The sequence below is a fragment of the Rousettus aegyptiacus genome, unplaced genomic scaffold (genome assembly GCF_014176215.1).
Source record: "Rousettus aegyptiacus isolate mRouAeg1 unplaced genomic scaffold, mRouAeg1.p scaffold_m13_p_4, whole genome shotgun sequence".
Classification (NCBI taxonomy): Eukaryota; Metazoa; Chordata; class Mammalia; order Chiroptera; family Pteropodidae; genus Rousettus; species Rousettus aegyptiacus.
The window spans coordinates 55,829,663-55,944,994 of NW_023416307.1; the positions used below are offsets into that span (position 1 = coordinate 55,829,663).

Below are 115,332 nucleotides of genomic sequence, written 5' to 3' on the forward strand. Positions count from 1 at the left end.
ACTTCCAAGGCCTTGTCTTGAGGGCCTAAATATAGTTTTATTTTTCCTCTGCTCAGTTTGGCTTTTTTATACTGAAGCTTTTAGTGAAACACAATACGACTTACGAACTAAAAAGACCAATCATGTACTTCATAAATTGGCTCTCAAAATAATTCTTGCAGAAGAGTTTCCGACAGGTTTTTAGCAAAGGAGCATTGTGAGGAGTAGGTGTGTATAACAGCTTACCCAGGGTGACTACTGTGTTGGAATTACCATTTTTTCTTAAATAGTTTGATATGTATACTTTTTAAGTGTTTTTTTAATTGGCATTTGGTCTGAGTTCATTCAGCCTTTTAACAAATAGGTATTGACCACCAGGCACTATAGTAGGCATTGGGGATATGGCAGTGAATAAGAAGTACAAAGGCCCTACCTTCATAATAATATCCAATGTAAATTGTGCCACAAATAAATTTATATATAATATAACATCTCCTGATAGTAGTAATAAATGTGGTAAATAGAAAATAAATCAGGACAAGGAAATAGAAAGTGCTAGGAATGGCATTGCTAGAAGTTATCTTTGAGATGATTTTTGAACAAAGACCAGATGAAGCAAGACTGAGTGAGACACATAAATAGCATTTGGAGACAATTTCATGTTATAGTAACAGCAAGGGCAGTGTCCTGCGGTCGGAACAGTTTGGGTATTTTGGGAAAATGGTAATATAACTAGTTAATTGGTTTTTTCGTGAAGTGGTTCAGCCTAAATATAGTGGTTCTTGGGGTAGGGGAGGGCAGGAAAGCTGCCCATCTCTTTGATCTTTCCTTAGGATCTTGAAGATTTGCTTCTTTTGACTAGTACACATTTTGATGAGATTACCTGGCAGCTAAAAGCAAGAATGGGTGGCCTGGGCACAAAGATGTCTTATCGGAGTGGCCCCAAGTTGGTTCTATCATTGAAGAGTAGCCCAGATTAGATAATAGATTAGAGATAATAGACTAGTCATGATTCCCCCTTCTGATTTGACGTCTCTAGGCCATATCCTAAAGGAGAAGCATAGGAGGACCAGATGCCAGTCTGGCTAAATAAATGAATAAATATAAGAAATAAAAATTAGTTTTGACTTATGGAATTGTAAAGTACCCCTCTCTCCTTCCAGGTGTGACAGCATCAGGGAGATAAAACCCTTCAGTTCAATATGTCCCTACTCATTTCAGTTGTCATTTGTAGGTGCCACATTCAGATGGGGAAGAAAGAAATTACTAGTTACCTGTGTGTCCTAATTACAGATCATGTGAAAGAAAAGACACCATTTTTGTTTAGTGGCTGCTGGAGATAAATACCCATTAAAGAATGGCCTTTTTGTAATTGTTTTTATGTTAGGGAAATTAAGTGGTGTGTGGGGGGAAAAAATGGTATAGCAAAAGATCAATTGGGTGAACTTGAGATAATGGAAAAGGAAAAGATGCTTGACCAGTTGTCTGGGTGACTTTAGGCAAATAAATGTGTCAGAGTAGAGGGTAGTCACAGGGATAAGCATGATAGAAATGTTCCTCAATATCCTACTTACTTTGATTCCACATTATATTCCTTAAACTACATTTCCTCCCTGCCCTGTCAGTCACCTGCACCACCACTCTTCCCCCATTTCTATTTACCGAGCAATTATGTGCTAGACACTGCTTGGTGCTAGAGATAGTGATGTTCAGCATTCACTAACTAATTAAAGGCAGACACATTAATAAATGCAACACAAAGGTGTTCGGTAAATTATATACAAGATACAGAAGTAATGCAGAAAAGAAAGTGATCAACTTTGGAAGCTGCAGTGTCAGGGAAGGCTTCACTGCAGCAGTAACACAAAATGCCTTTTGGAGGCAGACTAGGAGTTTGCCACATGGATGAGGATCAGGGTTCATCATGTAGTGGGAACGGGATATACAAAAAGTCAAGGCATGGATTTGTACCAGGTTTTTAAATAGCTGTTTCAACAATGCTAGAGAGCTAGGCAAGGAATAGATTACAGAAGGACTTTAATTCCTCATTACGGAGTGTGGATTTTTATTTTATTATAGGTCACAGGTTCTCAAAGAGGTGGTACTTGGACACTGCATCACACTTAATAAGTCAAAATCTTAAGAGTGAAGCCCAGTAATATGCACTTTTCATAAGTAATTCTTAACCAGACAAAAGTCTGGGAACTTTTGCAGACAGAATGACAGCTAATGAAAGATTTTAAGTTGAGGACTTATGACCCAAAAGTGTTCTCAGGTCAAGGGTTCTCAAAGTGTAATCTCTGGGCCAACAGCATCAGCATCACCTAACTGGGAACTTGTTAGAAATGGAAAATTTCAAGCACTACCCCAAACCTACTAAGTCCGAAATGCTGGATAGAGCCCAAAAGTCTGTTTTAACATGCTCTCCAGGTGATTTTGATGAGAACCACTATCCTGTCTGAGACAACTTTGACAGCAGTCTGTAGGACAGGTTTAGAGAATGGGGTGGGGTTGGGGGATGTCAATGAGACTTAACGCAGGGAGACTAGTTGGCTAACCATTTAAAAAGTCCCTGCAAGAAAAAAGTGTGTATGGGGTGGTGTCAGCACTGTGTGGGTAATAGAAAAAGCCATGTGCATAATAAATAAGATGATGTAGGGAAGGTATGTGGAGTGAAAAGAAGAGCAGAATTCTGGTTAATAATATTGAAAAGCAGAGGACGAGGAAGCTTTCGAATGGACAAAATTAAAGAAATAAAAGTACTAAGAAACCAAAAACACTAATCGGAAAAGATATATGCACCCCTATGTCCACTGCAGGGCTATTTACAATAGCCAAGATGTGGAAGCAACCTAAGTGCCCATCAATAGATAACTGAATAAAGATGTGGTATATATATTCCATATATACAATGGCCATTTAAAAAAAAAAATGAAATCTTACCATTTGTGACCACATGGATGGACCTAGAGGGTATTATGCTAAATGAACAAAGCAGAAAGAGACCCATAGATACAGAGAACAAAATAATGGTTGCCAGATTGTGGGGTAGGGGTTAGGGAGCTGGGTGAAAATGGTGAAGATTAAGAAGTACAAATTGGTAGTTACAAAATAGTCACGGTGATATAAACTACAGCATAGGGAATATAGTCAATGATATTGTAATAACTGTATAGTGCCAGGTGGTTACTAATCAGGGGATCACTTCATAAATTATATAAATGCCTAACCACTATACTGTTCACCTGAAACTAATGTAAAATATTGAACCTCAACTGTAATTGGAAGGAAAAAGAAACAACAAAATGGAAATCCAAGAGTTGGACAAGAAAAGGAATGATCAACAGTATCAAATATAAGAGGAAGGTTAAGAGACTGGGAACTGACTTTGGATTCGGCTTTTAGATTATTGGTGACTTTAGCAAGAGAAATTTTAATAGTGCAATAAGGAGGAAGGTCAGGCTGCACTTGGTCCAGAATAGTGGAATGGAATTAAAAAGTAATAAATTGGAAAGAAGAGTTCTTGGGAAGAGGAATAGCACTTCCTCTGAGTGCTACGGGAGGTTAGGTACACACATGGACAAGGGGAAGTGGCAGTGGAAGGTGGGAGCAGCACGTCGGATAGTGTCAACTTATGGTGATGTAAGAAGCACCTATCAATTTGGCGAGGTGGGGGAGTCTGCTGTAGGAGGGGGCCGGAATAGTGGAATAGCCTCTGTGAGTTCGGGGACTGAGGCCACTGCTGAGGTGGTAAACCATCAATTTCCAAAGTCTCTCCTACCATGGTTTTATGATTTTCTCTCATCTAACTCAAAAGACAGTAAAGGATCAAAGAAGATGGGTAGTAAGAGTCCTGGTCCTAGTTTGGAGGTTTGGCAAGCAGGTATGGCTAGAGGACTAGTGGTCAGGGGAGTTACTGGTGCTGGGGAGAATAGTTATGATGATACACCTCAGGGTCTCGAAAGCCTAGGGAAGGAAGAATGGAGTCTGGTGGGAGTTCGTCTGTCAAAAAGAGTAGGAGTGGTCCAGGCAGTAATCTTGAACAAGTAGAAGGAACAAAGGAGCAAGGAGAGAAGTTCTCGGACTGGAATATGAGAGTTTAGGATCACAGAGTTCTGGGATGTGAAAGAGCCTGATGTGGAAGAAATGACCAAAATTGAGTAGAAGTAAAAGCTATAAGCAACTGTGGCAAGGGTGTTCAGTGGCTTTTCCTCAGGAATACTGAAGTCATTCAGAATGATGGTGGGACATGAAGTAGAGAGGAAACAGGGAGCCTGGAAATCTGGAACATTGCATCACGGCCTCAAAGAATGGTAAAAGTTAAAACTGCTGGACGCCATACATTTTGGTAGTAAGAGATTCTTTTTTATGTGAGATGGGAAGATGCAATGGTGCAGAAGTAGGAAGCTGGAGGACGTCTCATTAAGTTATTTGCTGTGTAAACTGGGAGAAATGTGCAGCTTCTTTGTGCAGAGAAAAAAGTGTCTTTAGGGGAGTGTCAAATTTTACTGAAGTCCAGAAGGTAGAGGCAACATTCAGTGAAAAGACTGTAAGGAGAGGACTCTAGAACAACTATGGGAAAGAATGGGAGTGAGGGCAACTTTGTGTTGCCAGTTTGGGGGAGTGGGCATTCAGGAGAGAGGAGCAGAGGAGTGGGGATCTGGGAGTATATAGAAGAAAAAGGCATTCAGGGCAGTAGCAAAGCATGACAGGAACAGGTCTGGGTAGTGTAAAGTTCTAAATAGAACATCGTTGCAAAAATACTAGTATTTTAATCCCTTTGGCAATATTTTTCACTGCAAATATCACCAGGTGGTGAGCCTTGGCTGCAGATTATTTTTTTAAGGGTCTGTTATTTTGACCCATCAAGCATCTCTCCCCCAGTTTTGTGATAATATATGCCAAGAAAACAAACTTTGGGTTTTCTCCCCTCTCCCAAGAGAATCATTTAACACTCAAATGAAAGAAGTCCCCTTTGACTGACTCAAGTAATAGAAAAATTGAGTTCAGTTCTATGTAGGTGGACCTACAGAACTCCTTAGGCTGCAGAATTTTGAGAAGCAGTAGCTTTCTCATTTTCCATTACAATATCCATTGATATATACTGCAGATCTTGGGTGATGTGTAATTGCAACTCCAAGAGAGTGAAGTTGCAAATATTTGACAATTAAGAGTTTAAAATAATAAAAACAAGAAAAATTTACTGAAGCAAATCATCAGGACTTTTGCTGTGCAACCAAACCTTGAATAAAAAAATGACATCAAACAGAAAAAACTAGAACAATGAGCCTGATAGGTATAATACACTTTTCCTATTATCGATTTTGATAACCCCATGTCCTCCTCTAGTTCATAGTGCCATCATAAGCATTACATTTTATATCATTTATTAGAGTACATTTTTAAAGCATAACAATCTTTTAATTACACTTAAATGTCTCTATAGATAGGCTTAATATTTATACTTTTTAAAATCAATAGATAAACATTTTGATTATATCTTTGGAAACATTTGTCTCAACAAACAGCTGAAATCATGAGACTTTGAAAAGTGCTTTACCTTGCAGAATTATAAGCCAGGAAGTACTATGGCATTAAGTTATTGCAAAGCATTGTGATTCATCCAGTAAAATGCATGGCTATGTACTTCATGGGTTTTTTATATTTAGTTATATCCTCCTTCATCCTCATAGAGATGTGATCCCTGCATGATCTTTGTGCCAATCAATCTGTGGTGTTCCTCAATTTTATCCTATCAGTACTGATACGGATTTCAGGCAATCACCCTTGTTCTCTCTTCTGGCCTGATTTTCCTAGAGGAGGTGTTGACAAGGACATGTCCTTTGTCGTTCCACATTCTGAGCTGACTTTCCTGCTGGAAGTGCCTAAAATCATGCTCCTGACAACACCTAACCTCAGATTCGTGTTGTCATTGGATAAGACAGGCCATGGGTGAATGAGCTCCTAATCAATCCTGGTGGGAATTAGACCTCTCCCTGAACCTGAACCTCTTCTATTGCAATCCCAGACAAATGAATCTTATATTCCCCAGTACCTCTTCAGGCAGGAATCCAAGGCCTGTGTGGACAAATGACTGTCCCACCCAATTTTAGTTCAATGTGATTATCATGCGCTAAACAATAGACGTGAAAGTAACAGTTTATCTTGGACATATGACATCATCAACAGGAGTTAACCCATTTTGTGATGACGGAAGTCTCTGAAACCCCCTCTCAAGGAGTACAGAACGCTGACCTTACCTCACTCATTCGCAGATATCCAATAAGACCTCACAGCCAAACCAGTTAAGAGTATGCAAAACCTCAGGACTATTTATTGTTAGTTATTACTCTCTTTTTTAATGATCAAAGCAAAAACATCAATGTCTGAATGTCTCCCTAGTACCTTCTACTGGATTTGCAATTTTGTTTAATTTGATTAAAGTTAGTAGGTAACTTGAGTACTATTAACAGTCCTATTAAAAGATGCTAATTGCTACATGTTTCCCGCCCCCTTCTGCCTTCATTTAACTTAGTGGTTCTAATCTTGCTCCTGGCTGTTTATATGCCGTTCCATTTGCATCACCCCTTTTCTGCTTTTAGACTCTTCAAGGATTTAAGAGTTCTACAGTACCCAGCACAATATTGATAAGCTCTTGATAAATATTATCTGTTGTTGATGTTTACATTCTTAATTTCTCCAGAATCCAGAATTCTGACTTGGATGATGTTTTGAATTTTGGGGCTTAGATTAGGTTCTCTTAATGGGGTTCTTGGTCAGGTCTCTTCATATTCCATGTGAATCAGAGAATAAAAAGTAATTCCCTCTATCTGGTTTATTTTGGCAAAAAAGGAAAAAAAAAAGTTGACCTGGGAAGGCCATTTGGCCAATAAATGTAGGTTATCTTCTTAAGCAAGAATTAACACATAAGAAAACACTTCAAATTCAACATTTAAAATCAGCTACCCCCATTTCGAGGCCCGACAGTTGAAGTAGCCCTTTGAGAATTTGATTCTGTAGCCCTTTTCTAGGGCGCCATGTAGATCCTCCTAAAAAGAGCAGCACCCGCTCTGTCCCTCCCCTGGATAGGAGCAGGCAACCTGATCCCCATCCAGCCATTCTCAAGGGGTTCATTTTTCAGTCCCAAGTGGATGACCAGATCATCTCGGGTCATTTGGGGGAACAATTGCAGGGGAAAATATAACGTGTTTTCTTTGTCATGGAATGGAATTTTCTCAGTGCCAGGCCAGCCCCAGCCCACAGGAGGTTTATAAATATGTTTATGACAGTTGAAAGGCTGGGTGATGATAGTCAAAGAAGTCCATACGTTAGCAGTGGGACACTGACTGAGAAGGTAAGTCAGCTTCCAAGACCTCTGGGCTGACTGCCTTGGAAAGCTCCGAGTAGAGAATATCTTCAGACAGTTGTCATTGTGTCTCATGGTGACATCTATGTACTCACCACGCTCCTGAAGATGATGCTACAAATGAAAGATGTCGATCTAAGGAACATCCTCTAAGCATTACAAAAAATTAAAATAATCACGAAGCAGTTTAAATATTTCATTACTCGGCTCAGAGTTCCAATGGTGGAGCAAAGTGCAGTTCCTTCCCTGTCACATTCTAACTGAAACACGGTCTTTATCAAAACTTAGGTACCACAATGCACTGAGACTGATATAAAGCCTATCTGCCCACATTTTCTGATAAGGCAGGAATGTACTTTTCAAATCTGAACATGGTCTTTCTCATCTGTCACTGCTGTATTTCTTCACGTTGCTTCCCTAGGGGGAAAAATGCTATACCCCTAGGACTACTTATGGGTTGATATCTCATTGGCTGTTGGTCCAAAGCCTTGCTCACCTAATGAGAATGCAAAGACACTGACCAAAAAGGTCTATTAACTGCTCCCCTTCCTCACTCATCTCAGTGCCTTCAAAAGCAGAATTTATCAGCTGGCCTGCTAGTTAACCCTGCCACAGACACTGGCTTAAAAGGTATAGGACGAGATTTCAAAACTTTTTAAGGCTCATCAGGGACGAAGGGAGAAAGGAATATGTATTTTGCAGGGCATTATCTTCCAATTTCTCACTGGAGGAGGTAACTTCAGTTCATCCCCTACCCAGCCCAGCACCAGTCTTGGTTGTGAGGTCTGCCTAGAGGTACTGCTGGCCCTTAGAGAAATTTCTGCAGTGACTGAGCTTCTGGACAGAGTTTTCAGCCAGACTTGAACCTGAGAAAAGGTGCATAGGGCGAAAAATAGGTCTATTTTATTTTGTTTCTCAAACAAGAGAGTTAACTTAGAAGGTTTAAAAATCTTGATCCTCTGATGGGTTTTGCCTTAAAAAGGGATCCTGTGAAGCCCTTTTGGGGGCAGCACCAAATATCTGCCAGCGGGTTATATTAGTTCTTCCTCTCTCCAGCTGAAAAGGAAAGAACCACTTGAAGTTCTAAATAACTGACATGAAATCGGACTGGTTTATTGCTTCTGCTTTTACATAAACAGGAGAAGGGCAAGTTTGAGGGCCTGGGGCGGGTGGTGGATGAGGGGGATTATGGAAGGGAGCCTCAAATCTGTTCTTAAGCAATGGAGCAAGAGAGAGAAAGGAAGCCATCCACTGGCTAAAATGAAATACATTTTCTGAAGGGCAGCTGTCTCCAAGCAGTAGCGACGGCCACACTGCTAGGGCTCTCCCCGCTACCCCCAGGGCTTATCCTTCTTATCTTCACTCCTGTCCCAGTCTAGTGTGTAAGGAGAGTGAAGCTGAGCTAGAGGTGTTTTCTGCTAATGCTCCACCAATTTAAACACATTCAGTTTGGAGTGTAGTTCTGCCTATGTGTGAGGCTTTTCTCCGTGATGACATACATACTGTCATAGTGGAATGAAAGTATATCACTTCACTTCACTATTGCATACCTAAATGAAGGTTCAAAACATTTCATTGAGGTAATCCTCAGCTCAGCCCTGACCCTGCCCAGCTACTGGATTTATATATCACAGGTCAGGATACTGGCAGCTGAAGTCCCAAGTTAATAAAAGCCAGAGCCAGAAAGTCTTCTTAGATTGTGTTCCTGAGGATGGATTCTGATTTTCTACACTGGTATATGGAGCCATTTTGGGCAGGTCTGTGGTAATTCCAAGGAAAGAGCATGGGTAAATTCACCCATTTGGCTATCTAAGCGTAAGTTAGTTTGCTTTTCCAAATCTGCTTCTATTCTGGATAGCACACTTTAACGAAGCTCATCAGAAAACTGGTCTAAGAGAACACATGCTTTAAAGAGCATTAAAAAGTTTGAAGAGGAGGCCTTCAAACCTCAGTAGCAACACTTTCCAACACAGACAAAGGATTTTTCTTTCTTTCAAAAGTCATTATCACAACCAGCTCTCAACAGGAATAGATAATGGCAACGAGAGACTAATGCAACTTACAGACAAGCCCCAAATCTTATTTAAAGCAAGCATTTCATTCTATCCCTTACTTGACCTTTTCCCTCCTGCTCATGTAGACTTATCTAAATTTCATTTCTTGGTCCATCCCTTGACCTCTCTTCTGATAAACGGACTAATTAACAAATGGCCAAAAGGCTAAAGGAAGAGAGACCAAAATCAGCCCTAACTTAGAAAACCTGTGTTAGGAATAATGGCAGGTTGGCCCTGTAATAACTTCCAGATGAATCGTGACATTGTTTTCATATGTCAGCAGGTGAATTGATGTCATTCTATTTGCCTCCCACTTCTTCCATCCAGAATCACTGATCTCCGCTGGGGCTGGTAAAAACAACTGGTTGAGGTCTCTAATCTCTGGCCATTCTTAGGGATGGTCATTTTATTCCTAAGTGTAACCCCTTCTGGTGTGACCCACGTGTTTTCTGCTAACTCCCCACAAAGAAGGCCAGGGGAAACTGTCTGGGTGGGACTTCTGATAGGGGACAGCAGAATCTTGGAATCTGTCACTGTGGATGAAGGAGGTGGATGGTCCATAATGGGGAAAGGAGGACTGAATAAGATTAGGCTCTGAGGTCTTCCTGGTCTTGACCTGTGGAAAGGCTTAGAGCCCTCTGATGGTCGCTCTATTTTTGAAGAAAGAAGGTTGTCCCCAGATGGCTCTGTCTCTGATGTGCGCTTTCTGCATTGCCCTACTGCATCCTGGGTAGCCAAATCCGATTCTGGAGAAAGGGCAGGTCCTTCGCACATGCAGGATGCACTGGCATCCATGGCTCCTCTATCTTGCTTTGGTTTCTCTTCCTTTGTGCTTTCCAAGGAAGAGAGAGAATCATCTTTGGCAGGTTTCTGAGAGGTCCCACCAGTGGATTTGGGTTCCTCTTGGCTCCTCTCCAGAGGCTGAGCCTCACTCTCCCCTGGGCTCTGAGAGGGCAGGGGCTGGGGGATCTGTGTGTACTGAATCTTGGGTGGGATAACTGGGACTGCTCTGGCCTGGCACATTTTGACCATGAAGGACGTTCTCACAGCTGACACGCTCACAGGAGCTGAGTTACGGCGGCCTGTCAGGGCATGAGCAACAATGTCCAGGTCCTGAGGATCCTGGGAGTAAACCCTCCAGGGGTCTACTTTACAGTGAGATGAGGTCATCCACGTGACCTTTGGGTCTTCCGGCTCAGAGAGCTGTGTTCCAGGTGAACCAAAGGAGGCCACATTCTCAAAATGGAAGAGGTCAGTGATGGGACTGGTAGAGTCCAGGTTGAGGGAAGAAGGCCTATTTTTCCCTTTTGAGGGCCCACACTCAGTGCTCCTCAGCTGTAACTTTGGGGTATGCTCTTCAGACAAGGTGCTGTGCTGCACACTAGGTGCATTCTCCTTGCTGCTCTCCGGCCCAGGAATACTACTTTGCTCAATCCGAGGGTTGCAGCAGTGTCCCAGGTGTGTCCCCAGTTCCTTTCCCTCTGCTAGGCTGTCAGGGCTGGTTTCTGCTGATTTAGGCTGCACACCGCCTGGTCCCTTCTGGCTGGGAAGAGCTTCTGTCCCTTTTGGGCCAGCGAACTCTCTGAAGGATCTCGGGGCTTTCTCATCCTGTCCAGTAATCTCTCTCCTGGGTGCCAGGGGCTGCAGAGGGTCAGAATTCCTCTCTGCTTCAAGATTAGCACAGCTGCTGGAGGAGGGACCCTCGAGAGTCCACTGGCTCTTAGCCGTGGTTGTGCTGTCTAGAGAATGGCTCTGGCGAAGGCTAGGCCTGTGGGAAAGCCTCTTCTCCAGTCGGTGGCCCTGGGGGGCCTGCACCTGGGACTCTTGCACATTTTTCAGGGTAGGGGAATGAAGGGGACTCGTCACCCACTGGGGCTCCTCCCAAGGCTCCACCATTTCTAGGCCATGCTGGGCAATGTCTGTCACAGTGTCATCTTCATCACAGTCTGAGGGCTCCTGTACTGAATGGGCTACATCCCTCTCTCCTTGTGGGGAGATCTCAACCTCCCTTGTTGGACTTGAAAAACGAGAGCCTTTTCCAGCAGGAGCAGCATTCTTTGATTTTGGCTTCTCATTTTTTCCTGGACAGGGCTTGTCTCCCTGACAAAGGCTGGGGATGCCAGGACTGCCTTTAGATTTCAGATGGTCTATGTATGGATTTGTCCTCAAACTCCTTGATGAATTTTCTCTCTCAGGGCTGCCCTTCAATAGCTGGGCTTGAGGCACCTCCTCTAGAGGAGTTGGAGGAGGTGGAGCTGGTGGGAGCGGAGGAGACAAATTCCCTGGGCCTCCCACCCTTGCTTGTGGAGAAGCTGTCTCAAATGGAACAATTTCCAGAGGAGCCAAGCTGATGGGGTCTGGGCGTTGGCCCTTCTCGGGCTCAGAACTGAGGAAGTTGCTGGTTGTCTCCCGCTTTTCTCCACTGGCTGCCGTGGAAGCCCCCTCTATGCTCTCATTGGCTGGATCCCTAGTCCACTCCTCCAGTGGGGCGGAGACTGGGGCTGGGATGGAGCCACACGGCAAGCTCCCAGGAGGCTCCGGGGAAGCAAAAGGTCTTGGGCTTGACTCAAGAATGGGCTGAGCCGGGCTGATCTTTAGAGCAGGCGGCGGCAACGAGGAGAGCTCCTCCTCAGACTCAATGATTTTCAGCTCCTGTTGAATCTCCGGCCAGATCAGGGCGCTGGCCAGATCATCTTCATCCTGAAAACCATGGAGAAATTGATCATTTTAGAGCCAAAGACTCTCCACGCTGACATCCACACTGTCTGCCAGGAGAGTGAAAGGACTAGAGCAGTGCCAGGCTGCGCTACCTCAGCAAATAAAGGATACAGCACTAATAATCACTAAATGTTTATCCAGTGCTTACCGTGTATCATAACATACAGTCGGCCCTCCCTGTAGGGGTTATTTAACGCATTCTCCAGTTCAAAAATATAGGGGAAAAATATGACCTTGTTGCAGACAGGTACTGCTAGTGAGGCCTATGATATCTGTACTGTACACATACAGACTTTTTTCTTGTCATTAGTCCCTAAACAATATACAGTGTTACACCTGTTTACATTGTATTAGGTATTATAAAAGTAAGCTAGAGACGATTTAAAGTATTCAGAAGGATGTGTATAGGTCATATGCAAATACTACACCATTTTATATAAGGGACTTGAGCAACTGGAATTTTGGTATCTATGAGATCCTGAAACCAACTACCTGTGGGATACTGAGGGATAACTCTACTTTAACTGTATTTTCTTGTTTAATTTCCCCAACAATCCTAAGAGAGAACTACACAATAATCGCTTCCATTATAGAGATGAGGAGACTTATGTTCAAATAGATTAAACAGTTTACCTAAATCACATAGCAGCAGACCAGGATTGAAATCCAGCTGTGTCTACATCAGAACATAAGCAGATAATCCCTGTGCACTGTTGCCTTAGAAAACTAACAAAACCCTGGTCTCATTTAACCTCAAGTTTACCAGATGGCACACAAGAATGAGATTCTCCCAATGGAATTAAAATGTTAACTCTTGCTCCCAAATCTGCTGTGCAAATAAATAGATGTAGCTTATTATTATTATTATTATTATTATTATTATTATTAACAAAGAAATACTATTTCACAAGGAAAAAATTAACACATTGAAAGACAGAAGAATACAAAAACAGCAAAATCTTATATTCCTACTACCTACAGACAACCACTGTTAATGTGATGGGGTACCTCCGCCTTCATCTCGTTTCTGTCCTTATCTCCCCCCAAGTCCAGCTTCTCTTTGTCAGACTCCTCTCTTTCTCTACACAAAGCCTGGGCTGCAGACATGAAAGGGGTGAAGGGAGGCCTGGTGTAGGCCAGGGAAACAAATTTTAGTTCCTTTCATTTCTTGTCTCAAGGGCTAATTCTATCCCAAGGAGAAGCCGTCCAGGGAGGCATCTCCATCCTGTGCGGGTGTGGGCTTTTCTGAGAAGTCTGACCTGCTGCCAACCTGACATCACTTCTCACCTGGCTCTGATCATGTGTTGTTTCATATTACAGTTAATTTGATGCTTGCCTCATTTTCCTAATGGACTGTGAGCATCTTGAGGTCAAGGATTGTATTTGTTTGTCTTTGATTCCTCGAGGCCAAATGGTGCCTGGCTGTGAGTAGTTGCGAGGGTCTATTGAATTGAAATGGATTCATTGTTTTCTTTTGAGTTATTTCTTTCAAATAACTCTTCAGGACTGGATTACTTGGTCAAAAGGCAGGAATATTTCTGAGAGCTGATTCTATCATATTGCATTTATTTGTATACATTTCTATTTTATCTACTAGACTGTGCCCTCCTTCAAGACAGGGTCAATCTTTTACTCATCTCTTTCCTCTCCTCAGCACTTACATTAATTGATCTCTTGCTAAGAAATCAATAAATTTAGGTGAATAAATGAATATCTAATCTCCCCTCCACCCAGCTCTTTGCCATCTCAGTAACTGAAGCATAATGCATATTTTTGCTCAGATCAGAAGCCTGCGAGGTGTCCCTGACTCTTACCTCTTTCTCACTCCTCATACCATCCCTCACCTTCTAAACAGCTCTTAAAGCCTTCCATTTCTATCACCAATGGCCCACTCTAAGGCGAGCCATTGTTTTTTCTCACCTTGTCTGCACACACTAGCCTCCTAAGTGGTGTCCCTGCCTCCTCTCTTGCCCTTCTCCAAGCCGTTCTCCTCACAGAATGGAGTAACCTTTAAAGATAACATTTTCTGAATAAATCAGAAAAGTTTCCATTGCCCTTAGGTTAATCCCCAAATTCCTTCCAAGCAGCCCTGACTGCCATGGCTTCTGCTTCGCCGTAGGCCTCACTTTCTCTGGCCCACATTCTCATTCTGGGGCCTTGTTCCCATTCCTTAAATCTTTCATGCTCTTTCCCACCTTAGATTCATGGCATATCTTACTCTTTCTGCCTGGAAGCCTCCCTTTCTACTTTCTATCCTGCTCCCTACCCCTTTTCTAGCTAAATCCTCAATTGAAATATCTGTTCTTCAGAGAAGCCTCCCCTGACCTTTGTGACCCCCCACCATGTGACTAGGTTGGGTCCTCCTGTTATATGCTCCCACAAAACTCCATACTTCCATATAACCCTAGAAATTACTTGTTTAGTGACCTTTCACCTACTACCCAGCTGTCAGCTCCAAGAAGGCAGGAACAGTGACCTTCTTGTGCACTGCAGTGATCCTAGTGCTCAGCAGAGTACCAGACATAGGTGTTTCATACATGTTTTTAAATAAGTGAATGGATGAATGGATGCTTTACTTGTTCCCATGAACCTACCCTGGTTCTCCTTCCAGTGCTAACTTTATCCGTTTCTTAAAGAAGTGCCATTCATGTTTGATCCCTCCCAGAATTTAATCCCTATGATAATCTCTGTATCCTTCTCCTATAAATGCAAATACATCTTATAGCGACCCTTATTCAGCCTCCTGAGGCCACTACGGTGCCCCTGCTCTGCCCTAACTCCCAGCACATGGGCCTTTTGTGCATGCCCTAGGAACCAATTTTCTGGAAACAAGTTAAAAGGAAAAGAGCTTCTTTTCTCCCTTTGGAACATCCTTCAGGTCACGGAGCTGCCTGCATATGCAGGACTCCTACATGGATGTCTCTGAAAAAACTCCTCACACCTTCATCTTATGCAAGAACATCCCCAAAAAACTTGGAAAATTCCACCTGTAAAAGTTGAAGAGGTTTAGTAAACTCTGGCATCATGTTTTAACTTCCCTAGAAGTCACGAGAAAAAGGAGTGGATTCTGGAAATCTTACAGAATATTCTACAAACAAACATAGACAACTGTCCATCTAGGATGTCTGGAAAAAGAGCTGGCTCCATGAATGGTTCTTATTTGGGAGTGGGATGTGGCAAGCAGATTTTGTGCTGCTTCCGGGATTGAATGTCCTTACATTCTAAGGACATGTTACAGGTTTTTAGTGACTTCAGGTCAGAAATATTTAGAGTTGAGTCTGTCCTAGGAAATCTGACCTGAGTGGTTACTTCTCTTCATCATAGGAACCTCTGAAAAAAAAAAAAATCCCAGACCTGATTAGAACGTTGTCTCCTAAAAGCCCTTTGGCAGAAACCAGTTCTTTTAAAAATAAGAAATCTACTTTAAGCTTTATCGAGAGCCTTTGGGAAGAAGAGGACTCTACTGGCTGGCTGGGTCAGTGGGTCGCCCTTACCATCTCAGGGAGAAACACTGCGTCAGCTCTGGCCCTGGGGCTCTCCTGCAGAGCACCGGATTCCACCTGGCCAGCCTCTTGATCCTCCTCCACCACCTTCTCTGGATCCAGTCTCTTCTCCAATTCACTTGAATTTTGGGAACTCACATTGGTTTCTGAGGTTTTTTCCTCCTCCAGTTGGGCTCCTGGCTCCAGGGAAATGCCTTTGCTGCATTCCACTGTCTTCATTGCTTCTGGTCCTGGCTTGGCATCCTCAAGAGCCACCTTCTTAGGTACAGAAGCTGCAATGAGGATGAGAGTAATCAGTTGAAGAGGACTTCATTTGAAGAAAGGCCATTCCCAGCACAGTCACTGTCCTGGACTAGTCCTGCTTCACAAGGATGGAGGGAATTCTCACAGCTCACTGCTGCCTCATATTCTTTACCCTCTCCTCCCAGCAATATCCTGTCCTCAGATCCCAGAGTAAAAGACTATCGGAGATGGGAGGGACCTTGAAGATCATCTAGTCCAGTGGTTCTTAACTGGAAACCATTTCGCTCCTTCCCTCCCCAGGGTACATGTGGCGATGTCTGGAGACATTTTTGGTTGTCACGACTGGGTGGGTGAAGTGGTAACTGGCATCTAGTGAGTAGAAGCTAGGGATGCTGCTCAATGTATCCTGCAATGTATAGGAAAGTCCCCTACAACAAAGAATTACTCAGCCCCAAATGTCAACAGTGCTGAGGTTGAGAAACCCTGCTTAATCCAATCTTTCACTTTACACGTAAGTAAATTCAAGCCCCAAGAAGTCCAGGTTGTTGCCTAAGGTCACAGAAATCTATTATTTACAGCAAGCTACAAAGATGTATTATGATTATGATTGACAGTTTCTTGTCAGGTAGTCTGGCTCAGAGCCCACAATCTTAACCACTTCGCTACATTGTCTTACAAACTCCATTAAAGCAAGTTGAAGTCTGGTTTTTAATCTCTTGCAATGGCAAGAGAGCCTCTCTACCCTGCTTTACCCGTAGAAGTCTCAGCTCCCAGTGGCTTCTCCTCTTCAGGCCAACCTCCACTCTCTGAGCCCTGGAAAGAGAACTCTTCTAGGCTGGAAAGAGACTGCAGCTCCTTTGGGGGTGTTCTGCATGGGGTGCTGTTGGTGCTGATGACAGCTGACACACGGAGCGGCACAGACACGGCAAAGGGCTCAGAGATGTTCAGGGCCTTGCGCTGGTGACGTGGCGAGGGCTCCATCTGGAAGAGGCTGCTGGTGAAGACGGACTTGCTGGGGCTGTCGTTCGAGGTGTAGAACATACCCAGCATCTTCGGGGCTGTCTGCTCACTCTCAGGATCCTCGATGGGCCGGAACACCTTCAGCTGCTCAGGTGGGGGCCGGGCCTGAGCGCCCTGGAGTTGGCTTCGGTCACTGCTCATGTCAAAGCCCCCCTCGGCCCCCGCCGGCATCCCCTCCTGGCCCCATTCTCCCTCCTGCTTGCTGAGGTCACATGAGCTGCCAGTGTTGGTCACATGCATTTTTGCTGCTGGAATGAAAAACCCACCAGTGGTGACTGTTCGACTGAAATTTCCTTTGGCTTCTTTCCCTAGCAAAAAGAGCAAATGAACACATGGTCAGCAGCCCAGTCACACACACGACTACATAGTCTTCCAGTAGGGGAAGGCACACAACACTTGAACACTGAAAAGACATAGCATTCTAATAAGGGCACAGCCGCCCTCATGAAGACAGGTACATAATACTTGGTTGACAAGAAGCGAAGCATCTTCTCATGTGCAGAGAATTTTGTTACGATGGCCTGGTAGGACCTTTGCTGTTGTGTCATGTGTATCCGTTTTAAACTTTCCAGGTAGAGCAGTTTCCAAAAGAAGGCTGCTGTTAAGATTCCCAAACAGAGCAGTCATCCACCAAGCATTAAATGGAGATCATAGAAAAATAAAAAGACAAATGGGAGATGGTGGAATGATGTTTGCTCAAGACGAAGACAGAAAGGGCAAAATAACAGAATTTTGTTTTACTTTAAAACTTTAAAATTTATTGTTTTAAACCTTCTCTGGCAGATGGACTCGAACAGGGTTTTGAATTCCAGGCAAGGAAACAAATGCTGTTGTGGCTACACTCTCTCACTTTTCCCAGGCTTCCTCCTGCTGATTCAGAGGCTGAGAAACTAGAAATGTAAATTAACTCAATGGTAGAAAGCCTAGTTGTGAGGAGCAAGTTCCTGACTGGCTTAGAAGTGAGGGCAAAGAGGAGAAAAATTTGTATGGGAAATAAATTAGCTGGGAGATGACTGGAAAATAATTCCCCGCTAGGAACTAAGTGCTCTGCTGGACATCTAACGTAACGTTAGGTTTAAAACTCTCATGACCACTCCACTCCTTCAACACGTGAGGAAACTGAGACTCCAGAAGTTAGTGCCCAACGTCCATGGAAGCACTGAACTAGATCTGAAATATTAAATTCCGTAAAATGGGGCAAGAACGGCCTCAAGAGGTTTCAAAACTAAAGCAAATGGGTGACTATAAAGGGGAGAAACTGCAAAGTACTGAGTTAGCTTAAGAAGAGTTCACTGAGTGTTTTACAAGTTTGGATTTATTTTTAAAAGTTGTTCTAAAGATTTTTTTTTGTATTATTTCAGGTTGCTTCGTTTACCAAAGAGCAAAATGTTTTATATTAAAGGGGTCAGACAGTCATGGAGTAAATATGGGGGTAGTCTGCTGCTAGGGAAGCCCCGTGCCTTATAACTTGTAGCAATGCTGTGGGCTCCCAAGCAGAAACAGAGTTACCGGCAAGTCAGACCCAAAGGCTACAGCTGTAAGAACCAACATGGTGAGGTGCCACTCCAATGACAGATGTTACCTTGCATGCAACTGTATGCACATCTACTCCAACATGTCTGCATGCCAGGCTGGTGCCCATCCATGTTTAGAATGAACGAATGTATGAATGAATCTACCGACTCAAAATCATGACTTGACAAGTACGATGAAGCTAATGCCTATGGAAACACGCAAATTCCAGACACATTAGCATGTAGGCACAAACCTCTGAGTTATAAACCAGTGCTTGGCTCCTCTACGTGCCCAAGGGAGAATGCCCTTCCGCCTTAGTTTTCAGGTATTACCCCTTTTACCTGGTTCAGGTGTGAATGTAAAGCAGCTGTTGTCTCCCTGTGTGGTTAGAGGAAGACTGGAGAAAGAAGACAGCCCTTTAGGCCTTGCCCTGCAGTGGAGTGGGGAAGGTTAATGCAAGGGCTATGTGGACCCCTTGAGTTCAGGAAGGGTCAGGAAGGGACTGGGGACTCGGGGATAGCGCATAATAGTGCCTGGAGACGAGCAGGCCCGGTGGCTTATGAAGGCAAGTCTGGTGTAGAAACTCCAGTCTTGCAGCTGTAATCCCCAGGTCCAAATACAACTGTAAAATCTCACCTTCCACAGGCACTGAGCACAGCGAGTCCATGCTTTTAGCGGGTCGGATGGTAGCTTTTTCCACTAAAGACAAAAGAAAAAAGAGCCTCGTTGAATATCTAGTAAGAGGAAGCATTCAAAACAATAGGTCAGGCTGTCAGTAGACAAAATAACTTTGTTTAGGAAAGATTTTCAAGTACTTATAATTTTCCGCTTCAGGAAACCGAACATTCCCCAACTGCCGCTAGATGTTCCTACTTTCTTAATGGGCTTGACCTTATAAAAACAGGGCATCTGTAGATCAAAGTTTTATTAACATTTTACAAACAAAGATAAATTACAATTTTGTCAAATACTAGCTGTTAGCAAATGAGGACTCCTGAGCCCAACTTTATTGTCCAAAAAGGATTCAAAGATTCATCTATGGGGTAGAACCCATGAGGCCCCAGGCAACCCCTCCTGTGTGGCAGACTGGAGAGCGAGATGCAGCTCTCTCAGCACCCAGGAATTTGGTACACAGGTGAGAGGGCCCAGGGGAACTGAAGTCACCTCTCTCCCACATGCAGCTCTGCTCCAGGTCTGCAGACTGGTTTTTCCCCCAGTGATCTCGTCTACCAAGCAGATACCAAACGAGCCTTTTTGGGGCACCAACTATGTGTTTGGTGGACTCCATGCATCTCTGTAAGTCACCTAAGCAGGTGTTTGGAAAAGTATGGCATATCTTTTCAGGGAGCTCAATTAACTGGGATATAGTTCCTTCTAGATCAAGTTTGCTATGAGGGCAAGAGGGCATATTTGGCCAGTTGTCCCACAAATGTCCTTTTTACAGTCCGGGAACCTATACTGTATTTAGTTGTCATGCCTCCTTAATCTCCTCCAATCTAGGACACTTTGTCAATCTTTCTGAACTTGACACTGGCAGAGTACTGGCCATTATTTTACAGAATATACCTCAGCCTGGGTTTGTCTGGTGTCTTCTCATGATTAGATTAAGGTTATGAATGTTGTGCCTGTCTCAGGATGTCATATCGGGCGGTAGATGATGTTAATATCTTACGGCTGGTGAGGTTAATTTATTTAATAGTATTATATTGATATTAATTTTCTAGCTTTGAATATTGGATTATGGTTATAGAGTTTGTTAAAATTTAGGGAAGCTGTGTGAAGAGTATATAGGTTCTCTGTGCACTATTTTTATAGCTTTTTATAAATCTAAAATTATTTAAAAAACAAACAAACAAACAAACAGAAAGACCCCCTAGTTAATTTACATTTTTCTTTCAGGACTAGTGAGTTTAATGAGATCAGACCAAGACTTAGGAAGCAGAATAGGGGCGGCAGGGGTGGAGTGGGGGGTGGGGATCTCATAAACATAACTGCTGTTGATTCTTACCTGAAAGCCTCTGTCCTCTCACAAACACACTGCCATTTCTACTAAGTTTTGATTTGGAGTCTGATCCAGAACGTCCCAGATTAAATATTGATTTCCACTTCTTTGATTTACTGGAGAGCTTTCTTCTAAAAGAGCCAAGCCATAAGGGTTAGTTTGATAACTACTCACTTCAGTAAGGCTTTTAAGTTGAGGACTATCCCAATCATGTTTCAGTTATGAATGACTCTGATGTTTCAAGAAATTCCTTTCTAAAATCCAACTTGAGCCTGACTCTCACCCTGTCAGTGGTCCCCAACCTTTTTGTTACTAGGGACCAGTGCCCCTAGGAGAGTTTAATGCTAGCGCTGGGGAGTGGCTGCAAACACAGATGAAGCTTTGCTCACTTGACCGCCACTCACCTCCTGCTGTTCGGCCCATTTCCTAACAGGCCACAGACCAGTACAACCTGGGGGTCAGGGACCCCTTCCCTAGATGATCAAGCTAAGCTTTCATGAGTCAGAACGAAGGACCACGTTCCCCAGGGGAAGGCACAAAGGCGTGCCATTTAAGGCAAAGGTGGGGCAAACAGAAGCAGGGATCAGTGGTCACCAGCAACCATACGGTTCTGGGAATTCTGGTAGGAATTCTGGTAAGCACTTCAGTCCTGAGTTTTCGAATGTACCTATTTTTTACAGGAGTAAACACTAAAGACCATAGACCTCAGTCCTGTTATTTCCCTGCACTGTGGGCCAAACAGCAGTCACAGCCACAGGTGAGGAGAGAGCTAGTGAAGACTTTCATGGATTGCAAAGGAGGCGTATGAGAAAGCAACCTGGAAGAGTCGTTGTCAACGGTCGCTGCAGAGAAATACCCAGGGTAGTTAGTGTGTCTCATTTGCCTGATGCCTGGCACTAGGCTGCTTCAGTAGGAAGCAAGGAAAGGACAGTGTTGGACTAGATCTGGGGAGCCTCGTGCCACCACCAGGGGTCATCACAGAGAGCATGCCCTGCTCTGGCTTGGCCGGGACCTCAGACTTTATCAAGTTCCAGGATGAAACCCTGAAACTCGCAGGTTCCACAAAGAACCTTTTCTCTGCAGGGCTCTCATAGAGCACCCAGATCTCAAGGCCAGCAAGTTTTTACCATCAATCAGAGACAGATCTGCAGTGCTAGGTGGTTTCTTTGGATCTAGCCTGATTTTCTCAAGTTCTTAGCATGAGGGCGGATTTGACAGGATGACATAAACTGAGGCATGGTGCAGCCCAGGTGTGGTTGAAGGCACAGAGAAAATGCACTCGATGGTCCTTCTGAGGTCCTCTTCTTCCTGATCCCTGGGCCAGAGTCTTACTCTTCAGGGACTTGGTGGGAGCAGCAGAGGGGCTCCGTCTCCAGAGAGCACTAGCCATGCACTCCAGGAAATGGAGGGTTTCGCTCCAGGAGAGCTGCGGGTGTGCCATTTCCAGAACAAGCAGTGTGCTAGGCGCCCCCCTCCCCTACAGTTGAGTAATGTGGCAGTGATCCTTCTCCCGCCCCAAAGGGAAATGCCTTGAGGAGGGCACTGGCAAGAGGTCTGAGGTGTCTGTTTTCATATTTCTTTGCACTGACCAAACAGCAAGGATCACACTCTCCAATGAAAAGGTTGCCTTCCAGCCCCTCCACCTACTGCGTATGTAGAATTTAGGACTCCAGCTGCCTCCTTTTTATAGGGGGTATGAGGACGATGGACAGAGGGATGTGTGGAGAGCAGGACTGCAATAGAGGAAGTGAGAAGAAGAAATGAGGAAAGAAAATATCCGATGAATAAAAATGACGTGTGGTGTGGTTTTGGAGAGGAGCGAGGGCTCTGATAGTTATGAGAGGAGAAAGGGAAGCCACGGATGGCATCTCCAAGTGCTGCATGCCCAGAGCTCCCAGTCTGGAGTAGCACCATTTGTCAGCTTGTCCTCCATTCATCTCTAAGCCTTTCGTAATGTTCCGTGGAGATGAAGGATTGGGGAGGTGGGGGCAGACAGAGTCAAGCCTTTGCTTTTAGCAAACTTCCTTTTGAAAATGTCAAGCCTATTTTGTCCAAACCAGGGAGTAAGGGATTTCAGTCGTGACTCTTGACACCTAGCAGCTCCACCCCCATCACAGTACTAGGGACATCTGGTGGGAGACCAGGGTCTTGGTAACTTCGGGGCAGTGAGTGAAGGCATCAACCTCTGGTGAGAGAAGAGCTGTGGGGACAGATCCTTTCTCTTCTGGAATGTTACCTTACACCCTAATCCAGACCACTCTCCCAAGCCATGCTGCCATCATGGTCCTGAGACTATGTTACTTCCTCTTCTGTCCCCCTCCACCCAAGCAACTCCCAGAATTTCAAAGAATGCCATTACTTGTTGTCCGGTAACTCAAGGACGGTGTGGAAGAGGGTGCCCATGGGAGGGACAATCTCAGGCAGGCTGTTCTCCCTCCTCTCTTTTCGAGCAGGATGGTTAGTAGCCAGGCTCCGGGCCTGAGCTTCCTCCAGGCTCACCAACTTCATGGGCAGGGAGAGGACTGGCAAGGTTAGGCTCTTCATGATGGGCCGGTTTTCTGCAGAGAGATGAGAAGAGCTCATAGACTCCTGGGAGGAAACCTGTGCACTGGTCCAGCCAAATTCCCCATCTGCAGCCCCTCCCTTCTTGACCTCCTGACATGGACTCTTCTTGGGGTGGTGGGGTGTGGGGCGAAGTCTGCGCACAGGAAACTGACAACCTTTCTGGCCAGACTAGGGATTTCAGGAGGTAAGCTGCATTTACTGTATTTATCAAAGAGTGACCTGTTCGTTCATTCTTTCGTTCATTCATTCATTCATTCATTCATTCATTCGATAAAGATGTATTGAGCACTTACTGTGGGCCAGAGTAACCACGGTGGGTCTTTAACTCTGGAGACTGCCTAGTGCTTTGGCTGGCTGGGAATGTTATGTCCAGCCACAGAAGTAGCCTCGCTCAGGTAGGGTAGGCAGGACGTTGCCTCATCTCTCCACAGCTGGAGAACAGAGGCTCCAAGGCAATTTAAGGTCAGAGCCTGTGCTTTCCCTAGATCGCCCAGACTTAGATCTCTTCAGTAAAAACACATTTTACAGCCTATAGTATACTCTAAAAGATAAGAGGCTATTTACTCACTATCCAGACATCTTCTAGTATATGCAAGCTAATCCTTTCCTTCCAAAGCTTTTTTTTAGAAACAGAAGTGATGATGACAGATCACTGGTGTCGAGGGTTATCTCTTTCCTACAGGTCAGTGATTCTCAGCTTGAGGAAATTTTGCATCCCCTCCCTCCAGCAAGAGATATTTGGCAATGTCTGGAGACACTTTTGGTTGTCACAAGTGTACATGGGAGTGCTACTGGCACTCGTGGGTAGAGGCCAAGGACGCTGCTAAACATCCTACAATGCACAGGGCAGTGCCCTACAACAAGAACTACCCAGCACTAAATGTCAATAGCGCCAAGGTTGAGAAACCTCGATCTAAGTAAAAACAGGTCTACGTTTGTCACTATTTAGTCTTCTGGTAACCTGGACAGTTTTCTCTAACTTCGGAAGTTGAAAAGAAACTCAAAGATAACTTGGACCAACTGAGACTAAGAAATCGTTTTTGGTACAAGATTCACCTCATTTTCAGAAAGCACCTTGAGAGTGCTATTTCTCTTTGCAGAGTATGATCCTTTCAGAATAGAGGGAAATAAGACCACTGAAAAAGGGCCTTGTAGAAAACGGAGACAGACTGCGACACTGGAGTGTGGCCAGGGAGGGAAGCATGACAGCCATGCAGCAGGACTGCGATGAAGTAAGTCTGTGAACCCAAAAACTTTCTGTAAAGCTTCTGACTTTAGCTCAATTTTTCCTATTTAATACAAAGGTTAAAATATTTAAATTTACTCTCGATATTTGTTCATAGAGTTTAGATTACTGATTATTTTGTTACTTAGTTATTTATTTACTTAAAAAAATTAAATCACCCTGAGAGTAACTGGAACAATGGAAGACCACACGCTGCGGGGGTCAGGAGGCCTCAGTTCAACACCCACCTCTCCCCCTCGTTCTAGGCTCCAGTATCCTAAGGCCAACTCACTGTTTCTGCTTAGATGTTTAATAGACATCTCTAACTCTATAGTTCATAACAGAGCTTGTGATTTCTGCTCCTCACTTCCAAACCAGTACCTCCTCCCATCTTCTCCGAGCTGGTAAATGGCACTATGGATCACCTCGCCGCATAAACCAAAACCTGGAGTAGTTATTTTTCACCCATTGCTTTCTTTGATGCAACCCCACCTCTCACGTCCATCCTATAATCAAGTTCTGTAACTCGGCCTCCAAAACATATGCTGAATCCAGTCGCTTTCCTCCTTTCCACTGCTAACATACTAACCCAGGCCACCACGACTTCTCACTTGATTTCTGCCAGAGCTACCTAACTGGTCTCCCTGCTTCTGGGCTTGTTGCCTTTCAGTCTCTCCTTCAGACCTGAGCCAGGATGCTCAGATCCTGCACTCCCTGTTCAAAATCCTCCAGTGCTTTCACTGAGAACAAACCAAACTCTTATCATGATTTACAAGAACCTTCCAACTGCTTCCCCTCTTCTATTTGCCCACTGACTCAGTGGTCTATAAAGATATACAGTGAAATTTTTGAACGTATATTCCCTTTATATTTAAGTGTATATTTGTAAACTATCTATATTAGTGTTATGTGTAATAGAAAACATGCAAAATCACAAAAATTACGAAGTATACAATAACAATAAGTGAAATGAGAAATTGTAATAGTTTCTTTTAAAGCCCATACTTTGGTACTTTGGTCTCTGGTGCCTCTGGGGTGGGGTGCCCCACTTCGGAGACCACACTGGCTTTAGCCTCACTGGCAACCCTCTGAGCCCCCTTCCACCTCAGAGCTTCTATACTGCCTGTTCTCCACGTTTGGGATGCTCTTCCTCCAGATCCTCACACGACTGGTTCCTTTAGTCATTCAGATCTCAGTTCAAAGGTCACTTCTCCAGTGACCACATCCACTCTGTACCCAAATAACACTCCAAGTCACCGACCATCCCATTGCCCTGCTGTCTTTTCTTCATGACATTTATGGTCTTTGGAATGATGATACATTTATTTGTAAACTCACGTATTGCCTGTCTCCCCAGTCAGACCATAGCTCTATGCAGGACAGCATCTATGCTGTTTGTGTAATGGCACCATCCTCGGTGTCTAGAACAGTGCCTGACACACAGGAGGTGCTCAATACATACTTATGTTTCAATGAATCTTGAGTATAGCACAATCTCTCTGGCCTCATTGCTCTCACTCATCAATTAAAGATATTGGAGCCCATGACTTCTATAATCTTTCTAGTTTGAAAAAGAACCCTTATTCCAAATCTAAAATTCCAGAATGTAAGACTTATTCCGTTTTGTGTAAACATTAAGTGTGGCACTTTACCAAAATCAGTGCGAATTCATAACAGGAATATTTAAATGAAATTCATTGAATAATAAGCATTGGAGGCAATCAAGAGTTAAAGGCTTAAGAGTAAACTGGAGCTCAATATACAGGAGGAGAGGTGATTAAGGCAACTGTCATGAAGAGAGCAGGCATTTCCAGGTTAGAATTAGGGACACCCTTGACACTAATAGTCATGGATGAGACTTGTTGTCTAGAAGAATGTTTCCCAAAAGTCATTAACAACAAATAAACTGTGAATGTTTATCTATTTTCCTATTTTTGTCTCACAGAGGCAGCATATAATTAAGAAAAGAGTATGGGCTGGAAGATCTTAGGTTCAATGTTCAGGCCCACCAGTTACCAGCCATGTGACTTTGGGCAGTTACTAAGCTTTTCTGGTTCTCTGGTTCTTCACATGCACAATAATGTTGATAGCAATTTCATGAGCTTGTTGTGATAAGTCAATACGATGACATATATGCAGTGCTTGCAATAGTGTAAGTTTTTGGCATAGAGTAAGTTCCCAATAAATTATTGGTTAACTCAAAAGGATGAACAAATGAATGCATATTACTTCTCATTTACTTTCAAAAAGAATATAACTTACAATAAATAATACATCTATAATGGGGGAGTTAAAATAAAGATAAAAGAAATGTCAGCCACTCTTAGGTATATAACCAAGAGAATTGAAAACACATGTTTACACAAAAATTTATACATGAATATTCACAGCAACATTACTCATAATAACCAAAAACAGAAAACCCAAATGTCCATCAGCTAATGAATGGATAAACAAAATGTGGCATATTCATATAATAGAATATTATTCAGCCATAAAAAGAAATGAAGCACTGATACATGTGACAATATGGATGAAACCTGAGACCATGTAAGTGAAAGAAGTCAGTCACGAAAGACCATGTACTGTACGATTCCACTTATACGAAATGTCCAGAAGAGGTAAATCCATAGAAACAGAAAGTAGATGAGTGGTTGCCAGGGCCTGGGGGGAAAGGAAAATGGGAAATGACTGCTAAACGGGTGTGGGGTTTCTTTTCAGAGTGATGAAAATGTTCTGAAATCAGAAAGTGGTGATGGTTGTACAATTCTCTGAATATATACCGTAAAACCCACCAAATTGTATACCTTAAAATGATAAAATGGTGAATTTTATAATTAAGTGAATTTTATTTCAATAGAAAAATAATTTTTTAAGAAGATCATAAACCACATAGAGGACAGGAGTGGGGTAGGAACAATTATACTGGGAATCAAAATTTGATGGCAACTGCAACTGATCGTTCTGATGATTACATTTGGTTTTTCCAAGTACACCAGCTAAACTGGAAAAGAATGTTTGATCGGCTAACACAAATGAGTTGCAGATACGGTTCTCATACACTACTGGTTCTCCAAATGTGGACCCTGACCAGCAGCAGCAGCAGCACCTGGAAACTGGTTAGAAATTGCAAATTCTCAGCAGCACTGCAGACATGCTCAATCAGAAACTCTGGGGTTGCAGCCCAGTAATCTGCGTTTTAACAAGCCTACTGGGTGGTACTGATGTACACTAAAGTTGGAAAACCACCCTCACATCAATGGTAGTTACCAGGCTTCTTGACCAACTGGATTTCTGGTTTTTACAAATTAGGCTCACATGAGTTCAAGCAGCATTACCCAATTCACTCCTAGGGTTCATTATGCTGTTATAAGAGCTAGAGAACTGAAATACAGGATCTTGCATCCCATAACACCCAGCCTGAAATAGCTATATCTTTCTCACCAATACAGCTACGGTGGGTTTCAATGCTATCTAGTCTCTGCAGACACATGTCCTTGCACGCACGTGCACACGCGCACACACGCACATACACACGTTTTTGTATGTGTAGTACCTGGTGTAGGGCAGAGCAAAATAAGCATTCAAGAAATACTAGAGAAGAAAATGCATTCTGAATATACATATGAATCCAAATACATGCCTCCTAACTCATTCACTTAAGACTTCAAGGGTCTTAGGAAATATATCATACTGAAAGTAAAGATGAAATCTAATAGTTAAAGAGAGGAATGTTGCCAGTGCCTCCAGATACTAACTCAAAGAGTTCTTAAACTAATACCAATAGCATGTTATACCATGTCACCACACCACATTCACGGGACAGGCCAGGAAAGTAACTGATCGGAAACATGCTACGCCCATCCGTACACACACCACACCCTTGCTGCGCACATACAGACATACATATGCACTGACACACACACACAGTAATCAACTCACACGCAGCCAACATTCAGAGTTAGAACCAAGGCCACCCTAACTTATTCTTGGGTCCCCTGACCAAAGTGAGAAAGGAGGTTGGGCTGGAGGGGGTGTGTGCCAGGAGGAGTCATTACCATCATTCTCCAGAGGCCCAGGGGCGCCATTGCTAAAGATTTGATCCACATGATTCAGTATGAACTCAATCACCACCTGCTGAACCCGAACAGCAAGGAAGGCTGCGTCTCCATTGCAACCAGTGGCTTCAATTTCTTTGGACCTAAATCATGGAGGAAACACATTCAGTTGAATGAGTCAGCCCCACAGCCTGGAGCAGTAAGGGGGAGCCAGTGGGCCTTCTGTTTAAGGCCCATCTCCTCAATGTATAAGGTTTGTTAATCTATAGAATATTTAAACTATTTGAGACCAATTAAAGGGACTCTCCAAAGACTGAGAAGCCCAACACACTGAACAAATTTAACACAATCACCAGGAATTATACATGGCAAGACTATAAACATGATACTAATGAATAGACAGGAATTGATTTTTATCTTCATAAGATCTCTTTTCACCCGCCCCCCCCACCCCCACCCCCCGGTTCCATGGGGCCAGTCTTCATTGATGGAGTCATATGAAGCAGTTGATTCAGGTTATAGCCAGCTGTGAGCCCACTAAAAAAAGCAAAAATGCCAATAAGCCCCAGAAACAAAAAAAGCCTTTTCGAGAAATTATACAGACCCATAACTTTAGCCACATCACAGTTGTAGCCAGAAAATGCCTTTGGAACCTAACGTTTCCAGGTTAGCAGGAAAAAAACTTAGGCTATTAAAATCACCTTTAATTTATATGTGCTACTAAAGGCCACAGGTTTGTCTTGAAGATTCTGAAGATTCCAGTCTTCGTTTTAATCAATGGGCCACTTGGAGCCCACTGTGGTGGTAAGAATGTGAGGGTGGGTGGTTACCTGAGGAGGTTTGGCGCCCACACCAGGGCCAGGTTCCTGGCGTGCATGTTGGTCTTGCTGCTGAAGGAGGCGATGTGAGCCAGGTGTCGAATCAGGTATTCCAAGGTCCTGTAATGGTTCATTTTTTAAAAATATATAGTAAGAAACTTCAGTGCCTGTGTGAATGAAGCATGACATCTGGAGATAATTTCTATGTTTGGATTTAAGAGAGTCTAAATATTTCTATCTCATGAATTCTGGAGGAATATCAGGAAGATATCAAGATAATCGGAAGTAATTTTCTTGGCCCTCGGCACACTGGCCTGGGGTGGGAAAGGGGGACGGTCTTGTCAGAAGACAGCTGAGGCCCTTGGAGCACCAGCCAGAGACAGAACTGGGGAATCTAGAGCCCAGAGCCTGAAGGTTCTCAGGGGCTCCTTGTGTCTCTTTTTGCCCAGAGCAGTGTCACCTCTACACAGTTCTGAAACTAGCTCTTATTTCGGCTCTTTCTGTAATTCTTCGAGCTCCAGGTAACTTGGTCCTTGTTGTGTGGCTCATTTCATAGATAAATAACAATAATTATTGCTAGGAAGTTCTTTCTTATATCACTTAAAAAATCAGCCCCCTCGTAATAGATGGGCAGCCTCAGGGAACTCTGGTAAGAATTAGGGGCTGGTGAGAATGAAATGAAAGGATGGGATAATGTAAGGAATAGTACTGACAAGCAAAGAGATTGGTCAGCCAAATGCTCAAGAGCTACAGTCAAACCTTTTTTAAAAACCATCTTGGTTTTCATAGATTTGGTTATGCTATGATTGTGGATAAGAACCTCACACATCACTGTCAGGATGTCACTGTGTGATCAGAATCAGGATAGGACTCTGAGGGGTACCCTGCAAGTAACTGGGACATGGGCAGCACCTTCCCCCCAATGTCTCCAGTCAGATACCAACTCACCCTGATACAAGTGACCTGTTCACCCACCTCGAAACACCCCAGGAAAGCCACTGTCCAATGAATTTGTTCCTTCTTATAATGCCAACCGGCATCTGTGACAATATTGCACCACAGTGAGAGGCTGCAAATTTCTTTCACCAAGGATTCTTACCTATAATGGGATGGGGGAAGCTCCTGGATAACATTTTGGATTCGAGCCAACTGGCCTTCTTCTGGGCAATGCGACACTGCCTCCTGCAGAGAAGAACGTGAAGCACCCAATGAGTGTCCGAGAAGGTGGACAGCCACCTGAGTCTGCTGGTTTTATGTGGCTTCTGGTACTTCGGCCTCCCAAGCATGCCTAGAGATCATCCTTCCAAGAGGCATGCTTTTCTAGTAAAAACAAATAACTAAAGTCTCTGAGGTTTCATGATGTGACATGCCTAATACTATGCACATGGGGGCTGTGGATCGCTCGGGTCTCTGTGTGTACTCAGATGGGTGTTAGGTATCTGGTAAAAAAGGTATAAAACCTTGGGGGTGTCTCGTGTGGCAGAAAGAGTCACAGAGCCTCTGGGAGAGATAAAAAGACAGAGACAGAAGGAGACAGGGTGAGACAGAGACAACAAGGCGGCCCCATGTTTCCTCAGGCAGCTGTCTTCCTGGGTGCAAACAGCCACTCGCCAGTTAGCCCGAGACTATTCCATGACCTCGATACTCGGCAGCTGCTTGTTATCGATGCTGGGAAGCAGGGAAGACATGTCTTTTCAGCAGGATAATGGCTTTATCCCTGAGACCCAGTGGCCTTGCCAGGATTTGCCCTCTAGTTGTTTTCTGTGTGGATATTTTGCACCCTCCACCCCAACCCTGCAGCCCAGGGCCCTTCGGGAGAGGCAGGGACATCATTAAAGGCAGTATGATCGCAGGCTGGTCCCAGGCTTCTGCACAATGCAGGTGTCCCTGTGCAGATTCCTCTGCACCCCTGCAATCCTGAGAATCTCCAGCCTGTGCCCAGCCCATGGTCCCCTTTCCATACAGTGGCTGAGTGCTTGAGAACTGTTAGCATGGGAGCAGTTCCTAAACTCAAAGTCAACAACAATCACATATTTCTTTTTTTAAACGGAGGTGTAATTTACATATACTAAAATGTACAAATCTTAAGCTACAGCTCCATGAGTTCTTTCATATGCATGTACCCTGTATAACTCCATCCAGATCAAGGTACAATTTAAAAGGAACTCCTGAGCTCACTTCAATCCTTACAATCCTGAATCCATAGGTGTGTGACTTACAGTCTTGTATTTCCTATGAAAAATATAATCATAAGATATATTCTTTAATTTGGTAAATGCTGCCCCTTACAACACCAAAATAAGATCCTAACTGTGGTGTGGTTTTCTTCTATCGTTCACCTCTGTTCGGTCTTCAGCTGTCATCTGCTTGTTTGTGTAGAAAGGGTGAAGTTCAAACCCTCAGTTATGAGAATTTTTAGGTACAGAAAAGTGGGAGGAAATTCTTTACCGGGCACCGTCTGTTTGCCAGGCCCTATGCTGGGCCAACTTGCTGCGTGTGTTCTGTTCTAAGGAGAGCCCTCAGGCGCTGCCCCAGCACAGATCTCCCAGCCTGCCTTGCTCGCCTCCACTTTTTCCCACAGCACTCGCCACCATTACATATACTATATAACGCACTTACTTATGAGGTTCACTGCTTATTGCCTGTCTCCCTTGCTAGATGTAAAGCTCTGGAAGTGCAGGGATGATGAGTCCCAGTGCTGCCACACAGCAGACACTTCTTCCAGATTTGCTGAATGACTATACACCATTTCCCCACATGCCAGGGCTTTGTCTACTAAGTTTTTTTGTTTTTTGCCTTTTTTATTTAATTGAAGTAACACACACACACACACACACACACACACACACACACACACGCAAGCTTACAGTTCGTAAAGGCAATCAAAATTCTCTCCATGGGAAAACTTGAGATTTTGTTTTCTAAGGACTGGGAGGGTCAGTCACAGGTGTCCCTATCTTCTGGCAGGTTTGTAAGCCCGGAAATAGAGCCAGCATGAGCATGATCTCTGCTGCAATTCTCACTTTTTGAGAGATGCAGGATGTAGAGGGTGAAGACAAGAATGGGGTCAGGCATAAACATCCTGACACCTCTGCTCCTCCTAGGGTGGTCATTTAGAAAACAGATTTACGAAGAGGACTCTGACTGCCAAGAAAGGGAGAGCCTCAGAAAGGGAGCGAAGAGAGAGAAGCTCCAGGGAGAGGAGGGACACAGCAATGCAGTGTGGACCCTCCCACAGTCTATCCTTGCAAAGAGGGAGGGGTGGGATTCCTCTCTTCTTTTCCCTGCAAAGCTATGGTGAGCTTGGCAAAGTTTGCACACATGCACCCCTACATCCTTTCTAAAAATGTGTCTGGAGAATAAAGGTGCAGGAGAACTAAACAGACTACATAGAAAGTTCCTTTAATATTTTAGGTAGCTGTTAGTCATCTTTGTTTTCTGAGAGGCAGGACGAGCTCACCCCTGATGCCCGCAGGTCCTGTTTGGGATTGGCACTTCTTTCATTATTCACAGCCTCTTTCCATCACACCCTAGTCCTATTCAGAAGCTCCTGGAACAGTCTGCTCACTGCAAACTTATTTTTAGCCCAGGAAGCCCTGTCAGCAGGGTCGACAAACAACCTGTGGCTCTCCCTTCCAACTGCATCCCAGCTGCAACTCAACCTTTGTCTTTTGTTTTGTATTGCTTATTTAAATATTATTATTTTTAAAGTATCTTAAGCAATTAGATTTAAAAAAATCCATACATATAATTATAAAAATGCAAAGGGTCCAAAGGAATACACAGAATAAAGTTCATCTTCCCTCCAACTGCGGACTCTCTCCAGAGGCAACCACTGTGTGTCCTTCCAGACTGTCTTTGTCACACCCCTTCCTTCATTCTTGTCTCTGTTCAAATATCCCTCACAGAGACCCTTCATTACCCTACCAAAAATAGCCGTCCCCATCATTCTCTCCCCTATACCTGCATTAATTTCCCTCATAGTACTTACCGACAGTTCTCCTTATAGAGCTATGCTTTAAATTCATTTAACATCTATCTGTCTCCACTAAAATGTAAGTTTCACGAGAGCAAGGATTTTATCTGTCTTGCTCATCATGAAATCCCCAGCACCTAGAACTGTGCCTGCCACACACAGTTTACATAGCAGGTGCACAACATAACACTGGCCGAATGGAATGAGTGAGCGAATGAGTCTATGTTTTGCTTTGCATTTGAAAATGCCAAACAACTACGTCTGGTCCCCACTTCCAGGGCAGTGCCATCTGAGCACAATGTCTCCGTCGTGCGGAACAGCAGCATTGCCGAATCTACCTTACACGAAGGAGAGTTGACACAGATACAAGAGTAAAAGGCAATGTGACCACAGAGGCAGAGATAGGAGTGACGAGGCCACAAGCCAAGGAATGCCGGCAGCCACTAGAAGCTGGAAGAGGCAAGAAACGGGTTTTTCCTGAGAGCCTCTGAAAAGAGCACAGCCCTGCTGACACCTTGATTTCAGCCCAGTGAAACTGATTTCAGACTTCTGGAACTGAGAGACTAAATTTCTGCTGTTTAAGCCGCCATACTTGTGTTAAGCAGCCGCCACATGAAACTAATACATGTACTCGAAATTTAAACTGAATAAAAAAAATCACCTGCTATCCCGCCATTCAGACATAACCACTATTAACCTATTCACAGGTGAAACATAAAAGAAGCAATCTACCCAGCTTCCTAGCACCAAATATGAAACTGGCATCACTTCCTATTTAGCTGCATATACTGCTTTTTCCCATTTAACTTCATATTGTGGTCATTGCTCTTTAGAATGTGATTTTTCACAGCTATAGATAATTGAAAATTATAAGATTTATTATCATTGATTTAACCCGTCCTTTATTATTAGACACGTAGGTACTCCCCAAATTTTGGTATTATAAATAATATTGCAATGAAATACTTGTAAATCAATTTTTTTTTTGCACATCTGATTATTGTCTTAGAATGGAGTCCTAGAAATAGTTACTACATTTTAAAATATGAGCATGTTAGGACTTCTTGACAGTAATTTCAAATGACTTTCTGGGATGTCCAGCCAATTTACACTTCCAATAGAAAACTGTGAAAGAGCCAGTCTCACCCCAGTTATCCAGTTTTTCTTACTGAATGTGTTCCTTTATTAACTCGGGATGCTTTCTTTATCTCATATTAAGTTACTTACTACCTGAGTTTATTTAAGAGCTGTTAACTCTATTTTAAAATAGTGTGGCAGGGATGAGGCAGAATGTCAAATCTCTACTTCCATTTACTAGCGGTACGCCCTCAGGCAAGGGTCTCTCTGAGCCCCATTTACTCATCTGAAAAAGAAACAATAAACCTACTTCATAGAGTTGTTTTGAGGATTAAATTAAATAATATTTGTAAAAAGTTTATTACATAGTAAGCGCTCAAAAGTTGGTAGCAATTATAATTATTATGCCATTAATATTTTTCAGATTCTGTCATTATTCCATTGATATTATTCGTTGTAATAATGTGTGACAATGTAACATAGCTTTGGCCATGTCCCTGAAAACTTGCTTATATTATCATAATTCGTTACCGTAAACAAAGAAATCTGTATGATAAATTCTTCAACGTAGTTAACTTCACTAGGTCTTACCTATGTAGAAGTCGTTTGTCACAACGAAACATTCTTATTTTATTTCTTAGTGTCAATAAACTATGTTTAAATACAATGTAAGACTTCTATGAAATTTGATGACAAATTGAAAATAATATTGCTTTGGTATTTTTCTGATGCTGTGGGAGAATGAATTGATTAGCAATGTCAGGGAACAGAAATGAAGAGAGGTAAATACGGGTTTTGTTCTTAGCCGATAAATAAGATTTGAGAAGAAACTTTATTTCTAAAGTTTCTAGATAAGAGTTCTCATCTACCCCCAACTATCACAGAATAAAATTTAGTTAAAATAGGTCATGCAGTTCTTTAACACAAAGATACCCTCGTCTATCATATTCAAGAATGATACTATTACAGTAAGACAATTAAAACTATGTAGAAAACAAACAAAATCTTATGCACAAATCTTATAGTTCATTCATATTGGCAAGTAATTTAACAAACTGAGAATACCCAGGGCTTGCCGGTCTCTCTGGAGAACAATTTGGCAATACGTAACAAAATTTTAAATAAGAACTTTTTACTCAATCTACTTCTATGATTTTTTCCTAAGGATATCAACTGACAAAAGTATAAAGACATATGTACACAAATGTTTATTATAATGTTTATAAGAGCCGTATTGAGAAACGAAAAGTCTAAATGCCCATCAGTAGGAAACTGGTTTCAGAAATCATCCCACATGTGAGAGAATACTCTGTAAAAATATGTCTTTATATTTGTTATATGGAAAGATGGTCACATTATTGAATTAAGAATATTGCAAAATGGCAATACATAGTATGGAGGAGCAAAAAAAGTGGGGAGGGAGAGTTTGAGAGAAGGAGAGAGACAGAGAGATGAGAGAGATCTACACAAATGTCTCTAAAGAGAGTAACACTAGACATGCCTAAGGTGTGGGATTTCAGGTGATCTATAATTTCTCCTTTATACTTTCCCGTATTGCTTTAATTTTTGCAGTAAAATTTTGTTTTGATTTGGAAAAACAAAACACAACAAAACCATTATGCAAAGAGTAAAAGAATTAAGAAAATATTCAGTTGTTAACTGTAGTTGTCTTTGGTCTTTCAAAGGAGAGACCAAGGGTGCCTTTCTACTTTCCTCCATTTTCCAAATTGTCTTTTATTAGGTAGGATTACTTTAAAAATGAGGAAATATTCGGATATGGTGATGGTGATTATAATCTGCTGATTATAACCTCTCATGAGGCCCCCACCATCTTTCCTCCTGGTTCCCAGGAAAGACTCCTCTGTGGTCCGATGGCCAAAGCCTGACATTATTTATGACCTGGCCACTCGGAGTGGAGGTTCATTTGCCTTCCGTCTTAGATCTCAAGGCCCCGTTAGATCTCTTAGGGCCCCCTAACCATTGGGACTTCCAGCTGGAGTGTGTTGGCTTTTCTAGTGGTCAACATTTATGCCCAAGTTTTTTGTGTGTTTGGCCTAATTTTTTTCATTAAAAAAATTAATGCATTTTTAGTGAATAAGATTTTGAAAGTTAAAGTATAAAGAAGCAGGGACGGATGTAATCCCATCATTGAAAAATAAATGGTTACTAACCTTTAGAATATCTTTTTAATCATATCTTAATATACAATCATCTTTTTTTCCCAATTATCATTATGATTAGTTCCTTCTATCACTGAAAACTCTTAAATATATTTTAGTGGCCCAAGCCCAATTTAAAAAAACGAATATACTTATTCCTGTATCATTCCAAATCGAAGAACCTTTTATATGCTCAAAATAAGTTTGTTACAGGAATCATGAGAGAGATTCTTTCCATGGTTAGACCCCAGGTCCTTACCAATAAATGCGACTTCTCCGTAATTGTAATTCCAAACATCCCCTCTGACTACTCCACTCTCACAGTCTACTTGACCACACAGGGATGAATAATCCACTGATTTACTTTTTCACTGTTATGCATCTGCCTTACGCCTTCATTTCCTTTCTTACTCAGACAGAATTCCAAGGTCAAACATTTCAATCACTTTCTTGCATATATCCTCATCTCCCTCACCCCTCTTTTGTTGACTGAACCTCAACCTTGGTTAAATTCGTCTCTGCAGCAAATGTTCAAGCCCTATTTTTAATACTGTCTCCACAGACAGTTTTTAAACATTTAGTCTCCGTTCTACTTTTCCTATGGGTGCCCCATTTGGTGACCACACAGCTGTTATTTAGGTGTTCTGCTCTTGCATCCTCCACCAACTCGACTCATGGGCCTATCCTGCACTCTCTCCCGTTTGTTTCACCAGACTCCTTTCCCTCCCCAGCTCTCTGACCTCTCTCTCCGCTTCTGTTTGTTTTCTCTCCCTTCTCTGCCCACCCACCTCTTTCCAACAGAGGAGGAAGAGCTTGAAACAAGCGAACTAGCAGTGGGTATAGCATCTAGAGTTTCAGGTGCCTGTCCTGCTGTGCATCCTTGGACCAGTCATTTCTCTTCTCTGGTTCTTAGCTTCCTCCCTCTGCAGTGAGGTACACTGGGTTAAATAAACCTGGAGATAATTTAATCCAGCTCTTAAAACAAACAAACATGATTTTGAAAAATTAAGAAAGGAAAAATTTAACAAACGGTCCCACTACCCTACTTTCCTCACTATATCATTCTTTTTCCATCACCATGCTAAGATAATGTCAACCATCTGGCGAGTATTACTGTTATTTTAGTGCTGAAACTCCTTGGCCCATCCATGCATCCCACTCAGTAACCATAATGGAAATCCAAACACTTACCGTGAATTTCTCATAGAGCTCATAAGTCAGGAGGGGGTTGGGCAGCTCCCTAAAGTAGAGCTTGCAGAGTGAGCCCACACAGTGGATGTCCTGGAGATACACTTCCCTTGTCAGATCTGGACATTGATCTGAGCCAAACTCTTGCCTGAAACAACACAGACAGAGACATAACAATCCCAGCAACATGTGTTCCATGTCAGCACTGCTCGGCTGCTTAGGGGTAAAAAGACCCTAAACTGCTGATTTGACTATATTTTTGACCTTGATTCGGAAAGACCTTCTTCTATTCCAGGCACAAGGAAGCTGTGAGAAGACTTCCACTTCAGGCCTGGATCTTCCCTGTCAAAGCAGCTGTAATTTAGAAAGACATAATGCTCATTTACAAAAGGATTTCTCACGGCATTTTGTCTACAGTCTCAGAAATAGTGGGGAAACATGAAAACAATTTGCCAAAAAAAGCTGTTGAGATTTTAGTTTTTCCAAAAGATTGTTCTAAATGAAATTCTCCTTCTTGGTAGAAAAACCTAAACCAGGGTGAGTCAGATTATTATCATTCATCTCCATATATTCATGTCAACAAACTTCTTTCATCTGGAGACTCAAATCTAAGGTTTGAGAACTTTAACCAGTAGTAATTTCTTTGATGCTGAATGGAACCTTCTAGGCTGCTTACAGACTTCCACAGGACTCACCTGAGCTTATAAATACCTTCTTAAGCAATCTATAGCAGGGTGTTTGAGAACATCATTAGATTTCAGGTCTCGTTTCTAAAACATTTCCTAACTAGATTACGTGAATATACTGCCTCAACATTAAAAACTAAAAGTCCTTTTTAAAAAATGATGAATTTGAGCTTGAATACAGAAGAGAAGTTGGCTTCTAGATAGTATTCATTTGGTTAACCAAGTAATGACAAAGTCGATGGGACTCCCAGTGCTGGCATTTCAAAACACCTCACTCATTTTTCTGTAGTCTGTTTCTGTCCCTTTAATAAGCGATAAGGAAACCCCTGATGCTGTCAGAACCCGAAAGGAACTGACAGCAGTTTTCTTAAAAAGGAAACCACACAATGGCCTCATAAATTTATAGGTATGTGTTCTTCTAATAGGGCAAAACGTGAACAATCTAGAGCTTACTCATTTAGTTAGCCAAAAATTTCTCTTGTCCAGGCTAAGATCAGTCCTCAAATAAAAAATAATTGGCTATCACCCAAGTCACCCACATGTCCTTCCATGATATAAAGTATTGTGTAGTATTTTTCAGAGCTAAGAGTAAATCATTAAAAGGTATTATTTGCTGTTGAAACTCTAAAAAATGTCACACTAGTAAATTAGTGAAATTATATAGGCACACAGATCCATTAAAATCTATGGCTGCAATAAACCAGTTATTTTTTTTTAACAGCCATCTCTTCTCCAGGAGTAAAAAAAGATGCTTTATTTCTTTGATATAATTTTATTAAAATTGAGATTTGATGGAGAAGAAAACCAAATAGGAGGAAGAAGACCAAAAATGAATTACCTGATCAATCTATTAAATTTTTCATACTAATCTGTAACAAAAATGTTATTATTTTAAAGGTCCACATTTATAACTAAAAATATAATAAATATTTTAAAATAACACCTGATAAAGTATGTTCTTATTCGTGTTAAAGAACAGTATTCAAAATACAAGACTTATTACTTTAGTCATAGAACAGCATAATATATATTATATATATATAGTGTATATGCTCTGTACACTATATATATTCTCTATGTATACTTTCTATGTTCCCTTTTTATATATATAATACATAAAAAATATATACACACATATCTATGTTTTGTGTGAAGGCTATTGTCCTCTAAATTCAATGTGATAGAAATTTCTTCCAAAAAATTCTGGGATAAATTTTAGAATTGCTTAGGATAAATACATCAAATAGAAAATCATTCATCTATTGATAATTTAAAAAATACCAGCATCAAGTGGACAATCATGCACACTTGTGAGTTCTTGGCCAGATAAAATATCAAATGTTAAATGCGTGCCAACAGAAAAACACTTCCATCTCCAAATTCTGAACACTGTGTAACGAGACCTAACTGAGCTGTGGGTGAGCAAATGAATAAATAATAAATTATGTTTCTCTAACTTGTAATTAAAATTATTTCAGTTCAGTCAAATCCACCGAAGGAGGATAAATCTGGTGCAAAACAAAGAAACAGATTAAGAGCCCTCAGGAGCTTTTGTTGGAAAGAATTACATCAGACTAGAGAACTTCCTGATTAGATTAAGAACAGGCATCTGAAAACATCAGAACTTGATCTTCTGCCCTACCACTCTTCTTTCAATCCTCTCGGATTTTTAATATCCCTAACACCTGTGGACAGAGATATGGACAGAGAAATAATCATAGGATAATTATTTGGGGGCTATTCTTTTAGCTTACCTTAGCCGTTGTATGTTTGAGGTGACTCCCGAAAGCCGATAAATTCCATCCACAATGCCATGAGTCTCTATAAATTCTGCACAGCTCTTCAATACATATGGAACTATGAAAAAGAAAAGAAAAAACGGTAAAATATTAGATATAAGTCTGACTTACAGATACCCTTTTAAAACTCCAGATAACTTCAATGAGAATCAGGTATGGAACACATATGTTACAAGTGGAAACAATTACTTGTAAACAATAGATGATATTTTTTGTATTTTTTTTAAAAACATGGGGTTTTGTTAGAGTTCAGAAAACTTATGTTTTAAGCGTTGGATTTTTTTTTAAAGAATTTGAAAAATATGCAAACACTTAGATTTTGAAACCAGCAGTGACCTTGGAAATCCCACAATTCAATCCCCTCATTTCGCTGGTTCTCCAAGTGTGGTCTCCTGACCAGCAACATCAGCATCTCCTGGGACGTTGTTGGGAATGCAGGTTCTTAGGCACTACTCTAGAAATTAGAAATTCTGGAAGTGGGGCCCAGCAACCAGTGTTTTAAAAAAGCTTCTAGGTGACTGGAAATGAAATTGGAGAACTACTCCCTATTCTACACATGAAGAAACCAAGGTGCAGGTAAATTTACTAACCTCACTCAAGGTTACTTCCTGCTTATGAAAAGAATTAACACATGGAAAAAAGCTTATGATCTAGGTGGGTAAAGAAAAAAACAAGACACAAAATTAAATACACATTGTGAATTCAGATATGTAAAAAAAGAATTACAAAGAGAAAAAGACTGAAAGAATATTTGCCAGAATGTTAAAAGTGATTTACGGTTCAAGTGTTAAAGTGTTGTTGTTGTTGTTTTTTAAAGAAAGAACCACCCCACCCTGCCACCGCCACCACCAATGGGTCAATCTGGTCAATGATTGAATTGACCACATAAAAGAGACCAACACAGACCCTTGAATTCCTGCCAGCCCAGACATTCAGTGTTTGGGTAGAAGAGTCTGGCTATGCTGACTTTTTCTTGAGGCCGACACTGATCAGCCCAGCTAGTTCAGTGACCCAGAATGACAGCCATAAGCCTCCTAGATGTCATAGAGTGACAAGTCACTTGCCACTTTGGTCCTTGGGTCTAGCCACCTAAGGTCCTTCCGTGAGAGTGCTGTCAGTGGTGGCTTGGTATGAACTACCCAAGCCTCAGGCGCTAAGGTCTTCAGGCATAGAGGTGGTGTGGGAACTCCATGAACCAGTGCTTGAGCTAGCACTGTGCTCACTCCCCCAAAATATACCCAATCCACTAATGCTTTAGGTTAGACTAATGCTATTCCATTAATGCTAATCCATCGACCCATTAATGGTCAGTTAATCCTTATGATTATGCTTGCACACAAATTCCAAACTGGGCTGCACACAAATTCCAAACTGGGCTGTACCTTTACACGGGTAGACACCAGGTGTTCAGATTCAACATTCTTCCTGGATTTGTTATTACAATACTCTCTAAACGACTCCCCTACCATTTCCTTCAACTGCTAACTATAATTTTAAGTGCTCAGTAACATTCGTCATACTTAAAGTATTCTGCCCATCTTTCAAAGGCTGTGTTCCCCTAGAACCATTCCCCTTTAGGACACAAGCAAATTTTGCCCCTGTCCTTCATGACTGGAACTGGCTTCTTAGTTGTTCCAGGTGGGAAGGTGCAGGGAATGGACTTGGGATTGGAAATATTGAGACCAGAGACCACGAGGATGGATCTACTCCCTGTAAGTGAATGTAAGCGGGGAGCGGGGTGCGGTGGAGGAGGGGATGTGAGAGTTGGCAGGAATCCAGAGCCTCTGCCTGGCTTCAACCGGAAAAGCTACACTTTGATGTTTTATAACATAGGGTTCTTAGTTAGATTTTTGTCTCCTACCATCATGCCTGTAAATAAGACAAATAAATAAATGAGCAAGCAAGCAAACAGTTCCAACGTCTAAAAAAGAGTTTGTTTGTTTGTTTTTTTAATCCCTGTCATGCATAATAACAGTCAACTCTTTCCATACCACACCGAGCTGTTGTTCTGTAACCTGCCATTTGTGGTCTACAGTTGAGAGCACAGATTTGAATGCCAAATTGCCTTTGTAATCTTGGGCAAAATATGTAATAACTCTGTTCCTCAGTTTTCGCTTCTGTAAAATGCAGATAAGTGATATTAACCACATAGCTAAGATTGAAGTAATACCTATAAACACTCAGCACAGACCTTGGCATATAACAAGTATTCTACGATGACAGTTATTGCTTCTATTTGAAGCTTATCTATGATGTAAATTTATAATTTGTGAGATGCAATCTTGGTGAAAACAGTTTGTCTCCTCCCATCTAATGGGTGACTGGGGTAGAGGTGACCAACCTCTTACCAGTCAAAACTCTACCTTACTCTTCAGAATGGCTTTAGTAGCCTTGTTTGGTTAAACGTTTCTATTCAAAGGTAATTTTGCTCACCAGAGGTCTCCTTTTATGCATTTAGGTGTATCTTTATAACACAACAACAGCAGGACCCAAGAGTGTATGGATTTTGAGTTGGCAGTCCTGGAGCTGCACTTGGCCTAGGTGTGTTCCACAGTGTGCTTCTGTACCAGGTATATGGCTGTTGTGCAGTGCAGGGCACAAGTGGACTTAAGAGGGTTGAGCATTCCCAAGGAGTTCTCAAAGACAAAAGTCTTGGACTGTAAAGGCCTTTATAAAGAACACTCCACGAAAGAGGCAGTGCAGGGTCACCAACCTGTCCCATCCTGTTCTCAGACAGGGACAGCCCATTACCATAGCTCTCAGCTGCAGCCCCTCAGTCTCTGTTTGTTTTAAAGGTGGGCAAAACAAATTCCCGGATGAAGCCTCAGCCTTAAATTTATTCTGGCTTTGGTACAGAGGCACCAGAACCTCTCGTCCAAGACTCTGTTTAAACAGCAGGCAGTATTAAAACAACCCAAGGGAAGAGGCCATGGTCACAGTCCCCAAGGAGCATTAGCTTTCCTGGATTCTTGTCTCAGGCTGAGTGGAAGGGGTAGGAATTCTCCATCACACTCAGTAAATGGGAAAGGATCCCATTAACTTAATCTCTGTTAATCATCCAGCTCTAGAGCCCAGAGCAGTGGTTCTCAGACTGTGGTCCCCAAGCCAGGTTCAGCAGCAGCTGCAGCCCCCAGGTGATTCTGACACACACCAAAGCTGAAGGACCACTAGTCTAGACCAGAGCTTCTCATACTTCGATGTTCACACAAATTACTGGGATCTTGTTAACATGCAGATACTGATGGTAGGGAGAGGGGAGGGATGTCAAGAATTTGAACTTAAATTTCCAGGTGATTAGGGATACTGCCAATATGCAGCCCATACTTTGGGTAGCAGGGGGTCTAAAGGTAATACTGGTGTTGCAGGAATTACTACTAAGAGTTTAGTAAAGTCTCAGAATTCTTTAGACTATTATCCCTGGGGTGTGACCAAAATGGGGACACCCTAGGATTCTGAACAGGGTAGAAGCTTGATACAAAATAGCTGAGTAGTTGCAGATGGAAAGAAATCCTCCATTGTCGACTAGGCATGGGGAATGATGTCAGGGTCAGAGTCACAGAGCTGGTTCTGTTGGAGTTATCATGGACCCAAAGAACTTGAAGTCTCCTCCTACAGAGATACACACAGTTGCTGATCATGATATAATATTATAACTTAGTTGAATTGTTTCACTGATGGTTCTCTGAGTCCCTCTTTTGTTTTGTTTTTTTTCCTGGATCGGTGATTTTAAACATTAAATTATAATCTGAGCACAAAATAAATCTTGAGGTCATTTCTGGTGGAAAAGAAAACCTTGCCTTAGATTTATGCTTTACAGTTTACAAAATATTTTAAAATCCTTTGTCTCATTTGATCCAAAGTGGCACAACTAAAAGCTATTTTATACTTATAGATAGTGTGGGGATGTTTCTCTCCTCAATTTCTAACCTCTTCAAGGGTTTAGTGCAGAAAAGGCCAGCAGTCCAATCATTTCTCTGAGTTCCCCCACAAGCAATGTCTGCTAAACTGCCCCAGTTCTTCTCTGTGGCCAGGACCTGATCAGATCTAGACACAGAAATTGGAACAAGCGCAATTTTATTTGGTCAGTTATGTGGTCTTGGGAGCCAAATTCCCCTCCCTGGGTCCTGATCTTCAAAGTAACGTATAGTCCAGTATACACACAATGGAATACTATTCAGCGATAAAAAAGGCATGATATAGCATATGGGTGATAGAAATTAGGCTATAAAAGAGTACATAAGGTATGATTCCATTTATACAAAACTCTAGAAAATACAAACTAATTTATAGTGGAAGAAAGCAGGTAGGAACTGCAAAGAGCATAAGGAAAATTTTGGGTGTGATAGATACATTCATCATCTTAACTGAGGTGACAGAAAGGACCAAGAGCCATGGGTGGGTTAAGAAGAATTGACACTTGCCGGGAAATGAGCTGCTGCCCAGGGAAGACACCTTTTGAGAATCTGTAACTGCACAGGGGAGAGATGAGGATTTAAGAAGCTTTGCTGTGTTGTGAATGAGCCCGCTCTATGACAATTTTATTTTTTCAAGAAATGAAGTAAATATTTCAATTAGGTTTCCATTTTTGGTTTTCAACAGAGAACTTACCAGCATTTCCCCAGGGAATCTAAGTGGTGTCACAGCGACTTCCATATTTTCTCTCCCTCTCTGCTACTCCTGCTCTTTATTTCTGTCCCATCCTTTCTGTCCTGCAACTCCATCCCTTTTGTGCCATGCTCCACTCCAGCCTCTGAGTCTCAGCTTGCCTAGGGGTCGCTCTTTGATTGTTCTTCCTCCTCCCTGTCTTAACTTGTTTCTTACCCTCTTCCTCTGGGCATAATGTGGAATTAAAGAAAAGTGTGAAAGGTCGTAGTATTCATTTTCAAAAGTATAGCATTCTCTTTTCTTTTCCCAAAGGAAACATTTTTTAAATATGTTCAGGCTTTGACCTGTCCTTCTTGGAGAAAAGATTCTCTTTTTCTTTCTTTCTTTCTTTTTCTCTTTTGTTGTTAAATTTTAACCTTTCAAAAAACAGATATAGTTCGAATGCTGTAAAATTCACTGTTTTAAAGTACACAATTAAGTAGTTTTTAGTATGTTTACAGAGTTAAGCAACTATTACATTTCGGAACATTTTTATTACCCCAATTCCAGCACATTTTTATATGTACAAAGTTATTCATTGCAGTAATATTTGAAATAGCACAAGATTGTTCATTAATAGAAAGCTGCTCATATAAGTAATGGAATATCCACATAGTGGGATACTATATAATCATTAAAAAGAATGAGAACACTTTCATGTGTTAATACAGGATGGTCTCCAAGATATACAGTTAAGCAAAAAGAATAAGGTATAGAAAACCATAATGTTAGGCTACCATCTGTTTTTTAAAAAGGGAGAATAAAGGAATTGATACGCAATTCATTTGTATGCAATTCATTTGTACGTGCGTTAAATATCTGTGGAAGGATACATAAGAAAGGGATAACTTTTGTTGACTACAGGAAAAACATTTTGCAAACCACAAATCTGATAAGGTGTTGATATCCAAAACATAAAGAACTCATACAACTCAACAGCCAAAAAACAAATAATCCAATTTAAAAATGGGCAGAGAATCTGAATAGACATTTCTTCAAAGAAGACATACAAAAGCCAACAAGTAGTCATTATGGAGACTACCTCAACATCATAGTCATTATGGAGATCAAAATCACAGTGAGTTGTCACCTCATGCTTGTTAGAATGCCATGATCAAAAAGACAGGAGATAATAAATGCTGGCGTGGATGTGGAGAAAAGGGAACCCTTGTGCACTATTGGTGGGATTGTAAATTGGTACAGCCACTATGGAAGATGGTATGGAGAATCATCGAAAATTAAAAATAGAACTACCATATGACCCAGCTATTCCACTTCTGGGAAAATATCCAAAGAAAATTAAAAAACTAACTAGAAAAGATCTCTGCACCCTCCACCACCACCCTGTTCATTGCAGCATTATTTAGAATAGTCAAGCATGAAAACAACCTAAGCACCCATTGACAGGTTGGTGGATACAGAGGTTGTACATATTCATACCACTAAAAAATGAGAAAATTCTGTCATTTGGGGCAACATGGATGGACCTTAATGGCATTATGCTAAGTGAAGTAAGTCAGAGAAAGACAAATACTGTATGAAACCACTTATATGTGCGATCTTTAAAAAAACCTCATAGAAAAAGACTCATGGTTTTGTGGTTACCAGAAGAAGGAGGCAAAGGAGGGGGAGCTGAAGAAAGGTGAGCAAAAGGTACAAACTTCTAGTTACAGGATAAATGAATGCTAGGTGTATGATGCACCACGTAACTGTAGGTCAAACTGCTGTATGAGATATATGAAAATTGTTGAAAGAGTAAATCCTCCTAAGAATTCTCATCACAAGGAAAATAGATTATTTTCTTATTTTGCTTTCTCTTTTTATTGTATCTATATGAGATGATGAATGCTTCCTAAACTTACTATGTTAATCATTTCATAATGTATGTAAGTCAAACCATTCTTCTGTACATGCTAAACTCACATAGTGATGTACGTCAATTATATCTCAATAAAACTAGAAAAAAATTTTAAAGATTAAAAAATAAAAGAGATACACAAATATAAAGAGAACGGAGTGACAGTTTTCATTTTATGCCACCCTTCCCAATATCTTAAATGATAAAAAATGAAAATAGTAGTTACCTCTAGGTGGTAGAAAATTAATGATTTTTGCTTTTCTACATTTTTAATTTTGTTTTTCTAAATTTTTTGTAATGAGGATGTGGTACAAATAATTTTTCAAAGAAACAGGTTTTAGAAAAACAAATTTCATTAAAAAAAAAAAAAAAGCCAGAGGGCTTTCTGAAGTCAGTGAGGCAATTTCTAAATGTTTGTTGAAGTCCTTTTCAATGACCCTGTTGACTCCTTCTTGAATAGAGGTACTTGCGTAATCTGCTGGCCTGGTGCGGGCAAGGACTAATTCTGCTTTGCTCTGCTAGGCGAGGCTGCTGATGGCAGACTGCATCATGCAGTCCCCTCCCCTCCTCACTTACAGGGTCTCAGATACCAAATTAAGTCTGCCTTTTTTCTGGAGAAGTGGCCAGGTCCTCCCTCTTCTGGTTCTTACCCTAAATTCATCCCAGTTGGGCCCTTAGGTCTCTGCCATCTATACACCCACTCCTTCCCAATAGTGTATATTCTCTTTCTACCAAAGCAGATGTATGGAGGGCCTATGTAGCCCAAGTGTTTACAAAAAGGCGAATAAGAGCTTTGTTCTCAAGAAACCAAGAAGGGAATAGACAATTACTGTGCACCTGCTACGTGCCCACCCGGATGCTACACTTTAATCCGTTATTTGCACCCAATGCAATCCTCATAACCACTTTATGAGGGAGGTATTTACCCCTGCTTTATTTAAAGGAGGAAACTGAAGTGCATAGGTATTAAGTAACTTGGCCTGTATGAAAATGTCAAGCAAAATATGTGAAGGGCCCTGGAGAAGCATGAAAAATGTGATAGGAGTTCTTCTAAAGAGATTACCCACGGTGAGGGATGTCAGGCAGGGTTTACAGGTGTTGAACAAGAACAGGAAATTGAGGGTATTTATAGAGAGCCAAAATTATGAGGGGGACCATGGTAGAGAGTGCTGAGACAGGACCCTCACCCTGAAGGGCTCACAACATTGTGAGATAAGTGGATAAAAAAGGACAAATCGAAGTGATGCAATAAGAACTCTGATACTCTGATGTGATATGATATGATACATACTACAATAGCCTGGCATATAATAAAACACTTAGTAAGTGTCACCCACTGTCCACTGGGGCCAGGGCAAGGAATGGTATGAACAAGGTGGGAAAGCAAGAAATAATGTAGTAAATTCCAGGAATGCTGACTAGACCAGTCTGGGGAAAGAGAAGCATTCAGGTAAAGGGGGAAATCTTAATGACGGTCTAGGAAGATTTCATTCTTTCTTGATCTCTACTGCCAGAAAAATCTTTCTAAAACTCTACCTGGATGATACAGCTCCCCTTCTATGAAACAGTCAATGGCTCCCCACTGCCTGTAGAATGATGTCCAATCCAGGCAGCTCAAAGGCTGCCTCATCAGGGCTCACCCTGGAGTTCTTCCCTTCAGGGTAATAGTCCTTTCAGAAAGGTGGGCAGGGAGAGGGGATACCATGAGGGAAAGACTTACCACAAATATATCACCCCCAAAAGAAAAATAAGGTGCCCCTTGAGGGTCAGTGGAGAGGACCTCATGTCTTGTTGAAGGTGAAAAGGAGGTGAGAAGGCTTCCACTTCTCTAGCTATTGCCTAAAATTTCTTTAAGAAAGTTAAGTGCTTTTCAGACTCGGAGATAAGAGGCTAGTTGAGGGTGGTGAAATATCTGGGACCACATATCATCAGCGTTAATGAGCACGTGGAAGCAGCCTAGGAGGGCCTGACACAGGAGCTTCTGGGGGGATGTGTTTGGGGGAGGGAGGTGATTGTGGCCTCAAGGAAGGGCGGTACTGAATACAGAAAAAGGGTGGAGTGTGATAAGGTTTCAAACTCAGAAAACAAACCTCCCAAGAGCCCCCGCTTCATCTTGTACACAGGAACTGTGCCGGAGGATTTTGTCCCATTGCTGAAAACGGAGGCTGCCAAGCTTTGTATTATTTATAAAGACGTTTTTTTGGCTCATCTCTTCTACTGTCTTACTTTGTTCTCAGGGGATTTGTGGGGTAGACATCAGTCACTCCATGGGGCTGCTCACAGATGACAGAAAGATCTTTCACTTATCTCTCAGCATACTCCCAGGCCCAGTTTCTCAGCATCGGTTTCCTTTCCATTTCCAGCAAATCATATAAACCCTCAATTTAACTGCATAAAGACCACAGCTTGAATCACCTGATCAAGACTTTATTTCCTGGACAAGCAGCCCCTCTCTTTCTTGCCATCCTCTCTTTGGGATGGCACAGGTGGAGGCTCCTCCTCGGTAATAGATAAAGAGGATGACCACATATTATGCCTCTAGAAAGAGTGCCCCAGGAGAAGGGATGGGATTTAAGCAGGTTAATGAGAGAGAAACAGGGAGAATAAACCTGCTTCGTGAACTGTATGCTTCACTAACACCAATCATGTTAAGAATGAGGACAATGTAAGTTTTTTTTTTTCTCATTTGAGTGTGTCCAGGCCACTTATTTATTTATCTATTTGTTTGTTTGTTTGTTTGTTTTGCATGCCTAGTGCATGGTCATGGGTGCACTAATCAAATATTACGTGACATCTCGTGCTTAACAATCATTATTTCATCTAATTTTCACAATTCTGAAGTATAGGCATTACTATTCCTATTTTATAGATGGGAAACTAAGATTTAGTGTGGTTGGATAACTTAACCACAGCCAAACAGCTAATGGCAAAGCTGGGGTGTAATTACAAGTCTGTCTGAATCTCAAGTTCATGTACTTTCCAGTACATTTTATAAGCATAACCTCCACCCCAGGTAAACCGAGGCACATACCAGGTCTAGGGAATACCAGAAAGCAGTAGAAAGCAGATAATATTTCATGTCTAAGAGCAACCTGATAAGGGAGGACTTAAGACAAAAAGTTAAGAAACCTGAGTTTTAGGCCTGACCTTCAAAGACCTTTGAGAATACTGTTCTCTTTAAATCACCCCAGGCATCTTATAGGTAGTAGGTGCTGTATACATATCAAAGCAACAGGAACCAGCTGTGTGTCCTCCAGCTAAAACTAGCCACTCCCAACCTCATACTTTTCATATGTCCAAGGAGCAAGTTCCAGATCCAGATAATCATTAATGTTTCCTCAGGTCTAACATTCCATGACCTGTGAACCTCCTGGATGAAGCTGGGGAGGAGAAGCTGGGCTAGAAACTAAGAGGCTTCTGCAGTGTTCAGGTCCTCACTCCTACTGGTTCTGGTTTACATCTAGGTTTTCTAGAGCAAAAGAGTAACATTATTTTTTGTTAGTTCTGTTTTTGTTTCTCATTTGTATTGTTAATGATTCCCCAGATCATCCCGCCCATCTGAATAGAAATGTGTGTTAAATAAACTTCAATCTCAGAAGGTTTATACATATCTCCTTTGGTATGGCTAGACTCCTGTTAACCTCAGTGCTATTTTTATTATGGAGGTTGGAGTCCTCCAGGGACTTAGCTTTAAATGGTGCTAAGTTCATCTGAAGGTCCCCTGACTGATGTGACTATGCCCTGAGAGTAAGAAATATCTTCTCTTTCTTATTATACCTTCTTGTTTCTCAGGAAGCTCAGCTTCCTAATGGTTTCCAGACCTATGGCACCATGGATTCGTTTTCATTTCTGTGTGTGTGTGTGTGTGTGTGTGTGTGTGTGTGTGTGTGTGTGTGTGTGTGTTTTAAATCAATTTTGCTGATGAAAGATGAAGAGCATTTAGAAAAAGCAACTTCATTGGCGGCCCGCTAAACGGCCAGGTAGCCCTTATCAGCTCCTCCCTGCACACCCCTCCTCCCAGCATCCTTTCATTTCCTGCCCAATATTCCCGAGCCACAGGCAGCCATTGTTCCCAGAACAGCTTTGCTTGGAAGCCTGGGTACCGTGGCCTCCCAGTGCTTCCTGTTGTTACAAGGCCTCTTTTTCCTGATGAAAACAACAGCACTTCCCTGCTATATGTAACCCTTTTGGGGCAACTCATTTCTTCCATGAGCTTGTTAAGTGCTTGCAAATAGTGGGTACTCATTAACTTTATTTTATTTAACTTTCTTTCTTATTATGCAAGTACTACAAATAGAAAAAAATGTTAAATACAGCTGAGTAAAAGAAAAAGAAATCACCAAATCTCATCCCCCTCTATTAGCACTTAAAACCTCTTTGGTGTTCCTGTTTTATGACTATGCATCTATACCATATAATTTGCCTTGCGACCTGGGGCTTGAAGGGATGACTATGTCCCATGGTTGAAAAAAAGGCAGGGAGGGCTGCCTGGAAACCAGCCTCCTGGAGGTTCTCCTACATTGATGTGCAAAAGAGGATTTAAGTAGCATAATTTAAGGACATTTCCTTGTAGATTCTCAATGCTACCCCTGGAGAAACTCTGAAAAAGATCCTCTTTAAAAAGTTTTTTGAAAGGACTGGGGAGGAGCTCATGGAAGAAATGAACATAAAAGCGTTGGGGAGGTAGCAGAGTAGTTACATTCGAGACTTTTAGGGGTAGGAATCTCCTCAGTATGTGTCCCTGCTAGCTGCCAAAGTGAGCTTTCAAAAACACAGATCCGATTGTTTTTTGTCCCTTGCGAAGACCCGCAGTCCTCAGCAGGGCAGGCTGGGATCTTCGTAACACTACCCTCTCTAGTCCCATCCAATTTCCCACATTTCCCTTAAGACCATCCCCATGCCTTTGCACTCGCCTTCTCCTGATTAAAATGCACTCCCCCTCTCCTACCCAGATGCTCCTGCATCCTTCAGAACCCAACCCAGAAAGTCCTCTCTAGAGTTTTCCCTGCAACATCAAATAGAATAAATGATCCAAAACAGTATACTGAGCTCTGCTGTGTTGTCATGAATTCTGGACATTATTTTGCAAATTAAGATACCTTAATTTCTATGAGTTTTTTGTTTTGCGGTCCCAGGGAACATAGTTGCAGGATGTGACTGCAGAACATTTTAGAGACTAACACTCTCCCCTTCCCCAACTGTCTCTCAGAATCTCTGACCAAAAGATATGCTCCTGCAGAGACTTTGCCTTTACCTTTGCAGGTAAGGTATTATCTTTTCTGTAAAATTAAGGCAAAAATTAGTAGCAATCTCCGGTTTGTTAAAACAGTAAGGGATACTAATATTCGAGCTGTTATCTTGAGGCTTTCCAGCTCAAAAATTTCCTATTATTCTCTGAAATGTGTCCCATTAAGGACCAGCATTCATCCAGAGACAGCTCTTCCAATTACTGAACCAACTCACTCGTCTTACTCATAATCGTTATACCCCTGCTCTCAGTGCTGCCCTTAGAAATAATTTTCAACAGACGTACTTAGGATTAAGACTCAGTGATGAAGATGGCACAAAAGACTACTGTCAAATTTCTGGACATCTCCTTAGAGGAGAAGGAAGTCATAAATAGTATATAAAGAATGGAGACAACTAGAAAAGAAAATGCCTGTTTACCACTCAGACGCATTTGTTTCTAGAGTTATCAAACAGATCTCTTTAATGTCTAACTTTTGTTCTCCTCACCTTTTCTTTAACAGCTTCAGAATTAGAATTTTCTGCTGTTTGCTGTTAGCAATAGAAAATGTCAGCAGTCAGATCCCATCCAAGGGTGGCGCAGGGATGGGCAACTTTTAAATGGTAAGGCTCAGGTTCTGATCTCTTTTCTTAGGTACATGAAAGGGGTCAGGATGCTCTGGATACCAGAGGCCAGGAGTCCATTCTGGGAGCAACAGCCTAGATGAGGCTCTGACTGGAGACTGAGTCTTATTCAAGCTTGCACACAATGAGACCACTGCACAGTTTCCATAAAGAAAATGATGGCAAGAAATCGGTGTTTTCAAAGGTCTATCAGGATCAGTTATAGTAAGGAGAAACTAGACTGGAGTTGGAAACTAGAGGCAGGCATACCTTCTGGGAAAAATCCAGGCACTGTGTGACTCACTTCCAGTCACTTCCTCTGGGAAGCCATCCCTAATACCCAAAAGGAGGGAATACTTGTTACACAGTCTTAGAGCAACTAGCACACAATTCATACTTGAGTGGTTTTTGTTCTTGAATTTTTAAACATCTGCTTTTTGTTTCTATTCTGTAAATTCCATGTAGAGCTATGTCTGTCTTACTCAATGTATAAGACATGGCCCATGACCTCAGCTTACAGTCTACTAATTGTCCCGTGCTTCCAGCAATACCTAGAACGAGGCAGAGTGTATCCACAGAAAATAATTTACAGGAAAGGCTGTGCCAGATGTGTGGGCATCAACGGGAACCCCTGTTGGACGTGGCAAGTTAACATCATTTTAGCAAGGACCAGATTAGATGCAAAGTGTACCTTCGTCTACAGTGCTTTACCTCTTCCCAACTCCATATTTATCTTCTTCCCACCTACCCCATTCCTACCTCTAAGCATCTACTCTATATTTTTCCTGTTCCCTACTGGTTGATCAATCAGAATCCTAGAATTTCAGAATGTCAGAGTTGGAAGGGACCTTAAGATCACTTGTTGAACCTGCTTGACTCAGTGCCAGGAAACTAAGGCTATAGGAAGTTTGGTGACTAACCAGGGTTACCAGTTCCACAGTGGTAAAGCCCTGGAGTTGGAGGGAGACTAGGGAAATGGGGCAGGAGTGTTGAAATTGGTTAGCGTTTCCTTTCTTCCTAATTTTGAAGATTACAGTTTAATTGTCTGGTAGGCCTCTCTCTGCCCCAGACTAACTAACCCTTTGGTGTCAGAAGTAATTTAGGGTATTCAAACTTCAGCACATCCTTAGCAGTCAAACTGAATTAAGTATGTTTATTGGATTCCCCACATGTAAAACACCGTGCCAGACTTTTGGGCTTCAAAGAAGTTATCTTATAAGACACTGCCTATGACCTCAGCTTACAGTCTACTTAGTTCAATTACATGCAGTTAAATTGTGGTAGAACCAAAATGTCAGGAAGAACGCTTTCTTGTTCATTTACAGCTGTCAGGCAGGAGTTAGTTGGGTTTAATGATATCTTTCTGAAGAGAAAGGAAAGGGAGTCAGCTGCCAAAAGCTCTCTCTCCCCTTCTACAAATTTGCTTTCTCTTCTTGAAAAGCGAGTAGTTGATCCTCAGCAAGGAGGAGGGCTTTGTTTATTGTTTTAAAGACCTCATGATTCCTGTTTAAAGAGGGTGTAGGCTTGCAATGGATTGTTCCAGGCTTAAGTTCCCTGAAGAGACAGGCAAGTAGCCGGCTCTGAGGAAACACTCAGAGAGGCTTGGGGAGGAGAGGGGAGGGGTAACCCTGGGCTAGGGGCTCTGGTGGGAACAGAGGAAAGCAGGCCGGAGTTGGCTGAGGAGATGCAGGGACTTACTGGGCATATTAGTTCTACATGGAGGACAGAGTAGCCCCGGTGCCACAGGACCCAGTGGCGGGAAGCTGACTGGTCAGGACCCAGGTGATGTGACTGAGTCTCAGTCCTGGGGAATCTGAGACAACCTAGGGAGCACAACCTGGGCACCTGGATGTTCACATAAAAGGGGTGGGCAAGGGCTGACAAAGCCTTTCATGACTTTGTCTCGAGAGCAGACTTCACTCTGTTCATGTCCTATCAGCTCGGCTTGGAATCACTTGCTTAGTTCACTTAGTGAGGTTATTTTTCTAAGCCTCTCTCACCTGTCTCCCAAGCATCTAGGAAGAGGGACACATCAAGAAGAGAAAGAGGCCCCTGCCCTAGTCCTCTCCATTATTCACACTGGGCTCACGTCCCATCATCTTCACGAAGGTTTCCCAGATTCATTTGTCCATTAAGGATTTTCTGGCACTCACTCTACGCATGGGTACTGGGTGCTAGATGCCAAGGACACAATGGGAAGCAAAACAAGAGGCTCCATCTTGAGGAATCCGAGTCTACTGGGAGGGAATCCATCTAAATGAATCTCCTTCTCTACTGTTCCTGGCTCAGCGAACAAGTTCTGAAGCCATTCTGCCTAGATTCAAATCCTTCTACTGCTACTTTCTACCACTGAGACCTGGGCATGTCCCCTATAAGTCAATGCCATAATCCTGGTGTCCTGGGACAGTTCCAGTTTATGCCCATTCTATATAATTACAGATAGTAATCCCTTTCACTTAAAAATGTTTTCCCGTCTGGGTAAAAAATTATATGGTTACCTTACTCATAATGTTCAGTTTCCTTATTTATAAACTGGAGTTAATAATAAAATCTACCTCATAGGGTTGTTGTGAGATTTAAGCACAGGGAAATAGAGGATGTTCTTCTAATTCCCTTTCTGAGTGAGGCTGCTAGAGAAAACACACAGCACCTAGTTGTTTGAATTTCAGATACAAACGAATGATTTCTAGTATAAGTACGTCCCCAACATTGTATAGGAGGACATATATTAAAACATGACTTGCTGTTTACCTGAAATTCAAATTTAGTTGAGCGTCTTACATTTTACTTGCTAAACAGGGCAACCTTATTTCTGAGTTCATATCCCAGTCTTTGCTGCCCCCTGCTCCGCAGCAGTGCTCCCTTTAAACCTCATGCTCACAACAGCACAGCCACAAATATTCCGTCTATTTGCCCTGTGGGCCAACCTCAGGCCTAACCGTGGGGCACCCCTCACGATTTAGTTCCCTCCAACATGAGGAGGAGCTGAGAAACGCGTGGGGGCAGCAGCAGCAGGTCTGGATGTGTCAGGGAGCCAGGATTCTCACTGGGTCCGAGGCATCTGGATGTCCAGATAGTCCATGGACTCCCCTCCCCGTAGAGATAAGGGAAGCTATTTCCCCACGCAGTCTCTGGAAGAAGAGGGAAAGAGAGCACAAATGATGCCAGCCTTGACATCTAATCAGGGTTTCTTTGTCTTCGAAACCTGACTCTGCATATTCTCACCTCCTGGTGGTCCCTCTACTTGCTTACCAGGTATATTTTTAACTGTATGAGTGCATGGTTGGGCAAGTATATCTTTGCAGCACTCTTTTAAAAAAGGAGAGAGCAAGCTGGCTAAGGGTCTCTTTGAGTTTAGGGAGCTAAATTTTTGGAGTACCACCTCCCTCTGCTCCTCCATTTTCCTTTGAACACTTACTGCATGCCAGGCATTGGGCTAAGGTTCTCAAATATATTACTTTATTCAGTCCATTCAATCCTGCAAGCTAAGTATAGCTATCCTCATTTTAGAGGTTCAGTTTGCACATGGTGAAGCCAGTATTTAAGCTGAGTCTCTGTAATGCCAAATCCCACTCTTAACCAACCTACTTCTCTGCTCCTTTTTCAGAATTCACCCTGGCACCTACTAGGTGCTCAATAAAAACTTCCTGAATGAATGCATGATTGAATGTATAACTGAATGTATCTAGACCTAGGGAGCCACATTTAACCTCTGAAGACTCACCTGACAATGGTCATCAGGAGAATTATTTGTCATGATGTATCTATATATTTTTGAGTTTGAAAATGCATCAAAGTATATAATTTGTAATCAAATATTTCATGGCTACTAATTTCATTACAATATTTTGTTTATTTGTTTTTTTTTTTAATGAAGGTCCCAAGTTCTATAGATCTTGATGCTCTTACTTATATTTTGCATTTATTACAGTATTTGAGGGGAACATATTCTCTGTGTAATGCAGAATTTAGCTGGCTTTTTGGGAAATTATCTTTGTGGGATTCTCAAATCACTCTGACTGGTCCATGCCTTTGTAAGAACTGAAACATGCTCTGACCTTCAATTTTATGTGAACCAACAGTAAGCAATGGTCTCTGCATAGCTCTGAGTATTCCATTGAGAAATTTATTTTTCTTTTGATCTTGATGTACATTTGGTATTAATTTTTTTCTTGGTGTGTTTCCATTTACACATGAATGACCTCAGTCTGTTTTTAGCAGAGCACTGCTAGAGCTGGATAAAGATGAGGGCTTATGAACAGAAAAATCCTTGAAGCTGCTGGCCTAGGAGAGAACTCCTTGTTCAAAGCACATATAGTACATATTTCTGTTACACACACACACACACACACACACACACACACACACAGAGTCACAGAACATCAGGCTGTGAAACATAGAGGGTCTTTACTTTGAGGAATGTGACAATGAATATGAAAAAGTAAAACAATCACCAACATAAGAAAAGAGCAGTGGGGACCAGGTCAAGTACAAGCTGTGCTATGCGGGCTCTGGTATGGTTTAGATCAACATTCCAGGAGTGCCCGGAACTCCTAAGTCTCATGTCAGAAAGTGAGAGAACATCTGCGAGACCCCTAAGAGGTAGCAGGAATGTCTTGTGTACAGATTTCTGGTTGTTACAGTGATGGGTTTTTCAATGGAGATACGTGCTTGGACAAGCGTTAGCATATTTAAGAGAAGAGCAAGGAAGAATAATAAATAAGGGATTGTCTCAGATATTCTTGACCATATGGTCAACAAAATTAAACTGCTCCACAGAGAGAGTCGCTTAAATTCCTCCTGCAGACTGCAGCCTTGGTGCGTGTACAGAAACAGTATCTACACCCATGTTGAGAACTAGGCTGGGTACTTCACTTTGTGGGTTTTGATTTGATCTTCACAATACCATGTGTGGTAAGAATTATTATTCTAATTTCCAGAGAAGGAAACTGAGTCTTAAAGAAAGAGGCCCCTTGTCACATTACACAGCTGGTAAATGGCCCAGGCTCTATCCACCCCATGTAGCTGCTACTATTTGACTGCTATTTGGGTCAAATAGTGCAAATTTTTATAGACACTAGAGCTATTCTTTTATCTAATTAATGTCTAAAGTCATTAAGTCTTACTGAAATTACATGCAGCATTTGGGGACAATGCCTTTGGAGACCTTTGTGGTGCTCCAAATTTAGAGATATCGCTAGAGCATTTAATTTATACGATAAAATGAGAACAAGTCACCTTAAGAGATGGCCACTGGGGTGAACTAAGCTCTTTTGCTGGCTAAATTATTAATTTCTACACATCAGACTCTCGATGTATGCCATAAGTATGTGGCTCAGGAAAACTAGAGATGACCACATGACATGTATCTCACTGTGGTTTTAACTGGTATTTCCCTAGTGGCCAATGAGCGTGAACATCTTTTCATGTGCTCATCCATCTATCTATGTGTCCTCTTAAATGAAATGTCTGCTCACATCTTTGGCCCATTTTATAATTAGTCTCTTTGTTTTTTTTTGTTTTTTTTTACTGCTAAGGTTTAAAAGTTCTTTATATATTCTACATATTAATCCCTTGTCAGATATGTGGTTGGCAAATATTTTCTCCCCCTTTGTAGCTTGTCTTTTTACCTCTTAACTAGGGTCTTTTACAAAGAAGTTTTTAATTTTGATGAAGTCCACTTTATTAATTTTTCCTTTTATGAATCATGCTGTTAGTGTCAAGTCTTAGACTTCTTTGCCTAGTCCTAGATCACAAATCTAAAGGATCTTTAGATTTTTTTCTAAAAGTTTTATAGCTTTGCATTTTACTTTTAAGTCTACGATCCATTTTGAGTTAACTTTTTATAAGGTTTATTAGATTGAGGTTCATTTTTTGGCCTGTGGATACCCCATTGCTCCAACAGCATTTTTTTTTAAAGGCCATCCTTCCTACACTGCATTGCTTTTGTACCTTTGTGAAAAATCAGTTGGGTATATTAGTGTGGGGCTATTACTGGGTTCTCTATTCTGTCCCATTGGTCTATGTGTCTGTCTCTCTGCCGATACACTGTAGTTAGTACTAGGCCTTAATATTGGGTAGAAGGGTTCTTCCAATTTTCTTCTTCTTTGTTGAGATTGCTCTAGCTACATAAGGACCTGTGGCTTTCCACATAAATTTTAGAAGAAGTTTGTCTATGTATACAAAAATAAAAATAAACTGGCTGAGATTTTGATAGGGGTGACATTAAATCTACAAGTCCAATATATAGGGGGAAACTGACATCTTTCCTATGTCGAGTTTATAAGATCTTTTTGATTTGTTCTTTCTCCATTCCTGTAACTACCATCCAAAGGAGAACATCATTAGCTCATGTCTGAATTACCTGACCAACCTTGTAACTCGCCCTGTATTGTGGTCTTCTGTTGACCCCATTTATGCTGTATATTGCTGCCAAAATAATGCACCTCAAGCCCTTCTCCACAAAGTTCTCTTTTGAGAGTCCCAATGGCTTTCTACTCCAGCCCCGGGCCTAGGTTTACCCTCTTCTTCAAATTCCCCAAACTTCCACTTCTCATTCATTCTTGGTGTACCTAGGTAATTCATGACTGTGGACCCTTTCCTACTTTTTTGTGTGTTCTCCTCCTTCCTCACCCTTTTCCTCCTATATCCTTCTTCCCCTCACTTGCAATACTGCCAGCTCCACCTGAAGAGGACACAGGTTCCCAGGCCTACCCTGGCCTGGTCACTCATCCTTCCACTACTCCACCTAGCCCAGAGGAGTTTTTGTCTCCGCTTTGAGGGTCAAGGTTAGAAACCTGACTTGCCTTCTGGCAATGTCGTAAGTCAGAGATCCCCAACTGCCAGGCTGCAGACCGGTACTGGTTCATGGCCTGTCAGGAACCGGGCTGCATAGTAGGAGGCGAGCAGCAAGCCAGCCCATGAAGCTTCCTCTGTCTTTGCAGCCGCTTCCCAGCGCTAGCATCACCTCCTCAGCTCCATCTCAGATCGTCAGACATTAGATTCTCATAGGAGCACCGGTTCTTGGTGCCAAAAAGGTTGGAGATTGCTGTATACGGCACCCATAGTATTCCAAGTACTATTTTAAATGACTTTAATGTACATTATCTCCTATAATCCTTGCAATTTAAAAAAGCTAGACATTTTCTCAATTTTTATAGTGAAACTGAGCACAGGGAGGTTAAGTAACATTCTCCAAGTCACACAGCCAATAAGCGAAAGAGCTATGATACGAACCAAAGGTTTGTTTCCTATTCCAGTTCGGTATTACATTGGAAAGTAGACCACAATGAAATTATAGTTTCCACAGACTTTCGTTGGTTGGTCTGGGAGCCTAACCACCATTTTAGACTTTTTTTTTTTTCATGGGAAAAGGCATTTCAAATCCCAAGCCACCAATGTACAAGTATACTTCTGGAGCATAACTCATTTTTAATTTGGGGGCTGTTTCTATGGTCTCTCCACCAAAAGTTTCATCTTTATTGATTCCATTATAAACAGGTCAGCACCTAAAGGGAAGATTAAAAACAAAGGCTCTAGAGACAGGCATGGGCCTGTCATTTATTAAACGTAACCTTAAGCAAACTATTTAGCCTTTTTAACTTTCAGTTTTCTCCTCTGCAAAATGAGGGCAACATTATACATATAGGATTACTGTAAGAAATAAATAAAGCAGGCATATAAAGTGCCTAGTGCTGTGCTTGGTACAGAGTCCTTCTGCCAAATGTGCAATTTTGTTGTTTTAAGGGGGGAGTCAGGCTGACTACAATATAGAATATATCCCCAATGGCTAGGGATGACCCCTGTTTATTTTATTGTACTGGTGAAATTATTATTATTATTATTTTTTACTTTTAGAAACTTCATTTTCTGTTTAAGAGTATATGGAAGTTATTTGTAGAGACCCCTTCCACTTTTAAGGTGCCCTGATATGAATGATAAATTATATGGTCACCCTACCTGTACATGGCTGGCTGGCAGGGCCCACGAACTGTGACTTCAAGGGATGAGCTGAAGTTCTCTAATTATAGGAAAGTCTGGCCTTTGTCAAGAACCTCTCACCAGGGAGCTGAGAGCTACTGTTTGGATGTTTCCAGAAGCAGTCTGGGTTCCGCTGAGGGTCTGAAGCCAGGAAGACAGCTTGCAGGGATTAGGGAGCCCAGCCAAAGGAACCAACAGTCACGCAAGTGTCTGGTCAGCCAGAAGCCCTGCCAAAGAGCCGGGCCACAGGGCAGGAGCCAGGCCACGGGCTCGAGAGGGGGCCAGGATGGCAAGCCAAACAGGAGGCGAGGGTGAGCCAGGAGACGGGGTGTCAGGGACACTAGTAAGGGAGGTCAGCAAGATACCGGAAGGGCGATGGGTCTCGCAGTGCACAGGAGGGGTGCTGGGCAGCAGCCCATCCACTGGATCTGGCTCCATCCTTCCTCATCTTTAAAAGGGTTAAGGAATTGTCTAGGGCACATCCGGGTTGCATCCTCCATGATGCCACACGTGTGCCAGGGTTGACAAGTGACCCTGAGAAGACTGCTGGTGATAACAAGGACCAAACATCATGTGGACAGTGCTGTTTAAATCTCCCAAGGCCATGTTTCCTTCATCTGCCTGTGTCCATTTGTCACATTCAATATCAAGATTGGTATGGCAGCTTATTTCAATTTTACCTGAGTACGTGCTTAACTTCTCACTTAACTATCATAAAATACTTCTCATAAATGAGGTGTTATGATCAAAAGCCCTATTAGTCAAGAGGCACGCTGGCAAAAAGAAAGTCATAACAGGGTGGGAGCCAGAGCTAGGTTCTCTCCTGGTTCTGCTTCTTTGTGACTCTGAATTTTGAGATAAGTCACTTCACCTCCCCGGGCTCTTTTTCCTCAACTATCAATGACAATAATAATTGTCGTGAGGGTAAACAGATAGTACACCTATGCAAGCATGACAGACTTTGGAGTGCTATAGGAATATAATCTAGATAATGGTTCCAAGAAAATAATAAAATAGTAGTATTTTCTAAAACAAACATCATTTCTATTAAGAAAGAAGCTCAGAAAAGTAACATTATATTTTTAAAATAAGATTAGCTGGGGTAAATGTAACAAACAAATTCTAATATATTAGAATCAGGACAATCTCGGACTCTATAAGAAAGGCTCCTGACATGCTCCTTGAACACGTTAGTGGGAGTTGCTAACCTCACCTCTTTTGAAGAAGGAAGAACCACCTTTTTCCGCCCAACCACCACTCCTGATTCGAGCCAGAATGCTGAGGTGGACAGTGTTTCCAGCAGACGGAACAACCAGCACCTTCCATCAAGGCAGCGCAGTGTTATAGAAGAAGTGTGGGCTCTGGAATCCGACGAGCCCGGGCTCTTTTCCAAGCCAGCTCTAACTACTTCCCTGTGACTTTTGGCAAGTTATTCAACCTCACTGAGGCTCAGTGCTCTCACCTAGAAAATGAATATCAAGTTGCTATGATGACTGAATTTAAAGCACATCTGCCACACTTCAAGTATAATACCTGATACAGAAGAGGGGACTAGTAAATGGAGTTTCTCACTGTCACCATGAAAGCACTTTGTCCTTGGTGTTGCACGGGCAGGAAGTCAGGGACAAACAGCATGGCAATTGCTGCAACTAGTCAATTTGAATGAGTAGTGAGACCAGGCTGCCAAGAAAGCGAACCCAGCCCAGGCCTCGTGAATGGAAGCAGAGGGTCTGGACTTGTGTGCGTGCGTGACCGCATGTGTATGAGCATTCCCTGTGCAATCTGCTCTGCTTAGACCACATCTGGAGTTCTCGGTGCAGTTTGTGGAAACCCATCTTAAATACTGAGAATCCAGAGGAGGCTACAGAGGAGGCCGGAGGGCCTGAACACTACCTCACTTGGAGCATAGTTGAAGGAGCTGAGGGGTTAACCTGGAAAAGAGAAGTCTGAGGACAAAGTCTGAACTGTCTCTCATGGTTAAAGGGTTTCACGCAGAAATAGGTAAAGGGACATTCTTTGTGGCTCTAGAAGGCAAACAAATCAGGACCCACAGATAGAAATGACAGAATGCTGCTTGGCCTAATACCAAGAAGGGCTCTCAATCGGATGGTGCTCTTCACAGAGGGGACTGTCACCACAAGCAACCTGAGTCCAGGATTCCTGCCCTGGGCCGAGCTGAGATTAGCTGCCCAGTGAGGTCTCTTGTGCATCAATTAACCCTTAACAGATCCCTGCTTTTTTAATCGTGGTACAATTGATTGTTCCTTATTAAATCACATTTTATAAATCTCAATTTCTTCAAAATGGTTGACCAAGACAATTATGCCTTAAGACATATTAAAAGACAGAAGAAAGAGTAAATACAGTAAAGCTGTATTCCTGTTGTCATTAAATTGATGATTTAATGAATGATTTTTATTAAATGATTTGATTTCATTAAAATGATTTCATTTCATTTTCAATGATTTTCGTAATCGATGATTTTCATTCCATTCTCGAATTAATGAATATTTACTAAAACTCCCAGGCATCGTACATATACCTTCCCTGACTCCTCCCAACCCTCAAAATCCAAATTGGAACCAAAGAGTCCTATTCATTAGCTCTTTGTCCAGAAGTTAAAGTATCTTTTAAAGTCTAAATATAGTTAATGTCACTTTCCTTAACCCCTTCTATTTTATTCTTTCCTCTCAAACTGTTCTAAAATTTATAACATATTTGTGGAGAAATACTATACACACACATAGAAAGAAACCTATTAAAGGGCTGATTTTATCCTCCAAATACAACCATGTAAATTACATTATTTATCTCGTCTCAAGCACAGAGAGCTACAGAAATGTATCCGGTGCTCAAATAATGTTCAGTTTTTTTCAGCAGGAGGACCCTGAGGCTAAAGGAGGTTTGGGCACTCTAAGGTCTTAGCCAAGCAGGCCTTGAACCAAAGGCAGACAGACCATCAGAAGTGGACATCTGAAACATGTCAGCAGTTTCAGAGAAGCACCCAATGACATTTTAATCTGAAAAATTATAAACAACCTCACTCCTACCACCAGCCCTGCCACCTCCTGCGGAATGTGCAGCATGGTGGATCAGAAGGAGCCACCGATAAGCAGAGAAGCTTTAAAGTGCCCTGGTGAGGCAACAGTTTGACAGCGAACATTATTTCTGATGCTCTCAAAGCATGCACTTTATAAATCCATTGCATATATAGAGCATAGGTCTATTTCCATGTACAGCATACATACACGACCATCTATTTAAAAGCATTTCAAAGCTCATTTAGTGATGGCTTCTTCTAAGTGCTTTGGGGTGAAAGATAAAGAGATAAAGAGGTAACACCTCTCCCCACAGAACACAGGATACCCTTTCTGACAGACACTTTCTCACCATCCCCGTCTTCCTCATTTGACAGATAAGGAAACTGGGGCTCCAATAGGGGAGTTGACTTGCTTTAGGGTTGTCAGAAAGTTCGGCCTAGAATCCAGGTTTCTTGATTCTAAGACCAGAATTTACTATGTGATGGTGGAAAGAAAATAGCCTCACTGTAAACCACAAAACAGTATTAAAGGCTGATAAGGCCACTAGGGACTGGGAGCCTAGTGTTTTCATCCCAGCAAAGAAAGACACATCCTGTCCTTTTTCTTGGAGTGGGGGGGGGGGGGCGGGGGGGCTGCTGCAAAACAGACCATGGTGTGCTCACACTGGGTCACAGAACAGTCATGCTGCTGGCATGGAATGCAAGATAGCTGGCTGAGCTGCTGGCATCGCCTTCCTTGCAAAGAGTAGAACTAGTCATGCCATGCTCCACCCCTGGTGCATCCCTGGTTCTCTATAATTGCTGTTTCAGTCCACTAAAGATATGAAAAGGGAAACGAGAAAACATATAAACCCCATCTTCTTCATATGCATAGCTCTTGCCTTTGAGCCTGGACTGCCCTTTTCCTGAAGGCTCTGATCACATACTAACTGGGGCAATTAGATCAGTTCAAACAGTCAGTTGAATGGAAATACCTACCACACCAGTTGGTTTTATGAAGCAACTGGCTGAGCTGCTGATGATCATGGAAAAGCTGCTTTGCTTAGACATAGCCTCATTCTCTTCTCCTTTGCAACTTCATCAGTGTCTCTGTTTACCCAGACAGGGTCTTCATGTACCAGTTTCTCAGCACCAGTGAGGACCCACACAATGAGGCTTGGCTAACATTGCAGTGGGGACACGGCCTCTCAATACACTCATGGTTCAGTCACAGAACAGTCTGTCCTTTCACTGGCCACTGTGGAATGAGCGCGGGCTCTGTGAGCAGGCACGCAGGGCATCCTCTGTCTGAGGGCCAAGTCCTGTTTCCAAGTTCACCACTGTAACCTTGGATACGGCTGGATGGGGGTGGAAAGGTCTGTGAGGAGCCTTTGTTTGTCACTGGAGACTCTCTAGAAGGAGAGTAAGGATAACTGGGTTCTGGGCCTGGCAAAGAAGCAGGGAAAAGAACTGGAAAGAGGGAACAGAACAGCTGCAGGCCCACAGGAAAGGAGCCAGGCCAGGCCAGATCCACTGGAACAAGCTCTCCAGATTTTCAAGCTTCCCTTCCATGCCTCTTGAATATTTCCTTTTAGCTGTTCCCACTCACCCAAGCTGCAAAGCTTTCACATAGGAGGACCAGGGTCTGCGGTGTTCACGCGGCACATGCATGCGTTTCTGGTCCTGCAATGGCGCCATCAAGCTACCCTGGGTGACTCAGTATAGGCTGAGTTGACACATGGCTCAGGAACATAAGCAGTAGAGAAAGATGAGCTTGGTCACTGTCTGCCACCAAGATCTAAAAGGCAGTGAAATGGCAGGGACCCCCAAAGTCTCTCGCTCAGGGTAGCCTATGGGAACTTTGCATACTGGACTCACTTATATTCTCAGACAAATTTCCTTCCTGTAGAATTTTCAGATTCCTTCCATGGTACGTGAGGTGGTTACATGATCATGTCATGAAGTCCCACCATGGGCGATTTAATTGTCCAGTAGATATTTCTTGGAATAATAATAATGATTATTTTTCCAGAAGCTATCATTTAAAGCATCTGTTATGTGCCAGACGCCTACTTACATGATTTCATTTCCTTTCCCCAAGAATCCTGAAAAAGGATAGTATTATTCCCTTTAATAAATGAGAACACAGAAGTTCAGAGGTTAAAGATACACAACTAAGAAGGCGCTTTCAAACCTAGGTCTGTCTGACCCCAAAGGTTGTATATTTATAAGAATAAATACAGCTGAGAAAGTAGGAAGCAAATCCTGCATTGAATTTTAAAATATTTTATAATTTTTTTACTGCTGTACAATGTGCATTTAGAGCATCATTTTTCATCTCTGAGGGCACAATTCATTGTCCTGCTGATTATACAAGAGAGTTAAGCACATTTGTCCAAAGTGTGATGTGGCTGCCAAGGAACTGAAGTATCTCAGAATGCATTACCAGAAGTACAGCGTCTAGAAAGAAGGAGGAGAATACCAACCTGCACTTCTCACTTGACACCTAGAATATTAAGTTCTGTTCTTGGGAACGCAGTTTAATCTATTTCCCATTTGCTTCAAGAATGCTCGGCTATGGTGCTTACAGTCCTAACCTTACCTAACCTTACCCTCAGTTCGCCACGAAATATCTCGCTTTTATTTTCGCATTGCTCTAGTATATGATAGTCCTTGGAAACAAACGACATTGTTCTATTAATAGCATTCTGTTTTTAGCAGTGGTATTTCCATTTACAAAATATAGTAATTCTCGATTGCTGAAAATGTCGAATCCTAGAAAACGTAGCATTCCTACGCATGATTTTAAATGAATACTGGCAGCGAACCGTACTTTTTTTTTTCTAAACAGGAAATGGGTTAAGAGGGGCACAGGCAAACTGGGCCATGTTCAGAAGAGTCTGACCTTGATGGCAAGTGGGCCCCAAACAATGTCCTATGAAGAAACACTAAGGAACTGAGGTTATTTGGCTTGAAATTGGAATTTCCAGAGACATTAGAGTGGGGCGGATGCGGAGGAAAAGGTCTATAACAGATATTGTCAAAGTTTGAAATGGTGCCTGGAAGAAGAACATGATTCTCCAATGTGATGGTAATAAACAGGTCTATTCTATATATTCTTATAAAACTAGTATAAGGATGTTGGTAACCACTCAGTAAAAGGAAGGGCTTTCTGGTATGTGGAACTGTTCACAGATGGAAGAGTCTGCATTATGAGGCAGTGAGTTTCCCATGACTGGAGACACAAGGTGTTCAGGTAACTGAAGAGCCAAGCCTCAGGACTCCATGACCTTAAAGTCCCTCCCGATCCCCAGACCCCACCATTCATCAGTAAACTTGCCACCATAAAAGACTTCTCCTTCTTAACCTCATTTGCATTTCATTTTCTATACCGGGTGGTCTTTACATTTTTCCTTCCCTTGAATTAATTATCTTTTAAAATACTTCAAAATTAAGTTAGTCATTGATGGTTTTATGAAGTTTCTTTGAACAAATTTTGTTTCAGACAAACATTCATCCTAGATTTCTAATATGGGACATTTAAAGCAAATCTCTTGTCCATCAGGGAGGGCAATTTATTTTTACAAACACATTATTTCCAATTTCCCTACCTAGTGACCATATACTGTCATCATTTCCTCTTCTAAAATGAAACAGCAGCAAGATGAATTCCTTTGGTTTCTCCTGCCCCCGAATGTAGAATTTACTTGTGTTGGCAATAGCACTGTATGGATGGACATTCAATTTAGTTCTCATGCATCCAATAAATATTTGTGGCATGTTCGATATTGTTCTAGGCACTGCGGAAACAACAGAGTAACAGAAAATTCTCTGCTCCTGTGGAGCTGCTGCCTTTAAATGGAGGAGACAGACTGTAAGCAAGATAAAAAGTAAATATATACAAGATAAACTAAATATACATTAGACCGTGACTTGTACTAAAAAGAAAAATCAAGCAGAAAGAAGTGGCAGGGGAAGGGGAGAGAGAAGGGAATAGAATGTTTCCATTTAGTAGGGCGGCCAAGTCCCTTTACATTTTATTTAAATAGTGGGAGCTCCACAAAGAAGGTGACAGCTGAGTTTAAAGTCTTAAAGGAAGCAAGAGAGTGAGCAGGGTCAATATCTATCAGAAGAATTTCCCAGGCAGAGGGAGCAGCAGATGCAAATGCACTCCTTTTCTGTTCTGAACACCTGCTGAGAGCTTAGCATCATATGTGACAAAAGGAAGCAAAACACGGTCTCTGCACACAGGATCTTGAAGAGGAAAGAACACATCTGCAGCCCAAACAATAGGGAGTCAACTGCCCAGTGTTAAATTGTGTAGATCAGATCAATGAAAAACTTCTCCTCTTTAGTTATATTGGACCAGCAATTGTGCCCCAAAATACACCTTGCATGTCCCCACCTCCAGGCCTCTGACTGTCCACTATGCAAGCCAGAGTGGTCTTCCCATCCTCTTTCAGCAGTAGATCTTATGTAACCCTCCAAGCCCAGCCCAAACTTGTCCTTCATGGAGTTCTTCCTGACCACCCAGCACACAGTGGCTCCTCACTCTGAATCTAAACAGCAGCAGGCATCCTCACCCCTGACCTACTGAATCAGAACCTGCACTGTCCCAAGATGCAAAGGTGATTTGATGCGCATACCCAAATCTGAGAAACTCTAAGCCACTCTGTCTTCAAATGCGGCTGTACACTGTAAAACCCTGAGAAGCCTTTAACAATACAATGCCTAGTTCCACAGTCAGAGATTCTGATTTCCCGGTATGAGGTGAGAACTGGGTAGTAAAATTTTTTAAAACTTCCCAGGTGATCCTAATATGCAGCAAAGTTTGATAATTACTGGTAGCTCCTCTTGTTTCCCTCAAATTCCCTCACCACTGTTTTTCCCGAGGGGCAAACAGCCTGCCCTCAGGCCTGGGTAATTTTTTCCTGAGGTCATTTTCTTCTTAGGCATTTGGCACCAACCAGGAGAAGAGCTTCCACTCTACCCTTGTCCCCTGATTCCAAGACCCTGCACTCAGCCTCATGGAGGACACCATTGGGTGAAGAAAGACAGTAGGGAGCAAGAGGACCCAGAGCAGACTCCCCATCCAGAGGTGTGGCCTTATAGCAGGCTGCCTTGGGCAAGTCACTTAAATTTCTTCTCTGTAAAGGCGGAACAACAATCTGTCTGCCTCACAGGCCTTGGAGAAGATCAACAGAAGTCATATGTGAGTGTTTTTAAAATAATAAAGTATTAATGTGCATAAAAGCTGGCATGGCTTTCTGTCCAGTAGTCCAAGGATATTTGTTTCAAACTAAAAAATATCCCTTCTCCCTATTTCCCAAATCTAAGCAAGAATTTTAAGCATAATTTTATTCTAGTACATGAAAGCGATGAAAATGCCTGTGTAGTGTCTGTATTGACATAGGTAGGTGCAATTCAATAGTTAACACCTCGCTGTGCCATGATTTGCACAAGGCAGTGATTCTGTGACTTGAAGATATTTTCATTAGCACCAAACATTCCATGAGTATTCAATAAATATTAACCAATGAGGTTTAACTTAAATGGTCAGATCATATAAGACCACACTATGCCAATATGAGGAGTATTACTTAATCACTCACCCGCCTGACCTAATTTTTACCATTTAAGGAGAAACATAACATCTTCATTTAGCCATTCTGCTGATCTGCAAACTGGAAGACCAAGAGATGCTGGCTCATTCAAAATAGGTTCTCAGTTTTACTAAACGGAGTACTCCAAAAAGTCATGCTAAATGCTAAATGCCAGACGTTAAGAATAGATACAATTGTGCTGCGTTTAACTAGACCAAGTGCTAGATGTTGAGAGAGTATAGAAAAGCCCCTCTGCCTAAATATATTTCCCCACATCTCTCCTTAGGAATTTTTTTTTTTGAGGTTCTCATATTGGCAGTTTCTTTGAATAGATACAAATACCCTTGTGAAGGGGCAACAAGGCCCTAGCATCTTGATGTGAACCAGATGTTGAACTGATATCCAGGATTTTTGGAATTCATAAGTCAATTTTAAAACACTTTGGGGGACTCGTATAGGATTACTAATTTTTTATTTTTTCTGAGAGGACATGAACCAACATAACAAGAACCATTATGATTTCATAACAGAATGGACAGTTCAAAATAAAGTTGTAAAGAATATAATCTCGGCATAAAGAACAGCTCTTTTCAAGAAAGGGCAGCTGTAATCTTAAAATTATGAGAATATATATACAAATAAATATATTACATGATCCCTACTTTTCCTGTGGCTCTGCATTTGTGAGCCACTGTTCAAGACAACTAGGAGGATTCGAAGTGAATTGATAATGTTTAGTGTCCTGGAGATAGGTGGAAACCAAAGAAGATGGTATATTTTAAAAGGGGGAATGAAAGAAGAGAGGCAATCTCTACAGCAAGAATTTTGCCTAGGATTACATGTGGGTACAGATCAGGGAGCCCTCCCGCATTGGACCTGAAGGGAATTTCATCCTTTGGTTGTAAAGCAGGAATGACAGGAGCCCCACATATTATATCTGAAAGACCACTCACAGTGGCAAATGGCCCCTAGTGGTAAATTTTTTTTTTCATTCAGGAATGTACCAGCTCTTGTCTCCTTGGGGATCTCCCTCCCCATTCCCTGGTCAGAAGGGCAAGGATGCAGAAAAAGAAATGTGGAAACAGTATCAACAGCCTTAACACAAACTAGACTGTAACTAAGATACAAGAAGGGGAGAACAAAAGAACTCTCCCACTGTAGCTGAAGGCCATCAGGATGAAACAAATCCCTTCCTTTGAAAGTAAAAAAAGTGATATAAACATTTACTGTTAAAGATTACCTTATTTTGCCTGAGAACCTGCGTGCAGCTCACAGAACCTGCCCAAGACCATCCAGGGGGAGTGATCCAGGGCCTTAGCCCCAGCCTCAGATGGCCTGACTGGCCTTGTGCCTGACCCCACTGGGGTTTCCACAAGCTGCCCTCTCTAGATTGATAGTATGCCACGTGAGGCAATTAAAACAATTTCCATAAGTTCTGATGTATCCTTTCTTCCTTTCCTGTTATCAGATAGGTTTTCCTTCTTCCTGGATGTGGTTGAAAAACAAACAAAACCCTTGTTTGATGTTTAGGGGCGTCCCCCTCTCTGTTCCTGTTCGGGGATGGGTCTGCACCTTTACCCTGGGGCGTGAGCCCCTATTCTCCCCCAGGAGCCGGATCACCACAAGCCTCGGTGGGAGTCGGGACCTCAGGTCGCCCCTAGGGAGTTCCCCGCTCCTGGGAAAGTTGCGTGAGCGGTGCCATGCGGCGACGGTGGGTGACTCAGACCCGCCCGAGCCGTTCCAGGAAGCGGCGGGAGGCGCGCGGGGGCGCAGGGCTTTCCCCGCAGCCGCAATGTCTCGGGTTGCCGCCACCTAAAGAGGGATCAGAAACCCGTGGGCGGAGTGGCCGGAGAGGAAGCCGAGGCGCATGCAGAAGCCGTTGTTTCTTTTGGGAGGGATCAGAGAGACGTGGCCTCGACGTTTCTAAAGCTGAGGACGCGGTGCCGAGCGGCGGGCGCGCGCCCAGGGGCCAGTTCGGGAGCATGCCCCGCAGGGAGGGAGGCCGCGGGAGGCGCCAGCCGCGAGCCGGCGGGGCCAATGGGGATGGGGAAGCGGAGGGGAGCGGGCAGAGTGAAAGGGACGGGTTTCGCGGGTCCGCTGCCGCCTGGGCCCGGCTTGGTGGAAACCCCCATGTCCTGCTCACCCCTGACACAGAGCCTGACGCAAGGTCCGCCCTAAACCCAGGTCCCCAAGCCAATGACAGACGAGCAGCCTGAGGACCGCCGGGCCCTTGAGCAGGGAGACTTAGAAGGAAATGGAGAGAAGGGCTCCGCCGAGTGGAGCCGCCCACCCACGCCCCTTCCCAGCCTGTCCTCCCAGACTAGCGGTTTCTCCATCAGCGATCCCTTTGTTGACTTTGGCCTCTCTGCCTTACGGTGGGAGCTGGGGAGGGAGGTGGCTGGGCAGAGCTGTGGGAGTGAAAACAAAGATGGGGTGTGGGGTGGTGATGGCGGGTGGCTGCAAGGACGCCACAAGGGAGACATCCAAGACTGAACTCTTTGAAACACACACACAAGCTCGCCAAAATGAGAAAAGGGGCCATGAGGAGTAATGGGGTGAAAAGCTCAGCCACCAGGCAAGGCAAGTTCATAACAAAATCTTGGCTCTAAAAACATGTTAGATGGTGCAAGGTCATCATTGTAGGTTAGGCACTTTAACTGCATCTCTATTTTCATTTATCTCTGTGAGATAAGTGCTCCTACCCCATTCCAGAGACAAGGACAAATTAGAAAGTTAAAATTTAAGTCTCAGGTCCCAGCTCCCTAAAGCCAGCTCCTCCTCACCACCAAGGTTTGCTTGTATGAATCAATAACCACCACTTCCTTTTTTTTCTTATGTAGTTTGAGTTCCTTCACTCTCAACCAAAAAAAAAAAAGTCCTGACTATTAATCCAGTAATTTTACTTCTGGGAATCTTTTCTAAGAAACATTATATATAACAAAAGACCCATATATCTCAAAACATTCACAGTGGCATTCTTTATACCAGCAGTCCTCAACCTTTTTGGCACCAGGGACCAGTGCTCCTATGAGAATCTAATGCCTCATGATCTGAGGTGGAGCTGAGGCAGTGATGCTAGTGCTGGGGAGCGGCTGCAAATACAGATGAAGCTTCCATGGCCACTCACCTCCTGTGCAACCGGGTTCCTAACAGGTCACAGACCTGTACTGGTCTGCAGCCTGGGGTTAGAGACCCCCTGCTTTATACTATTTAAAAAATTGTAATCTAAATGTCCAATAATGGGAAGGAATAAATAAACTGGTAATTTATATGATAAAATATTACAGGGCCTTAATGTGAAATGTAGGATTTGATAACTAGAATAAAGACTTAGGTTATACTGTTAAGTGAGAAAGCAAGATATAACAGTATATATGTAGACTATACATACAAAAAAAAACCTTGGAAGAAAATTACATCTTTCTGCAGTAGAGTTAACTCAAGCACTTTTTTCTTTCTAAAACATTTATATATTTTCCAATTTTGCTACAATGAAAATAGACATGTATTATTAAAATCTTAAAATATATATTCATGATAATACATATATGAAATTGCTACTTAAAGAAGATAAGATGTACTTGAGCAATTTTTCCATTAATTAAAAGTTTCTATAATTTAAAAGGATACATGGAAGTTAAAGGGAATAAGGCAATTTTTCTATGTCCGAAACATTAATGAAAGGAAAGGGTATGTCTCAGTGGGCCAGAGGGGGGACAAATATCTGAGATTCAGAATACACAAAAAGGAAATGATGAGATTGTAGCTGATTCCTGATTGGCAAGGGCATGCTGAGTCATGGGTGGAAAGGAAGATTGGAATGGAACTTTTAATGGCAGAGGAAAGAGTATGTTCATAAACATAATTACTTAACATGTTTGTGTTTGGCCCAAGGTTGCTGATACCATTATTTTACATCTCAACTCAAGTAGATGACAATTATGCTCATTTGGGGTTGAAAAATGCCCTTATTCAGGGCCCATTCCTATTCTATAGAGAGAGAAGAGGGGAAAAAAAAAATCAAGAAAGCCTCGACATCTGTCTACCTGCTATGTGTTCCTGGAGAGGCTTACATAGCAGCAGAAAATACATACACAAAAAAGCAGTTTTCCTTTGGTTTGAGAATTGTCCAGTCTTATGTGAGGATCTGGTACAATGAAGAATATACCAGTTTCCTTCAAGTAATCTAATACTAGATACTGTATGAAGATAACCGATGGAACATAAACTATGTTGAGAACATATATTACAATAGAAGGCAATGCTCTTGTTCTCAGATCAAATTCTAGATTCTCTCAGTAGCGGATGTGGAATTTACCAAACAATACACAGAAAGCCCTGTCTGGGCTTAAGTGGTTCCAATTCTTCCCTGATTCTTCTCCCGCCTGGGAGATCCCTTGGTGATCTCACCTCTTGCTGGTCTCACCACTGTGTGGACTTTTTCTCACTTTCCCTCTCCCACCTATTGAAAGCTAATCGCCTTCAGCTGGAAATGAGGTGGAGGATTCGCTAGGTTAACAGCCAGATCCTGGACCTTCGTGGATTCTCTGCCTTCCCAACATCCTCACCCTCTACCCCAGCCTCATCACTCCGTTTTCCAATCACTTGAATAGATTATAGGGAACAGGAGGAACTACTCATGGTTCTTTTCAGACTTTTAAAACTAAAGGCTTCTAGAGCCAGAAGACAGGATATTTCAGCACTGGGACAATGAGGACAATGTTAGGATTGCTACAAATGCTTTTTGGTTAAATGAAGAAATAAGGAAGCATGATGTTTGGGTTGCATATGACTTTGTATTGGTGCTTGGATGGAAGGTGAGAACTGCCTTGCTTGATATTCTGCAACTCATGGAATGCAGTGAAAGGTCATCTTAGAGTGTCTTATGCTACAATGTGCAGTGATTTCTTAATACTTACCATCAAAATCAAAGAAGGTGGCAGAGAAATCATCTTATTTAAAAATTACAACAGCAGAGCAAAAAGCATTTCTGTTTACTAAAATTCACACACCAAACACAAGCATTTGTATGACACTTGGGCTCACAAAAGGGAAAAACTTTCTGACCTTGTCCTTAAAAAAAAGAAAAAGGCAGGGGGGAGGGATCCACTACCCTCTAGAAACTGTTTTATAAAAATATGTGATGAAATCCAGAAGGTGCTTTTATCTCCTAACACCCATACCAGAAGATTAATCTCTGTGGTTGGTGTCTTGTTCTGACTGGGGATACATTTGAGCCCGGCTTTGGAATCTTCTCTAGTTAGAACATCTGTTCCACAGTTGTTAATGTTTGTTTGGTATTGCCCAAAAGAAGACTGTAGAGGGAAGAATTTCTAACAATGAGTCCCAAGATAGACTAGATCAGCAGCATTGCTTATTTTGAAAAGACATTTTTTTGGTGCAATGTGACCTGTATGTTAAAAAAAAAAAAAAAAAAAAAAAAAAGGCAGGTCGTTGGACCAAGAGATAAATGTCCATCTAATACTGGAATGTAGTTTAGCTTGTTTTCTTCACCACTTCTCGAATTTTTTCCCCCAGAAATATTTGTCCATTGAATTATCACTACATTCCACACTAGCTGAGCTTATTTTTGAATTTTTAGAAAAAGATTTGAATGTTTCAGTCAAAATAATCGAAACTGAGAGACTGAGTCTACAGTATTTAATTTGGAATATGCAGTAATAAAAAGGTTCTAGCTGTCTGAGTAAAATATGTAAATAGTTTATATCATTTGGAAATTTGCTATCTTAGGCCCTGTGAAACAACTAAATTAGTTGATCAGTAAACGAAGTATCTCCTCATTTTTTCTAAATAATGTGATTCAAGAAAAATCAAGCTGATCTGCATTCAGAGAGTGACAGAGTCACATTTAAGGCGAAACTCACATTATTGGTAGATCATTTTAAAAAGAGATTAGAGTATAAGCCTTCTTTCATTAGTGCTATCTTTAAATTATTCTTATTATCTTATTACAAGAGTTATTATTCAGGAGTTTCAGGAGACATAATTTATATGAACTCTGAATCTTACCAGGTGAAACCATTGAGACCTAGCATCTGAAAACTGCAGAAACAGCTGGCTTTCGTTTCAAAGCTCCAAAATTAAATTGAAAGAGGGAAACATCCTAATCCTTCAAACCATCTGTTCAAAGAACAGAGAAAAAATGATGACAACCATGAGCTGGAGGAACAACAACGACCTTAAACCTTTAAGTCCCCTTCCTACTCACTATTTCAACAGATCCTCACAACATTTCTATGAGGTCTATAAAGCAAATATTCCTATCCTCATATTTCAGATACAGAAACTGAGCCTACTTACTCCATGTTGCACAAAACATCCTTCGCCAAGGCAGTTCTTCCACCTAGACTGGGAGCTCCCAAAATCCTAAAGTTACTTTTCTGTAGTAGCTTCCAGTTCCATCCTTCCTTTCCACCCTCTTTTCTTTTTCCCTCTTTTCTTCTTTATTCCCTTTCCTCCCACATTAATTGGGACGCATTCATAGTGCCAGAAATTATTCTATATTGCTAATGTTCACATAAGAAGTACTTATATCCACAATGGCAAAAAGGCTAAGACCTAGCCACAGAAATCCAGAGAAGTGGCATTAATGCCAGCCGCTCATCTCTTCCTTATTTCTTTACTGTTTCCATTAAAACAGAAACTTCATACATATATAAAACATAAAATGGCAAATTACGTATGAGTGCTGACCTTTTTTTTGCCAAAGAACTGACTTTGCATATGTATTCTGCAGGCTCTTTGTGAAATGTCTTATCCCTAAACAGAAGAAAAACAACCCGACAGGCCTGGAATGCCCCGAGAAAAGGTTCCAAGGCAAACCTAAGGACAGCAGATCTCAGAAAGGAGGTATTGGAAGGTCAGAAGGGGCCATGGGAGATAAATGGTTGGCTGGGTGTGTGACCTTCAGACCAAAAAGAAGTTTTGCTGATTTGCAGATTTAAGCAGTAGTGGTTTTCAAACTTATTTTTTTAAGCATGTAGTGCTTTGTTAGATAATTTCACCCCCCAACGCATGAAACAAATAGCACTGAAGAAAGCAGAGTTCTCTGGCTTAAGCAGGGTGAGAACCCCTGGAGCCCTCCCTCCAGGCCTGTCTAGTGGCCCCCGCCAGTAGAAAGGCATAGCCCAGATTTAAGCTTACTGGAACTTAAATAACCCTCAAGATAAGCAGGCAAGCCCAATTTCTTAGGATTAAAGTATGTGGCCCCCCAGCAACTATTTCAGGAAGAGCCCCTAACTCAAGCCCACTCTAACTCAGGAGTTTCAGAGAGGAGAGGCAGCTGGTCAGAGACAGCTCTCTTTCCTAGAAACCTGATTTCTTATCTTCAAAGCTGAGCATCCACCAAAGCAAGGCAGGGGTGTGAAAACTGGTCTGGGTTCCTGGGGGACTGGCTGGGGTTGCTGGATCGCCGTGGGCTCTATTAAGTGTATCCAGTCCTAAAGTAACGGTTCTGTTTAGAGAGAAGATTCTCAAACACATATTCTTCGGCACTGCACTGGGAAATTAATCATACTTTATATTCCTTTAGCAATTCACTGTGTCCTTTATTTTGTCAGATCCCCACTCCATGAGGCAAAATGGACAGATATTATTATCTCTATTTTACAGATGAGGAAGCTAAGGCTCAGAAAGATGAAGGGAATCCCACGAGGTCACATGACGAACATACAGGTCTTCTGATTTCCTAACCCAGAGCTGTAAACAAGCAGGCTATGTACACAAATGACGCAACCTAAAGAGTAGTAAGTAAAGGCCACAGATTTGGTGTTACCAGTTCTGTGTCCTTGGGGAATATCAGTGTCCTCATATACAGCAGGTGTAGTCATTACCTGCTTCATCTATCTCACAGGACTGTGAAGGACAAATGAGATGATTTGGTGAAAACACTTTATAAGTTGCTATCTAAGGGTTAGTTACTCCTCCCTACCCTCCCCACAATCTTGGCAGGTTCCCTGTCCTTCTATTAACTTGGACCTCATTTTTATAAACCAAAATAAAATTTGCCTCGCACTCTGTTGGTATTGTGTAAGTCTCTTATGAGTGTCAGCTGGTGGTAAGAGCAGCCAGCTAGACACGCTTTTTCATACAACCTCAAACCCAAGGTCTCTCTTGCTCTCTCGCTCTCCTGGTTTCAGATATTCAAGGATGCAATGCCAAAGGTCTCCAAGAATGCTTTACCCTGAACCCCAGAGAGTGGCCATTAAGACAGCTGTTGTCTTAGGGTAGGCCTCAAGGGGTATGTGCATGGGGGAAGGCTAGGCCTCTGCGCAGTCATCACAGGCCAAGGGCTTTGTCATCTCCTTGCCAGAATCAGAATCTGAATTTGGCAAGTTCATCAGAGAGTAATCTGTTCTCTGCAACCAAGTTCCGACGGGGGGTTGCCGGGGAGGCAACTTTGTAAAGTCAAATGGCAATTTCATTGTGTTTTATAGGAACTTACAATTGGGTCTAGGCTCTGTACAGATGAGAACCTCACTCAGGAGAGCTAGTTTCAAATGACAAAAACTGTTTGAGAAAGACAAATTCAGAGTGAAGAAAGTTGGAACAATTTAGGGAATACGTATGCTTTAACAAAATGAAAATATCTTATTGTCTTTTCAAAGTATAAACATTACACATGTTTGTCATTTAAAAAAAGTTCAGACAACACAGCAACGCAACAAAGTATGCAGAAGAGAAAAGCATCCATCCAGAGAAAGCCATCGCTAATGTTTTGATTACAGTCCTCTAGACTTTTTCTTACATATTCAGTTACCAAAATGGAATTATACTGTATATGCTGTTTTGTAAACTTTTTAACTTAAGATACTGTTGGATATCTTTCTATGCCAGTAAATATGTCATTTTAACCAGCCATATAACAAAGGATATTTTCTTAAGCTATGAGATAGTCTTAGGAAGCCTTCTTCTTTCCTACAGACACCATCACCTGAGCCTTTTCTCCCCTCTCAGGGGTCCCTGATGCTGGATGGTTCTGACAAACACACTGACCTTTATCTCTGGCCAGCACCAACAAGCAGCCAGAAGACACCACCGGGCCAGCTGCATATCCTCAAGCAAATCACTGTACTCTCCAGGGCCCCAGTTCTCCGTGTGTTTAATGAGAGGTTTAGATAGCGGTTTTCTAAGATTCCTCCAGCTCTAACGTGACACATTAGCTTCTAGTTCATTTATCTCTGTGTTTGCCTTGGCACAGGATGATCCTGGCACTGAGTGAAAGGAGTGGCCCCGGGAGCCCCAGCTGAGCACCTGCATGACGTTCTTAAAGACCCTGAAGAAACTATTGGTAGTGGATGTTTGAAGCTGGCAGGGCTTGGGGAGATGTCGGGGTGTGTGGGAAGGTAACCTTAGGGAGACATCTCCGGATTCCCTTCCAATATGGCAGATGGTGATGTCTACAAAGAAGCATCTCATTCACAGCAAATCAGTAAGCACAGCTTTTGGAGGCCCTTCAGCCCTTCATGGGCACAAGTGTCTAAACTGAATGATTTTACAATATTTGTTTTCCATTTAAAAAGTTCTTCTGCATATATTATCTAATTCTCATTCCTATCTTTTTGACGAGGAAATTGAGATTCAGAGAGTGCGATGCTTTACCTAACACCAGATGACAATTATCTGCTGAATGAAAACTACCCCTAAACTCCACTAGTGGATTCCTCCTTCGCCTCCACAGTCTCCACTTTGTATATCTTTGGATATACAAAGACACATGACAAATACACACATATTCATGCAGAACACACCCTCCCTCCCCACTCTACCACCACACAGACCCGAGACTGCATCGCGCTTCCCTGGATCCATCTATTCATCCAACACACATTTTAAGAGTATTATGCTAGGCACCAGTGATAAAATGATGAACCGGGAGACATGGTTCCTGATCTCACAGAGTTGACCCAGGGTCATCTAGCGTCTAGAACGAGGCATCACTGGGGTGGAGGCCAGAGTGGTGCATTCGGTGTAAGAAGAGCAGTATTGGGGAGGTATAAGGTAGAATGGGGGTGGAAAAGAGGGGTACCTAACCCTTCCTCACAGGGATCAGAAAAGGCATCCTGGAGGATGAGACCCGAAAGATGGGTTAGAGTTAGCGAGACCTGAGGTGGAGCTAAAAAGAGAGATAGTGAGAGTGTTCTACACAGATAGGAGCATGTACAAACACTTGGAGGCAACAGCAACACCGAACTTTTGAGGAACTATGAGAAGTACAGTGCAGCCGGGGTAATTATCAGGTGGGGAGGTAGTGTCCACTGAGGCTGCAAAGAAAGCAGGTGTCCGAGTGTGATGGGCGGGTAAACCTTGTTGGTATTTACAGAGTTAATTTTGTCTTGAGGGCACTGGTAAACCACTGAAGGGTTTAGTGAATGACACAGGTGACAACATCTCTTCAAGACATTCTCCTTTGCCCACTGTAAGAATCTATGATCGTAACTAATTCCCGATCTTAATTTAAGATATACTCAGGCTACAGTTTCTAAAAAATATACAGATGTTCAACTTCGGACTACTTTTCTGTCTAGGCTGCCACCTCTGTTTCACCTGCTTTCGACACTCATCCTGGGTCTCTGTGGTCTATGCTAGGCTGGCTCAGACAGAGCACTGTAATCAAGATGGCACGGATATGCTAGCACGTGGACACAACAGCTTCTAACTGTTCCCTGCTCCCAACCTCAAGCTTAACCTAGGTCCTAGACTCCAGCTGACAGAATGTGAATTGACTAGCCAATATCCCTCAGAAATACTGGAAAACGCATTTGAAACCTAATTAGAAAGATGCGGGCTAGCAAATTCTACTTTCATCATAAGCAAAAGGAAGCAGTATTAATATTCAATATAAATAACAGAAATTGCCAATGAAAATGATACATGGCTCATACAACATATTCGATAAACACTAAATTGATTAACCTATATTTAGATGATAAGAGAAACTTTATAGGAACTTGTAAAAAAGATAAGATTTCTATGTGAAGAAATAGTTAAATTCTAGTATTTTATAAAAAGAATATATATTTGCTTGTATTTGCACAGAGATGCTATGGAAAGCTTTCCAAGAAAATTAATACTAGTTGCTTCTGGGTTAAGGAACAGGAAGTTGATGACAGAGACAGGAAGATTGTATATCATACCTATTAGAGCCTTTTATATTTTAAACCAAGAGAATATGATGTTTAATTTAAAAAGTAAAATTAAATTTAAAAATCTATCCATTCAGCAGAATATATGCAGTGATTCAAAAGGATGAGATCGAGCTATAATTACAAAAATGGATACTTCTCCAAGATTTACTGTTATTTAAAACAGTACACTTCAGAACATAACTTTATCTTTGTGTGTATGTGTGGGCAGGAGGGCGGGGTGGGGGTGGGGACAAAGAAAATCATTCAATGTGTGTATTTTTTATGTACACAGAGAAAGATCTCTGTGCTGCTCAGTATGGTAGCCATTAGCCATGTGTGGCTACAAAAATTCAAATTAATTAAAACTTAAAGGTCAGTTCCTCAGTAGCACACTAGCCACATTCAAGTGCTAATAGCCATATGCAGCTATTGGCTGCCATACAGGACAGTGCAGAGAAAGCTCACTTTCCCTCATTGCAGAAAGTTTTGCTGACTAGATGAACCCAGCCCGGACTGTTAACTGATGAACGGGACTGCAAAGATGTGAGAGGGACTTTGTACGTCTCCGCACTGATTTATTTATTTATTTATTTATTTTTACAATTACTTTTATAATTTTACAAAGGAAGAGGATGGCTTGCATCTGTGGTCGGTGTTTATTCATCAAAATTGCATCCTGCATTTTGTCAGGACTCCTGCCATTCTGCTCAGGCCTGAAGTCAAGGGGCGGAAACGTTGCCAGAGGAGCTATTCTGGTGAGGGGTAAAGGAGAAGACCACTGTCTGCAGTGAACACGAGTCTGGGAGGAGCCCCAAGTCTGGGAGGAGCCCCTCAGGCAGGGGCTGCCTGCTGTGCCAGTCTTGCTCCCTTCTGGGCCTCTGCTTTTCAGTCACAGGGGCAAAATCAGCTTGAGTGCCTGCCAGCAGAAGCAGAGGCTGAAGTATTTTTATTTTTAGTTCTTGGAGTTCTGGAATCTGGCAGGGGTGAGGTGGGCACTGCGCGGGGAGGCCCACCTCCAAGGGACCCTGAGATCTCCCTGGAGATGGGGACTTAGTAGGGTGGGGGAAGAACACTGGTCTGAGGGGATGGACAGCCCATAGAGGAATGGGAGCACAGACAGCCGGGCTCGAAATGGCACCTGGGAGTGGAACTGGTAAGAACCATAAATCTGATATCTGCTTCATGGTTTCTTTTTCTTTTTTTTCATCAAGTAATGCTCTTTTTTGTTTCACGGTTTCTTAAGCTGGAAGAATGACGAGGATGAAGAGAAAGCCAGAAGAAAGAGATGGATGGAGTAGAAGTGTGACAAGTAGGCAGGTGGGAAGAAATGTTACAAAAATTTTCACCTTAATAAAACTTGGATTTGAAATGCTAAACATTGCTCTGGTTATTGTCCACAAGACAGAGAGTAATGAGATTTCCTAAGATTATAAATAGATGGAATAAACTCAGAAACTCTGGGATATAGCTGCTTAGAGCACCTCATTTTTTCTCCACCTGAAGGAAGTTTATTCCTAGACGGGGGCCCAGTTCTTTTTCAACAGCAACAAGAAAAACAGCAAAAAGGACACTAGCTTTAAACGTTGCTTGAGATTCTTCTTTCTTTATCAATCTGTTATTTAAAGTGGCACATTTGTCTGCATCACTCTTTTTTCCCTTTAAGATTTAAAATGGTCATTTAATAAGCCTTTCGTTCTTATATACCTAGTCCAGGCAAGTAGGTGGCTCGTGTTTTACCCTTGTTCTCTGTTCCGCTGTTGAGAATGTTTATCTTACTATACTGTTTTACACCTCAGTACCTTTGCTTATATATTGTTCTCTTTATCTGGAATCTTCCCTTCAGTCAGAGACTGCTCAGATTCCATTCATCTTAGAAGATCCAGCTCCTCAGATTCAGAATTAATGTCATTCACTTCCTATCCTGGATTGTGTGAAAATAAACTGAGGACGTGTCCATCTCCTGCATGGGATTGTGAACCCCCACAGGGACAGACAAGGCCTGTTCATCCCTGGGTCTCAGCTGACCCAGTGTCTGGGTCACTGTAAGTGCTTAGTAAGTGCTGATGTCCATCTCCTCCTCCTCTCCCATAATCGCCACCCTATTCCCTCTTTTCATGTTATTAATATCTACTGAGCCATCCATGTGCTGTGAGGAAAACAGACTGTGGTCAGCTGAGTAATGGCACCCCAAAGAGGTCCATATCCTTATTCCTGCAATCTGGGAGCATTGCTTTATACGGCTAAAGGGGTTTTTGCAAATGTGATAAAGCTGAGATGAGGAGATTACCAGATTATCTTAGTTTATCCAATATAATCACAGGGCTTTTATAAGTGAAAGGCAGGAGAGAGAGAGAGAGAGAGAGAAGACCATGTGAGGATGGAGCAGAGGGAAAAAAGGCAATGTGATGAGAGGCCGTTAGCCAAAGAATAAGGGTGGCCTCTAGAAGCTGGAAAAGGCAAGAAAATGGGTTCTAAATGCACTAAAGGCTCCTTTTCCAGATTTATAACACTCCTGAAATACAGATGGAAACTAGAAGTTTGGGGCTGTCACTATGTTTCTAGCCTTTTGCCATATCCTGGTTTTATTTTTATCTTTTCAGTTTTGTTTTTAGGTTATTTTCTTTTGTCTGATTACTAAAGATATGTATAATTTAGAGAGTCTGCCATAGTCCCACCCCAGAAATATTTATCAACAGATAAGAATCTTAAAACTAGCATTTTTATGCATCCTACCAAAGAAAATAAATAATTGCGTGTATGTAAGAGAATTTTTTTAAAAAAGAAGAAGGCCCTAGGGACATGTGGGAACCTTAGAACATGTGTTCTCAGGTCTCTCGACCATTATACAGGAACCACATTCTGAGTAATGAGGCTGAAACAGGGTAAGATTTCCAATCACCAAGGAAATAATGATCATAGTTAACACTTACAGAAGGTTTACTAAATTCCAGGCAGTACACTAGTTCATTTAACACTCATAATGACCCTGTGCCCTCGGTACTGTTGTTATCATCATTCCTACTTTATAGAGGAGGAAACTGCAGCACAGAGAGGTTTGGCAGCTTGTCCATAGTCACAAGGCTAGCATGCAGTAGAGCTAGGGCTTGAACCAAGGCAGATCCCAGCAAAAAGCTACAGGCTAACCACATTACAACTGCATTTATTAAGACAGAAGAGCAAACTAACAGACTTTATGAAGATTTTTTAAAACAAGGATTGAAACAAAAGGGTTTTGTGGAAAATTCTATGAATTAGGACACCCCATTCCCATAATGATTTTAACAGAGTTTTTTTTTTTCCAATTTAAATAGTAAAAATACATGTTCATTGTTGAACATTTGGGCAATATAAAAAATATAACAAAGAAAATAAAAATCATGTGGTTTCACTTAGTCGCTTTTTTCTACGGGCTAAGTCAATGTTTTTCAAAGTAGGTCAAAGATATCAAAATCACCTGGAGCTCATCTTTAAAAATATGGATTCCTGGGCCCCACTTCAGACCTACAAAAGCAGAATCTCTGAGGGACTGATATACAACCACCCTTTACAGCATGCAGCCCCTATCAACTGTAGAACTCATTCAGTGGAATCACACTCCTGCACAGACCCAAATGCTTCAGAACCTTTGCAAATGCCCACTTGCAACTTTTAATAAAATGTCCATTTTGTTTCAAGGAATCCGAAATAGAACTTAAGGGATAGTCCCAATACTCCTTATAGTGTACTAATAGTATACTAAATTTAACTAATATTTTTAAATTTTTAAATTAAATTAAACTTTAAAAGTAAAATTAAAAATTACATTTTTAGTTGTTCTTATGCCCAGTAAAGTTTGAGAATCTGCCCAAGGCTTAGAAAGAGAGGTCCAGTATTCTTGGACCCAGAATTCAAAATTCATACTCTCCCCACCCCTAGGGTCCCCCCACCCCACCCCACTCCAATGCACACACCCTTTCCTTTTGAAAACCAAATGTCTTTAGGGGCAGTTAAGAAAGAGGAACTGAGGAAATCAAGTCCCATTTGAAAGTCTCGCTTGGGGTGAGGGAAAGCAGACTGCTCAATGAGTAAATTTTCCTGAACTTTACTACAGGTTCTGTGCCCAGGGTCCCAACAGCTTTAACATAGTCCCTGAGGGGGGCTTTGTGTCCTCAGCTCAGCCTGATTCCGCGCCCTGCATCTGGCTGTGCTTGTCCAGAAAGCAAAATGGCTCCTCTCCATTAACACCAGGCCCATGTTCTAGCTATTAGCCAAACAAAGGATTTTCCAAATATGGACCCAAAAAAGCATGTACACTTTGAAGGCCACAATGAAGCTTAAATAGCTAAAACTTATTTAAAAGAAAGCCAACAATTGACGCCAAAAGCGTGAGTTCTTAAAGAACAGAACAGCAAGACAAAAGCCAGAAAGAGGAACAAAAATATGCATTGTAGGGGAGGGGTAAGCAGGGAGGTGTAGATTTATATGGAAGAGTTGACATCATTGTTTCCCAATAATATTCAGCATGCAGGAAACAGATGGGAAAGAAGTGGTGGAAGGGGCTACTTATGGTAACAGGGCATGCTCTCTGTTTAGAATCCTGCCAATGGGAGCCTAAATGCTTTACTTTGAAAAACGGGGGTTGGGAACTCCACTACCAGAAGTTTTATCAAAGTCTAAATAAATTCTACTGAACTTATCGCCTTGGCAATGCATGGTAAAATAGAGCTATACACATCGGACCCTGATCCACCACCAGCATACCTGCAGCTATTTGGAACCAGAGGACACAAAGCCATGGAAGGAGAATTTAATGTCAGACAGACATGGTTTGAGATCTGCTTCTCCTCTTTTCTGGCTGGGTGACAGTAGGGAAGTTAGTTAACCTCTCTGAGTTGGTCAACATGTATAAAATGGGGGACAAACAGAAATTTCCCCAGACAATAGGGAGAGGTCAACATTTCACATTTATGCCATACTGCTAGATTTAATTAAGAAATATAACCGGGATTGTCAGTGAACATCATTTTTAAAAGTTTTATTTTTTTAATAGAATCCCGCATTCTCCTGTCCTCGAGTAAGGCACGGACACAGCCGAACCAATTGCCATTCTTATTATTATCAGCTGTTCTGCCTTCTCCTGAGGACAGGTTCACTCTCCTGCCACTGAAGACAGTTTCTGTCACCCCATCCAGAGTCCCCCTAACCAAGCCTGCCTACTATAAGTCACTTTCAACTACCATTTCCAGAGTTTAAGTATCATCTCTATTCCCCATCCTGCCTCTGTGCAAGAAGGTGTGACCAAATACAAATATCAGGCAACCATGTGGCTTCCTGGCTACAGAAACCAACCATCCCATCTTCCTATATCTCCGTCATTCCAATCACAGGTAAGATGTTTGCTTATCACTTAGTTGATAACCCACTGATGGTTTTCTTTCACTCAGTTTGCCCCACATGTTAACATCCCCTGTTTGCACATCCTCCAGAACCCTCATTTCATTCTTTCTTGTACTTCTTTTAGTTATGTTTCTGTTTTATGACCACGAGCCCACTAGGCTGAAAGCAATTTGAGAGCATCTTCATAATCCAACAGTGTAGTGTCTAGCACATTACAGTCTCATTAAATATCTGTTGCATTGATTTCGGAATAAAACATAGAAAGAGCCAAGGAAAGAAATGTGCAGAATTACACAAATTAGCTCGATTGCTTTTCATGAAGGTTATAGATTGTTTGTCAGAATCCTACTTTATGTATCATATCAAACTGTTTTCTGGTGTCTATATAATAGTAAAAGCTGATATATGTTGCCTTTTAGGGGGTGACATTCACCCCTCTCCCCCTGGAGGTAGCAGGGAGGGAGCTCCCAAAGGCATTCTGGACCAGCATCAGGCCATGGGCGTGGTACCAGGGCCTGGTATGCATCAGCCAAGTTTGCACCAGAACAAAGAGTGTCTGAGACTCTATCCCAGAAACTCAGTTGGTTCTGGGGCCCCGCCAAGAATGTGGCTCATACCAAGGAGTAACTGGGTAAGGAGTAAGGCACTAGGAAAAGGCAGTGTTTCTGGGGCGTCCTAAGCAAAGTTTAGCTCAGTTGCTATCTGAGAGTAGTCATGAGCCCTGAAGGCAAACCTTAAACGATCTTAGTTAGATTCCTGATATTCCAGCACAGCAGCAATGTCCTCAGTCCCAAGTTTCCTCGAAGGGCTCTAACACTGGCTTTTCTGAGCAGGAAATAGGGCCAATCAATCAACCGCTGTGTGTTGGCCACAGGGCTCAACCTGAACTGCACAGTGAGCTTCCAAATCTGTATGAACTGCTGAATGCCACCTGCTCTCAGAAGAGCTCACCATCGACCTGCACGCACAAAGCCAGGTAGAAAACAGAATTAACAGGTAGACTGAAGAACAAATCAGGTGCCTCTGAATCTAAGGCAGCAGGTATTCCGATAAGGAAAGAGGATCATGGCTGAAGTGGGCGGGTCTGGTTGGACTTGAAAGCTGGTAGATTTCAAATAGGTATGAGTGTGTGAAAAGTGCCTTGCAGAGGGTAAAACGCTATGCAAATGTGAGTTATTATTACTATTAATGATCTAGGCTGGGTCAAGAACAAAGTGAAAGGAAAAAAGGCCTTTTTTATTTTGTTTTTGCCAAAATATAGAATAAATGCCAAATTATGAAATATGCTATTCTGGGAGACTGTGTTCATGCCTAAGACCATGGCCTTGAGAGTCAGAAGATTTGGATTTAAATCATGTCTTTCCTATCTTTATAAGCTTGACAAGTGATTTAACCTCTTCCATCTCAGTTGTCTCCTCTGTCAAATGAGGATTAAAAAGGCCCAATTTTACCGATGTCAAAAATATTACTTTGTGTGTATAAAGTGGTTGGCACATAGTAATCAATGCAGATAGTAACTCTAATTACTAATAAAATTAACAAATGAGTCTAATTTGGGACTTGGCTTTCATTTTGGGATCCTCTTCTTCTTTCTTAAATTATCCAGCAGCCTAATGTTCTTAATCTTTCTCTATCAGAAGTTGCTCTTAGAAAAAAATCTAGTACCAGCGCCTATGCTCCTCTGAATTGCAGTTAGTGTGTTTCCCCCAGGGGTCCGTTATTTTAAGCCTTAGCTAAAACTGCATCCTGGGGGGAAGATTAGAGAGACAAGAGGTGCTATCTGGACTCCTGAGGTCCCATCAGGCTGTGGCCCCACCTGAATCAAGACTTGAGGCCAGCCCCTTGAGGGAGGAACACCAAGACCAATTAAACTCAAGTGTGGCATTTGTGCAGGGGCATAAAGAGACATTGCTCAGAAAACTGAGTGTGACATGCACCCATAAACAAAAAGAAAATTAATTTGAAGGGTGGAGATAAGGGGAAAAAATGCCTCATTGACTTAAATACTTGGTGAGCAATGAGCGAAAAAAAAAAAAAACACACACAAAACAAAGCGAAAAAACAAAAAAGCAAGTAGTTCCATGTTCCTGGGCCTCAAGACTGCGAAGGAATGAACCACACAGAAGGAAGTGGAGTCCTGAAACCCAGAGGCCAGGCTGGGCCTGTGCTCAGCTTGGTCAGTCTGTTCTGGAGGGAATGAGTACCAAGTAGCCCCAACCAGAAGGGTCTATCACGACTCTGTTACAAAAAAATAGTTAGCTGCAGTATTGACTGGAAAAGGAATGGGGGACTGCGCCTCTTACCCCCAGACTTGGTCCTGGGTCTTCCAGCACTGACCCCTCCTTCCGTCCACTGTCGCACTGCCACACACAGCCACAAAAATCCCAGGAAACTTTCTGCAGTTAGGTGATTCTCAGCAACAAACAGTCCCCAGCAAGTGCTTCAGAACTGTTTTGGTCAACCAGTTCCTGAACTCAGAAGGTGTTCTCCCCTCCTCCCACTCCCATAGAAAGGGCTTCTAGGCTCGCCCACAGATGTCCATTGGATTTAGAGGGAAAATTAAAAGAATACACGAAAAACTCAGCCCTAATGGCATTGGTGAGCTCATCTGCCATTAAAAGCATCGGCTGTGGGAAAATGTGTTCCTAGTTCCACTGTTCCTTTTGCCCCAGCACAAGACCAGGCCTCTAGCTCCCTTCTGCCCCAGCAGATGGTCCACTTGGCTCCAGGGCAGATCTGGAACAACAGGGCAGTGAGCTTCCTTAGCAGCCCCTACGTCAAGGCCTCCTGAGGCTGGAAGGCATCTGGGCAGCTGCCAGTGGGGGAGGGTAAGAGTGAAGGAAGGGCGAGGCTATGCTTGTGGTCAAGGGGCTCTTGGCAGAGGTCTAGGGAGTGGGCTAGAGGGAGGGATGTGGGTAGGTGGAAGTGGCTGTTTCTATTCTCTGTGGGTTGTTTGTCATATCCAGACTATATAAAGTAAGTTACAGTCAGGCTTCAGTTTGCTCCAGGTTTAAAGTATTAATTCTCCTCCTTTGGTTCTTCCAGTTTCACTCTGGAAGCCCAGATTTGGGGATGCCCCTCCTCTAAACTCAAGCCCATGACATTGCTGTTTTATCTCTACAAACTCCACCTCCAGGTCTTGTCTTCTCTTTCAGTTCCCTGTGGGTCGGGGAGTGGCTGGGTATCTTTCTCAGATCTTTTGAAAGCTCTTTAGTTTCAGGCTGACATTTTGCTCTTCCACCACTGTAGACCGATGGTCTCATCCCCAGTGGCTCTGGGAAAGCCCTGCATGAACTGGCCTCTGCATTCTGTAGGGCAGCCAATCTTCCTGTCCCTCTTGGTGACTGATTAACCCAACTGACCATATCATTTACTCATTTCATTGGAGGCTTCATTCCTTCAGTCATAGGTAGTATTTGGTTATATGCTAGGGCAAGTCCAAGGGGTTATATAACAATTGCTATATTTATAGCCTACCATATGCATGCCCTCTGCTAAGTGATTTGCCCATATTAACTCATTTATCTTCACTTAAGTCTTCTGATTCCAATTTCACAAATGGGGAAACTGAGGCCAGAGGGATAACTTGCTCCAGGATCACTCAGCTGGGGATAGGCAAAGCTGGGATTATCTTTCAGGCAGTATGTTTCTGGAACTCCTAACAGGAGGCCCCAGCAGGGGCAACTGATCTGGAAGGATCATGTAAGGTTTCCAGAAGCAGCTGAGACCCGAATGATGAAGAGTTAGCCTGGGAAGGTGTGAGAATGATGTGCCCATCAAGATGCTGGGAAAGAAAAAATTAAGCCAAAGAGATTATCTGGCCTTGGTTCTCCATTCATTAAATTTTATCTTGAACAAAACAATATTTACCTTCCTTGCTAAGACTTTGCTCCTGTTTATATTTGTGTATCTCGTCTATTTAATTGTGAAAAGGCTTTCACATTTTTCTCCTTCAGTTTTTCCTTCAGTTATGACAGCCAACTTCAAAGCTTAATTGAGCCACTAGTCTCCAAAAGTTTGTTCACCTTCCTTAGACTGTAAATTTCTTGAGTCTGGGGTTCATGTGTCTTTCTTTCCCATAGTACCTATTACACAGTGCCTTAATACATATTTGTTACATAAATGAATAAACAAAGTGATAGAATGATTTAGCCTCGGAAATGTGTAACAGCTACATTTAAAAGTGCCCATTGCATTATCCTTGTGCTTTGAAATACTGGAGCTATTTTACTCTCATTAAACTTAAAATTATATTTATAATGGGCATTTATGTATCCATTAGGAACATTTTGTCATTCTTCGAATGCATATTTTTTCCTTTCTCAATCTGATAACAACTAGAAAAAAATCTTCAGAAATAAAAAGGCTCACAGTTCTTATCAAATGTTCAGAAGGTGCGTTCTGAATGGTCTACGCTTCTTATCTAGGGATGAAACAGTCTGTAAACCCCTACACTGCAACCAGTGGTTTTTAAGTCTGCCCACATTTCAGTATCACCAGACTTTTAAAACACACTCATGCCTGGGCACCAAGAGATTCTGATTTAATTAGTCTGAGAGGGGGGCATAGGCACCAACGTTTTTTTCTTTAAAGCTTCACACATGATTCTAATGTGCCACCTTCGTGGTGAACCACTGGGCCAGAATAATATCATTTTTTACCAAGGTGTGAGTAAAATGACAAAAATTGAAAAAGTCCTTAGAGTGGGGCCAGCACAAAGGCAGTAGACAGCTTTCCTGACCACGTTCCCTTACTCGTCCCTTGACATCTCCCAGCACTTTGGGAAGACCCAGCACACTTGGCTCAGAGGGGTGAGGTAGGAAATGCTCAAGGATGCACTCTAGCCTCACAGGACTTCAGCCACAGCCTCCCAACCGCAGGCGACAAAATGTGGTTTTCATTACATAGCTGGAAGCAAGGGCCTTCATATACAGTGGTCCAAAAGAAGAAAGAAAACTACTATTTTCAGCATTAGCAGTGAGGAAGGGATGATCTTCTCCTTCTATTCCAGACGGGAAGAGAAAGTTATCTGGTTTCCCAGGGGAGAGCTGGGGGTTGGGGCAGCAGCCACTGTGCTGGAGGGGAAGTGAAAAAGTCTCCCGCCAAGTTGGCCAGGAGAAACTTCATGCCATTCTTGGGTGTTCTCACCAGTCTGGAGAAAAGTGGTTAAAGCAACAAAAGGGGGAAATTGTCCTTCACATTAGGCCTATGTGCAGCTAGAGATGATCAACAGCATGGTCCGAATTTGGCACCTATGTGGATGCCCACAGAAACTGTATATACAATTGGAGTGTGTGTGTTTTTCTAAGGGAAAGGGTTTCTGTTTTTCATCAGTTTCCTAAAGATTAAGGATGACAACTGGCCCTGAGCAACATCCGCTCTAAGCTGAACACCTATTTGTCACCCACACACCCTGGCTTGTCAGATTTGTCCAACGGAAGGTAGGAGGGCTGAGCCACAGCAAACTACATTAGTAGATGGCATTCGTCCTCTGTGCTCAGCCTCAGGGGTGTAGCTTTCCCATGTTTGGAGGGCCTGAGCACAGCTAATGGTCACCAGCTTTGCCCTCCACCACAGTTTGGGGCCTTCCCTCCCTGTTCAAACACACTGGCTCTTTTGGTTTCTTCACATCTCTGTTCTTCCCTTCTGCCAATTACTCCCAGACCTCAATCTATTTTCCATCATGCTACCTCTGCCCTTTAAGGTTAAGTAATCATGACGTCAGTCTTCTGAGGCCCTCCCCAGCCTTCTGGCTTCCAGTTACCAAGCGGATTTGTCACCCTCTGGATTCTAGGCTGAACTTCCAAGGTGGTGGAGGCAAAGGGGCAGTGCCCACGTCAGCTTTTCCTCCTTGGAAGCAGAGTCCAGGCCTTGGGCGTAATTGTCTATTAACCAATACATGTTTCAGAAAGTCCCCAAAGAGGACACACTGTTTTAGAAAGAGAAGGTGTTAGCCCTGACTTTGTTAATTGATGCTACACTATGAAAAAATAAGAGCCAACTACCTAAATAGTTTTAGATGTGGGGAAAAATAAATCCTAATTACTCTTATTTACGTAAGCCATTTATTATGTACGCCTAATTCCTACGTGGCACAATAATGCATTAAGTGGGTCAGTTTCCTTTTCGTTTCAAAGCTGAACTCTATTCAGGTATGTCAGTCAGTCTTGAAAGTCTGCTGATCCCGTGGCAGGGCTGTCTGCTTTCAATTTAGGAGAAAAAAATCATTAGAGGAGAATGTTGGCCTAGACCTGGAAGCCAGGGAGGAGAGAGGAACCTGATATAGGCCAGGGCCCTCTGCATCCTTTATGATTAACTGTGTGACCTTAGGCAGGTCAGTTTACCTCTCTGGGCTTCCTCCCTTCCTTCCCAGGGCAGGAAACACTGGGGACTGATTTTCGATTTTTTTTTCTTTAAGAGGTAACCCTCTTCCCGTCCCCCAAATGAAACATATGGAATCCCAAAAGATAAAGCAAGTGAAAAGAAAAGCTGCCTAAAGCTGTCTTTGAGGTGTCCTCACAAAATCCTGGGGTTCCTGGCTCATCCTATGATCTATGACATTGTAATAATGAGGTGGGACTGGCAGGCACCCCCATGCAACTTTTACAGCTTTGGAGGGAGGGCCCACAATAACACCCATGTTGTGGAAGTATGGAGTCCCAGGAGCGCTGGTAGCTGTATACCTGGATGGCAGCCTGAAGGCCACTGCAGAAACAGGGGGAGGGACTATTCATTCTGGAGTTCTGAGGGTAGTTGCTCCGATGCAGACTTGAGTTCTCTCACATTAAAAAAAAAAAAAAAAAAAAAACTCAATCCAAGCGGTTTTATTTCAAGTCTACCTCTCCAGATTGTTGGAGAGGATGAAATGAATTGACTTGGTTATGCCTCACTTTCAAAAGAGGCAGCTTTGAAACCTGTGGTCCCCCAAGCTCTAAAATACTAAGCCATTTGTCCTCATGACACAGCAGACTCTGAACTCTAAAATACCGCAGGCGTATCACACCACTGCAAATTACTAGGTGGTGCTCGGTCTCTAAAAAACGGAATTGAAACAAAAGCCTTGTACTGTTTTAGAGATGTACATTTGATATGAGCTAATTACATAGCTTTTGAGATTATTTTCCTGGAGGGCAGAACTATTCTGCCCAGTTAAACAGCCCTTCACTTTCCCCTTTTGTTGTATCTGTGTATCAACACACGCCCCATATAATGGATGATTTTCTCTCATTTAAATTTCTGAAGACAAGGCCTTTTTGTCAAGGGGAAATGCAGGGCCGGTCAACCTTACAAAAGGAGCCATTTAATGCTCAATTTCCCCAACCTTCCTATGATTAAAAACTTCTAACCTCAAGTGCTGCTATTGTAGTTTAGATTGTTTTCGCTCCCCTTCCCCCAACAAATATTTAAATTATCTCTACTCTGCAGGATTCCCTCTTTTTTTTTCTAATCCGATCTTGAGAACAGAGACCCTCTCCTTTTCCTTTACATATCGTCGACAATTTTAAATTCGAGGCCCTCTGACCCTTTTACAAAACACTCTTCTTGTCTGACACACCAAATGCTGATCTGAAAGCCAAGAGGAGGTAAAGGGTCTGGAGGGTTGGGAAGGGGAGGGAGGGAGGTACTGTATATTTGGCATCAGTTCAGAAATTTAGAAAATGTTTGTGCAACCACTCCCCCAGCCAGGATCCACCGCACCCCCTGCCTTCCAGCACATTAATAAAAAAAGATGTGAGCGATGAAATTGGAGAGCCCGGGAGGGACACCCAAGGTGGTCATAACGGTGAACCCAGAGAAGCCCACTGATCACCCTCCCACATGTCCAGCCCTCATCCCTCCCTTCCGATATCCAAAGTTTTCTATCAAGACCTCTGGAGCTCCCACCCCCACCCCCCAGAGGTGGGCAGTTAAACTCATAGCAGCACCGCCCACTAACGGCTTGTGGGAGACAAACGCAAGGACTGACACCACCTCTACAAGTTAGAGTGGCAGCGTTGTGCACCTTAGGAATCATACTGTTCTTTATAAAAAAAAAAAAAAAAAAGTAAAATGAGCACACAGGCCTGGAATACATTAACTTGTGAACTGAATCTAATACACCCCATGAGAGTCCATCTCTCCCGCAAACAAAAAGAAGTTAAAAATATATATGTGTGTACACACACACACCCACACACACACACACTCACACATATAAAGGCTAAGGCACATTACCATCTTGTCCTGAGCTTTCCAGATATTCGGTCAGGTCACAGCCAAATGCACTGGCGGCTCCCTTTCGTTTCAGCTTCTGCTTGGCACCCTTGTTCTTCATGAGTTAGTCCCAAAGAGGCTGCCCCTCCGTCTCTCCCTCTCCTCTGCTTGGCACCGCGCCGAAGATGGTCTCCGGGGTTAGATCGCCCGCTGCGGCGCGCCTCTGGGGGGCCGCATGGGCGTCCAGAAGAACGTGGGCCCGGGGCAGTGCGCACCGACCCCGCGCGGCGCGGAGCCTGAAGCCCCCCGCGCGCTCCTCCAGGGCCGCGGTGCCGCTGGAGGCCGTGCAGAGCTGGCCGCTGCGGGCCGCTTCTCTTGGGAGTGTCACTTCCTCGCTTGGAGTCCCGGGGACTTTCACAGGCTCCTGCGGTGTCTTCGGGTGTTTTCCTCGGCTTGGGAGGGAGGCGGGGAGGGAGGACGAGCTCGGCTCTCCGCCTTTCTGGGCGCCCCGGAAAGGACGCGAGCGCGGGGATCGCGGCGGCCGCGGGGGGCGAGGAGACCGCGCGGGGCTGCGTGGGGTCCTCTTCCCGGCGCCCGCTGTCTTGCCTTCAGACGGCTGGGGCGAAGCGAAAAGCAAGCATCCTGTCCCTCGCCCGCCCTCACGCCTTCCTTTTTTTCCTGTCTTACAAATCCTAGGATCATCCAGCTCAGGAAATGCTGGAAGGAAGTTAGCGAGGGAGGGGGGCGGAGGGTGGAAATTTTTGGCAGCTCTGTGCCTGAGTGTGTTCGGAGCGGAGGAAGTAGGTGGGTGGGTGGGTGGAGGAGTCCGGGGTGGGGGAGAGAACGCGCTCCTCGCCGAGCTGCTCGGCGGCTCGGGAGATAACTCACTGGGCAGTTCGGGAGGAAATCGCCGCTCTCGGTGGAGGACCCGCCGCCCGAGCTGCCAGCTTCCTGCCCCACCGACGGCGCTTTGAAGAGTCAGGCGGAGGCGCGCTGGCTTTCTGGACGGAGGGGGCTAGGTGGGACTGAAAAAAAATTCTGCCTTGTTTTCATCCTCCTTGTCATCATCTCTTTGACACTTTCTATTTCGGTGCCTGCCTTCCCCTGCACAAATCCTTCAAGAGTAACGACAGACACAAAGACAGGGACTCCCGCGGCGAAATCTGACAAGGGTGCGGTGTCTGCCGGCCAGGCATCCTCCTCTCCGCCCCAGGTACCCCCAACCCAGCAAACGCCCCTCCCACGTTGAGGGGAGGCTAGAGGCTGTGGCTTAGTAACCACTGCCCAGGAAATCGGATTTCTGATTACAGATTCCAGTACACACACACACACACACACACACACACACACACACACACACACACACACACACTTACACATCGTATTGCAAAGTTTGCTAAATAAATGGAAGTGATGGAGTGGGGGAGAAATCCAGGATTTAAGATGACTGATATTCTAGCATAATGTGGAGAAAACAATCTCCAAGGTTGTTTCATAATTTGCCTAAAGTTTTCCCGAGTGCATGCTTCTTCTTCCTGAGTTCGACTTGAAATTCCTTGACTTCTGTGTACTCAGCACACACTAAGCACTCAGATTCTTGTGATTTAACCGTTTGAGGTTTAAACTTCCTCTATGAATTCAAATCCATATATAGACTCAAAGGGTAGGGATAGTCATACAGCTCAGATTGCTGGCAAAAGTTTTATGTATAGTATGTTAGTTACTGAATCCCTTTACAGTCATTTATCTACTTATGTATCATGATGACAGTTAATGAACCATGACCCTTGACCTTCTCTCTTTGTTAGAGGTCACAATTGATAGTCTGCCTACTGAATCTGGGCCACAGATGTGTTTGGTTTGGCACACACCATGCTTTAACATTTTTAAAAATTAATTGCCAGCATTAAAGAGTTAAGAGATTTCACATAAGAGAACTGAGTTTCTGGCTTCTCTTGCAAAATGGAAGATCTGGTAACACCGAAAGTGCATTTGCACATGGCAAGGACTGCTGATGCCAAGTTTTGTCAGCCCCCTTGGAGGCACCCTTTCTAGAGAGATGAGTCTTCCAATCTCACAGCCCCCATGGCTTGTCTTCCTTCCTTTGCGCTTGCCTGGCCTCTGAAGCCACTTGAGTTCTCTGCCCAAGCTCTGTGTATGTGATACCACCACATTGCCCTAGTCATCTTGGTGAGACATCTTCAAGTAATTACTGACTCATTTTTCTCCTTCCACCCCCACCTCCAGGCTAGTCCTGCCCAGATCCATGAGTCCTTCAAAATGCCTCTTCTCTGGGTTTTTTCCTTTTGAGGCACATTCAATAAGATCGTTTACTTCTCAGGTATAACTCCTAGTGGGATTTGCTGAGTCTGGTCCCTTCCCACTTCATCCACCCTATGTACTAGAGAGAGACCTGATGAATCTTCTTGAAGTGTTGCTGTCATTATATGCCTATTTTGTTCAAAACCGTCAATGGTTCCGTTTCCTACTGCCAGAATAGCAATTTCTAAGCATTTCATAAGCTACTTGGAGAATATTAGTAGGGTATTTAGTATAATAGCTTATTCCTCCCTTTATTTATAGATAGGCATCTCTACATGAGACTATATTATTACTATTAACATTTGTTTAGGAGTTTACCATAGCAAAGACTTTCATATTCATTATTTCATCTGACCTTCAGTGAATTTCATTACTTTGGCAGCAAAGGAAAGAGGCTGAAGAGGTACTTTTTCTTCCGGGTTCAGGCCTCCAGGGCACAAATTATGAATAAATTGTCAAGTTCTGTGAATTACCTTTTTAAATCTTTAAAAACATTTTTAACTTTTTATTTTTAAAGTAATTTTAGCTTATAAAAACTTTGCAAAAAATGTTCAAAGAATTCTCATATTCTCTTCACCAAGCTTTCTCAAATTTAATATCTTATATAACCAGAATATAATTATCAAAATTAGGAAATTCATAATGATACAATAATATTAACTATGAATCAACAGACTTCATTAAAATATGAATTAATTTGTAATTACATACAATTTTTACTACATAATGGTCTCTCTCACAATAAAGTTCACTAGCTAAGTATGGAAACAGTCATTTACAAGTAATTTTCAAAACACTTTCCAGAATAACATTAGCTATGTACTAGATCCCCTTAATCATCATCAAAATCCAGCAGGTATAGGTTGTCACAAAACGGGACTGCCTAGGTGAATCGGTAAAGCTAGTGACCTTGACACAGCCCTAATATACTTTACTGAGGATTCCCCAAAGGGACTCCACACAGAATTTTTAGTCTAGAACAGCCTGGAACTTTTGTTTCCTGCTTCATGATAAGTTGGGTTCAAGTTGTTGAGGGTTCAGAGTTGAAGTAATACTGAGCACTGGGCAAGGCATCTATTATGCCTAGGCTGACTAAACAAACCTCATCTGAAATTGTACATGGTGGTTCTTTGTCTTTATTTAATAATGCTCAATTATCTACACCTTCTGATGGGAAAAACTCACAATTTATCAAGCCAGATAATGAAGACACACATTGACAACCTGACTAGGGAGCTAGAAAGTTGTCCACCTCCCCATTTGCCTTATGCTTACCACTGAGCTCAGCACCAGGTCTCTGAGGGTTTGAAGTCAGTAGAGGATGAGACTTCCAGAAAGTCACATACTCTATACTCCATTACTGCATTTCTTGTGCCGTGGGTTCCCAAATTTAGGTTATGCTGCAAACTGTTACTTCTAGGTGTCCAAACGAGGTTGAATAAGCATCTTTATTGGAGTTGGGAGAGGTCCACATTGCCAATCTCTAATCAAACAGAACAGAGGAGGGGAGAGGTCAACTCGATGGGAGAGAAGGAATGAGAACTAGAGTCAGTCTCCCAGCCCTAGAAGCTGGGATAAGGTCTAGCCTGTCAGTGATACATCCTGAAACATGTTAACTGACCTTCCATTACTGCTTCATTACTTCTGCAACTGTGAAAGCCGGTTTTGCTTCTAAATGGGCTTCCAGTAGCAAGCAGATGCTGTGATGGGAATGGAGAAGGAGAAAGGCTTTAAAGGGTCCCATTACCTGCTTAAAAGTTTAAGACAGACATAGTTATTACATACAATATTCTCTCTCTCTCTCTCTCTCTCTCTCTCTCTCTCTCTCATTGCATATTTGTTTCCTTTAAGTTCCTTGAGTTGCAAAACTGCATTACTCAGGAAGAAAAAGCACTGGAATTACTATTATAGCCTCTCTTCAGCTGAGAGTGTGTGTGATTCAGTTGTTTCACTATCAACTAGACGTTTGAAAGTGAATAGGACAAAAGGGGAGAGAATAGTAAGAAAGAAAAAGATCTGGTTACAAAAAATGGAGTCTTTTTATAATACTTTTTATAATAAAGTGGCAATGATCAGTGCCACCTATCTGCTAATTCCGAACTTCAAACTTATATTTAAAAGCTGGATGTATGAGAGGGTAGAATCCAAGATGTCTCCAAGTTTATAAGATTGGGAGCTGGTAAGGATGAACACTGTTTTTTGGAGAAAGATAAACACACTTCTCTGTACTTCAAGGGCCATATCAGCACTTTTAGGAAGAAACGTTCTTTGATAGTGTAACATACAGGACTGAGTGGAAGTTGAGGGGTTAGGATTAGAGATTCGATGAGACATCTACACAGTGTTTGAAATCATTTGAGAAGTATGTTTTTCTCTGCCAATAATTTAGTTCTACTTGAATTTCTTTGCATTGAATGTTGCTTAAAAAACAGAGCTTTGAAGATCTTTTCTGTTCTGCAGAGCATTTTAAAAACCGTAATGACATTTGGCCCCTACTGTACAGTATAGCACTAAATGAATCTTCAGTGTCTCAGAAACGATGCACAAAGCAGGCAGCACAAGATCTCCTTGTCCCACTCCACCTCGAGCACTGGATGCTGCCAAACAGCAGCGGGAAACTTCCTTCCTAGAGTCACATGTGGAGAGAGACTTCACAAGTCCAGGGGACAAGCCAAGTGCCCTTGGTTGAATCACTGTTATACCAACATCTGAGTCTGTACAGGGTCTGACCTCAGTCTCCAAGTCTGAATTTGGATCCATTTGGCTGGAGCCCTCTGCTTGTTGGCCCAGGAGGAAAGATGGGTGTGTGTGTGCGTGGGGGGCAGGGGTGGTGGTGGTGCTGTTCCTATAAGTGGCAGCCCCAAGAGGCCTGGATGGGTCTTTCCTGAGGGCCTACCAGTTGGTTCTGGGGTCCCTCTGAGTAGCTGGATTTGGGATCACTTCTCTCGCTCCTAGTTCTGAATCTTTGGAGTTGCCAAGCTGAACAGAGGCTTTGGGAAGAAGAACCGGAGCTCCTCGTAGAATTTAGGAGTTCCCAGGATAGGGGATGATAACTTGGCTATTTGACCTATGTTAATTATCCTAGTGTTTTTTTTTTTTTGTTTCGTCTTATTGCCTCTTATTCCTCCTCCGCTTCCAATTTTACTCTATTCATCAACCACTTCGGGCATGTTGCCTTCTTCAAAAGAAGGGGAGAAGTGGTTCTGAGCTCCAGCTGTCTCCCCCAGGGTCTCCAAATACTGGAGTAAGTGACTTTCTTAGGTGGGTGGGGATCTGTCCCCGCCCTGTTCATTGTGTTTCAGAGTTTCCTGTGCATTGCCTGTAACCCTTTACCAAACTGCCAGGCGCCTTTTAACACAAAAGAGAGGAGATGGGGGCAGGGAGTACTGAGGAAAAACATCCCTATAAATAGCCCTCTTGAACAAAATTGTTTTCCCAATACACAGTTGTTGTTAGGCCTTGATGCCTCTGATCTACCTCTGCACTCTCCTCCCGGCCCACTCCAGCCTTTCTCAACATGCCTGGTGTTCCTGCTCAGCTCTGAGATGGAGCAGCTCTAGAGGCGCTTGATGGAAGCTTTGGATGCCTGCAGGCTCCTCACCAGCTCTCGGCATATCAGCTGTGGGCTGACCTGGGGGCCATGACTGTTTCTGACAAATCACTTAGCCTCTCTGAGCCTCACTTACCCCATCTGTTATTAAACTGAAGTGAAAATACCTAGCCTGTAGGGTTGTTGTGAGGATTAAATAAAATAAGGAAAATGCCTAGGGCTTTGCCTATACCTAGGTCAGTGCTTAAAATATAAAAGAGAGTGATTTTTATTTTCTCACTGAGCAATTTCTCTGTTTCCTCCATCATTATCTAATTTCTTGAGGTCTTTTTCTCATTGCCCATCCTGGTCCCTTGTCCCATATAAAACACATTTATTAGACTTCTAACTTATTTTATTTTCATTTATTTTTTTTATATCATTCCCAGTTCTAACATGGCTTGAGATGGTTTACTTTAAGTAATTAGAACCTGGAAAACTTTTCAGAAAGGATAAGATTGCCTCTTGTAGAATAGTTTTCTAACAAAAAAGATACATTGTCTTTGGCAGGCTTTTTGGGAAGCAGTTCTGACTGTGGCTCACACTTTCCTCACAACTCTTGTGTCCCCAGACCTGTTTTTATTCTTATCTTGTATGCAGAAATTAGTCTGAGGACAGGAGTTATAACAGTTATGTTACAGATATGTTTCCCTCAATATACGATATGTAATTGTACCTCTAAAATTGTGAACATTTTAAAGTTGGATAATATATTCTTGTTGTTTTCATTATACCCTTTGGATATGTTTCCAAGTATGTGGCTGTTGGCAGTGATGGGGAAATGGTACTAGTTTGAAAATCTTAAATCTATTTCAGGAAACATTCTGCTTTTTTCAGTCCCCAATCTACAAGTACTTAATTTTCCATACTGATCCTTAAAGAAGCTAGTCAAATGCAAACAAATTTCATTTACTTGTGCACTTTTTCAAAGTAGTGTGTGTGTGTGTGTGTGTGTGTGTGTGTGTGTGTAAGTATATCTATCATCTATCCATCTTGCATTGATTTGATTTCATAGGAAGTCCTATATGATTTCCTGGGACCTGATTATTTAAAGTAGCCACAGGTTTCAGCTCCAATTCTAGGTATCTAAAAAAACTTCCATTGGATATCTACCCAGGGATGTTTTAAAACCTTTCAGATTAACGTGTGCATACCTGAATTTACTCTTAAAAATGATCCTTCCTAAGTCTCCCTATTTCTCAGATAGTCATGATTTCAAACATTCTGCCCCATTATAAACCATATGCCAATACATGGGTCCTGATTTTTGCTTTAGAAAATATGGCCAATGCTCTGAGTTGAATGTGTCTCCTTAAAACTCATATGTGGAAATTCTGACACCCCCCCCCAATACTTTAGAATGAGAAATTCTTTGGAAATAGGGTGGTTGTCATATAATTAATTAAGATGTGCTCAAAATGGAGTAGGATGGATCCCTGATCCAATAAGACTAGTGTTCTTATAAAAACCTAGGTGAAAAAGGTGAAGATATGAAGAAGTACAGATTAGTATTTACAAAATAGTCAAGGGGTATATACACAGTTAATATTATTGTAATGGCTGTGTGTAGTGCCAGATGGGTGCTAGAGTAATCAGGGGGAATCACTTCATAGATTATATAAATGTCTAACTTTTTAAAATTAAATGTATTTTTAAAAATCAAGTTAACAGGTATTTCAGTTTGAGAAAATTTTAAGAAGTGGAAATTTTGTCACAGATATGCACATAGAATGAATGCCATCTGAAGATAAAGGCAGAGGTTGGAGTGATGTTTCTATAAATTAAATAATGCCAAAGATTGCATGGAGAGGCATGGAACAGTTTTTCCTCACAACCCTTAGAGGGAACCAACCCTGCCAATACCTTGATTTTAACTTCTAGTATCCAAGATTATGAGAGAATTAATTTTGGTTGTTTAAGCCACACAGTTTGTGGTATTTTGTTACTGCAGCCCTAGCAAACTAATATAGACCACATAGTTAAGGAGCAGAGCCAGACTTCAGTCCAGCCTCAGTCGTCTAATGATCAAATTAGTAATAGTCTAAATAATCTCAGAAGAAGTTTCTGGATGGAGCCCCCAGGAAATATCTGTATCTCTAGCTGGCACTGGCATTAAGCAATTTTATTCAATGAATGCTCATTTCAGCAAGAAGCTCCAATAGAGGCCAAGGAGAGTCATTACAAAAACAGCCAGTAATTCACCTGATTGTAGAAGATAGTGGGATGTGCAAGGTTGCGGGGACTTCTTTTCACAATACTTTCAAGTTGTGAAGGGCTGTTCTTGGGACACCAGAGAAAGGAAGCTCTGTGAGGCCACTGCTGTAGCCCTGTAGTCTTCCCGAGTATGCCTCTCTGGCTCTGGTCCCTTGCTCCTCCCTCTCGTTTCTCAGCTCTGCAAAGGCTTCCATGTAGAAGTTATATCCTTTCCATATCACAGGACCTGAAGGCTAGAATTTTTAAGACATTCTGTGAAGTCCTACTGTTTACCCTCAGCACTTGTTCACTGATTCAGTCAGTCAGATTTACAGTGAATCTTCTATAAGCACTGGGTTTGGTGCTGAGGACACTAAGTTGGAAAGACACCATCTCATGCCTTCAGTGCCCTCATCACACCATTTATCTCATGATATGACACTGCCAGTTGTCATATCATGAGATAAATGGTGTGATGAGGGCACTGAAGTCAGAGTGCTTGATTGCCCGGCAAAGTCAGAGAGGGCATCTCAGAGGAGGCGACTGTGGTGGAGACTTTAGTGACTGGTTGCTCCTGCAGATAATGGGGGAGAAGATTTTCAGGATAGCAGGAACAGCATTTCTAGGGACACAGAGGTGTGTGAGCCCAGGACTTGTTCAAGGAATGGAAGGTAAGAGAAAGTGTTGGATATGGGAGAGATTGGTGACGTATCTAGTTTGCCCTGGCCCAGAGTTGATTATGTAGTGGGGAGCCCCTGGAGAGTTTTGAGTAAGCAGTGTCAGCTAAATCTGGCAGTGATGGGGGTGGCTGGGGGCGGGGGGGGGGGCGGTCAGGGGAAGGACAGAGGGAGGCTGCAAAACTAGGGGAAGGGCACTTCTCCTTGCTCTTTACCTCTCAGGCAAGAGGTGGAAATGCATACTGTTTAATGCCTAACTTCTGGAATTAAACTACTTGGGTCAAATCCTGGCCTTGTCACTTGCTTTGGTCCCACAATTAATTTATTTTGAAGCCTAAATATGAAATCAGATGGTCTAGTGAGGGAATTTAATTTACTTGTGTAAATACTATATTTTGCATGGAAATTAAGTCATAGTAGATTCTAGAAACTGAGGAACTATACATTAGCCTCTATCCCTAGAAATTATTCATAGAACCATCATCACTAAGTTAATTTTCATACTCCTTAGATGATGCATAATATCTTGGCCTTACAGGAATTTGGCTTGAATTATTAAAATGCCCAGAGGAGCATCCCGGTAATTGTTAACATTTGAGATGTGGGTTTGCCATCTAGTGGGCATCTTCGAGTGTGTCTCCATTTGTTACAGATAGACTTACAAAGCACATGGATACACACAGAGTTTTCATTAGCGACTCAATCGTTCTCCCCTATCCTAAATGCTTAAAGGTCAAATGATATTTTGGACACATCACTATTTGTAAAATTGTCTTAGTTTATATGGATTAGGGTTGTAAGAATGCTTTATGATGTGTGTGCTTGTGCACACAGGAATAATAGCATCATGTGGAGGATTCTTGCAAACTACATGTACTTCTCATCGGCTTTCTTGCTCCCATTTGAGAATTACTGATCTAGAATAGATAGAAAGATATATTGCCACCACAAAAGTGTAGTGCCTATTCCCTAGTAGATACTCAGTAGACATTTGTTTTCTTCCTCTTCTTCTCCCCTACTCTGTCCCCTAAAAGCTTAATTCCAAATTACAGTTCAATAGTTCGATGTACGTTAGATGTGTGAAGTGTTATTATGTGTGAAGCAAGTCGATGGCTCAGCAAATACAAAGACAAATAAAATCCAGCTCCTATCTTTAAGATGCTTATTATAGTAGAGAAACTTATAGCTTTGTAACTAAATTCCAGCAGGATATGTCTCAAATGTTTGTTTGGGGTAGATTTTTTCTTGGAAATTAGAATTTGTTTTTCTTTTAGAAATAAAATGACAATATTGTTAGTTTCCCCAGAATATGAAGAAAGACTCTTGTGATGAGGGATGAAATGAACATTGGAGAAAGCTTGATTTATATTTGAATTGGTAGAGATGTAGAAGAGGATAGGCCCAGAAACAGAAGGGGAGGAAGGTGGAGAGTAAAGGAGATTAGAGTCCATGTGGGATGTGTTTTGTGAAAGTTCGAAGAGAAGGACAAAGATTTGGGAGCAGTTAGCATATGGAGTGAGATATTGAGAGGGTTAGGGGCAGAAAATTTTTAGAGGTTTTGGTATTTATTATGAGTGGAATCCCTCTTTGATGTTTTCATGACACTGCAGGAAAGATTTAAATTGCTTCTCTGTTATTTTTGGATGTGAGTTAGAGTTAGAGTTTCTTTGGAAAATAAGGCTGCGAAAGTGGCTTGCTTTATCTGGAAACATAAATGTTCAGACCATAAAACTTTAAAAATAGATACATTATATTTTCCTCATATGCCTTAAACCTAAAATTAAGCAAAACTAAAATGATAAAATTGTATAAAGAATAGCTATTATAAAAGTAATGTATGCAATTGGTTAAAAATTGTATCAAAGGGAAAAAGAAAAGCTTTCTGCTTTAATCCTAATCTTCTTCCTCACCTCTATGTCTTAACACCCAAAGGTAATCACTTACATGAGTATGTTTTTAATCCTTTTGGTGGTTAATGCAATAATTATAAACTCTATGCTTATACCACTGTTTCTTGATTTGTCTACAGTCATGTATTGATTAATGATGGGGAAAATTGACATCATGACGATATTGAGTTTTTTGACCCATGAAAAATATATACCTCTAATTTATTTAGGCCTCTTGAATTTCTATCAACAATGTTTTACCATTTTCAGTTTAAGATCTTTCACATTATTTGTCACATTTATCCCTAAATCTTTCATATTTTTTGATATCATAAGTGGTTTTTAAAATTCTCAATTTCTAATCGTTCATTGCTAATATATAAAAATTCGATTTACTTTTGTATATTGATCTTATATCTTGTGACCTCACTGAATTCATTTATTAGTTTTAGTAGCATTTTTCATCTTCCATTGGAATTTCTAGAGACAATCATGTCATCTATGAAAAAAGACATTTTTAGTTCTTTCTTTTCAATCTGGATTCCTTTTCCTTTTATTTCTTTCTTTCTTTTTTTTTTTTTTTTTTTGGAAATGTGATTTCATCTGATTTTCCTTTTTAGTTTGCTATTATAATGAATTACATTGATTTCTTAAATGCTAAACCAACCCTTCATTCCTAGGATGAATTCCACTTGGTCATGATGTATTATCTTTTTTATATATTGTTGAATTTGATGTTAAAATTACATTGAGAGTTTTGTACCTATGTAAATAGAAATAGTGACAGAAGACATCCCTGTCTTGTTCTTGATCTTAGTAGGAAAGCATTTAGTTATTCACCATTAAATACGATGTTAGCTGTAGATTTTTCGTAAGTGTCTTTTATTAGGTTGAGGAAGTTCCTTCATATACCTAGTTTGCTAAGAATTTTTATCAGAAATGGATATTGGATTTCGTCAATACAATTTTTGCATATATTGAGATGATTATATAGCTTTTCTCCTTTGGTTACCTAATATAGTGAATTACTTTTCAATTTTTGAATGTTAAGCCAATCCTGCATTCTTGGGATAAACTCATCTCACATGTTGTATTATCCTTTTTTATACAGTTGAATTCCATTTTCTAAGATTTTGTTTAGAATTTTTGCTTCTGTGTACATGAGAGATAGTATTCTTAGTTTCATTTCTTGTAATATCTTCATCTGGCTTTGGTATCAGGGTAATGCTGTACTCACAGAATGAGTGGTGAAATATTCCTTCTTTTTCATTTTTTGAGGGAAAATTTTCGTTTAGAATTAGTATTATTTCTGCTTCGTGTAAACTTAGTATTAGTACAAATACTAATTTGTGTAGAATTAGTATTATTTCTACAAGACAGTGATTATAGAATTCACACAGGAGTTCTCTGTGTGGGAAGGGTTTTAACTATTACTTACACATGGATTTTCAATTGCATGGGAACTCAATACCCCCAATACCTATGTCATTCGAGGATCAACTGCACAATTTCAATTTCCTTAATAAATATAGGACTGTTTAGGTTAGCTAATACTTCTTGTGCGAGCTGTGATAATTTATTTTTTAAGGACTTTGTCCATTTTATCTCAGTTGTGAAATTTACTGATGTGAAATTGTTTGTAATAATTTCTTATTATCTTTTCAATAACTGTAGAATCTGTGGAGATGTCACCTCTTTAATTTCTAATATTGATCATTTGTGCCTTTTTTTCTGATTAGTCTAGCTAAAGCTTAATCTATTTTATTGATCTTCTTAAGGAACCAGCCTTTGCTTTATTTGATTCTCTATATTAATTTCTTCTTTTCTATTTCATTGATTTCTACCTTGATCTTTATTATTTTCTTTTTTCAGTTTACTTTATATTTAGTTTGCTTTTCCTTTCTTAGTTTTGTAAGGTGGAAGCTCAGACAGTTTGAGACCTTTGTTCTTTTCTAATACAGACATTTAGTGCTACAAATTTTCCCTTAAGTACTGTGTTAATGGCAGCTATAAATTCTGATATGTTGTATTTTAATTTTCATTCAGTTCAAGATACTTTTCAATTTCTATTTTGATTTCTTCCTCAATTTATCAGTTATTTAGAATAGTATTATTTGGTTTTGAAATACTTGGGGGTTTTCCAAGAATCTTTGGGGTATTGGTTTCTAATTTAATTCTTCCGTAGTCAGAGAATGTACTTTGTATGACTTGAATCCCATTGAATTTTATTGAATCTTGTTCTATGACTCAATACTTCTCTGTGGACTTGAAAAAAAATGTATATTTTGCTATTGACAAAGTATTCTAAAATATCGATCAGGTCAGATAGGTAATAGTGTTGTTTAAATCTTCTATATCCTTAGTGAATTTTGCATATTTCGTCTAGCGATTATTCAGAGAGGAATATGAAAATCTCCAGCTATGACTGTGGATTTATCTATTCTTTTGTGCAGTTGTATTAGTTTTTACTTTATGTATTTTGAAGCACTGTTGTTAGGTTCATAAATGTTTAGGATTATTATTTCCTCTTGGTGAATTGAACTTTTTTTCCTTAAAATGACTCTCTTCATTCCTGGTAATATTCATTGCTCTGATTTTAAAGTGGCTAATCTTGGGGATTTTGTTTGTTTTGTTTCTAACTAGCATGGTATATCTCTTTTCATTCTTTTACTTTTAACCTGTTTGTTATCTTTTTTTTTTTTTTATGTAGAGTACACTTTTTGTAGGCAGCATATAGTTGGGTCTTGCTTTTTTTAATGCAACCTTACAACCTCTACCTTTTAATCAGGTGAAGAGCAATTTTCCACTCAAATGGCTGCTTCTATAGACATGCTTGCCACATAGGTCGAAGGGCAGGGTGACCTCAAGAACAACTGAAGACTCACCCTACCCTTTGCTTGTTCTGTCTAGATTACAGATGTATCCCTTTTGCTTGTTAAGCCTTATAAAAGTAAGGTTACCCCTAAACTTGGGTCTTCAGAGCACTAGCTCTTCTGGGACTGCTGGCATAATAAACCTGAGTTCTCCAACTCTCTGAGTGGTGCTTGGTTTCTTGCTGGTCAGATTTTTCTGCAACATTTCTGGAGGCCCCAGCGAGAATCCAACCATGCTGGCTCTTTTAGCTGCAAGACTGGTGGCTCAGCCAGGCTGGGCCAGAGGGGCTCCTAGACCAACGAGGAGGCATGCCACCCGATGGTATTCCAGGTTCTCTTTTGGACCAGTGCTCCAACTTTCCAGACAGCTGAGCCCCAACCGGACTTAAAGGAGGAATGGACCAGCTCACCAGGAACAGGATAAGGTTAGGCCCTGGTGCTTAGCATTCCAGTCAGAACCCATCTTGAGACAGAAGAAGAGTTTGATCACTTCCTAAAGTCTTCAGTTAGAAGACACGGGTCGAGGTCTTCCCAATGGAGGGAAGACATCAGGGTCTTCCCATGGGGGAAAGACAAAGATCAGGGCCTTCCAGAAAGAGGGGAGGCAATGTTTTAACCTCTGGTATGTGAATACGTGAGTGAATGAGCAGCCTAACCAATTTGACTGAGTAAGGTACAAATTTGTGGCTCCACGACTGGGCACCCATAAGGTCCCCTAAAGGTTATGGAGTCTGAGCGGGATTATCTGTGATTCTCTGATGCACAGCATATGGTCCAGGGCAGCATTGGACTAGTATCTGATCATAAGTCACAAAGCTGAGTCTGCTACAGCCAAGCGTCACCTAAGCTCCTTTGGGATGTGGCCAGACGAGCCTCCTCTCTGGAGGAGGCACCCACCCTTGTTTGTCTTTGTGCCACCGACACAGGGGTGGGACACACAAGGAGGGGGGACAATTCCCCCCTCACAGAAGGAAGACACCAAGAGGGGACCACCACTATCCTGCAACCAATGCACCTACTGCAAAGAGACCGGTCATTGGATAAACAAGTGCCCTCACCACAGGAGGATGCCTGAAGGGTCAAAGAAGTTCTATTGACCCCATAAAGGAAAATACCAGACTGTAGCCTGGCGGAGCAGAGTCGGACTAGGGGTGACCAGGCTCCCTGATCCTGGGTCCCTGAGAGCCTATGGTCACGATAGAAATAGAGGGCCAATCAACAACCTTTATGGTAGACACTGGGGGAGCCCGTGGCTCCCCTCACAGAATGAACAGCAACTATTGTTGGGGCCACAGGAGACTGAGCTGCTCGCTCGTTCTGCAAAGCCTGCTTATGTTTGTTTGGGGGCCTCCTAGTGACTAAAGAGACTTTTGACCAGTGCCCCAGCATTAGGACTACTGGACATGACACAGGACTTTAACCTCTTTGTACATGAGAAGAATCATACTGCACTGGGGGTCCTCACACAAACAGTAGGGGCCATGGCAGTGCCCAATTGCATATCTGTTCAAACAGTTAGATCTGGTGGCCGCGGGATGGCTGCCATGCCTCTGGGCCTCAGCTGCCATGGTAGTCTTGGTCAGAGAAGTAGACAAGCTCACACTGGGACAGAATGTAAATGTGAAGGTCCCCCATGCTGTTACTGCATTAATGACTAACCAGGGACTCAAGTGGCTGACCATCTCCAGGATAACTCATTATTGGGAACTGCTTTGTGAAAATCCACGTGTCTGCCTCGAGACTGTGCAGACGTTGAACCCTGCTACACTTCTGCCAATTGAGGAGGGATCTCCCACCCATGATTGTGAAGAGGTCATGGATGAAGTCTGCTCAAGCAGGCCGGACCGGACAGATGTTCCTCTTCAGAACCCAGAACTGGTATTATTCACCTATGGGAGCACCTTCATCCATGAAGGACAGCGCAAAGCCAGCTACGCAGTAACAACTACAGATGAGGCCATCAGAGCTGAGGCTCTGCCACAGGGCTGGTCGACACAGAGAGCCGAGCTGTGGGCACTCATCCAGGTGCTGCGGCAGGCTGAAGGGAAATGGGCCAATATTTATACCGACTCAAGGTATACCTTTTCTACTTTGCATGCACATGTAGTCATTTATGAAGAGAGGGGACTACTGATGGCAGGAGGAAAAGAAATCGAGAACATAGAAGAAATCGTTCAACTGTTAGAGCAGTCTGGAAGCCTGCTCAGGTGGCAGTCATTCACTGCAAGGGCCGCCAGAAAGGAACCAACCCTGTCAGTAGGGGAAACCAACTGGAAGACCAAGCAGCTAGCGAGGCTATCAACCAACCAACTGCCACCGCAGGTCCTGAGCCAGTCTTTAAGGTTCTTCTAGCTCCAGAATTGCCTCTTTCCTCAACATATACCAAGGAAGAGAAACGATGGGCCTTAAGTGAAGGGAGAACCAAAAGAAAGGAGGGCTGATGGGAGCTTCCAGATCAGAGACTCTTCATTCCCGCTGCAGTGGCAGCTCAACTGGTAACACAACACCATGTATTGACTCACCTAGGGAAAACGACTTTAGGAAGCGTGTTAGGCTGCTACTATTTTAAACCCAAGCTCCCAACCCTGTGTGCCCAGATCAGTGCTAGATATGTAACTTGCACACAAAACAAAGCTGGCCAAAGGCCAAAATCCTATCCAGGGGTGCAAACAATTGGGACTATGCCCTTCAAAGACCTAGAAGTGGACTTTACTGAGGTCAAGCTCTCCCGGGGCCACCAATACTTGTTTGTTTTAGTTTGCACCTACTCCGGATGGGCTGAAACTTTCCCTACACACACTGAACAGGCACAAGAAGTAGCTAGAGCCTTGTTGAGGAAAATTGTTCCAAGATATGGGCTGCCCCTCTCTGTAGGATCAGACAATGGACCTGCCTTTGTGTCTGAGATAGTTCAGACTCTGTCCCAAGCTCTGGGAATCAAATCGAAGCTCCACATGGCCTACAGGCCACAAAGTTCAGGGAAAGTTGAGCACACAAACTGGACCCTCAAGACCACTCTAGTTAAGCTTTGTCAGGAAACCCAGTTACCCTGGCTTGACTTGCTGCATTTGGCTCTACTTAGAGCATGGTGCACCCCAAGGCCTTCGGGCTACTCCCCTTTTGAAACCCTTTATGGAAAACCTTCCCCAGTGATAGGGGAGCTAAAAGAAGACCCTCGACTAATAGCTGACCTAGAAATGTTCCAGCATTTCTAGGCTCTAGGGAGGATTGTCTGCCACATCACCCAGGAAACCCTAGAAAGAGCCCCTATCCCCTTAAAAAATTGGGTCCTCACCTATCAGCCAGGAGATGGAGTATGGGTTAAAGACTGGAAGTAGGAGCCATTTCAGCTGATCTGGACTGGCCCTCACATGGTTATATTAGCAACTCCCACTGCTGTTAAGGTTGCAGGTATCACCCCATGTATCTACTACACCCAGGTAAAGAGAGCTACACCTCTGGAAAAACAGGAGACTTGGACTGCAGAGCCTCTTCCTGATCAGCCACTACAAGTCACATTCTGGAGGCAGCAGAGATCCACCTGAAGATCTTCAGCCCTGCTCTGGCCATCCCCGGAAGTTGGCCAGTCTACGCACGGCAAAAGCTTGAGGATCAACTATCCAGATTGTCCAGATGTATTGTTTTTTGTTAATCAATCTGGGATAGTTAGGGATGCAGCCAAGAGGCTTGGAGATAGAGCCTCAAAAAAAAAAAAAAAAATCTGCCAACAATTGAATGAGTCATGGGAGTCTTGGTCCAGATTATGGAGTTGGGGATCCTGGGATTCTCCCATTTGCAGGACCTCTCCTCATGCTCTTCATAGCTCTCTTATTTGGTCCCTATATCCTGAACTGTCTTGTCAAGTTTGTCTCCTTATGCCTAGAATCCATAAAGTTGCAAATAGTTATGACAACCAGACCACCCTTATACCAGCCCCAAGGCCAAAAAAAAGAAAAAAAGAAAAAAAAAATCAAAAGGTTGATGCCCTATAAGAATTTAAAAGGGCATCAAAAGGGGGGATTGAAAGGAATATTCCGCTCAAATGGGTGCTTCTGTAGACATGCTTGCCACATAGGCTGTACGGCAAGGTGACCTTGAGATCACCTGAAGACACATTTCCCTTCGGTCATTCTGTCTAGATAACAGATGTATTGCTTTTGCTTGTTAAGCTTTATACAAGTAAGGTTACCCCTGAGCTCAGATCCTCAGAGCGCTAGCTCTTCTTGGACTGCTAGTGTAATAAACCTGAGTTCTCCAACTCTCTGAGTGGTGCTTGGTTTCTTGCTGGTCTGATTTTTCTGCAACAATATCATGTACATTTAATGTGACTATTAATGTGGTTAGGTTTTACTACGTCTTCTTGTTATTTGTTTTTTTCTTCCTTTTTGTTCTGTTTTGCTTTCTTTGTTTTCTGTTGTTTATTTTCTATTTGTTGCATTTGTTTATTTTTCCCCTTTTTCTGTTTTTCTACCTTCTTTTGGACTAACTGGATTTCCTTTTTGATTTGATTTTATCTCCTTTGCTTCCTTATTAGTTACAATTATTTTGTTATTTTTGTGGTTGCTTAAGGGTTGATAGTATACATATTTATCGCAGTCTACCTTACAGTGATATTATACCATTTTGTTGTAGTGTAAGAAACTTACAATAGAATATTTTCACTTGTTCTCTTATCCTATATGCTATTGTCATCATGCATTTTACTTTTCATCTCTAAAAATTCAATATGGGTCTTTCTTTATATCTTTCATGTCTCTAACTTTTTGAATATACTTTACATCATTACAGTAACTGTCTCAATATTTTTCTCTGTTAATTCTAACATCTTTGTCAGTTCTGAGTCACTTTTGACTGATTAGTCATTTGCATTTTCTGTATGTATCAATTGTGCTTTCCTGCCTCTCAGATGCATTTTCCTGCCTCTTGGTATACCCGGTAAACTTGTTTGGATGCCAGACATTGTGAATTTTATCTTATGTGTTGGATATTTTTGTAGGTCTAAGGATCTTTTTGGAGTGGTTCTGGGAGACAGTTAAGTTATTTGGATATAGTTTGGTCCTTTTGGGTCTCATTTTTACAATAAAGTAGGCAGATGTGGAGCAGTGCTCATCATATAGCTAAATTTTCTCTACTAGTGAGGCACTCTACCCAGTACCTTGTGTTATGACTTTTCCAGTCAGGCTGACGGAAATCGGCACTATTCCCAGCCCAGTGTGAGTGACAGCAGCTATCCCTCTAATTCTCACAGATGATTCTTTCCCTGGCCTAGCACAGTTTCCTTACAGGCATGCATCGATTACGGATACTTGAGGGAGACTCTGCAGATCTCTAGTATTCTGTCTCTGTGCATCTGTCTTTTCTCTGTTATTCTGTCCTGTGAAGTCTAGCTGCTTTGGATTCTCTGGACTCTAGGTTCTGTCTCCTCAACTCTGGGAGTCTGCCAGGCTCCGTCTCAAGTTCCTTTCTCTCTGCCATGGCCCCTGGATACTCTCTCAAAGTAGTAAGCTGGGGCAATTTTAGGATTCACCTTCTTTGTTTTCTGTTTCTCAGAGATAACTGTTCTTTGTTGCCTTATATAGAATATCTTAAAAATTGTTGTTTTATATATTTTTGTCTTTTTTTTTTTTGGCAGATGCTTTAGATGGGATGGTACATCTGGTCCCTGTTACTTCATCTTGACCAGAAGAGCATTGTTTTTTCCTCTTTGAGATTTAATCCTTTCTTTCTTTTTTATTTCAAATTTATTTATTTTTTTAATTTTAAGGCTTAGAAAAGTTGTAAAAATTACTCAAGGAACACCTGTATACACTTTGTCTAGATTCATCAAATGTAAACATTTTGCTACATTTGTGGACTCTCTCAGACACACACACATACACACACACACACATTTTAACTGAACAGTTCTAGAAAAATTGCAGATATCATGATACTTCATTAAACAATTCTTAATAATAAGTCACTTTTTATGTATACCACAGTACAACAATCAAATTCAAGAAATTTAACATTGATAGAATATTATCATATAATATATGGTGTGGGTCTCAGGGCTAGCTGTGATCCAGGCTCGCAGCTAGGGATAGGACTCTGGATTTAAAATGTTACATTAATGTAGTAAGGTGCCTGGGCCTAACTTATGCAAATATGACTCAGCTTATTGTTTATTATCATGTGTGGCAGAATGCCACTATTATTCTCTGACATATATGAAACCCACGCGGTCCCCTAGTGTAGAAGCGCACACTCCCCACAATAAAGTTGGTGCCTGCCATTTCATTCTCATGTTGGCTCCTTGTGCATTCTTTCAACTGGGTGTCTCATCACTGAAGCCTTCCCTTCTCGATCAGCTTGGTGCTGACATATCATATACTTTATCTATTGCTATATAGCAAATGACCCCAAACTCAGAGACTTAAAACAATTTATTACTATTGTATCTCATGATTCTGTGGGTCAGGAATTCAGGTATGGCACAGTGGGGATGGCTCATCTATGCTCTACGATGTCTGAAGCCTCAGTCGAGGGTGACTCTGAGTGGTTGGAGGCCGGAACAGTTAAGAGGTGGCTGGGCATCTCTTAGCTTCTCTGCATGGCTAGTGTGAGCTTTCTTGCAGCATGGAAGCCTCAGGGCAGCTGGGCTTCTTACATAATGGCTGTGGGTTCCCAAAACAAGTGATGCTTGAGATCACCAATAATACAGATTGGCATCGCACATGAAGTGACACCCCAAGGACACAATATCACCTGTATCATATTTCTGCCCAAAGTGCATAATTGAAATTTAACCATGTGGAAACAACCAGACAAGCCCAAAGTAAAGAACATTCTATAAAACAACTGGCCTGTACACTTAGAAAGTGTCAATGCTATGAAAGACAAGGAAAGGTAAACTATTTCAGATTAAAAGAGGCTGTATAAGTGTGTTAAGGCAGCCATAACAGAATACCACAGACTGGGTGGTTTAAACGACAAAAATTAACTTTCTCATAATTCTGGAGGCTAGACGTCTAAGATGAAGGTGTCCACAGGTTTGGATTCTTCTGAGACCTCTCTCCTTGGTTTGTAGGTGACCACCTTCTCCTTATATCCTCACATGGTCATCCTTCTGTTTGTCAGTATCTTAATCTCCTCTTCTTTATAAAGACACCACTATTTTTAACTTAATTACCTCTTTAAAAGCCCAATTTCCAAATATAGTCACATTTTGGGGTACTGGGACTTAGGACCTCAACATATAAATTTTGGGGAGATATAATTCAATCCATATCAGAGACTAAGGAGACGTTTATGTGTGGTCTTAGATTGGAAAAAAAGTTTTTATGAAGTATATTATCAAGACAATTGGAAAAGAGTATGTGCAGCCTGGTAGATTTTAAAAAGCCTCCAATTCTTTGACAGACCTTTCACTGAAAAATAGGGATATATTTCCCCACCCTTTAAATCTGGGCTGCCCTAGAAGAGGAAAGGTAGATGGGGTAAAAGGGGTCAAATACATGGTAGTTGAAGGAAACTGGACTTTGGGTGGTAATCACACAATAGAATATATAGATGTCAAATTATAATGTACACCTAAAAATTATATAATTGTATTAATCAATGTTACCCCAATAATCTTAATAAAAATAAATAAATAAATCTGGGCTGCCCTGTGACTGCTTTGACAAAATATAGTGCAAGAGGAAGCAGAAACTGCTTTTTGAATGTTGGATTCAGAATTGGAATAGCTTCACTTCCACTGTACTTCATTTGGTTAAAGTAGTCATATATGCTTTGCAGCAATTGTTTTCTAATCCAGGAATTTAGATATCAAATCTCCTCGGTTTCCTTTAATTTGAAATAGTTAATCTTTCCTTGTCTTTCATGATATAGAAATTTTTGAAGTGTGTGGGCTAGCGGGTCATAGAATATCCCTTAATTTGGGCTTGTCTGACTGTTGTCTCATGATTAGATTCCAATTGTGTATTTTTGGCAGGAATACAATAAAGATGATGTGATATCCTCGGAGCATCACCTCATGTGCGATGCCAAGTTGTACTATTGGTGAAATTAACTTTGAGTACTTAGTTAAGATGGTATCTGTCAGATTTCCCCATTCCCCGTGGTGATTGGAAAGTAATTTCTAAGGACGTCCTTTTTTTTCCCCTTTAAAATTTTCAAAAAAACCT

At 42.1% G+C, this 115,332-nt stretch overlaps 1 protein-coding gene across 2 annotated transcripts; it reads right to left on the minus strand.

The window, feature by feature from the left end:
- Window positions 1-5,272: 5,272 nt before the first annotated feature.
- On the minus strand, window positions 5,273-94,296 carry ARHGAP31 (Rho GTPase activating protein 31). 2 transcript variants are annotated; one of them, XM_036218497.1, is made up of 12 exons: window positions 93,643-94,296; window positions 39,907-40,009; window positions 37,470-37,614; window positions 30,166-30,248; window positions 29,079-29,186; window positions 28,249-28,391; window positions 22,760-22,958; window positions 20,407-20,531; window positions 19,035-19,097; window positions 16,616-17,191; window positions 15,759-15,892; window positions 5,273-12,099 (listed from the first exon to the last, which is right to left on the minus strand). In XM_036218497.1, exons 1-12 carry the CDS (start codon window positions 93,740-93,742, stop codon window positions 9,694-9,696), a joined length of 4,185 nt encoding a protein of 1,394 aa, XP_036074390.1. In that variant the 5' UTR covers window positions 93,743-94,296; the 3' UTR covers window positions 5,273-9,693. The 2 variants fall into 2 exon arrangements, with proteins under 2 accessions (XP_036074390.1, XP_015995617.2); XM_016140131.2 differs by having other exon boundaries at window positions 15,612-15,892; window positions 93,643-94,293.
- Between the last annotated feature and the right edge of the window lie 21,036 nt (window positions 94,297-115,332).

What these genes read in the sequence shown, in the direction of transcription:
- ARHGAP31 (XM_016140131.2), bottom strand. Translation starts at nt 93,742, where the DNA reads ATGAAGAACAAGGGTGCCAAGCAGAAGCTGAAACGAAAGGGAGCCGCC. An exon ending in TGGGCCTCTGGAGAATGATG is followed by an intron (nt 22,959 to 28,248) that starts GTAATGACTCCT and finishes ATCTCTCTGCAG; the next exon opens with AAAACCGGCCCATCATGAAG. An exon ending in CAGTGTTTCTCCCTGAGATG is followed by an intron (nt 12,100 to 15,611) that starts GTAAGGGCGACC and finishes CATGGTTTTCAG; the next exon opens with GATGAAGATGATCTGGCCAG.